Source organism: Apostichopus japonicus, chromosome 2, assembly GCF_037975245.1.
Source record: "Apostichopus japonicus isolate 1M-3 chromosome 2, ASM3797524v1, whole genome shotgun sequence".
NCBI lineage: Eukaryota > Metazoa > Echinodermata > Holothuroidea > Aspidochirotida > Stichopodidae > Apostichopus > Apostichopus japonicus.
Window position 1 is genome coordinate 24,873,148 of NC_092562.1, and position 121,896 is coordinate 24,995,043.

At 38.1% G+C, this 121,896-nt stretch overlaps 6 protein-coding genes and 1 long non-coding RNA gene across 13 annotated transcripts; 1 reads left to right on the plus strand and 6 right to left on the minus strand.

The window, feature by feature from the left end:
* Nucleotides 1-969: 969 nt before the first annotated feature.
* Nucleotides 970-5,693, minus strand: LOC139983383 (uncharacterized). The gene is made up of 2 exons (XM_071996909.1): nucleotides 5,371-5,693; nucleotides 970-3,392 (listed from the first exon to the last, which is right to left on the minus strand). The coding sequence occupies exons 1-2, from the start codon at nucleotides 5,519-5,521 to the stop codon at nucleotides 1,546-1,548; spliced, it is 1,998 nt and encodes a 665-aa protein (XP_071853010.1). The 5' UTR covers nucleotides 5,522-5,693; the 3' UTR covers nucleotides 970-1,545.
* A 3,489-nt stretch (nucleotides 5,694-9,182) lies between these two features.
* Nucleotides 9,183-10,015, minus strand: LOC139983389 (uncharacterized). Its single transcript, XR_011798647.1, has 2 exons — nucleotides 9,956-10,015; nucleotides 9,183-9,542 (listed from the first exon to the last, which is right to left on the minus strand). It is a non-coding gene; the product is annotated as an uncharacterized lncRNA (long non-coding RNA).
* Nucleotides 10,016-14,129: 4,114 nt separating this feature from the next.
* On the minus strand, nucleotides 14,130-18,984 carry LOC139983393 (uncharacterized). Its single transcript, XM_071996923.1, has 2 exons — nucleotides 18,665-18,984; nucleotides 14,130-16,641 (listed from the first exon to the last, which is right to left on the minus strand). Exons 1-2 carry the CDS (start codon nucleotides 18,813-18,815, stop codon nucleotides 14,804-14,806), a joined length of 1,989 nt encoding a protein of 662 aa, XP_071853024.1. The 5' UTR covers nucleotides 18,816-18,984; the 3' UTR covers nucleotides 14,130-14,803.
* A 4,428-nt stretch (nucleotides 18,985-23,412) lies between these two features.
* On the minus strand, nucleotides 23,413-27,797 carry LOC139983396 (uncharacterized). Its single transcript, XM_071996938.1, has 2 exons — nucleotides 27,523-27,797; nucleotides 23,413-25,500 (listed from the first exon to the last, which is right to left on the minus strand). The coding sequence occupies exons 1-2, from the start codon at nucleotides 27,671-27,673 to the stop codon at nucleotides 23,660-23,662; spliced, it is 1,992 nt and encodes a 663-aa protein (XP_071853039.1). The 5' UTR covers nucleotides 27,674-27,797; the 3' UTR covers nucleotides 23,413-23,659.
* An 8,793-nt stretch (nucleotides 27,798-36,590) lies between these two features.
* On the minus strand, nucleotides 36,591-41,667 carry LOC139983404 (uncharacterized). Its single transcript, XM_071996946.1, has 2 exons — nucleotides 41,129-41,667; nucleotides 36,591-39,102 (listed from the first exon to the last, which is right to left on the minus strand). Exons 1-2 carry the CDS (start codon nucleotides 41,277-41,279, stop codon nucleotides 37,265-37,267), a joined length of 1,989 nt encoding a protein of 662 aa, XP_071853047.1. The 5' UTR covers nucleotides 41,280-41,667; the 3' UTR covers nucleotides 36,591-37,264.
* An 8,186-nt stretch (nucleotides 41,668-49,853) lies between these two features.
* LOC139983415 (uncharacterized) lies at nucleotides 49,854-53,739 on the minus strand. The gene is made up of 2 exons (XM_071996958.1): nucleotides 53,031-53,739; nucleotides 49,854-52,377 (listed from the first exon to the last, which is right to left on the minus strand). The coding sequence occupies exons 1-2, from the start codon at nucleotides 53,227-53,229 to the stop codon at nucleotides 50,537-50,539; spliced, it is 2,040 nt and encodes a 679-aa protein (XP_071853059.1). The 5' UTR covers nucleotides 53,230-53,739; the 3' UTR covers nucleotides 49,854-50,536.
* Nucleotides 53,740-57,965: 4,226 nt separating this feature from the next.
* Nucleotides 57,966-121,519, plus strand: LOC139983419 (AP-3 complex subunit delta-1-like). 7 transcript variants are annotated; one of them, XM_071996969.1, is made up of 33 exons: nucleotides 57,966-58,231; nucleotides 64,558-64,653; nucleotides 67,172-67,333; nucleotides 72,858-72,965; nucleotides 75,325-75,390; nucleotides 76,259-76,322; nucleotides 76,945-77,084; nucleotides 78,189-78,262; nucleotides 79,239-79,288; nucleotides 83,954-84,003; nucleotides 85,638-85,686; nucleotides 86,420-86,565; nucleotides 87,059-87,207; nucleotides 87,646-87,772; nucleotides 88,325-88,507; nucleotides 89,361-89,516; nucleotides 90,493-90,638; nucleotides 90,877-90,969; nucleotides 91,445-91,547; nucleotides 93,241-93,367; nucleotides 95,926-95,976; nucleotides 105,233-105,396; nucleotides 106,581-106,663; nucleotides 107,549-107,723; nucleotides 108,560-108,772; nucleotides 111,341-111,418; nucleotides 111,924-112,115; nucleotides 112,913-112,960; nucleotides 113,625-113,762; nucleotides 115,647-115,787; nucleotides 116,192-116,277; nucleotides 117,087-117,294; nucleotides 118,189-121,519. In XM_071996969.1, the coding sequence occupies exons 1-33, from the start codon at nucleotides 58,136-58,138 to the stop codon at nucleotides 118,276-118,278; spliced, it is 3,852 nt and encodes a 1,283-aa protein (XP_071853070.1). In that variant the 5' UTR covers nucleotides 57,966-58,135; the 3' UTR covers nucleotides 118,279-121,519. The 7 variants fall into 7 exon arrangements, with proteins under 7 accessions (XP_071853070.1, XP_071853079.1, XP_071853085.1 ...); XM_071996978.1 differs by lacking the exon at nucleotides 95,926-95,976 and adding an exon at nucleotides 99,034-99,057; XM_071996984.1 differs by lacking the exon at nucleotides 95,926-95,976 and adding an exon at nucleotides 99,034-99,057 and having other exon boundaries at nucleotides 93,241-93,358.
* The last annotated feature ends 377 nt before the right edge of the window (nucleotides 121,520-121,896 follow it).

Consider the following 121,896-nt stretch of genomic DNA (forward strand, 5'->3'; position numbering starts at 1 on the left):
GGTGTTTTCGTATAAACCATACGTTGTTTAAAAAAATACGACGGTGCATTTTGTAGAAGCTTGGAAGTAAATCTTTTCTTAATGTTAGCATTCAAATTTTCATTTACCGAAATGCATCTCAACAAAGCTGTTCTCTTTTCGATTACCGATAATCTGCAGAAAACATAAAATATATGGGAAAAACCTCCGTTTAATAATAAGTGCCTAAAAGACTATATTTGTGTGTGTGAAACATTTACCAAGTCGCTTACTGGTCAACGACAGATATGTCTTGCCTACGCTTCTGTCAGTATCACTGTCCCGGTCATAGGTTAATTGAGTTTGGTATAGCATTGCACACACACACACACGCACGCACACACACACACACACACATATATATATATATATATATATATATATATATATATATATATATATATATATATATATATATAATTGCACTACACAGTGCATGATCATTCACCTGAAAGCGGATCGTGATGTTTACTTGGCGTAACGCCGTCACGGTCACACGATTACAGTCTCGATGTTAGGGAATTGGGGTATAGAGAGTACATCAAACTGTATAGTTAACTAAGTGACAAAACATATCAACAATAGGGAAAATTGTGAAAGGAAGCACTCCAAAAATTCAGAGGGCTTGTCTAGTAGAGCGCTCCCATAAGTAAATAGAGAGAACAATACAAGAACAATACAAGAAAACAGTAACACCCACATACCAACCCAACAATACATAAATATACACATATGCATACACAATTGAATACAAATAAACACACGAATATATATATATATATATATATATATATATACATATATATATATATAGCTGAAAGTGGCTCGTGATGTTTACTTGACCTAACGCCGTCGCCGTCGATGTTAGGGAATTCGGTATAGAGAGTACATCAAACTCTTTAGTTTTCGTGTCATGGGTGACTTTTCTTTAAATAAAAAAAAAAAACGAATGAATTTCGTCCAAGCCCAATTTTTGTGGTTTGAAACATTTAATGGGGATTCATTTTGGACGAATTATTACCTTCTCTTTTGGTCATTTTGTTTTAATAACATGCATACCAACACTACGTTAATGCGTTCATACCTTGGCCTAAGCATTTATCAATGAACATGTATTCACTATACGCCTGACGATCCGCGCAGAAAAGTTGCCAGCGGGTGGTATTTTGCTCATCCTTGCCTAGTACATATCCACGAAGAAAACACAGAGACGCCAATTTAGTAATTTGTAAAAGTGATACCGTCACCTCCCCTCTCCCTTGCTTTAAGAAGCAAAATGATATCAATGCAACAGGGACCATTTGCTGACACAGGTCAATACCCTATAAATGAAAGCCCGTTACGCCACTTGACCTTTTCCACTTCTATTGTACCCTCCTTGCACTATAATGAAACGAAGAAATGGCGAAGACATTTCTGAACTCCTTGGTTAAGAAAATCAATAATAACGAAAATCCAAATTAAAAGTGTTTTGTTTTTGCCTGTAAAAAAGAAAGTATTAACATTGTCGAATAGTACCCTGGTTCATCAGTCTTTGTTATTGAAACTGATACACCTTTGGCGGATGAAATTATAAACAAACTTCATTTTGGAACCTCTTTCTTGTTTACGGAATGATGTTGAATTACCCCAAAGTGCTGAAACCAAAGCCCGATCTTTAGTTAGTTTTGACATACTACTGTGCGCGAAATGAATAGCTACGGGGAATGAAAGGGTTTTCTGACTTTTCAAGCACATAGGTTTAGAAGGCTGAGTCATTATATTATCACAACTGAATGGTAAGCTGAATATTCTGTCCAATGAGGCAACTAGCCATTCACTTCTGATTTGACCATCTGCCATGAGCTTTCGGAGACACAACATATCAGAAACGTGTGGTGAGCCTTTAACTGTAAATTCGGGAAGGGACTCCCATGGAATATTTGCCATGAGAGTAGCGACACGTGTATATTCACTTGCATTGCCAGACACAAGTGCTGGAACAAAACGTTGATAAACAGTAAGAGCACCATTGTGACAACGTTCTGTACTGGCTGGGAAGTTGATTGGCAGCACGTCAAAGTCTGACATCCACCCTCCACCTACTGCTGCCATGGCAAGGTATCTCAAGAAGCAGGCAATTTCATACTCAGCGTTGCCTCTTGTTGGGAAAGTAGCAAACTTTTCGCGCAAAGCTTGATACGATGGATGCCGTTTCGCGTCATCTTCATTGATAATTCTAGGTGTCCAACCGGCAGATGACCATGCATTATTCCAAGTTTCCAAAGTGTTTTCTTTGTCTTTCTTAACTGTGTCTTTATCGTCCGACAGACTTTGAAAATATGTATAAATGACGCAGTTATCGCATTTAATGTCTTTTAGGTTGTCATTAGCATATGGTACAGCATCAGTTTTGATTGGAACGGCTTCGATATTTGACAGTGAGAATCTCGTTTTACAGTGTTTATATCTTTCTGTGAATGTTTCGGGCGTCCAACTTAGAGGAGGTAATACATTCGTTGCTGCTATATCGCGAGAGTATCCTAAAACACACATATCCATTGCATATAGATCTAACATTTTCTCCCAGGACGTACTTGTATACATTTCTGTGCAGTCGTCATTGCCATCCAATGCAGAAAATTTCACCTTTAGTGATGATACATCTGACTTTATAAGATTACCAAGAACATCCACGCTTTCGTTCCAAGACTCATATACTAAATGTTGATCGAGTCCAAACTTTTCATCGTCATGAAATAGCATCCCTACTTGTGACTTGAGATGTTCCTCCTCCTCAATGGAGATATGTTCCAACGTTTTCTCAACAAACGCAGGGAAGTTCGAGCTTGTCTCGTTGTCCATTTTGCCTTCCATCCATTTTATGTTTTTGTTTGAGAGAAGTCTCCAGACAGAAATGAGACGAGAGCACGGATGGCGTAGAACCCCAATCTTCACATAACCATGAAATATACTTTTATCGAATGATCTGATCGGATGATGTCCTCCTAGATAATGACCGTTTACCTCTTCGCGCCTATCATCAAAAAGGAAAGACCTCTCCAAATGTTCCCCGCCGCTCTTCGATATGTGTATGAAGATGAGTTTGTTTACTTCTGAGATCTGGCTGTACCGGAGGAGTTCCGGGATTGATAATTGACTGACGAGTTCTCTTTCTCGTAATTGGCAAAAAGGAGGGTAGGGTAATTTAACCCAACCTGCTAGGCAAGCCCATTCGTTGCTTTCATCATCCTTCGTGCAAAACTGGGATACTGATGTGCCTTTCTGAGAATCTTTTTGGAGAGTCTGGAGCGTCCAACCGATTGGACACACTTCCATCAATAGTTCGTGATCTGTAACGTTTTGGCTACCATGGTTGTCCGCAAAGCGACTACCTGAAAGTAAAATACCAAAACATGAATGGAACGACACTATTGATCTTCGAATAACTTGCAGAGGCAATCTATTAAAAGTCGTCGTTGTCATCATCTATAGATGACTGCAACGACGATGATGCCGGCGGTGATGATCATGATAGCTGGTAATTGTCATGATCATAATTCACCACTTTTATATAGAGCTTAATTAAGAGGACAGATTGAGGATAGATGCGTTCTTAAGTAATTTTTGAAAATAAGCCACAAACTCAGTTTGTCTTAACTTGTCAGAGCAGAATATTCCGCACGAACGCTGAAAAGCACGATGACCACTTGACTGTGCGGCTACAGTAGGAGGTACAAATAATACTTTAGAACTAGAGCGTACTCGACGAGCTGAGAGCGTATACATAGCTATGTACAAGACTTTGGAAGTAGATGAATCAGGCCACGGATGTATTTGGAAGTGAGGAGTTGAACTAGTGCAATTGATTAGCGATGCAAAAGGAAGCCAGTGCAAACTACAAAGGACTGGAGTAGCATTAGTTGTAGATCCGGCACGTGGAACTGATCTTGCTGATTCCATGTTCCCCTTAGAGTCATAAAAACAAATCGCCATATATCTAACCAAATGTTTGGCCTTTCAGTCTGAGTGTATATTATTACCTCATTGCCTCTAAATAGGATCGATGTTATAATCACAGAAAGCAGTGAAGTACAGCTATTATTCTCCATTTGGTTCCTGTTGGTATCTGATTCCCAACAAATTTTCACTCATTTTTAGAGGAATCCTGTAACGACTTTTGCTTCAAGTTTTATCCAAAAGCGGATGCAATAAATGTATATAACAGCTTGCAACAAGATGTAGCGAACATAACTATTCCCGAGTCCTGATTCGTATATGTAACGTGGGCAGGATGATAGTATGTTAGACTGAAGCTAACTTATAATATTGGCTTTGAAAGCCAACTCTTCACATCTTCCTCAATGTTCTAGCATCAATCATACCCGCTATAGATTTCAGTTTCCATTATGTTTGACGATATATTATTTTATGTTGGAAAATGACAAAACTTCTGATTGCCAAGTGAACCCGGTCTTTTTACGAAAGGATCCTAATACGTTTAACTTCATATATACTCCTGCAATGTTTCCAGACTGGAAAAGCGTTCCGGAATACCTGACATAATGAACTGTGGTATAAACTACTAAGTTCTCCCAGTATTATGGAGGACTTACAAAGGGGGCTTAATTTCAATTACCGGCAATAGATCATGACGTCTAATTCTCTTGCATTTTACAGGTGCACTCCTGATGTCTCTTCTGTACTGAAACAAATTAATGTTTCTTTGAAAGATATTTGGTCGAAGAGATATACCATGGATATATATCATGGAATTCATACTTTGGGTAACGCAATCCATGCTTTCTTGAAATGGAATTCTATCTGGAGATACCGTGACTCCATCTGTGACTCTAACCTGGTTCGACGTTCATGACCACATTATGTGTAATATCTGGAATCTTATGAAGTGAGTAAGTAACTAAGTCAACTTTATTGAATCCCAGAAGGAAATTACAAATCTACGGTGAGCAATACAATGAATGATACCAAAAGGATGTATTTTCAAGTTTTAAGAGCGGTATAGTCGACAGACCCAAGTATGAGGTTTTCATGGCATCCATGTAAAATGAATGGATGGGTCGAGATGGAAGAGTTAAGTGAAATGACTAGAGATGAATGACCTTGGCGTTTGCTAGCTTGTGAAGTCAAACGGTGGTGTAAATTCAAATAACCAGGTCCACATCATCACTATCTATATATAGTTGTATTTGTTTTCTTCAAGTTAGCATATTTGTATCACCTGAATAATTAATGTTTGGTTTACATGGATATAAGAAAGAAATATTCCCAATTATTACCAGACTATATATATATATATATATATATATATATGCGTGTTTATAGGATATACAATAGAATATATGCGCTTACCTCTCATTTGTGTAAGAGAATCCCGGCGATTGTCTTTGACTCGCGAAACATTGTTGCCGCTCCGTAAGATATAATATACCGCAAATATGGTAGAAACTGCAACCAGGATTCCAAAACGTCGGAGATCTCCTTTGAATTTTCGATGTATCATGATGTGTTCAACTTAGTGCTTGAGCACGCGTAGAGATACTGTAAGATATGTTTATATCATAACAGGAGAAGGGATGAGCTGATTATATCTGCGTCTATGTAAATGTTTCAGTCTATAACGTGTTAACGTCGACAGTACTCAAACAGCAATATTTAGCCCATATGCACGTAAATATATTAATATATTACAAATTTCATTAAGTGGGTAGACAGTTACTGCGGAAGTGTTGAAGGGACATCGCTGTGACAACTTTCTGACTCTCGAACTATTTTAAAGAAAGACTTTCATGATTTTGATTTTGATACTGCTGGAACTTCATACTTCTTATCACGGCTTCAGTGTCACATATCGGAAGAAATACATTCGTCTCTGACGGGACAGAGCTAAAATTTGATGGAATATTTTTTTCCCAAAATGGTCCTTTTAACGCTCTGTATAGTAACCGCATATTAAATGATCGAAATTCTAAAACCATTCATTATGATCAGTTGAGTACGACAAGAAATAGAAAAGTAATGAACACAAACAAACTATAGAATACGGGCGGAGTTAAACTTATATCGGAATCAACTGCACATATACCACATAGCGGCTTTTTGTGAGAAACACCAGCTTAAATGTGTTAACAAGCTTTAATCTGATGCCACAAGCTTAAATATTTATAGCGCTTTTCCGTAGATATTGAAAAACTCAAAGCAGTTAATAGTTCAATGCCCCCCACCCCTCCCACCTCACCCCCTTCCCCATCCTCCCTAAAAGTAAAAAGAATGTGGAAAAAAGGGGGAAAAAAAACGATTTGATAATAGCAAGTAAGTACCACGGACAATGACAAAATAAGGTAAGAAACAAAAGATAAGGTTCCAACTAACTTAAAGCCCTATAACGTATACGTGTAATGAGAACCGTAGCAAGCGACCATATTGTACAGTGACGTAATGGTAAAGAAGAGGGCGCAGTTCATATTTCATCACGCAGTATCTTCCGCTATTTACTAGGCGTAACACATGTAAATTCATACAGTCTCGCATTGTGACAATGTATGGAACGCGGAAAGGGTCAACGTGAGGCGCCGTCCACTCAGAAATGGTCGTTCACTCAGAAACCGTCCACTTAGAGATCGCCGCTCAAATACAGCAGCCGTCCATTTTCAAATCGTCGTTTAACGTGAGGCGCCGTCCACTCAGAGAGTGTCGTTGATACACAGACCGTCTACTCAGAGATCGCTGCGCAAACACAGCAACCGTCATCCTTTCAGGAACCGTCCATTCAGAAATGATCGTAACTTAGAAACCGTCGCGACTGAGAAATTGTCGTTACTCAGAAATCGTCGATTCAGAGATGGCTGCCTCAGAGATCGTCCATTCAGAGATGGTCGTTCTACTATAACAGCGCTGGGTTCGGGGCGGGAGCACAGACGTGTACGGTAAATAAGCCGCGCCTACTTAATGTATACGTGAATAGCCATTGTAAAGGGGAGGACGAATTCTAAGTAGGCGGCAGCTCAGCATCGACCGGCGATTTCTGAGTGGACGATTTATGAGTCAACGGCCATTTCTGAAATGAACGGTTTCTGCAGTTCAACGGCCATTTCAAAATGGGCGGCTGCTTGTATTTGAGCAACGATCTCTGAGTAGACGGTATCTGAGTGAACGACCATCTCTGAGTGGACGGCGCCTCACGTTGACCCTTTCCGCGTTCCATAATATGAACCTTAATTGTGTTCACCGTACGTGTGAATAAACTAAGTGACTTGTACAGTCTTAATATCGAATAGTTAAATAACGTACTCTCGAGGATACGCTAAAGATTACAAGATACATTCCAAGTAAACTTCCTCTTCTTCTTAGTAATGTCTATACTGACAGAAATAATACACGCGACTTTCTTTTTTCTATTGGCAAGTGGCAAGATCCACTTCTATTTTGCCCGATGGTGATTGCGATGGCGATTATCATTATCATGACTATGATTATGACTATGAATATGACTACGATGCATGTGAGCTTGTCACCGTCGGCACTCTTATACAGTTGTAGTCGAGAGGACCCAATTCCTGTCATTAACTTAATTGCAAATATTGCAATTTGTTGTACAGAATGCAACGATGATCCAATATTTGTGGAAAATGACTTTGTGGTGACTTTTTTGGTTTGCCACTTAAAATCAAAATCATTTCTACCATTGCCGATCGAAATTTCCCATTGCTTCCCCGTCCCCTCCGACCCCGGGCCAGATTGAAATACCCAATCCAACATCATTAGCCTCTGTACACAGACAACATACACTGTGCCCACATTCGGGGCCAAAACGAATAAGAACGCACTCGAAGTGATCTCGATCTCAAATCAGCGAAAAGGTGCATATGAACGCTGTCGTGATTGTTGTAGTGCGCGTGCGCGTGCGCGCTACAATATTGGCATGACTGGCAAGTGAACGATACCTACATGGCTATTAGTCTCTGTTACATTTGCAGTTTCAGAGGCTAGCTGCGTAGCCAAACTTATTCTGAGTCTGTCACAGCGGTCACAAACGCCCTCACTTTGTAGGTACCTACATGACTACACTCCCTGTGTGTTGTCCGCCCAAACAATAACACTATGAACAACCGAAAAGTTCTTTCTAACACTGCAAGCACTTCACGCGCACTATACAATACTGCGTATTTGCAGGCAAATGCAGTTCTAGTTTAATAGCGTGTTTTACTTTGAGTCTTCTGTACATGGTTATTATAAATAACGATGCTACATTCCAGGCGGGAATCACAAATGTGGCGGTCGATAGCGACTGAACTGCGAGAACTGTACTTACTGTACAATTGATATTTGGGTATCTGACGATATTTTAATATTTAGAAGCACAAATTCTTCGGAAATTCCTAAAACCATCATTCGTGACTAATTATTTGAAAGGAATAAGGCTGGTCAAACAAATAATGGTTGTTTCTTGAACAAAAAGAGACGTTTATATTAACTTCGCTCAGCAAGCTAAACAGGTTTCTTCACGGACGCTTTATTAGTAACAGCATTTATAGCTTGGTTATTCACAGCTCTCTCTCCACCTCTCTCCACACCTCATTCCACCCACCTCTCTCTCTCTCATTTTATCTCTCTCTCATGTGACTGATTATATTTGTGTTGAACTGAAAGGCTGTCAAAGGTTGTCCCAACTTCGCAAGAGCCAGCAATCTTACTGACAAGTGGTTCTTTGCCAACCTTCTATCGCAATTATATATATATATATATATATATATATATATATATATATATATATATATATATATATATTTTGAGAACTATAGTTAATTTGGAGAATATGTTGGGTGGAACCCCCTTTCACAAAAAAAAAACAACAATAATAGAAAACGTGCATGTTTATCGAAATACCAAAAACAAACTACATTTGATGAGAATAAGAAAACTAAGGTTCTTGGTATCTCGACAAACTTTTCCTTCTCTCCATCTCTACAGCGACTATACCCGGTTAACTTGGTGGTAACAAACTATACTAAATGCCAAGTTTTTGTTTCTTTCAAGTAGCCTATATTCAGGCTACGAGGGTGGATCCAAGATTTTGAACAGGCATGGGTGCGACCTTGCGAGCGTTCAAACAATCCGGGGTGTGGGCGTCCTCCCCCAGAGAAACAAAACACAAGCAAAATAAATATTTGTGACGGGAAAGTCCCCCTCCAATCAGTACCTGGGTTTAATGAGTGGTTCATCTTGGACGGAAAAGATAAGGCTACAAAAGCTTAACAATTTCCGATTCCGAGCATCTCCTTGAATTTCCCAAATTTAGCCGTACAGTTAGAATCATCGTTCTTTATATTCTCTTAAGGTTTACGTCAATTTCTTATCTAAGGTTCCATTCAGCCTCGTCTTCACTTGGCCTCAATAGATTTCTTCTTTTTCTAGGATGTCTCAATATGAGCGTCGGCTTTCGGCCTTAGTATTTGCGATCTTTTTCTTTCTTTGCGGTTTCTCGTTCAGCTTGTAATTTTCTTTCCCCTTGCCTCTTTTGCCATCTATAAAGATTTGTATTTGTATGTATGTATTTTAGATCCTCCTGCAAGCAGGAACTCGCGAAGAAGCCTCATTGGATTATCAAAGCCGCAAGCTGACCGAAGTCAGTCTCTTACAGTCATATTTGACGTCCATGATTATGAATTGTCAATTGTCAACAACTCTGTAACTGGACGACATACATTAATCTGGGAGTGACTCGAACCTGGGACCTTATGATTGAAAGGCACCGGCGTTAACCACTGAGCTAACACTCCTATGATTTATACTCCTATGATATACAGTCCAAGATATACTAAAGCAACCACATTAGTGCGTAAAGTAATGAGTCACAATGACGGTGGATATACTGATTTTCTTTCTTTTGAACTAAAATTTTACGTAAGCTTTGCATAATAAAACAAGAGCAACTTACGGTTTTGCTTGCGTTCGGTTCAAGCCCGAGAAAGGAAAATAAAAGAGCACGTGGCTATACGGTACTAATATACTGCTCGTGCAGCCGAATTCCGATTCTCTGTTAACAAGACATGATTACGTAATGCTTAAGGATGCACAAAACCATGGCTAAATAATTAGCATCCAATTAACGCAATATGCAAAGCAATCAATAAAATTCAGGCGCGTATCCAGGGGGGGGGGTGTTGGGGGCGCGCGCCCCCCGAGTAAGAAAAAGAGGAGAGAAGAAAAAAGGGAAAAAAGAGGGGAAAAAAAGAGGAGGAGGAGAGGAAGGAAGGGAAAAGAAAAAGAAGAAAGAGAGAAAAGGGAGAAAAGGAGGGAGTAAAAAGAGAAACGCCAAGAAACCGGGAAGAGAACGAGGAACAGTGACATCATTATAGCGCTGATCCCTATTATATACACAGGGTATAGCCAGTGACGGATCGAGGATTTTGGAAGGGGCGTGCACCTCTCCCTACCCCTTACAACGAAAACTCCATTTTTGACGTTTCCATTTTTCCTCTCTCACTAATGTATCTATATATATACTATATATGGTCTATCATAACGCGTGTGTGTGTATGGACGCCTTAAACAATTGTACAATTGTGCTATGAAACCAACTGTGGCTGGTCTCGACCGAGTCGTCGGGGAACATGACGCATTTCGGGAAGGGGCGACCACCCCCCCCACCTAGCATATTTTTTATGATATCGCTAGTAATTTCAAAATAGAAAATGCTTAGATACAACTAACAAGGCCTGGGAAGTGTCGTTTCCAGCGATCTGGGAGGAATTTTTGGCCAACATTTTCTTGTACGCTTCGCGCAAACTCGTGGTGGCGCTACGTACGCTTGTACGCTTCGCCCCTCCATTGGCAAATTCCTCGCTACGCGCCTGTTCGAATAAAGCAAACAGCAGATATCAAATCATATCAATGAGCATGAAAATGACGTTCCAGGATGAACAGCTTCAAAACTGTCTGTGTGTGTAGTCAAAGGCGAAGGAGCCCAATTTGATTTGTGGAGCTGTAACGACTTGCCCGAAAAATATAACCAACATTTTTCGCGCGCAACATGTTAATGTCGATATCATACTAAGCAAGCATCGGTTATTACATCGCATGCCATCGTGTACCGCACGGTCCGTGAAAGTTGCGCAGTACACCGCGGGATGCCCATTTAAACAACGAAATGTCTTATGTAGATGGAGAAAAAGCATTGAGGTCAAATTATGTCAAAACTCTCTTTTACATTGGTAATGGCTAATTAGTCGACCAAGCTTAGAACTTTATTTGAATTACCAAGGAGATGATTTTTAATTAATTTCCTTTAGATGTAGCTATGTATTGCAATTTATTTTTCTTTCAGTTTAGGTGCCCGAAAAATTCTCAGCATATTGCCCGAATTTTCAGAAAAAAATATTGGAGGGGGGGGGGGTTGCAGTCCCCCACCTCCTACGCCTATGTGTGTAGTGTTCGGTTTCGGAAATATCTGGTATTTGTTTCATTTCCTTCAACGAATTTTTATAATAGCCGTTATATAAGAGGTTTTAATATTTGTACACCACTAAATGAACTGTGTCTGAATTTTCGAAAATTTCCTGACCAACAGTCTTCATCATATTTCCCTCTACTCGTGCAATTTCGGCCGGTCTGTTAGGGGTTCAAGGAGGTTTTTCTATATTGGTTGTCCATAGATGAATTTGTTTGCAACATTATGGGTATGTTTTGGAGTGAGTTTATTCACGAGAAGTGTGAATTTTCAAATTCTGAACAAATAATGGGCTTAAAACCTTCAAAAGTGGGGCTGTCGGGTATTGTGGACCGCGACATAGAATCACCTACAAAAGCAATGATCCACAGGACATGCGATGAGGTCGAACATGATGTGTGACTGGTGACAATCTTCAAAACGGTTATGGATGCGCGGGTTCCACATGTTAATGTGCATATCATATAGGCATTCATCAGTTATTACATCACATGCCAATAACATAAATCATTTCCGTGTTATTACCCTTCCATATTGGTTATAATTATTGGGGAAGTCCTTACAACAATAATGATAATAATATAAGTTTAACCATTGAAAAACACATTGCAAATTCTTCTTCTTTCAGTAGGTGCCAGTGGCGGAGCTAGGGGTATTGGTCAGGGGGGAGAGAATGGTCTCTAGGGGCGCTTTCGACACTATCTAAGCGGAGCGGCACCACAGGTTGGCGCGGAGCGTACATAATTTTTTGAGTAAAGATATTCCCTAGATTGCCGGAAATGATCCTTTCCGGGCCTTGCTAATTTGCAGATAAACGAAGAATAAATAGGTGTCATCGCCATTTGTCAGAAAATTGCACCAACAAAATGTGACAAATGTCAATAGGTATTTCAGAGCGTAATAAAAAAGTCAATAATCGCAAATAAGTAGAAAGTGGTAAAAAGCTGAAAAGTGCGCCAGCAGTCCATTTGAGTCCGCCAGGGGGCATCCCCCCCCCCTCTGACTGTATGGACGCTCCGCTACTGGTAGGTGCCCGAAAAAATTCTCAGCATATTGCCCGAATTTTCACCAAAAAATTGAAAAACACACTGCAAATTATTATTCTTTCAGTAGGTGCCCGAAAAATTCTCAGCATATTGCCGAATTTTCACCCCCAAAAATTTGAAAAACGCACTGCAAATTATTCTTCTTCCAGTAGGTGCCCGAAAAATTCTCAGCATATTGCCCGAATTTTCAAAAAAAAAAATTGGTTGGGGGGCTGCAGCCCCCCCCCGCCTCCTACGCCTATGCTGGGGGGTATCAAAACCAGAAATTTTCTTGTACGCTGCGCGCCAACCGATGGTGGCGCTCCGCTTAGATAGTAATTCGCGCCCCCCGGGTTAGAAAATCCTGGATACGCCCCTGATACTTTGTTTTGTTTCGTGTTGAGACAGTATTTTTGTTCTAAAATTGGGCAGATTAGTCCTTAAGGAAATATTGTTTATAGTCTATACACTTTCTTTCCAATCTCCTCTCCTACCTTCACTCCTTCCTCTCGTCTTTCTCTCTCTCCCCCTCCCGCGCTAGTGGCGTACCTAGAATAGTTACCAGCTGGGACGGATACTCCCTGTGTCGCTCCGTGCAGGGGATGCCTTCCTGTAACGATAGGGGGAGGGGGTGGAGGAGGGGTGGTGCGTGTAGGTGTCTAAAGGGAGGTGGTCCTTTTCCCTTCTGTTATTTCATGTGTTATCTAATGGTGCTATCTTTGGCAAAGCTTTGAACTGATTAGATGGTTAGGAATTCTCATCCTTTGGTGAATGTTTCTTAATCTTTGCTATTTTTTGGGTTCTCAAACTACTCACTGATAATGCTCAATTTAGGCTTAAACCACCACAACGATTTAAAAAAAAATAGAAACCAAAATCCACCTTTCCTCTCTATCTAGCCGCCACTAGTATCCCCATAATTATGTTTTCTTTTATTTATTTATTTTTGGGAGCTGGGCTATGTTCCCCTCCCCTTCCCCCTAACTGTACATCAAAGCATCACTATGTAACATTTGGGCGATACATAATGTTTCTCGATGTTCCTCAACTGCTCCCTGGGGAATCGACCCGGGCTACGGCCCTGAAGTATCTTTACTTTTATAGGTTTACATGTTTCTTCAAACTTCAATTGATACCTTCCAGTTCGAACTGATTCTCTGAGAGTTTCCATATTCTTTATATTTACATATTCGTATATAGAGAGTAAAATATTCGTTCTTATTAATTATGAATTTAACTCCTTATGCTACAGTATGTCGACATCTTATTTTAATCTTTCTACCATCATCTCGAAATAACGCCATTAAAATGTCGACCTTTGATCTTAAACGTTCCACGATATGGTACAATACAGACTTAAATTCTCGAAATTCTCGACTGTGTATAGATAGTATAGGCTGTCTAAATTTGAGAGTGGTTAATTATTTGAGACTTATATACTTAAATTATACCGGATGTTGAATACATCAAATCTTGCACTTGTCTAGTAGAACGCTCCCATAAGTAAATAGAGAGAACAATACAAGAAACCAGTAATTTATATATATATATATATATATATATATATATATATATATATATATATATATATATATATATATATATATATATATATATATATATATATATATATATATATATATATATATGAAACTTAATCGTCCGTTTTTAGTGTAAGTTCTCGTTTTTGGGTAGAAGCAGATAAGGCGGTGAGTAGGGGTACACTAATGAATTTTGTCCAAGCCCAACTTTTGTGGTTTGGAACATTTAATGGGGATTCATTTTGGACGAAATATTACCTTCTCTTTTGGTTATTTTGTTTTAATAACATGCATACACACACAACGTTAATGCGTTCGTACCTTGGCCTAAGCATTTATCAATGAACATGTATTAACTATACCCCTGACGATGCGCACAGAAAAGTTGCCAGCGGGTGGTATTTTGCTCATCCTTGCCTAGTACATATCCAAGAAAACACAGAGACGCCAATTTAGTAATTTGTAAAAGTGACACCGTCACCTCCCCTCTCCCTTGCTTTAAGAAGCAAAATGATATCAATGCAACAGGGACCATTCGCTGACACAGGTCAATACCCTATAAATGAAAGCCCGTTACGCCACTTGACCTTTGTCACTTCTATTGTACCCTCATTGCACTATCATGAAATGAAGAAATGACAAAGACATTTCTGAACTTTTTAGTTAAGAAAATCAATAATAACGAAAATCCAAATTCAAAGTGTTTCATTTTTGCCTGAAAAGAGAAGGTCTTAACATTGTCGAATAGTACTCTGGTTCATCATTCTTTGTTATTTGAAACTGATACACCTTTGGCGGATGAAATTATAAACAAACTTCATTTTGGAACCTCTTTCTTGTTCACGGAATGATGTTGAATTACCCCAAAGTGCTGAAACCAAAGCCCGATCTTTAGTTAGTTTTGACATACTACTGTGAGCGAAATGAATAGCTACGGGGAATGAAAGGGTTTTCTGACTTTTCAAGCACATAGGTTTAGAAGGCTGAGTCATAACATTATCACAACTGAATGGTAAGCTGAATATTCTGTCCAATGAGGTAACTAGCCATTCACTTCTGATTTGACCATCTGCCATGAGCTTTCGGAGACACAACATATCAGAAACGTGTGGTGAGCCTTTAACTGTAAATTCGGGAAGGGACTCCCATGGAATATTTGCCATGAGAGTAGCGACACGTGTATATTCACTTGCATTGCCAGACACAAGTGCTGGAACAAAACGTTGATAAACAGTAAGAGCACCATTGTGACAACGTTCTGTACTGGCTGGGAAGTTGATTGGCAGCACGTCAAAGTCTGACATCCACCCTCCACCTACTGCTGCCATGGCAAGGTATCTCAAGAAGCAGGCAATTTCATACTCAGCGTTGCCTCTTGTTGGGAAAGTAGCAAACTTTTCGCGCAAAGCTTGATACGATGGATGCCGTTTCGCGTCATCTTCATTGATAATTCTAGGTGTCCAACCGGCAGATGACCATGCATTATTCCAAGTTTCCAAAGTGTTTTCTTTGTCTTTCTTAACTGTGTCTTTATCGTCCGACAGACTTTGAAAATATGTATAAATGACGCAGTTATCGCATTTAATGTCTTTTAGGTTGTCATTAGCATATGGTACAGCATCAGTTTTGATTGGAACGGCTTCGATATTTGACAGTGAGAATCTCGTTTTACAGTGTTTATATCTTTCAGTGAATGTTTCGGGCGTCCAACTTAGAGGAGGTAATACATTCGTTGCTGTTATATCGCGAGAGTATCCTAAAACACACATATCCATTGCATATAGATCTAACATTTTCTCCCAGGACGTACTTGTATACATTTCTGTGCAATCGTCATTGCCATCCAATGCAGAAAGTTTCATCTTTAGTGATGATACATCTGACTTTATAAGATTACTAAGAACATCCATGCTTTCGTTCCAAGACTCATATACTAAATGTTGATCGAGTCCAAACTTTTCATCGTCATGAAATAGCATCCCTACTTGTGACTTGAGATGTTCCTCCTCCTCAATGGAGATATGTTCCAACGTTTTCTCAACAAACGCAGGGAAGTTCGAGCTTGTCTCGTTGTCCATTTTGCCTTCCATCCATTTTATGTTTCTGTTTGAGAGAAGTCTCCAGACAGAAATGAGACGAGAGCACGGATGGCGTAGAACCCCAATCTTCACATAACCATGAAATATACTTTTATCGAATGATCTGATCGGATGATGTCCTCCTAGATAATGACCGTTTACCTCTTTGCGTCTATCATCAAAAAGGAAAGACCTCTCCAAATGTTCCCCGCCGCTCTTCGATATGTGTATGAAGATGAGTTTGTTTACTTCTGAGATCTGACTGTACCGGAGGAGTTCCGGGATTGATAATTGACTGACGAGTTCTCTTTCTCGTAATTGGCAAAAAGGAGGGTAGGGTAATTTAACCCAACCTGCTAGGCAAGCCCATTCGTTGCTTTCATCATCCTTCGTGCAAAACTGGGATACTGATGTGCCTTTCTGAGAATCTTTTTGGAGAGTCTGGAGCGTCCAACCGATTGGACACACTTCCATCAATAGTTCGTGATCTGTAACGTTTTGGCTACCATGGTTGTCCGCAAAGCGACTACCTGAAAGTAAAATACCAAAACATGAATGGAACGACACTATTGATCTTCGAATAACTTGCAGAGGCAATCTATTGAAAGTCGTCGTTGTCATCATCTATAGATGACTGCAACGACGATGATGCCGGCGGTGATGATCATGATAGTGGTAATTGTCATGATCATAATTCACCACTTTTATATAGCGCTTAATTAAGAGGACAGATTGAGGATAGATGCGTTCTTAAGTATTTTTTTTTTTTAAATAAGCCACATACTCAGTTTCTCTTAACTTGTCAGAGCAGAATATTCCACACGAACACTGAAAAGCAATATGACCACTTGACTGTGCGGCTACAGTAGGAGGTACCAATAATACTTTAGAACTAGAGCGCACTCGACGAGCTGAGAGCGTATACCTAGCTATGTACAAGACTTTGGAAGTAGATGGATCAGGGCCACGGATGTATTTGAAAGTGTGGAGTTGAACTAGTGCAATTGATTAGCGATGCAAAAGGAAGCCAGTGCAAACTACAAAGGACTGGAGTAGCATTAGTTGTAGATCCGGCACGTGGAACTGATCTTGCTGATTCAATGTTCCCCTTAGAGTCATAAAAACAAATCGCCATATATCTAACCAAATGTTTGGCCTTTCAGTCTGAGTGTCTACGAGACATGTTCCATCATTGATTTTTTTATAATTATTATTACCTCATTGCCTCCAGATAGGATCGATATTATAATCACAGAAAGCAGTGAAGTACAGCTATTATTCTCCACTTGGTTCCTGTTGGTATCTGATTCCCAACAAGTTTTCACTCATTTTTAGAGGAATCCTGTGACGACTTTTGCTTCAATTTTTATCCAAAAGCGGATGCAATAAATGTATATAACAGCTTGCAAAAAGATGTAGCGAACATAACTATTCCCGAGTCCTGAATCGTATATGTAACGTAGGCAGGATGATAGTATGTTAGACTGAAGCTAACTTATCATATTGGCTTTGAAAGCCAACTCTTCACATCTTCCTCAATTTTCTAGCATCAATCATACCCGCTATAGATTTCAGTTTCCATTATGTTTGACAATATATTATTTGATGTTGGAAAATGACAAAACTTCTGATTGCCAAGTGAACCCGGTCTTTTTACGAAAGGATCCTAATACGTTAAACTTCATATATACTCTTGCAATGTTTCCAGACTGGAAAAGCGTTCCGGAATACCTGACATAATGAACTAAATTGGTATAAACTATAAGTTCTCCCAGTATTATGGAGGACTTACAAAGGGGGCTTAATTTCAATTACCGGCAATAGATCATGACGTCTAATTCTCTTGCATTTTACAGGTGCACTCCTGATGTCCTCTTCTGTACTGAAACAAATTAATGTTTCTTTGAAAGATATTTGGTCGAAGAGATATACCATGGATATATATCATGGAATTCATACTTTGGGTAACGCAATCCATGTTTTCTTGAAATGGAATTCTATCTGGAGATACCGTGACTCCATCTGTGACTCTAACCTGGTTCGACGTTCATGACCACATTATGTGTAATATCTGGAATCTTATGAAGTGAGTAAGTAACTAAGTCAACTTTATTGAATGCCAGAAGGAAATTACAAATCTGCGGTGAGCAATACAATGAATGATACCAAAAAGGATGTATTTTCAAGTTTTAAGAGCGGTATAGTCGACAGACCCAAGTATGAGGTTTTCATGGCATCCATGTAAAATGAATGGATGGGTCGAGATGGAAGAGTTAAGTGAAATGACTAGAGATGAATGACCTTGGCGTTTGCTAGCTTGTGAAGTCAAACGGTGGTGTAAATTCAAATAACCAGGTCCACATCATCACTATCTATATATAGTTGTATTTGTTTTCTTCAAGTTAGCATATTTGTATCACCTGAATAATTAATGTTTGGTTTACATGGATATAAGAAAGAAATATTCCCAATTATTACCAGACTATATATATATATATATATATATATATATATGCGTGTTTATAGGATATACAATAGAATATATGCGCTTACCTCTCATTTGTGTAAGAGAATCCCGGCGATTGTCTTTGACTCGCGAAACATTGTTGCCGCTCCGTAAGATATAATATACCGCAAATATGGTAGAAACTGCAACCAGGATTCCAAAACGTCGGAGATCTCCTTTGAATTTTCGATGTATCATGATGTGTTCAACTTAGTGCTTGAGCACGCGTAGAGATACTGTAAGATATGTTTATATCATAACAGGAGAAGGGATGAGCTGATTATATCTGCGTCTATGTAAATGTTTCAGTCTATAACGTGTTAACGTCGACAGTACTCAAACAGCAATATTTAGCCCATATGCACGTAAATATATTAATATATTACAAATTTCATTAAGTGGGTAGACAGCCTCTGCGGAAGTGTTGAAGGGACATCGCTGTGACAACTTTCTGACTCTCGGACTATTTTAAAGGAAGACTTTCATGATTTTGATTGTGATACTGCTGGAACTTCATACTTCTTATCACGGCTTCAGTGTCACATATCGGAAGAAATACATTCGTCTCTGACGGGACAGAGCTAAAATTTGATGGAATATTTTTTTCCCAAAAATGGTCCTTTTAACGCTCTGTATAGTAACCGCATATTAAATGATCGAAATTCTAAAACCATTCATTATGATCAGTTGAGTACGACAAGAAATAGAAAAGTAATGAACACAAACAATAGAACACGGGCGGAGTTAAACTTATATAGGAATCAACTGCACATATACCACATAGCGGCTTTTTGTGAGAAACACCAGCTTAAATGTGTTAACAAGCTTTAATCTGATGCCACTAGCTTAAATATTAATAGCGCTTTTCCGTAGATAGTGAAAAACTCAAAGCAGTTAATAGTTCAATGCCCCCCCATCCCTCCCACCTCACCCCTCCCCCATCCTCCCTAAAAGAAAAAAGAATGTGGAAAAACTGAGAAAGAAACAAAACGATTTGATAATAGGAAGTAAGTACCACGGTAAAGATTACAATATATATTAAAAGTAAACTACCTCTTCTTCTTAGTAATGTAAATACTGACAGAAATAATACACGCGACTTTCTTTTTTTCTATTGACAAGTGGCAAGATCCACTTCTATTTTGCCCGATGGTGATTGCGATGGCGATGGCGATTATCATTATCATTATGATTATGATTATGACTATGAATATGACTATGATGCATGTGAGCTTGTCACCGTCGGCGCTCTTATACAGTTGTAGTCGAGAGGACACAATTCCTGTCATTAACTTAATTGCAAATATTGCAATTTGTTGTACAGAATGCAACGATGATCCAATATTTGTCGAAAATGACTTTGTGGTGACTTTTTTGGTTTGCCACTTAAAATCAAAATCATTTCTATCATTGCCGATCGAAATTTCCCATCCTTTCCCCGTCCCCTCCGACCCCGGGCCAGATTGAAATACCCAATCCAACAACGTTAGCCTCTGTACACAGACAACATACCCTGTGCCCACATTAGGGGCCAAAACGAATAAGAACGCACTCGAAGTGATCTCGATCTCAAATCAGCGAAAAGGTGCTTATGAACGCTGTCGTGATTATTGTATTGCGCGTGCGCGCTACAACATTGGCATGACTGGCAAGTGAACGATACCTTCATGGCTATTCGTTGAAACTTAAAGTTTCAGATAGTCTCTGTACATTTGCAGTTTCAGAGGCTAGCTGCGTAGCCAAACTTATTCTGAGTCTGTCACAGCGGTCACAAACGCCCTCACTTTGTAGGTACCTACATGACTACACTCCCTGGTGTGTTGACCGCCCAAAAAAAAAAACACTATGAACAACCGAAGCGTTCTTCCTAACACTGCAAGCACTTCACGCGCACTCTACAAAACTGCGTATTTGCAGGCACATACAGTTTTAGTCTAAAAGCGTGTTTTACTTTACTTCTTCTGTACATGGTTATTATAAATAACGATGTTACATTCCAGGCGGGAATCACAAATGTGGCGGTCGATAGCGACTGAACTGCGAGAACTGTACTTACTGTACAATTGATATTTGGGTATCTGACGATATTTTAATATTTAGAAGCACAAATTCTTCGGAAATTCCTAAAACCATCATTCGTGACTAATTATTTGAAAGGAATAAGGCTGGTCAAACAAATAATGGTTGTTTCTTGAACAAAAAGAGACGTTTATATTAACTTCGCTCAGCAAGCTAAACAGGTTTCTTCACGGACGCTTTACTGGTAACAGCATTAGCTTGGTTATTCACAGCTCTCTCTCCACCTCACTCCACACCTCATTCCACCCACCTCTCGCTCTCTCATTTTATCTCTCTCTCATGTGACTAATTACATTTGTGTTGAACTGAAAGGTTGTCCCAACTTCGCAAGAGCCAGCAATCTTACTGACAAGTGGTTCTTTGCCAACCTTCTATCGCAATTATACATATATATATATATTTTTGAGAACTATAGTTAATTTGGAGAATATGTTGGGTGGAACCCCCTTTCACAAAAAAAAACAATAATAGAAAACGTGCATGTTTATGGAAATACCAAAAACAAACTACATTTGAGAGAATAAGAAAACTAATGTTCTTGGTATCTCGACAAACTTTTCCTTCTCTACATCTCTACAGCGACTATACCCGGTTAACTTGGTGGTAACAAACTATACTAAATGCCAAGTTTTTGTTTCTTTCAAGTAGCCTATATATTCAGGCTACGAGGGTGGATCCAAGATTTTGAACAGGCATGGGTGCGACCTTGCGAGCGTTCAAACAATCCGGGGTGTGGGCGTCCTCCCCCAGAGAAACAAAACACAAACAAAATAAATATTTGTGACGGGAAAGTCCCCCTCCAATCATTACCTGGGTTTAATGAGTGGTTCATCTTGGACGGAAAAGATAAGGCTACAAAAGCTTAACAATTTCTGATTCCGAGCATCTCCTTGAATTTCCCAAATTTAGCCGTACAGTTAGAATCATCGTTCTTTATATTCTCTTAAGGTTTACGTCAATTTCTTATCTAAGGTTCCATTCAGCCTCGTCTTCACTTGGCCTCAATAGATTTCTTCTTTTTCTAGGATGTCTCAATATGAGCGTCGGCTTTCGGCCTTAGTATTTGCGATCTCTTTCTTTCTTTGCGGTTTCTCGTTCAGCTTGTAATTTTCTTTCCCCTTGCCTCTTTTGCCATCTATAAAGATATGTATTTGTATGTATGTATTTTAGATCCTCCTGCAAGCAGGAACTCGCGAAGAAGCCTCATTGGCTTATCAAAGCCGCAAGCTGACTGAGGTCAGTCTCTTACGTCCATGATTATGAAGTGTCAATTGTCAACAACTCTGTAACTGGATGACATACATTAATCTTGGAGTGACTCGAACCTGGGACCTTATGATTGAAAGGCACCGGCGTTAACCACTGAGCTAACACTCCTATGATTTATACTCCTATGATATACACTCCAAGTTATACTAAAACAACCACGTTTATGCGTAAAGTAATGAGTCACAATGACGGTGGATATACTGATTTTCTTTCTTTTGAACTAAAATGTTACGTAAGCTTTGCATAATAAAACAAGAGCAACTTACGGTTTTGCTTGCGTTCGGTTCAAGCCCGAGAAAGGAAAAATGAAAGAGCACGTGGCTGCTATACGGTACTAATATACTGCTCGTGCCGAATTCCGATTCTCTGTTAATTACAAGACATGATTACATAATGCTTAAGGATGCACAAAACTATGGCTAAATAATTAACATCCAATTAACGCAATATGCAAAGCAATCAATAAAATACTTTATGTTTTGTTTCGTGTTGAGACAGTATTTTTTTGCTAAAATTGGGCAGATACACTTTCTTTCCAATCTCCTCTCCTACCTTCACCCCTTCCTTTCGTCTTTCTCTCTCTCCCCCTCCCTCCCTAGTGGCGTACCTAGAATAGTTACCAGCTGGGACGGATACTCCCTGTGTCGCTCCGTGTAGGGGATGCCTTCCTGTAGCGGTAGGGGGAGGGGGAGGAGGAGGGGGTGGTGCGTGTAGGTGTCTAAAGGGAGGTGGTCCTTTTCCCTTCTGTTATTTCATATGTTAGGTGCAATAGATGCAAAAATGGTGCTATCTTTGGCAAAGCTTTGAACTGATTAGATGGTTAGGAATTCTCATCCTTTGGTGAATGTTTCTTAACCTTTGCTATTTTTTTGGTTCTCAAACTACTCACTGATAATGCTCAATTTAGGAATAAACCACCACTACGATTTAAAAAAAATATAGAAAACAAAATCCACCTTTCCTCTCTATCTAGCCGCCACTAGTATCCCCATAATTATGTTTTCTTTTATTTATTTCTTTTTGGGAACTGGGCTATGTTCCCCTCCCCTTCCCCCTAACTGTACATCAAAGCATCACTATGTAACATTTGGGCGATACATAATGTTTCTCGATGTTCCTCAACTGCTCCCTGGGGAATCGACCCGGGCTACGGCCCTGAAGTATCTTTATTTTTATAGGTTACATGTTTCTTCAAACTTCAATATATATATATATATATATACATATATAGATATATATATATATGTAGCGATATATATATATATATATATATAAATATATATATATATATATATACATATACATATATATATATATATATATATATATATATATATATATATATATATATATATATATATATATATATATATATATATATATATATATATATATATATATATATATATATATATATATATATATATATATATATGGAACGTTTGAGATCAAAGGTCGACATTTTAATGGCGTTATTTCGAGATGATTGTAGAAAGATTAAAATAAGATGTCGACATACTGTAGCATAAGGAGTTAAATTCATAATTAATAAGAACGAATATTTTACTCTCTATATACGAATATGTAAATATAAAGAATATGGAAACTCTCAGAGAATCAGTTCGAACTGGAAGGTATCAATTGAAGTTTGAAGAAACATGTAACCTATGTAACCTCTGGTTCATCATTCTTTGTTATTTGAAACTGATACACCTTTGGCGGATGAAATTATAAACAAACTTCATTTTGGAACCTCTTTCTTGTTCACGGAATGATGTTGAATTACCCCAAAGTGCTGAAACCAAAGCCCGATCTTTAGTTAGTTTTGACATACTACTGTGAGCGAAATGAATAGCTACGGGGAATGAAAGGGTTTTCTGACTTTTCAAGCACATAGGTTTAGAAGGCTGAGTCATTACATTATCACAACTGAATGGTAAGCTGAATATTCTGTCCAATGAGGCAACTAGCCATTCACTTCTGATTTGACCATCTGCGATGAGCTTTCGGAGACACAACATATCAGAAACGTGTGGTGAGCCTTTAACTGTAAATTCGGGAAGGGACTCCCAGGAAATATCAGCCATGAGAGTAGCGACACGTGTATATTCACTTGCATTGCCAGAAACAAGTGCTGGAACAAAACGTTGATAAACTGTAAGAGCACCATTGTGACAACGTTCTGTACTGGCCGGGAAGTTGATTGGCAGCACGTCAAAGTCTGACATCCACCCTCCACCTACTGCTGCCATGGCAAGGTATCTCAAGAAGCAGGCAATTTCATACTCAGCGTTGCCTCTTGTTGGGAAAGTAGCAAACTTTTCGCGCAAAGCTTGATACGATGGATGCCGTTTCGCGTCATCTTCATTGATAATTCTAGGTGTCCAACCGGCAGATGACCATGCATTATTCCAAGTTTCCAAAGTGTTTTCTTTGTCTTTCTTAAATGTGTCTTTATCGTTCGACAAACTTTGAAAATATGTATAAATGACACAGTTATCGCATTTAATGTCCTTTAGGGTGCCATTATTATATGGTACAGCATCAGGTTTGATTTTTGGAACTGCTTCGATATTTGACAGTGAGAATCTCGTTTTACAGTGTTTATATCTTTCAGTGAATATTTCGGGCGTCCAACTTAAAGGAGGTAATACATTCGTTGCTGTTATATCGCGAGAGTATCCTAAAACACACATATCCATTGCATATAGATCTAACATTTTCTCCCAGGACGTACTTGTATACATTTCTGTGCAATCGTCATTGCCATCCAATGCAGAAAGTTTCATCTTTAGTGATGATACATCTGACTTTATAAGATTACCAAGAACATCCATGCTTTCGTTCCAAGACTCATATACTAAATGTTGATCGAGTCCAAACTTTTCATCGTCATGAAATAGCATCCCTACTTGTGACTTGAGATGTTCCTCCTCCTCAATGGAGATATTTTCCAACGTTTTCTCAACAAACGCAGGGAAGTTCGAGCTTGTCTCGTTGTCCATTTTGCCTTCCATCCATTTTATGTTTCTGTTTGAGAGAAGTCTCCAGACAGAAATGAGACGAGAGCACGGATGGCGTAGAACCCCAATCTTCACATAACCATGAAATATACTTTTATCGAATGATCTGATCGGATGATGTCCTCCTAGATAATGACCGTTTACCTCTTTGCGTCTATCATCAAAAAGGAAAGACCTCTCCAAATGTTCCCCGCCGCTCTTCGATATGTGTATGAAGATGAGTTTGTTTACTTCTGAGATCTGACTGTACCGGAGGAGTTCCGGGATTGATAATTGACTGACGAGTTCTCTTTCTCGTAATTGGCAAAAAGGAGGGTAGGGTAATTTAACCCAACCTGCTAGGCAAGCCCATTCGTTGCTTTCATCATCCTTCGTGCAAAACTGGGATACTGATGTGCCTTTCTGAGAATCTTTTTGGAGAGTCTGGAGCGTCCAACCGATTGGACACACTTCCATCAATAGTTCGTGATCTGTAACGTTTTGGCTACCATGGTTGTCCGCAAAGCGACTACCTGAAAGTAAAATACCAAAACATGAATGGAACGACACTATTGATCTTCGAATAACTTGCAGAGGCAATCTATTGAAAGTCGTCGTTGTCATCATCTATAGATGACTGCAACGACGATGATGCCGGCGGTGATGATCATGATAGTGGTAATTGTCATGATCATAATTCACCACTTTTATATAGCGCTTAATTAAGAGGACAGATTGAGGATAGATGCGTTCTTAAGTATTTTTTTTTTAAATAAGCCACATACTCAGTTTCTCTTAACTTGTCAGAGCAGAATATTCCACACGAACACTGAAAAGCAATATGACCACTTGACTGTGCGGCTACAGTAGGAGGTACCAATAATACTTTAGAACTAGAGCGCACTCGACGAGCTGAGAGCGTATACCTAGCTATGTATAAGACTTTGGAAGTAGATGAATCAGGGCCACGGATGTATTTGAAAGTGAGGAGTTGAACTAGTGCAATTGATTAGCGATGCAAAAGGAAGCCAGTGCAAACTACAAAGGACTGGAGTAGCATTAGTTGTAGATCCGGCACGTGGAACTGATCTTGCTGATTCAATGTTCCCCTTAGAGTCATAAAAACAAATCGCCATATATCTAACCAAATGTTTGGCCTTTCAGTCTGAGTGTCTACGAGACATGTTCCATCATGGATTTTTTTTATAATTATTATTACCTCATTGCCTCCAGATAGGATCGATATTATAATCACAGAAAGCAGTGAAGTACAGCTATTATTCTCCACTTGGTTCCTGTTGGTATCTGATTCCCAACAAATTTTCACTCATTTTTAGAGGAATCCTGTAACGACTTTTGCTTCAATTTTTATCCAAAAGCGGATGCAATAAATGTATATAAGAGCTTGCAACAAGATGTAGCGAACATAACTATTCCCGAGTCCTGATTCGTATATGTAACGTAGGCAGGATGATAATATGTTAGACTGAAGCTAACTTATCATATTGGCTTTGAACGCCAACTCTTCACATCTTCCTCAATTTTCTAGCATCAATCATACCCGCTATAGATTTCAGTTTCCATTATGTTTGACGATATATTATTTGATGTTGGAAAATGACAAAACTTCTGATTGCCAAGTGAACCCGGTCTTTTTACGAAAGGACCCTAATACGTTAAATTTCATATATACTCCTGCAAAGTTTTCAGACTGGAAAAGCGTTCCGGAATACCTGACATAATGAACTAAATTGGTATAAACTACTACTGGAACTACTGGAAGGACCTAATCCAGAAAGACCTAGGTATGACAACCCAAGCTGCTGAAAGATACGCAGCAGATAGACCAGATTGGAGGAGGATTACTCGCCAGAAGGCAATATATATATATATATATGTATATACTCACATTTTTTTGTATCAACATATATATATATAACTATGGATCCTACCTTAGGTCGACAGTTACATTGACTTACACACTAAATTTAATCTAACCCTAACCCTTTTTTCTAACCCTAACCCTGAACCGACCCTAACCAAAACTTTTAAATGAACGTTTTAGAGGACGGAGAACATTATAAAGCTATTTGCGACAATAAAAAAAGTGTCTTAAAATGGTAGTGAAGGTGCACTGTTGACCTAAGGTACACTGTTGACCTAAGGTACACTTTTTTACCATAAACTGTCGACCTAAGGTACATATTATGCTTATATATATATATATATATATATATATATATATACGCCTATATATATATATATATATATATATATAAATGTATATAAAAATGTATATGTATATATATATATATATATATATATATATATATATATATATATACATATCCATATACATACATATACATATATATACATATACATACATATATATATATATATACATATACATTTTTATATACATTTATATATATATATAGGCGTATATATATATATATATATATATATATATATATATATATATATATATATATATATATATATATATATATATATGCATCTTATAGGATATACAATAGAAAATATGCGCTTACCTCTCATTTGTGTAAGAGAATGCCGGCGATTTTCTTTGACTCGCGAAACATTGTTGCCGCTCCGTAAGATATAATATACCGCAAATATGGTAGAAACTGCAACCAGGATTCCAAAACGTCGGAGATCTCTTTTGAATTTTCGATGTATCATGATGTGTTCAAACCTTAGTGCCTGAGCACGCGTAGAGATACTGTAAGATATGTTTATATCATAACAGGAGAAGGGATGAGCTGATTATATCTGCGTCCATGTAAATGTTTCAGTCTATAACGTGTTAACGCCGACAGTACTCAAACAGCAATATTTAGCCTATATGCACGTAAATATATTAATATATTACAAATTTCATTAAGTGGGTAGACAGTTTCTGCGGAAGTGTTGAAGGGACATCGCTGTGACAACTTTCTGACTCTCGGACTATTTTAAAGGAAGACTTTAATGATTTTGATTTTGATACTGCTGGAACTTCATACTTCTTATCACGGCTTCAGTGTCACATATCGGAAGAAATACATTCGTCTCTGACGGGACAGAGCTAAAATTTGATGGAATATTTTTTTCCCAAAATGGTCCTTTTAACGCTCTGTATAGTAACCGCATATTAAATGATCGAAATTCTAAAACCATTCATTATGATCAGTTGAGTACGACAAGAAATAGAAAAGTAATGAACACAAACAATAGAACACGGGCGGAGTTAAACTTATATAGGAATCAACTGCACATATACCACATAGCGGCTTTTTGTGAGAAACACCAGCTTAAATGTGTTAACAAGCTTTAATCTGATGCCACTAGCTTAAATATTAATAGCGCTTTTCCGTAGATAGTGAAAAACTCAAAGCAGTTAATAGTTCAATGCCCCCCATCCCTCCCACCTCACCCCCTCCCCCATCCTCCCTAAAAGAAAAAAGAATGTGGAAAAACTGAGAAAGAAACAAAACGATTTGATAATAGGAAGTAAGTACCACGGACAATGACAAAATAAGGTAAGAAACAAAAGATAAGGTTCCAACTAACTTATAACGTATACGTGTAATGAGAACCGTAGCAAGCGACCATATTGTACAGTGACGTAATGGTAAAGAAGAGGGCGCAGTTCATATTTCATCACGCAGTATCTTCCGCTCTTTACTAGGCGTAACACATGCATGTAAATTCATGCAGTCTCGCATTGTGACAATGATCCTTACTTTGTGTTCACCGTACGTTGTGAATAAACTGAGTGACTTAGACAGTCTTAATATCGAATAGTTAAATAACGTACTCTCGAGGATACGCTAAAGATTACAAGATATATTAAAAGTAAACTACCTCTTCTTCTTAGTAATGTAAATACTGACAGAAATAATACACGCGACTTTCTTTCTTTCTATTGGCAAGTGGCAAGATCCACTTCTATTTTGCCCGATGGTGATTGCGATGGCGATTATCATTATCATTATGACTATGATTATGACTATGAATATGACTATGATGTCTGTGGGCTTGTCACCGTCGGCACTCCTATACAGTTGTAGTCGAGAGGACTCCATTCCTGTCATTAACTTAATTGCAAATATTGCAATTTGTTGTACAGAATGCAACGATGATCCAATATTTGTCGAAAATGACTTTGTGGTGACTTTTTTGGTTTGCTACTTAAAATCAAAATCATTTCTACCATTGCCGATCGAAATTTCCCATCTCTTCCCCGTCCCCTCCGACCCCGGGCCAGATTGAAATACCCAATCCAACATCGTTAGCCTCTGTACACAGACAACATACACTGTGTCCACATTAGGGGCCAAAACGAATAAGAACGCACTCGGAGTGATCTCGACCTCAAATCAGCGAAAAGGTGCATATGAACGCTGTCGTGATTATTGTAGTGCGCGTGCGCGTGCGCGCTACAATATTGGCATGACTGGCAAGTGAACGATACCTACATGGCTATTCGTTGAAACTTAAAGTTTCAGATAGTCTCTGTTACATTTGTAGTTTCAGAGGCTAGCTGCGTAGCCAAACTTATTCCGTGTCTGTCGTAGCGGTCACAAGCGCCCTCACTTTGTAGGTACCTACATGACTACACTCCCTGGTGTGCTGACCGCCCAAACAAAAACACTATGAACAACCGAAGCGTTCTTCCTAACACTGCAAGCACTTCACGCGCACTCTACAAAACTGCGTATTTGCAGGCAAATGCAGTTTTAGTCTAAAAGCGTGTTTTACTTTACTTCTTCTGTACATGGTTATTATAACATTCCAGGCGGGAATCACAAATGTGGCGGTCGATAGCGACTGAACTGCGAGAACTGTACTTACTGTACAATTGATATTTGGGTATCTGACGATATCTTAATATTTAGAAGCACAAATTCTTCGGAAATCCCTAAAACCATCATTCGTGACTAATTATTTGAAAGGAATAAGGCTGGTCAAACAAATAATGGTTGTTTCTTGAACACAAAGAGACGTTTATATTAACTTCGCTCAGCAAGCTAAACAGGTTTCTTCACGGACGCTTTATTAGTAACAGCATTTATAGCTTGGTTACTCACAGCTATCTCTCCACCTCTCTCCACACCTCATTCCACCCACCTCTCTCTCTCTCATTTTATCTCTCTCTCATGTGACTGATTACATTTGTGTTGAACTGAAAGGCTGTCAAAGGTTGTCCCAACTTCGCAAGAGCCAGCAATCTTACTGACAAGTGGTTCTTTGCCAACCTTCTATCGCAATTATATATATATATATATATATATATATATATATATATTTTGAGAACTATAGTTAATTTGGAGAATATGTTGGGTGGAACCCCCTTTCACAAAAAAAAAACAACAATAATAGAAAACGTGCATGTTTATCGAAATACCAAAAACAAACTACATTTGATGAGAATAAGAAAACTAAGGTTCTTGGTATCTCGACAAACTTTTCCTTCTCTCCATCTCTACAGCGACTATACCCGGTTAACTTGGTGGTAACAAACTATACTAAATGCCAAGTTTTTGTTTCTTTCAAGTAGCCTATATTCAGGCTACGAGGGTGGATCCAAGATTTTGAACAGGCATGGGTGCGACCTTGCAAGCGTTCAAACAATCCGGGGTGTGGGCGTCCTCCCCCAGAGAAACAAAACACAAGCAAAATAAATATTTGTGACGGGAAAGTCCCCCTCCAATCAGTACCTGGGTTTAATGAGTGGTTCATCTTGGACGGAAAAGATAAGGCTACAAAAGCTTAACAATTTACGATTCCGAGCATCTCCTTGAATTTCCCAAATTTAGCCGTACAGTTAGAATCATCGTTCTTTATATTCTCTTAAGGTTTACGTCAATTTCTTATCTAAGGTTCCATTCAGCCTCGTCTTCACTTGGCCTCAATAGATTTCTTCTTTTTCTAGGATGTCTCAATATGAGCGTCGGCTTTCGGCCTTAGTATTTGCGATCTTTTTCTTTCTTTGCGGTTTCTCGTTCAGCTTGTAATTTTCTTTCCCCTTGCCTCTTTTGCCATCTATAAAGATATGTATTTGTATGTATGTATTTTAGATCCTCCTGCAAGCAGGAACTCGCGAAGAAGCCTCATTGGATTATCAAAGTCGCAAGCTGACCGAAGTCAGTCTCTTACAGTCATATTTGACGTCCATGATTATGAATTGTCAATTGTCAACAACTCTGTAACTGGACGACATACATTAATCTGGGAGTGACTCGAACCTGGGACCTTATGATTGAAAGGCACCGGCGTTAACCACTGAGCTAACACTCCTATGATTTATACTCCTATGATATACAGTCCAAGATATACTAAAGCAACCACATTAGTGCGTAAAGTAATGAGTCACAATGACGGTGGATATACTGATTTTCTTTCTTTTGAACTAAAATTTTACGTAAGCTTTGCATAATAAAACAAGAGCAACTTACGGTTTTGCTTGCGTTCGGTTCAAGCCCGAGAAAGGAAAATAAAAGAGCACGTGGCTATACGGTACTAATATACTGCTCGTGCAGCCGAATTCCGATTCTCTGTTAACAAGACATGATTACGTAATGCTTAAGGATGCACAAAACCATGGCTAAATAATTAGCATCCAATTAACGCAATATGCAAAGCAATCAATAAAATTCAGGCGCGTATCCAGGGGGGGGGTGTTGGGGGCGCGCGCCCCCCGAGTAAGAAAAAGAGGAGAGAAGAAAAAAGGGAAAAAAGAGGGGAAAAAAAGAGGAGGAGGAGAGGAAGGAAGGGAAAAGAAAAAGAAGAAAGAGAGAAAAGGGAGAAAAGGAGGGAGTAAAAAGAGAAACGCCAAGAAACCGGGAAGAGAACGAGGAACAGTGACATCATTATAGCGCTGATCCCTATTATATACACAGGGTATAGCCAGTGACGGATCGAGGATTTTGGAAGGGGCGTGCACCTCTCCCTACCCCTTACAACGAAAACTCCATTTTTGACGTTTCCATTTTTCCTCTCTCACTAATGTATCTATATATATACTATATATGGTCTATCATAACGCGTGTGTGTGTATGGACGCCTTAAACAATTGTACAATTGTGCTATGAAACCAACTGTGGCTGGTCTCGACCGAGTCGTCGGGGAACATGACGCATTTCGGGAAGGGGCGACCACCCCCCCCCCCCACCTAGCATATTTTTTATGATATCGCTAGTAATTTCAAAATAGAAAATGCTTAGATACAACTAACAAGGCCTGGGAAGTGTCGTTTCCAGCGATCTGGGAGGAATTTTTGGCCAACATTTTCTTGTACGCTTCGCGCAAACTCGTGGTGGCGCTACGTACGCTTGTACGCTTCGCCCCTCCATTGGCAAATTCCTCGCTACGCGCCTGTTCGAATAAAGCAAACAGCAGATATCAAATCATATCAATGAGCATGAAAATGACGTTCCAGGATGAACAGCTTCAAAACTGTCTGTGTGTGTAGTCAAAGGCGAAGGAGCCCAATTTGATTTGTGGAGCTGTAACGACTTGCCCGAAAAATATAACCAACATTTTTCGCGCGCAACATGTTAATGTCGATATCATACTAAGCAAGCATCGGTTATTACATCGCATGCCATCGTGTACCGCACGGTCCGTGAAAGTTGCGCAGTACACCGCGGGATGCCCATTTAAACAACGAAATGTCTTATGTAGATGGAGAAAAAGCATTGAGGTCAAATTATGTCAAAACTCTCTTTTACATTGGTAATGGCTAATTAGTCGACCAAGCTTAGAACTTTATTTGAATTACCAAGGAGATGATTTTTAATTAATTTCCTTTAGATGTAGCTATGTATTGCAATTTATTTTTCTTTCAGTTTAGGTGCCCGAAAAATTCTCAGCATATTGCCCGAATTTTCAGAAAAAAATATTGGAGGGGGGGGGGGGTTGCAGTCCCCCACCTCCTACGCCTATGTGTGTAGTGTTCGGTTTCGGAAATATCTGGTATTTGTTTCATTTCCTTCAACGAATTTTTATAATAGCCGTTATATAAGAGGTTTTAATATTTGTACACCAATAAATGAACTGTGTCTGAATTTTCGAAAATTTCCTGACCAACAGTCTTCATCATATTTCCCTCTACTCGTGCAATTTCGGCCGGTCTGTTAGGGGTTCAAGGAGGTTTTTCTATATTGGTTGTCCATAGATGAATTTGTTTGCAACATTATGGGTATGTTTTGGAGTGAGTTTATTCACGAGAAGTGTGAATTTTCAAATTCTGAACAAATAATGGGCTTAAAACCTTCAAAAGTGGGGCTGTCGGGTATTGTGGACCGCGACATAGAATCACCTACAAAAGCAATGATCCACAGGACATGCGATGAGGTCGAACATGATGTGTGACTGGTGACAATCTTCAACACGGTTATGGATGCGCGGGTTCCACATGTTAATGTGCATATCATATAGGCATTCATCAGTTATTACATCACATGCCAATAACATAAATCATTTCCGTGTTATTACCCTTCCATATTGGTTATAATTATGGGGAAGTCCTTACAACAATAATGATAATAATATAAGTTTAACCATTGAAAAACACATTGCAAATTCTTCTTCTTTCAGTAGGTGCCAGTGGCGGAGCTAGGGGTATTGGTCAGGGGGGAGAGAATGGTCTCTAGGGGCGCTTTCGACACTATCTAAGCGGAGCGGCACCACAGGTTGGCGCGGAGCGTACATAATTTTTTGAGTAAAGATATTCCCTAGATTGCCGGAAATGATCCTTTCCGGGCCTTGCTAATTTGCAGATAAACGAAGAATAAATAGGTGTCATCGCCATTTGTCAGAAAATTGCACCAACAAAATGTGACAAATGTCAATAGGTATTTCAGAGCGTAATAAAAAAGTCAATAATCGCAAATAAGTAGAAAGTGGTAAAAAGCTGAAAAGTGCGCCAGCAGTCCATTTGAGTCCGCCAGGGGGCATCCCCCCCCCCCCCTCTGACTGTATGGACGCTCCGCTACTGGTAGGTGCCCGAAAAAATTCTCAGCATATTGCCCGAATTTTCACCAAAAAATTGAAAAACACACTGCAAATTATTATTCTTTCAGTAGGTGCCCGAAAAATTCTCAGCATATTGCCGAATTTTCACCCCCAAAAATTTGAAAAACGCACTGCAAATTATTCTTCTTCCAGTAGGTGCCCGAAAAATTCTCAGCATATTGCCCGAATTTTCAAAAAAAAAAATTGGTTGGGGGGGCTGCAGCCCCCCGCCTCCTACGCCTATGCTGGGGGGTATCAAAACCAGAAATTTTCTTGTACGCTGCGCGCCAACCGATGGTGGCGCTCCGCTTAAATAGTAATTCGCGCCCCCCGGGTTAGAAAATCCTGGATACGCCCCTGATACTTTGTTTTGTTTCGTGTTGAGACAGTATTTTTGTTCTAAAATTGGGCAGATTAGTCCTTAAGGAAATATTGTTTATAGTCTATACACTTTCTTTCCAATCTCCTCTCCTACCTTCACTCCTTCCTCTCGTCTTTCTCTCTCTCCCCCTCCCGCGCTAGTGGCGTACCTAGAATAGTTACCAGCTGGGACGGATACTCCCTGTGTCGCTCCGTGCAGGGGATGCCTTCCTGTAACGATAGGGGGAGGGGGTGGAGGAGGGGTGGTGCGTGTAGGTGTCTAAAGGGAGGTGGTCCTTTTCCCTTCTGTTATTTCATGTGTTATCTAATGGTGCTATCTTTGGCAAAGCTTTGAACTGATTAGATGGTTAGGAATTCTCATCCTTTGGTGAATGTTTCTTAATCTTTGCTATTTTTTGGTTCTCAAACTACTCACTGATAATGCTCAATTTAGGCTTAAACCACCACAACGATTTAAAAAAAAATAGAAACCAAAATCCACCTTTCCTCTCTATCTAGCCGCCACTAGTATCCCCATAATTATGTTTTCTTTTATTTATTTATTTTTGGGAGCTGGGCTATGTTCCCCTCCCCTTCCCCCCTAACTGTACATCAAAGCATCACTATGTAACATTTGGGCGATACATAATGTTTCTCGATGTTCCTCAACTGCTCCCTGGGGAATCGACCCGGGCTGCGAATATTTTTTTCCCAAACTGAACTGACACTGAAATTATTTCCTCGATTATGATTGGTTATCAGCGAGCACGTGATATACTTTAGTTTTCAACATGGATCCTCCATAATCTGTCGATATCAGTATGATCAACACAACCAAATTCAAGATATTCACATTAGCAACTTTCCAGAACTTTTGGTAGGTATATTTGAACGAAAGTATAGAGTGAAGCAACTATTCCCAACTACTGCGCCCATTATAGGCAGTCCTTGATCGTTTGTTTACTCGCTTGACTCCGCTCTACACAGCACATACATGTAAGGTAGCCTATTGTACTATGTATAGTATACAACACAATAAAACACAGTGCATTTGTAATTGTATACATGTAGCCGATGTACATATGTACCGTGGTGTTTGTGTACATTCGGGGTTGCGATACTTTTAGTTTTATAATCATAAATTCAAAATGCATTCAGTCAATGAATCATGATAGGCCTAGTCGAATATGTAGTGGCCATGAAGACGCGCGAGCGAGTGTGTGTCAGCCAGTGAGTGTACACAAACATGGCATTTGACGATATGTCTGTGTCTTTTGACTAGTTAACTAGTTGTATATAGCCTTATAACCTATACGTACGTAACCAAATTTGTTTACCTGCACAATTAGAAGTTCTTATACATGGTGACATAGTAGGCCTGCATTAACCGTATATACGTATTCGTACTAGTTCGAGATCTCAAATTCACTAATATAGGCCCTACCGCCCTTACAGTAGCTCTTGATAACTGGAAGCCTCACATTGTATCTACATGTAGGCACACTTAGGCCTACATACTTTAACTTAGCCTGTATATGGCGTACACACGTATTTTTGACATGATGCGGCTCATGAGGATTGGTATGATCAACACTAACAGTGTCACATACATTCATTCATAAACGCCGACTACCATTCCGGTATTGATCAGCCAATCAGAATCGAGGAAATAATTTCAGTGTCAGTTCAGTTTGGGAAAAAAATATTCGCACCCGGGCTACGGCCCTGAAGTATCTTTACTTTTATAGGTTTACATGTTTCTTCAAACTTCAATTGATACCTTCCAGTTCGAACTGATTCTCTGAGAGTTTCCATATTCTTTATATTTACATATTCGTATATAGAGAGTAAAATATTCGTTCTTATTAATTATGAATTTAACTCCTTATGCTACAGTATGTCGACATCTTATTTTAATCTTTCTACCATCATCTCGAAATAACGCCATTAAAATGTCGACCTTTGATCTTAAACGTTCCACGATATGGTACAATACAGACTTAAATTCTCGAAATTCTCGACTGTGTATAGATAGTATAGGCTGTCTAAATTTGAGAGTGGTTAATTATTTGAGACTTATATACTTAAATTATACCGGATGTTGAATACATCAAATCTTGCACTTGTCTAGTAGAACGCTCCCATAAGTAAATAGAGAGAACAATACAAGAAACCAGTAATTTATATATATATATATATATATATATATATATATATATATATATATATATATATATATATATATATATATGAAACTTAATCGTCCGTTTTTAGTGTAAGTTCTCGTTTTTGGGTAGAAGCAGATAAGGCGGTGAGTAGGGGTACACTAATGAATTTTGTCCAAGCCCAACTTTTGTGGTTTGGAACATTTAATGGGGATTCATTTTGGACGAAATATTACCTTCTCTTTTGGTTATTTTGTTTTAATAACATGCATACACACACAACGTTAATGCGTTCGTACCTTGGCCTAAGCATTTATCAATGAACATGTATTAACTATACCCCTGACGATGCGCACAGAAAAGTTGCCAGCGGGTGGTATTTTGCTCATCCTTGCCTAGTACATATCCAAGAAAACACAGAGACGCCAATTTAGTAATTTGTAAAAGTGACACCGTCACCTCCCCTCTCCCTTGCTTTAAGAAGCAAAATGATATCAATGCAACAGGGACCATTCGCTGACACAGGTCAATACCCTATAAATGAAAGCCCGTTACGCCACTTGACCTTTGTCACTTCTATTGTACCCTCATTGCACTATAATGAAATGAAGAAATGACAAAGACATTTCTGAACTTTTTAGTTAAGAAAATCAATAATAACGAAAATCCAAATTCAAAGTGTTTCATTTTTGCCTGAAAAGAGAAGGTCTTAACATTGTCGAATAGTACTCTGGTTCATCATTCTTTGTTATTTGAAACTGATACACCTTTGGCGGATGAAATTATAAACAAACTTCATTTTGGAACCTCTTTCTTGTTCACGGAATGATGTTGAATTACCCCAAAGTGCTGAAACCAAAGCCCGATCTTTAGTTAGTTTTGACATACTACTGTGAGCGAAATGAATAGCTACGGGGAATGAAAGGGTTTTCTGACTTTTCAAGCACATAGGTTTAGAAGGCTGAGTCATAACATTATCACAACTGAATGGTAAGCTGAATATTCTGTCCAATGAGGTAACTAGCCATTCACTTCTGATTTGACCATCTGCCATGAGCTTTCGGAGACACAACATATCAGAAACGTGTGGTGAGCCTTTAACTGTAAATTCGGGAAGGGACTCCCATGGAATATTTGCCATGAGAGTAGCGACACGTGTATATTCACTTGCATTGCCAGACACAAGTGCTGGAACAAAACGTTGATAAACTGTAAGAGCACCATTGTGACAACGTTCTGTACTGGCTGGGAAGTTGATTGGCAGCACGTCAAAGTCTGACATCCACCCTCCACCTACTGCTGCCATGGCAAGGTATCTCAAGAAGCAGGCAATTTCATACTCAGCGTTGCCTCTTGTTGGGAAAGTAGCAAACTTTTCGCGCAAAGCTTGATACGATGGATGCCGTCTCGCGTCATCTTCATTGATAATTCTAGGTGTCCAACCGGCAGATGACCATGCATTATTCCAAGTTTCCAAAGTGTTTTCTTTGTCTTTCTTAACTGTGTCTTTATCGTCCGACAGACTTTGAAAATATGTATAAATGACGCAGTTATCGCATTTAATGTCTTTTAGGTTGTCATTAGCATATGGTACAGCATCAGTTTTGATTGGAACGGCTTCGATATTTGACAGTGAGAATCTCGTTTTACAGTGTTTATATCTTTCTGTGAATGTTTCGGGCGTCCAACTTAGAGGAGGTAATACATTCGTTGCTGCTATATCGCGAGAGTATCCTAAAACACACATATCCATTGCATATAGATCTAACATTTTCTCCCAGGACGTACTTGTATACATTTCTGTGCAGTCGTCATTGCCATCCAATGCAGAAAATTTCACCTTTAGTGATGATACATCTGACTTTATAAGATTACCAAGAACATCCATGCTTTCGTTCCAAGACTCATATACTAAATGTTGATCGAGTCCAAACTTTTCATCGTCATGAAATAGCATCCCTACTTGTGACTTGAGATGTTCCTCCTCCTCAATGGAGATATGTTCCAACGTTTTCTCAACAAACGCAGGGAAGTTCGAGCTTGTCTCGTTGTCCATTTTGCCTTCCATCCATTTTATGTTTTTGTTTGAGAGAAGTCTCCAGACAGAAATGAGACGAGAGCACGGATGGCGTAGAACCCCAATCTTCACATAACCATGAAATATACTTTTATCGAATGATCTGATCGGATGATGTCCTCCTAGATAATGACCGTTTACCTCTTCGCGCCTATCATCAAAAAGGAAAGACCTCTCCAAATGTTCCCCGCCGCTCTTCGATATGTGTATGAAGATGAGTTTGTTTACTTCTGAGATCTGGCTGTACCGGAGGAGTTCCGGGATTGATAATTGACTGACGAGTTCTCTTTCTCGTAATTGGCAAAAAGGAGGGTAGGGTAATTTAACCCAACCTGCTAGGCAAGCCCATTCGTTGCTTTCATCATCCTTCGTGCAAAACTGGGATACTGATGTGCCTTTCTGAGAATCTTTTTGGAGAGTCTGGAGCGTCCAACCGATTGGACACACTTCCATCAATAGTTCGTGATCTGTAACGTTTTGGCTACCATGGTTGTCCGCAAAGCGACTACCTGAAAGTAAAATACCAAAACATGAATGGAACGACACTATTGATCTTCGAATAACTTGCAGAGGCAATCTATTAAAAGTCGTCGTTGTCATCATCTATAGATGACTGCAACGACGATGATGCCGGCGGTGATGATCATGTTAGCTGGTAATTGTCATGATCATAATTCACCACTTTTATATAGAGCTTAATTAAGAGGACAGATTGAGGATAGATGCGTTCTTAAGTAATTTTTGAAAATAAGCCACAAACTCAGTTTGTCTTAACTTGTCAGAGCAGAATATTCCGCACGAACACTGAAAAGCACGATGACCACTTGACTGTGCGGCTACAGTAGGAGGTACAAATAATACTTTAGAACTAGAGCGTACTCGACGAGCTGAGAGCGTATACCTAGCTATGTACAAGACTTTGGAAGTAGATGAATCAGGCCACGGATGTATTTGGAAGTGAGGAGTTGAACTAGTGCAATTGATTAGCGATGCAAAAGGAAGCCAGTGCAAACTACAAAGGACTGGAGTAGCATTAGTTGTAGATCCGGCACGTGGAACTGATCTTGCTGATTCCATGTTCCCCTTAGAGTCATAAAAACAAATCGCCATATATCTAACCAGATGTTTGGCCTTTCAGTCTGAGTGTATATTATTACCTCATTGCCTCTAAATAGGATCGATGTTATAATCACAGAAAGCAGTGAAGTACAGCTATTATTCTCCATTTGGTTCCTGTTGGTATCTGATTCCCAACAAATTTTCACTCATTTTTAGAGGAATCCTGTAACGACTTTTGCTTCAAGTTTTATCCAAAAGCGGATGCAATAAATGTATATAACAGCTTGCAACAAGATGTAGCGAACATAACTATTCCCGAGTCCTGATTCGTATATGTAACGTGGGCAGGATGATAGTATGTTAGACTGAAGCTAACTTATCATATTGGCTTTGAAAGCCAACTCTTCACATCTTCCTCAATGTTCTAGCATCAATCATACCCGCTATAGATTTCAGTTTCCATTATGTTTGACGATATATTATTTTATGTTGGAAAATGACAAAACTTCTGATTGCCAAGTGAACCCGGTCCTTTTACGAAAGGATCCTAATACGTTTAACTTCATATATACTCCTGCAATGTTTCCAGACTGGAAAAGCGTTCCGGAATACCTGACATAATGAACTGTGGTATAAACTACTAAGTTCTCCCAGTATTATGGAGGACTTACAAAGGGGGCTTAATTTCAATTACCGGCAATAGATCATGACGTCTAATTCTCTTGCATTTTACAGGTGCACTCCTGATGTCCTCTTCTGTACTGAAACAAATTAATGTTTCTTTGAAAGATATTTGGTCGAAGAGATATACCATGGATATATATCATGGAATTCATACTTTGGGTAACGCAATCCATGTTTTCTTGAAATGGAATTCTATCTGGAGATACCGTGACTCCATCTGTGACTCTAACCTGGTTCGACGTTCATGACCACATTATGTGTAATATCTGGAATCTTATGAAGTGAGTAAGTAACTAAGTCAACTTTATTGAATCCCAGAAGGAAATTACAAATCTGCGGTGAGCAATACAATGAATGATACCAAAAAGGATGTATTTTCAAGTTTTAAGAGCGGTATAGTCGACAGACCCAAGTATGAGGTTTTCATGGCATCCATGTAAAATGAATGGATGGGTCGAGATGGAAGAGTTAAGTGAAATGACTAGAGATGAATGACCTTGGCGTTTGCTAGCTTGTGAAGTCAAACGGTGGTGTAAATTCAAATAACCAGGTCCACATCATCACTATCTATATATAGTTGTATTTGTTTTCTTCAAGTTAGCATATTTGTATCACCTGAATAATTAATGTTTGGTTTACATGGATATAAGAAAGAAATATTCCCAATTATTACCAGACTATATATATATATATATATATATATATATATATATATATATATATATATATATATATATATATATATATATATATGCGTGTTTATAGGATATACAATAGAATATATGCGCTTACCTCTCATTTGTGTAAGAGAATCCCGGCGATTGTCTTTGACTCGCGAAACATTGTTGCCGCTCCGTAAGATATAATATACCGCAAATATGGTAGAAACTGCAACCAGGATTCCAAAACGTCGGAGATCTCCTTTGAATTTTCGATGTATCATGATGTGTTCAACTTAGTGCTTGAGCACGCGTAGAGATACTGTAAGATATGTTTATATCATAACAGGAGAAGGGATGAGCTGATTATATCTGCGTCTATGTAAATGTTTCAGTCTATAACGTGTTAACGTCGACAGTACTCAAACAGCAATATTTAGCCCATATGCACGTAAATATATTAATATATTACAAATTTCATTAAGTGGGTAGACAGTTACTGCGGAAGTGTTGAAGGGACATCGCTGTGACAACTTTCTGACTCTCGAACTATTTTAAAGAAAGACTTTCATGATTTTGATTTTGATACTGCTGGAACTTCATACTTCTTATCACGGCTTCAGTGTCACATATCGGAAGAAATACATTCGTCTCTGACGGGACAGAGCTAAAATTTGATGGAATATTTTTTTCCCAAAATGGTCCTTTTAACGCTCTGTATAGTAACCGCATATTAAATGATCGAAATTCTAAAACCATTCATTATGATCAGTTGAGTACGACAAGAAATAGAAAAGTAATGAACACAAACAAACTATAGAATACGGGCGGAGTTAAACTTATATCGGAATCAACTGCACATATACCACATAGCGGCTTTTTGTGAGAAACACCAGCTTAAATGTGTTAACAAGCTTTAATCTGATGCCACAAGCTTAAATATTTATAGCGCTTTTCCGTAGATATTGAAAAACTCAAAGCAGTTAATAGTTCAATGCCCCCCACCCCTCCCACCTCACCCCCTTCCCCATCCTCCCTAAAAGTAAAAAGAATGTGGAAAAAAGGGGAAAAAAAAAACGATTTGATAATAGCAAGTAAGTACCACGGACAATGACAAAATAAGGTAAGAAACAAAAGATAAGGTTCCAACTAACTTAAAGCCCTATAACGTATACGTGTAATGAGAACCGTAGCAAGCGACCATATTGTACAGTGACGTAATGGTAAAGAAGAGGGCGCAGTTCATATTTCATCACGCAGTATCTTCCGCTATTTACTAGGCGTAACACATGTAAATTCATACAGTCTCGCATTGTGACAATGTATGGAACGCGGAAAGGGTCAACGTGAGGCGCCGTCCACTCAGAAATGGTCGTTCACTCAGAAACCGTCCACTTAGAGATCGCCGCTCAAATACAGCAGCCGTCCATTTTCAAATCGTCGTTTAACGTGAGGCGCCGTCCACTCAGAGAGTGTCGTTGATACACAGACCGTCTACTCAGAGATCGCTGCGCAAACACAGCAACCGTCATCCTTTCAGGAACCGTCCATTCAGAAATGATCGTAACTTAGAAACCGTCGCGACTGAGAAATTGTCGTTACTCAGAAATCGTCGATTCAGAGATGGCTGCCTCAGAGATCGTCCATTCAGAGATGGTCGTTCTACTATAACAGCGCTGGGTTCGGGGCGGGAGCACAGACGTGTACGGTAAATAAGCCGCGCCTACTTAATGTATACGTGAATAGCCATTGTAAAGGGGAGGACGAATTCTAAGTAGGCGGCAGCTCAGCATCGACCGGCGATTTCTGAGTGGACGATTTATGAGTCAACGGCCATTTCTGAAATGAACGGTTTCTGCAGTTCAACGGCCATTTCAAAATGGGCGGCTGCTTGTATTTGAGCAACAATCTCTGAGTAGACGGTATCTGAGTGAACGACCATCTCTGAGTGGACGGCGCCTCACGTTGACCCTTTCCGCGTTCCATAATATGAACCTTAATTGTGTTCACCGTACGTTGTGAATAAACTAAGTGACTTGTACAGTCTTAATATCGAATAGTTAAATAACGTACTCTCGAGGATACGCTAAAGATTACAAGATACATTCCAAGTAAACTTCCTCTTCTTCTTAGTAATGTCTATACTGACAGAAATAATACACGCGACTTTCTTTTTTCTATTGGCAAGTGGCAAGATCCACTTCTATTTTGCCCGATGGTGATTGCGATGGCGATTATCATTATCATGACTATGATTATGACTATGAATATGACTACGATGCATGTGAGCTTGTCACCGTCGGCACTCTTATACAGTTGTAGTCGAGAGGACCCAATTCCTGTCATTAACTTAATTGCAAATATTGCAATTTGTTGTACAGAATGCAACGATGATCCAATATTTGTGGAAAATGACTTTGTGGTGACTTTTTTGGTTTGCCACTTAAAATCAAAATCATTTCTACCATTGCCGATCGAAATTTCCCATTGCTTCCCCGTCCCCTCCGACCCCGGGCCAGATTGAAATACCCAATCCAACATCATTAGCCTCTGTACACAGACAACATACACTGTGCCCACATTCGTGGCCAAAACGAATAATAACGCACTCGAAGTGATCTCGATCTCAATCAGCGAAAAGGTGCATATGAACGCTGTCGTGATTGTTGTAGTGCGCGTGCGCGTGCGCGCTACAATATTGGCATGACTGGCAAGTGAACGATACCTACATGGCTATTAGTCTCTGTTACATTTGCAGTTTCAGAGGCTAGCTGCGTAGCCAAACTTATTCTGAGTCTGTCACAGCGGTCACAAGCGCCCTCACTTTGTAGGTACCTACATGACTACACTCCCTGTGTGTTGTCCGCCCAAACAATAACACTATGAACAACCGAAAAGTTCTTTCTAACACTGCAAGCACTTCACGCGCACTATACAATACTGCGTATTTGCAGGCAAATGCAGTTCTAGTTTAATAGCGTGTTTTACTTTGAGTCTTCTGTACATGGTTATTATAAATAACGATGCTACATTCCAGGCGGGAATCACAAATGTGGCGGTCGATAGCGACTGAACTGCGAGAACTGTACTTACTGTACAATTGATATTTGGGTATCTGACGATATTTTAATATTTAGAAGCACAAATTCTTCGGAAATTCCTAAAACCATCATTCGTGACTAATTATTTGAAAGGAATAAGGCTGGTCAAACAAATAATGGTTGTTTCTTGAACAAAAAGAGACGTTTATATTAACTTCGCTCAGCAAGCTAAACAGGTTTCTTCACGGACGCTTTATTAGTAACAGCATTTATAGCTTGGTTATTCACAGCTCTCTCTCCACCTCTCTCCACACCTCATTCCACCCACCTCTCTCTCTCTCATTTTATCTCTCTCTCATGTGACTGATTATATTTGTGTTGAACTGAAAGGCTGTCAAAGGTTGTCCCAACTTCGCAAGAGCCAGCAATCTTACTGACAAGTGGTTCTTTGCCAACCTTCTATCGCAATTATATATATATATATATATATATATATATATATATATATATATATTGAGAACTATAGTTAATTTGGAGAATATGTTGGGTGGAACCCCCTTTCACAAAAAAAAACAACAATAATAGAAAACGTGCATGTTTATCGAAATACCAAAAACAAACTACATTTGATGAGAATAAGAAAACTAAGGTTCTTGGTATCTCGACAAACTTTTCCTTCTCTCCATCTCTACAGCGACTATACCCGGTTAACTTGGTGGTAACAAACTATACTAAATGCCAAGTTTTTGTTTCTTTCAAGTAGCCTATATTCAGGCTACGAGGGTGGATCCAAGATTTTGAACAGGCATGGGTGCGACCTTGCGAGCGTTCAAACAATCCGGGGTGTGGGCGTCCTCCCCCAGAGAAACAAAACACAAACAAAATAAATATTTGTGACGGGAAAGTCCCCCTCCAATCAGTACCTGGGTTTAATGAGTGGTTCATCTTGGACGGAAAAGATAAGGCTACAAAAGCTTAACAATTTCCGATTCCGAGCATCTCCTTGAATTTCCCAAATTTAGCCGTACAGTTAGAATCATCGTTCTTTATATTCACTTAAGGTTTACGTCAATTTCTTATCTAAGGTTCCATTCAGCCTCGTCTTCACTTGGCCTCAATAGATTTGTTTTTTTCTAGGATGTCTCAATATGAGCGTCGGCTTTCGGCCTTAGTATTTGCGATCTCTTTCTTTCTTTGCGGTTTCTCGTTCAGCTTGTAATTTTCTTTCCCCTTGCCTCTTTTGCCATCTATAAAGATATGTATTTGGTATGTATGTATTTTAGATCCTCCTGCAAGCAGGAACTCGTGAAGAAGCCTCATTGGCTTATCAAAGCCGCAAGCTGACCGAAGTCAGTCTCTTACATTCATATTTAACGTCCATGATTATGAATTGTCAATTGTCAACAACTCTGTAACTGGACGACATACATTAATCTGGGAGTGACTCGAACCTGGGACCTTATGATTGAAAGGCACCGGCGTTAACCACTGAGCTAACACTCCTATGATTTATACTCCTATGATATACAGTCCAAGATATACTAAAGCAACCACATTAGTGCGTAAAGTAATGAGTCACAATGACGGTGGATATACTGATTTTCTTTCTTTTGAACTAAAATTTTACGTAAGCTTTGCATAATAAAACAAGAGCAACTTACGGTTTTGCTTGCGTTCGGTTCAAGCCCGAGAAAGGAAAATAAAAGAGCACGTGGCTATACGGTACTAATATACTGCTCGTGCAGCCGAATTCCGATTCTCTGTTAACAAGACATGATTACGTAATGCTTAAGGATGCACAAAACCATGGCTAAATAATTAGCATCCAATTAACGCAATATGCAAAGCAATCAATAAAATTCAGGCGCGTATCCAGGGGGGGTGTTGGGGGGCCGCGCCCCCCGAGTAAGAAAAAGAGGAGAGAAAAAAAAAGAGAAGAAAAAAGGGAAAAAAGAGGGGAAAAAAAGAGGAGGAGGAGAGGAAGGAAGGGAAAAGAAGAAGAAGAAAGAGAGAAAAGGGAGAAAAGGAGGGAGTAAAAAGAGAAACGCCAAGAAACCGGGAAGAGAACGAGGAACAGTGACATCACTATAGCGCTGATCCCTATTATATACACAGGGTATAGCCAGTGACGGATCGAGGATTTTGGAAGGGGCGTGCACCTCTCCCTATCCCTTACAACGAAAACTCCATTTTTGACGTTTCCATTTTTCCTCTCTCACTAATGTATCTATATATATACTATATATGGTCTATCATAACGCGTGTGTGTGTATGGACGCCTTAAACAATTGTACAATTGTGCTATGAAACCAACTGTGGCTGGTCTCGACCGAGTCGTCGGGGAACATGACGCATTTCGGGAAGGGGCGACCACCCCCCCCCACCTAGCATATTTTTTATGATATCGCTAGTAATTTCAAAATAGAAAATGCTTAGATACAACTAACAAGGCCTGGGAAGTGTCGTTTCCAGCGATCTGGGAGGAATTTTCGGCCAACATTTTCTTGTACGCTTCGCGCAAACTCGTGGTGGCGCTACGTACGCTTGTACGCTTCGCCCCTCCATTGGCAAATTCCTCGCTACGCGCCTGTTCGAATAAAGCAAACAGCAGATATCAAATCATATCAATGAGCATGAAAATGACGTTCCAGGATGAACAGCTTCAAAACTGTCTGTGTGTGTAGTCAAAGGCGAAGGAGCCCAATTTGATTTGTGGAGCTGTAACGACTTGCCCGAAAAATATAACCAACATTTTTCGCGCGCAACATGTTAATGTCGATATCATACTAAGCAAGCATCGGTTATTACATCGCATGCCATCGTGTACCGCACGGTCCGTGAAAGTTGCGCAGTACACCGCGGGATGCCCATTTAAACAACGAAATGTCTTATGTAGATGGAGAAAAAGCATTGAGGTCAAATTATGTCAAAACTCTCTTTTACATTGGTAATGGCTAATTAGTCCACCAAGCTTAGAACTTTATTTGAATTACCAAGGAGATGATTTTTAATTAATTTCCTTTAGATGTAGCTATGTATTGCAATTTATTTTTCTTTCAGTTTAGGTGCCCGAAAAATTCTCAGCATATTGCCCGAATTTTCAGAAAAAAATATTGGAGGGGGGGGGGGGGGTTGCAGTCCCCCACCTCCTACGCCTATGTGTGTAGTGTTCGGTTTCGGAAATATCTGGTATTTGATTCATTTCCTTCAACGAATTTTTATAATAGCCGTTATATAAGAGGTTTTAATATTTGTACACCAATAAATGAACTGTGTCTGAATTTTCGAAAATTTCCTGACCAACAGTCTTCACCATATTTCCCTCTACTCGTGCAATTTCGGCCGGTCTGTTAGGGGTTCAAGGAGGTTTTTCTATAATGGTTGTCCATAGATGAATTTGTTTGCAACATTATGGGTATGTTTTGGAGTGAGTTTATTCACGAGAAGTGTGAATTTTCAAATTCTGAACAAATAATGGGCTTAAAACCTTCAAAAGTGGGGCTGTCGGGTATTGTGGACCGCGACGTAGAATCACCTACAAAAGCAATGATCCACAGGACATGCGATGAGGTCGAACATGATGTGTGACTGGTGACAATCTTCAAAACGGTTATGGATGCGCGGGTTCCACATGTTAATGTGCATATCATATAGGCATTCATCAGTTATTACATCACATGCCAATAACATAAATCATTTCCGTGTTATTACCCTTCCATATTGGTTATAATTATTGGGGAAGTCCTTACAACAATAATGATAATAATATAAGTTTAACCATTGAAAAACACATTGCAAATTCTTCTTCTTTCAGTAGGTGCCAGTGGCGGAGCTAGGGGTATTGGTCAGGGGGGAGAGAATGGTCTCTAGGGGCGCTTTCGACACTATCTAAGCGGAGCGGCACCACAGGTTGGCGCGGAGCGTACATAATTTTTTGAGTAAAGATATTCCCTAGATTGCCGGAAATGATCCTTTCCGGGCCTTGCTAATTTGCAGATAAACGAAGAATAAATAGGTGTCATCGCCATTTGTCAGAAAATTGCACCAACAAAATGTGACAAATGTCAATAGGTATTTCAGAGCGTAATAAAAAAGTCAATAATCGCGAATAAGTATAGAAAGTGGTAAAAAGCTGAAAAGTGCGCCAGCAGTCCATTTGAGTCCGCCAGGGGGCATCCCCCCCCCCCCCTCTGACTGTATGGACGCTTCGCTACTGGTAGGTGCCCGAAAAAATTCTCAGCATATTGCCCGAATTTTCACCAAAAAATTGAAAAACACACTGCAAATTATTATTCTTTCAGTAGGTGCCCGAAAAATTCTCAGCATATTGCCGAATTTTCACCCCCAAAAATTTGAAAAACGCACTGCAAATTATTCTTCTTCCAGTAGGTGCCCGAAAAATTCTCAGCATATTGCCCGAATTTTCAAAAAAAAAATTGGTTGGGGGGCTGCAGCCCCCCCGCCTCCTACGCCTATGCTGGGGGGTATCAAAACCAGAAATTTTCTTGTACGCTGCGCGCCAACCGATGGTGGCGCTCCGCTTAGATAGTAATTCGCGCCCCCCGGGTTAGAAAATCCTGGATACGCCCCTGATACTTTGTTTTGTTTCGTGTTGAGACAGTATTTTTGTTCTAAAATTGGGCAGATTAGTCCTTAAGGAAATATTGTTTATAGTCTATACACTTTCTTTCCAATCTCCTCTCCTACCTTCACTCCTTCCTCTCGTCTTTCTCTCTCTCCCCCTCCCGCGCTAGTGGCGTACCTAGAATAGTTACCAGCTGGGACGGATACTCCCTGTGTCGCTCCGTGCAGGGGATGCCTTCCTGTAACGATAGGGGGAGGGGGTGGAGGAGGGGTGGTGCGTGTAGGTGTCTAAAGGGAGGTGGTCCTTTTCCCTTCTGTTATTTCATGTGTTATCTAATGGTGCTATCTTTGGCAAAGCTTTGAACTGATTAGATGGTTAGGAATTCTCATCCTTTGGTGAATGTTTCTTAATCTTTGCTATTTTTTTGGTTCTCAAACTACTCACTGATAATGCTCAATTTAGGCTTAAACCACCACAACGATTTAAAAAAAAAATAGAAACCAAAATCCACCTTTCCTCTCTATCTAGCCGCCACTAGTATCCCCATAATTATGTTTTCTTTTATTTATTTATTTTTGGGAGCTGGGCTATGTTCCCCTCCCCTTCCCCCTAACTGTACATCAAAGCATCACTATGTAACATTTGGGCGATACATAATGTTTCTCGATGTTCCTCAACTGCTCCCTGGGGAATCGACCCGGGCTACGGCCCTGAAGTATCTTTACTTTTATAGGTTTACATGTTTCTTCAAACTTCAATTGATACCTTCCAGTTCGAACTGATTCTCTGAGAGTTTCCATATTCTTTATATTTACATATTCGTATATAGAGAGTAAAATATTCGTTCTTATTAATTATGAATTTAACTCCTTATACTACAGTATGTCGACATCTTATTTTAATCTTTCTACCATCATCTCGAAATAACGCCATTAAAATGTCGACCTTTGATCTTAAACGTTCCACGATATGGTACAATACAGACTTAAATTCTCGAAATTCTCGACTGTGTATAGATAGTATAGGCTGTCTAAATTTGAGAGTGGTTAATTATTTGAGACTTATATACTTAAATTATACCGGATGTTGAATACATCAAATCTTGCACTTGTCTAGTAGAACGCGCCCATAAGTAAATAGAGAGAACAATACAAGAAACCAGTAATTTATATATATATATATATATATATATATATATATATATATATATATATATATATATATATATATATATATATATATATATATATGAAACTTAATCGTCCGTTTTTAGTGTAAGTTCTCGTTTTTGGGTAGAAGCAGATAAGGCGGTGAGTAGGGGTACACTAATGAATTTTGTCCAAGCCCAACTTTTGTGGTTTGGAACATTTAATGGGGATTCATTTTGGACGAAATATTACCTTCTCTTTTGGTTATTTTGTTTTAATAACATGCATACACACACAACGTTAATGCGTTCGTACCTTGGCCTAAGCATTTATCAATGAACATGTATTAACTATACCCCTGACGATGCGCACAGAAAAGTTGCCAGCGGGTGGTAGTTTGCTCATCCTTGCCTAGTACATATCCACGAAGAAAACACAGAGACGCCAATTTAGTAATTTGTAAAAGTGACACCGTCACCTCCCCTCTCCCTTGCTTTAAGAAGCAAAATGATATCAATGCAACAGGGACCATTCGCTGACACAGGTCAATACCCTATAAATGAAAGCCCGTTACGCCACTTGACCTTTGTCACTTCTATTGTACCCTCATTGCACTATAATGAAATGAAGAAATGACAAAGACATTTCTGAACTTTTTAGTTAAGAAAATCAATAATAACGAAAATCCAAATTCAAAGTGTTTCATTTTTGCCTGAAAAGAGAACGTCTTAACATTGTCGAATAGTACTCTGGTTCATCAGTCTTTGTTATTTGAAACTGATACACCTTTGGCGGATGAAATTATAAACAAACTTCATTTTGGAACCTCTTTCTTGTTCACGGAATGATGTTGAATTACCCCAAAGTGCTGAAGCCAAAGCCCGATCTTTAGTTAGTTTTGACATACTATTGTGCGCGAAATGAATTGCTACAGGGAATGAAAGGGTTTTCTGACTTTTCAAGCACATAGGTTTAGAAGGCTGAGTCATTACATTATCACAACTGAATGGTAAGCTGAATATTCTGTCCAATGAGGCAACTAGCCATTCACTCCTGATTTGACCATCTGCCATGAGCTTTCGGAGACACAACATATCAGAAACGTGTGGTGAGCCATTATCTGTAAATTCGGGAAGGGACTCCCATGGAATATCTGCCATGAGAGTAGCGACACGTGTATATTCACTTGCATTGCCAGACACAAGTGCTGGAACAAAACGTTGATAAACTGTAAGAGCACCATTGTGACAACGTTCTGTACTGGCCGGGAAGTTGATTGGCAGCACGTCAAAATCTGACATCCACCCTCCACCTACTGCTGCCATGGCAAGGTATCTCAAGAAGCAGGCAATTTCATACTCAGCGTTGCCTCTTGTTGGGAAAGCAGCAAACTTTTCGCGCAAAGCTTGATACGATGGATGCCGTTTCGCGTCATCTTCATTGATAATTCTAGGTGTCCAACCGGCAGATGACCATGCATTATTCCAAGTTTCCAAAGTGTTTTCTTTATCTTTCTTAAATGTGTCTTTATCGTTCGACAAACTTTGAAAATATGTATAAATGACACAGTTATCGCATTTAATGTCCTTTAGGGTGCCATTATTATATGGTACAGCATCAGGTTTGATTTTTGGAACGGCTTCGATATTTGACAGTGAGAATCTCGTTTTACAGTGTTTATATCTTTCAGTGAATATTTCGGGCGTCCAACTTAAAGGAGGTAATACATTCGTTGCTGTTATATCGCGAGAGTATCCTAAAACACACATATCCATTGCATATAGATCTAACATTTTCTCCCAGGACGTACTTGTATACATTTCTGTGCAATCGTCATTGCCATCCAATGCAGAAAGTTTCATCTTTAGTGATGATACATCTGACTTTATAAGATTACTAAGAACATCCATGCTTTCGTTCCAAGACTCATATACTAAATGTTGATCGAGTCCAAACTTTTCATCGTCATGAAATAGCATCCCTACTTGTGACTTGAGATGTTCCTCCTCCTCAATGGAGATATGTTCCAACGTTTTCTCAACAAACGCAGGGAAGTTCGAGCTTGTCTCGTTGTCCATTTTGCCTTCCATCCATTTTATGTTTCTGTTTGAGAGAAGTCTCCAGACAGAAATGAGACGAGAGCACGGATGGCGTAGAACCCCAATCTTCACATAACCATGAAATATACTTTTATCGAATGATCTGATTGGATGATGTCCTCCTAGATAATGACCGTTTACCTCTTTGCGCCTATCATCAAAAAGGAAAGACCTCTCCAAATGTTCCCCGCCGCTCTTCGATATGTGTATGAAGATGAGTTTGTTTACTTCTGAGATCTGACTGTACCAGAGGAGTTCCGGGATTGATAATTGACTGACGAGTTCTCTTTCTCGTAATTGGCAAAAAGGAGGGTAGGGTAATTTAACCCAACCTGCTAGGCAAGACCATTCGTTGCTTTCATCATCCTTCGTGCAAAACTGGGATACTGATGTGCCTTTCTGAGAATCTTTTTGGAGAGTCTGGAGCGTCCAACCGATTGGACACACTTCCATCAATAGTTCGTGATCTGTAACGTTTTGGCTACCATGGTTGTCCGCAAAGCGACTACCTGAAAGTAAAACACCAAAACATGAATGGAACGGCACTATTGATCTTCGAATAACTTGCAGAGGCAATCTATTGAAAGCCGTCGTTGTCATCATCTATAGATGACTGCAACGACGATGATGCCGGCGGTGATGATCATGATAGTGGTAATTGTCATGATCATAATTCACCATTTTTTATATAGAACAAAAACAGAACAAATTGAGCACTAGTAATGATTGTGTATGACTGTTTTAGTTTCGAAACTATTCTCAACTTGACCTATTTCCGAATAGTCGATCCACACACAGTTCAAGCAAAGCTGTCAACCAAGTGTCTCTTAAACTGACTAGGAGTTATTCAGACAGAGTCGACAATAAAATAGAAAAATTGTTGTGCAGTCTAATTGCCCTGATATTACACATGTAGGCTACATTAATGCCTCGTGCAGAAATGTAAGTATATGATATCATGACATTGGTAATGTTACTGATTATTCTAATAACACAAACATCTTTCTCTTGGTTTAAATTCAAACGACGGAGCATCCAATATGGGTGAAAATTCCTTCTGGGAGCACAGTACGTTATGTTACATAACTTGTTGTTGTTTATAACTTGTTGTTGTTTAACATGGGACAAAAAGGATAAGTTTACAAAAAGAATGAAAACTAACCGTTTAAAAAGTTCAGATTTCCATCGTCTCCTTGAATTCCCCGACTAAGTTTGTACTGTCTTACCATACTATCACTAATTTTTGATATATGTGAAAGTGGGTAATTTTTCAAGCTTAAAATGATCACTGCGAGGAACAGAGTCGCAAAAATGAAACAAAAACGACGTCCACGAAAATGGTTCAAACGCAAACGAGACATTGTCTATTATAGTTGACCTCTTAGGATGTTTAAGAAATGTTGATCAATATTTAAAACAACGAGGAAGAAGAAAACAATAAATATAATAGAATGATGTATGAGTCACTATATATAGCGTTGCCCATTTGGTCTGCAAAGTTCAGCTTTGTAAATATTCCAGGCGACCCCGGTTAGGCTAGCGAGAGCGTTACTTAAAGTGTAAAGACTTGAGGCAAGAATCACTAATTGGAACAGACCACTGATTTCCAATTGCCAATGAGGTGTATCTACAGCTTGTTGCGATGTCCAGAAGTGGTAAACAAGCCTCGTAAAATTCATCCAACGGACCAATAAATGCGTTTAGAGAAACTCTCGGTGTATAATAGAGTTGAGGTGGGCCACTCCCTTTACAACCGCAGCAGCGTTGCTCAATGATCTCTCTGACGTCAACATTTGCTCAGATGTTCATGATAACAACAATAACCCATTTACCCAACTTTCCGTACATAAAAGTCGTTACTAATAGAGCTTGCCTGCCAAGAATGAAGATTGTGAGAGAACTGAATGGCCTTAATTAAGTCAGTAGGTTTCGCTCCAGTGAAATTGTCAATGGGTTCTTATACGCTTCTTTAGACATGCACATAGGCTTATCTCACAATTCAATCTCACCACGTGCTTTAGTTACCAGGACTATACCTGAGAGCTTGCCAGTGTTGCTTTAGCCGTCTTATAGGACTTAGTCCTAGTCTTATCCTCTCTATTCATACCAGTACTGAATAGCTGCTGCTCTCTGCCTAGTATGTAGTTTTAGTGTTTTATGTTGTACTCAGGGGCGGACTGGGTCTTAAAACCGGCCCGGGCATTTTTCAACTAGAACGGCCCATTTTTCATTGATATGTTACTTACTAGTGATCGCTGACTACTGTGAAAATGGGCTGTAAATTTTAACAGGCTCCCCAGCCCACCGGCCCACCGGGCATTGTCCAATTGCCCGTGTGGCCAGTCCGTCACTGGTGATACTTGTGGGTTACTTTATAAAGTATTACCTTACAGTGGCATAACTGTCTTGAATTGCTTTTAGCAGACTTGTTTTAAATATCGCAGTTACTTGAAACAAGTCAATCGATTTTAGCCTTAATTAACATTTAAAGAGTATAGAAGGAGAATCACGTTTCACTTACACAGCGTGAAAAGCAAAATTGTTGCACAGTTCGACATATAGGCCTACCAAAGAATTCGCAAGCATAATTTACAATGAAATACGTTACGAAAAGCCTACTAGAGCAAAACTTAAGACAGACATATTTGTATTTTTCGTCTTATAATTCTGCAATAATAAGTCACAGTATAAATCTTATTAAAGCAGGCATAATTGCACATGCTTAATTTCCAATATGTCTCACGAAGAACTTGACTATTGTGAATCTTACCCAGTGGGGGAGTCGATTCGTGTTGGTGTAACCCCATCAATTTATTGGGGAAAAAGGCATTAATTCTTGATACACTTCAAAAGAAGCCGTGCAGTAAAGTGCAGTAAAGAACCTGCTTATCCAGGAAAAACTCCGTTTTGCGGAGCAATGTGATTTTACTTGCAATGAACAATTTGATTTTGTCGATTCCGATTATGAAGTCTCAAGCATTTTCAATGCTAAAATCCAGCAACCCTTGAAATAATAGGGGCGGGGGGGGGGGGAGATTTCCTGGGTAAATATTAGTTTTCTAGCTCAATTGATTGGCATTTATAGCTAACTTTCATGACGTGGAATATTGACCTTTATTCTACATGTCCCTATCCTAATTAAACGAAGTACTTCCGAAGTGAAGCTTGATTTAGATTAATTATATCGAATCAATAGTATACTTGCATGACTGAGCGATAACGCCCCAACCAAGCGTTCGTTCCCTACCCTTTTAGGTTTCGATGTTAACCCTTGTTTGAACAATGAGGATACTACAGCAACGCCCTCTCACCTTATCCTTGCATGAAAGTATGTATATTTGTATGTGTATATGTATTTTAGATCCTCCTGCAAGCAGGAACTCGTGAAGAAGCCATCATTGGCTTATCAAAGCCGCAAGCTCACTGCATGAAGTCAGTCTCTCAGATTCATATTTAACGTCCACAGTTATAAATTGTCAATTGTCAACAACTTTGAAACTGAGTGGACGACATACAATGTCATACATTAATCTTGGAGTGACTCGAACTCGGGACCTTACAGTGATTGAAAGGCACCGGCGTTAACCACGTACGTACTGAGCTAACACACCTTAATGATTCGATAGAAACTAAATCCAACTCCACTGTAAGTTCGTTTTATTAGGATATATGTGGTATCCACTTAGAATTTCTTCAATGGACCCGCGGGGCCCTAACAACTCATTGTGAGGAGTAATTTGATGACGGATGACTCGTATCCATCGCGACTGGTCATATTACGTCTCGGGGGGGGGGCATGTCCCCCCAATATTTTAGGTGGGGGATATAGTATTTAATATCCCCCCCCCCCCCCCAATATTTGGTGGCATAGTTTTTTGTGGCTATAAGAGCATATTTTTTTATGATATCGCTAATAATTTCCAAAATAAATGATTAGATGCAACTTACAAGGCCTGGGAAGTGCCATTTCCAGCGATCTGGGAGGCATTTTCGGCCAAAATTTTCTTTTACGCTTCGCGCCAACTCATGGTGGCGCCACGCTCAGATAGTTTGCCTACAAGCTTCGTCCCTCCCTTGGCAAATTCCTCGCTACGCGCATGTCTAACCGTGTCACAATTTGTTACTAAATATCACCAAAAAACGACAAAGACTTTCACAGAGAGTTGTTTTTACTTATTTTCGAAATGAATTAGCTGGACGGACAATGGTGCAGATCATGGTGGGGACAGCGGGACGCGTTCCCACCAACTTTTTCAGAGGTGGGGACATGATATACCGTGTCCCCACCAATTTGTCTTGACCAATTTCCCTGTATTGAACTTTGGCGCAGTTTGGTCCAGCATTGTGCAAATGACATGCAGCAGTTCCCACTTTATTACAATTATCCACAGCTGTTAAATTTTGGAAGGAAATCGCATTTGCGGCAGTCTATAATTGTTTTCTGGGAGAGGACCCGGACCCATCGTATACAAAAGTCTACTTGGATTATTTGTCCCCTGATTTTTATTTCTGCAGACGCCCATGTGTTTCCCCCAACTTAAATTTCTAAGCCATGGGATCTCCAATTTAAGGAGGTTTTGGAGCATTATTGGGTCTGGGAAGTGTTATTTCCGGCGATCTGGGAGGTATATTTGCCAAAAAAAATCTTGTACGCTACGCGCGAACCAATGGTCGCGCTCCGCTTAGATAGTATCAGAGAACAGATACGCGTTCCCACCATTAACCAAGACATATCTGCACCCATGAGACGGACCGCATCCGTAATGAAATTTGGTATATATACAAAATATCATGAAGCGCGCGAACAATTTTGGGGATGTAGTTGCTACGCACCTGCACCCAAGCAAATGTCCCCCCCCCCTCCCAATATTTGAAACAAAATATTTGAGACAAAATGAGGTGAAATCATACTAGTTGCTTATGTAGGAATCCTCCGAATTAGAGTTTTTTTCTTGTTAATATCTTAACAATTTTTTTCCATTCGAAGTAGCTTGAGTTTGACCCACAGACATTCATTAAAAGTCATGGTCGTAGGCAGGATTTGCAAAGTTGTATGCACGACTATCTGAGCGGAGCGCCACCATCGGTTGGCGCGGAGCGTACAAGAAAACTTTTGGTTTTACAAACCCCTCAGATGGCCGGAAACGGCCCTTCCCGAGTGTTCATTCTGGTTCCCTGGCCTCTTGCTAACTTGAGACACCTCAATTTTTATGTAGAAAAAGGGCACATTTTTAACCTGAGGAAAAGTGGGGGGGGGGGCACGTGCCCCCTGTGCCCCCCGGTTCCGCCGCCCTTGCATCACGCTAAAAGTTGGAAACCATACCGATGACCAAGTCTCAGCCCTTCAGCAGCCTAATATACAGTTTAGGATCGTGGGGCCCCAATTAGTTCGAGGGATTACTTGGATATCCCCCACCCGTCTATCCCCCCCCACCCGTCCTTCGTGCAAAGTGACGTCAACATCATCCATATTTCTCAACTGATCTGATGTCAAATCTATTTATTATATATCTGTCCGAGTAAGGTTGTCAATATCACCAAGATGAACATTGCGAACTGCATAATCAACCTTTTTCTGAATTTTATAGCACAGTGTGTCCCAATGATAATTTTGTTTGTCTGGTCAAACGCGAAAGCGAATTACAGTGTTGTCTCTCCTTTTGTTGGCATTTTTCGAAATAATGTGACAATAAAATTTGTCTTTGAAAAATTAAGCATGGTTCTTTTTGGATAATGTTACTGGTATGCAGCTTCTGTATATATTGAAGACATGGAATTCTGTCCGTCAACAGTTCCAAACTATAATCCTTTATGGAAAATATGGCGCTTTGATTGCTACGTGAAATAGTGACGTATATTCAATATTTTAGCCTTTGTTTTGGGGTTCTTAATCCCTTTGCCACTTACTATAATACAATGCAAGAAAATGATTACTTATTTATTATCTCACATTTACTGGTCTATAAATAGATTGATTTCGCTCGGAACCTACGTAGGTACGTGTCGGTCATGTGACCTACCACTGCACTACTGTGCAATATACACCGTCTAGCGATATGTATTCAAGCTGAACGATAGGATAGGCTACGTTAACAGCAAACCAGATACACTATAAACCTACATGTATGTACTAGCACTGTGATGGGGAGTTATCACGAAAAATGTTCTTTACCTAAAATGAGGTTTTATCTATTATAAGATCATATTTCAGCAATTCGCATCATTTACTTTTCGTTCGAAATTTTATAAGAAAATCGTGCTTTCACGATGGCTTTGAAGAAAGTCAAGGGAAGTTTAGAACGCGTGTTCGAGAAAAATTTACAAGATCTTGTTCGAGGCATTCGGAGTAATAAAGAAAATGAGGTTTGTATTGACGTAACGTTATGTATTAAGCTTAGCCTATATAGAAGTAAAACCTAGCCATGGGAACTAACTGTGTAGTAGCCTTACAGTTACACTAACAGTTAAACTAACTTACAACAAACTCGTCGTTAATGGAAAACTGGTATGCTATGGCAAAGGTGCCAAGCATTTACGCAATAAGTGTGAGACCTACAGTAGTTACTTAGACCGCTAGATAGTGAATGCGCAGGAAATATAGCCCTGTTAGTGTTACTTGTTAGTGTTACTATGTTATTGTTAGGCCTTACACTAAGTTACACCTGATCTCAAGCTGTATCAGTACATAATGCAGGACCACTGAGAGATGTACCCTAGCATCAGCACACCCATGTGCATGTGACTATTTTTCCTACTCTACTGCTAACTTATATTTCCCTACTCTGCATCTGAGCATCCTTGCATCCAGGCTAGCCTAGCTTCTTATAAATAAATGAACAGCAAAAATGATAACAGCACAATGTTGGACAGTGTAGTCAAGATTTCCCAATCGGCACCTGAGCATCTGTTACATCAACTTAAGAAAATGAGCCCTGGACTTAGCCTAGCCTAGACTTTTTTATTCTTACACATGAACAAAAGGATTAAAGGAAAGTTCTCAGAAACCGTGCTCGCAATTTTAGTCACAATACCAATGAGTAATTATGTGTCCCCAACCCACTCACAAGGGCAATGTCAATGGCTATTTTCGCACACTTCAGGGTATACGTGTCACACAGACAACCACGGCCCAACGCGGGACAGTTGCTGTAATATTGACTTTTATAATCAGTCTCGCGGGAAATGTTTTGTACAATATTGCCATTCCACATTTTTTTTTATAATTTATATTTTACAGTATGCTACTTTAGTCAGTAAACACTTTTTTTCTGTATGAATTTGACTTCAGTTCAGTGTTCCCTCTAAGGGGATTCCCTTAAACTTACTCAGTAATCCCGCAAAGAAAACATTTGTCTGCTGGAAACCCCCCCGCATCATTTTCTTGCATTTGCGATATAGTTATACTCAATGCACAACCTATTCACTTGAGCGTATAAAAATAAAAACTCTGACAAACAGTAGAGAAATTACCAATTATGTAACGTGGTACATCTTTCCAATTTTACAAAAGATTGAGTAAATATATAAAAATACATAAAAAAATATGTAACCACAAAAACACCACTACAGCTTTTTCTACAAGAACATGGAAACAATATTGAGCATTACTTAACCATGCCAAGTGGACTAAAACTAGTGTTTGCACGGGTTATCCGGGTACCCGGGTACCCGCCCGACGTGATACTACCCGGTTCCTAATTTATTACCCGAATCCTAAGCAAAGTGTGATTTAAAAAAAAAAAAAAAAATGGCAAACCGACGGTTAGGCAGATTTCCCATTGACTTAGTGTGGTGTTAGGCTACCATGTGTTCGAAGAAAACAACAATAACGAAAGCTTTCCATAGATATCTTATAACTGCGTCACAATTTCAGCTAATAAACAGATGGCTAGGCTAGACTACTCCCATTGACTTAGTGTGGTGTTAGGCAACCATGTGGTCGAACGTAACAGCAATAACGAAAGTATTCCATGGATGTCTTATATAACTGCGTCACATCTCCAGAAAATAAGCAGATGGTTAGGCTTAGCTAGATTTCTCATTGACTTAGTGTGGTGTTAGGCTACCATGTGGAAGAAATTATTATTTATTCATTCGTTTATTTCAAAGAAGGAAAGGCTGACAAGGAATTTTACGCGATGTTTATGGATTATAGACGGGATAACTAAAAAATAGTAATCGCAAGTGGCTTTTTACTAATCGTTTATTCCAAATGCGATCAAATTGCGCGAATCGCGCAATCTCGCGGCTAATGAGAACCATGGGCCTGCATAATAGATAGTAGTAGTATTAAAAACTGTTTAAGAGCTAAATTGGATATTTATATGGTTTGATCCAATAAACGTGCACGAGCTAGCATAAGCAGCGGGCAGTTCGATGTTAGTAGTAATGCTAATTATAATTAAATAATTTATTTATTAACAAGTTAATGAAAGAAACAGAAGCAAATAAAAATTATTGAGGGAGGTTTAATACCTTATCTTACACCTACGTATTTGAACATGAAAACATTGTCAGTAGAGAATATAATGCATTTATTACTGCATCCAATATGTAATTTCTTGAAAATCGTGATACACGAGGGTAAACAAAATTTTTCCGGGTACCCGGATACCCGACGGGTAACGGCCCTCGGGTACCCGGTTCCCGATTTTTGGACCCGTGTAAACACTAACTAAAACATTTGATTTCAAGGTTTACTTTCATAAAGATGGCCGTAGCTAGGGACCTTGATGTCGTGCTATGCGTGTATGGTATGGACTGTGCCTCGTGTTTTCATGGGGAATAGACAGTTTTTCATGAGGAGTCAGTTGGCTTGAGGTGTGTTTTACTTACCTAAATGTTACAGGGATATTTGACCTACTTTTCTTGAACGTCTAAGATACAGTAGTCTTTCGCATAACTTTACCGATCCTTTACTGACTGACCTAATTAATTCTAGAGTGGAGACAAAACAGTTTACTCCATGAAACGTTCCCTGGAAACATGCCAAAAAAAGGTTAGCAAACAGGTGTTAGACGGGGTGAGCTCACAGTTGTTTGGCAAGGTACCTGGGAAAATTCCCATCACATGTACCGTGAGTATTGGGTAGGGTTAAACACTGCAGTTGTAATATGTACTGTACGTACAGTGCACGCTATTCATTGTTAGGCAGTCTAGAAACGGGGCTTTGCCAAACAATGTTTGTTTCATAATATCGGAAGTTTATGATATAACTTTTTATAGATTGTAAGACAGATTAAATTTCTTTTCATTTTATAACATAATATACCTACTCTAATTTGTCATCAATTTTAAAATTTTCATAAGTTTTGTGACAATGCAAAAAGTTATCAGTATTTTGCATCCGCAACTGCAATTTTTTTTCATGCCAGACACGCAAATATACCAACAATTTCGGGGGCCTTTGCCTCATGGATCCCCACAAAGGTTTCAACCTCTTGACCACACTGGGGCCCTAAGGCGGGCCCCTGGACCGCACGCCATTATGCTTGCAGGCTATGTGTGCTCTTGTGTTCGCTGCGCGAACACCGTTGGGAAATCGGCAGTTGTTTTTTAGTGTGTTCGCGGGAAATCAAACAAGGTTTATCAACACTGCATAAACAGAGCTTATTAATCTGGAAGGACTGTACTTATAAATGTTTTTTGAAGGTCTACGGTAACCTAGGAATAACATTGTCCTAATTGCTCTAATAGGCATTAGAAATCATGAAAATAGCTGCAACTCCCATCAAAATCCTTCAAAGATTGACCATTTTACAAGTCTTTTCTTAAGTCTAGTTTCATTTATGAATAAATATTAGCTAATTATGCACATTGATGATCAAGGGAGTTACTGTCAAATTTTCTGATATGTTATTCCTTCGTATTTACAACCTTCGTTTCAAGGACACTGAACACAGGTTTGTGGCCAAGACGATTTTGTTGAAATATTTTACCGTCTTCTTTGAAAGTCCTGAGGAATAGGGATGCACCAGATATCCAGTCTGGCCGGACTATCCGGCCGGATAGTGAGCAATTATCCGGTTCCGGTTCTGGCCGGATATTTTTCAAAATCCGGCTGGATCTTTTTCAAAATCTGGCCAGATCTTTTTCAAAATCTGGCCTGAATTATTCCTTAAAAAGGTGTTGGTATTAACTTAAATCAATGTAAACTATTTCCAAAAATTAATAAAAACATTCAAAGTAAGAAAAAATTAGGTTTAACATGTTTAATTTATATTTCTCAATGATCTGACTCACTAAATGGGGTCTTAATTTCACCTTTTTCATAATATGCGTATACCTCACCTAACATTTGCTCCTTGTTTCATACTTCTAAGTAATGATTTTCCTTTGTGTAATGAAAGAGTCCGGTTCCGGCTGGATTTTATCCGACCGGATTTCATGTACTATCCGGCAAAATCCGGTTCCGGCCGGAACCAAAAATTTGGATCCAGTGCATCCCTACTGAGGAACATCACATTATTCAAATGATTTATACGTGGGCTTGTTATTAGGGGTTAACTTTATATTAAGGGTTAACATAATAAATTTGATGAGCGCAACACTCCATGTCATAGTTTGCACAATGAGTTTCCCAGATTTATCAAAACTTCAAATGTGTATAGCTTGGCAACAAACAGAGCTTTTAGAAATATTTCAACAGATTTTGAATGAGATTATCACACCCAGCAAATCTAGTGCATACAGTATGGGGCAAATTGGCTAGATGATGAGATTATCACACACAAGAAATGTACTGAATATGGGGCAAATTGGCTAGGTGTCTGTACAGTAGTATATTTCTGATTAATTTGTTGCAATAACTTTTCTTTTAATTATTGCATTTGAAATCAATCCAAGAATGACCACAATCACACCACCTCGCATCAACACTTGTAAATTTGATTATAGCAGTAAGAATTACACCAATAATGACCGAGGCCAGTATCCTTGCACAACTTTGGGACTTTGGGACTAATATGGGATGGATCCCTATTTATAGCCGAGAAATACTGTTATAACTGTCAATGTTGACCTTTTCCAGAGGTCAATTCTTTGATTTGTTCATAAGATGACCCTTTGACCATGGAGTTATAGCTCCATGCTTTGACTAACACAAACCTGCTACACCACAGCAGAAGCAAAGACCAGTGTGAAAAAAAGTTGCAGAACTTTGTGAAAATTCAAGACCTTTTTTTTTTACTGAAATGTCTGTCTTTTATTGCATTGCATGATATTTAATACAGCACACTCTTTGTGTTGACACTATTCTTTGACTGTACTATTTAGTACATACAACTGCAATGTGTGAAGTGTGAACAGGTCACAAAGGGATTTGCGTGTGTTCACCAGGCGCTTCATTAATCATCTGCGTACCAAAGGCTCGCCAAATATTATTGATTGGATGTAGAAAGAACTGCACCGTGGTCGTACCGTACCTTATACTGTGACAGGCTTGTACAGTGTGTTGCAGTAACGAGTTCTTCAGCACACATGCATATATGTCCCTGTGTGCAGTAAGTAATATTATTAATTACAAAGTGCAATGCATATAGCGATGTACATAGTGCCATTGAGTGTGGGGTTAAATGGAGTATGTGCAGTTTATAAGTATTATTGGAGAATGTGTGTGTGTGTGTGTACATGTATAGTACTTGTGACATCTCACCAAGATTTATCATAAATGTCCAGTAATGTCTGCGTGGATTTGAAAACTTTGAGAGTATGATGTTGAAATTCTTGTCAAGTAGAAATTTAAACCTGGATAAGATACTTCAGTGCAAATTTTTTAGCAGAATTTTTCAGCTTGTTCCAGTTGGTTTTCATGAGAGGTAGCCTTAAGTACTATCCTGCAATGAGAAGAAAAAGTTGGTCGTGGGATAGAAACACTTAGCAATACAGTATAGTAAAATCTAGCCTTTCAACATCAACCACAAAAACCTTGATCAAATGTCATGAATGACAGTCAGTCCCAAATGATTCAATCATGAGGGCTTTGAAGGTCATTCAGTAGTATTACCTGAATATGCTAGATAGTCAAAGAGAGGCCATTCAGTTTTATCCCAAATATGCTAGATACTGTAGTCAAAGAGAGGCCAATTAGTATCCATCCCAAATATGCTAGATAGTCAAAGAGAGGCCATTCAGTATTATCCCCAAAATGCTAGAAAGTTAAAGAGAGGCCATTCAGTATCCATCCCAGATATGCTAGATATTCAAAGAGAGCCATTCAGTATCCATCCCAAATATGGTAGATAGTCAAAGAGAGGCCATTCAGTACCCATCCCAAATACGCTAGTTAGTCGAAGAGAGGCCATTCAGTATTAATCCCAAATATGCTAGATAGTCAAAGAGAGGCCATTCTTCTTCAAACTTCAAGGAGCATTTCATGACTTTTCTGCCACCTTTTTACCTTCAAAATAAAATAAAACTGTTAGCAAACTGCTTATCCAGTTAGAGAGCCTGTGTCAGAGAATACATGTGTAAAAGTAAGTTGGCCTGACATTTCGATCCTAGCAGGACCTTTTTACCTTATTAGAAATGTACAGTACATTTGTCTGTCCACTTTATCCTACAGTACCTCAATGTGTAGGAATAATTTGGATTGGTCTGAATCTCTGCAGTCTGCACCTTCTGATGTCAAAGTAAAAATGAACTATTGCTGACTATGATAAACTGTTCTCTGTTTTGCTTTCTCTCTACAGGCTAAATATATTGCAAGTTGCATTGAAGAGATTAAAAATGAATTGAAGCAAGACAATATGGCCGTCAAGGCCAATGCTGTTGCTAAACTCACATACGTAAGTATCCATTGTGTGTTACTTTATGAATAATTAACAGAGATGAGGTCCTCCCTGTCTCTGGTTTTTCACTGAATCTAGTTTTCATCATTTGGTTTTCTGTATAGTAGCTCACATGTTCAAGTTTCTACACGGGGGGGTGGGGAGGTGGGGTGGGGGATCAAAGTCTGCACTTCTGCATTGTAGAGACAATTAGCTTTGTACTGTCGCATTCTTTAACTGCACAGTCTTCTTGACTTAGATTCAGATTTACAGCTTTTTCTCTTTAATCAAAACAAAGGTGATTTCAGGCCTAGAAGTTCACATTTTGCTTGAAATGCAAACTAATAAAGAAACTAACAAAGGATATATATTTAAAATTAAGTTCTCACTGTCTGACTGGCATTCTCCTGCCTTTACAGGCTGTACAGCACAAATCAGTTACTGAACAGGTTTTTGAGAGCAGCCCAATAATATTTCCTGATAATAAGCAGCACTATAATACATAGTTTATATGCTGCCGTTTTGTAAACCTGTATAAAGCCTGATAATAAGCAGCATTTGTAATACATGACTTTATATAGTATTGTACTGTAGGTAAGGAAATTATCTTGATTCATTGACTGATGATCGTTGTTAACCTCCTCATCCTGTGCTTTATGTTCTAAGCACTATATTTGGCAGTGCTTTGGCTAGTGCCTTTACATACAAAATCTGTCCGCTAAATCTACCGGCATTTAGCCAGCGAACTGCCCTAATTTCAAGGCCAGTAAGCGGGACTGTTGACAAAATGAGTCAGACACTTTAGCTCCCAGATGCTGCCTCTAGACAATATACCGTTCCATAAGAAGTCAATTTGATTCAAATTCTGCATCATACACTCTTCTACTTTTCTTTAAAAATCCAAGTTCTTCCAATTTAGTACACTTCTGCAACTGATATCACCATTTACAATATGTTCACAGCTTGTTAGGTTTGGTCCTCATCTAAACTATCGGTCACTCTTCTGAAATTCTAATTTGCTGTAGTTATCACAAGAATACTGTACAGTCCCGAAATGTAAAATTTGCTGGTGGCTGCGAAAAAAACAACGACTTCTGTAAATTTCGCAGACAGCGTGTATTGGTGTTGAGCACTATGTATTATTTACAATACCTGTGATTTGAGTCACGATTGTACAGTACTACAAGATCCAACTTAATTCTTTACTGACTGTACATATTCAAACCCACATTACCAAGCACTGTAAGTGTTGGCGGGCCCCAATTTTTTTTTTTTTTTTTTATAATTAAGGTGATTCTATTTTCTAACAGAAGAGAATTTTTCTACAAAAGTGTGTCATTGTTTATACTGAATGAAATAATGAATGGTACTTTACTGTACATACAACTTAATACAAATCCATGAATTCACACATTGTCATTGTATTTGTACACAGTGTACAGTTACTACAGTACAGTTTATGTTACTGTGCAGCGCAACAGTATTAACCCAGGTCGTGCTAGATGCTTCAAATATATTTTATATAGGCCCTACATTGCTTTACTGTATATTGCACTGTAGATCAAACTCTTTTTACCGTTATTGCTAAAACTACTCAGAGAGAATTCCACCAGTGAATTTGCATCTGAGTACAGATCTACGTTAAGTTCAATACTATTAGTTTTGACAGTGCAGATTAATAATCGTTATTGACACACACCTCCATTAGTGCCCTATCTGTGATGTGCTGGTTTATAGCTCAATGTCGCTGTAGATTTGATATCCACTATCTGCGGTATTTATAGCGATTAGCCGCCTCTCAATTCCGTGAGTTCTCCTCATCTGCTATTTGGTATTTTGATGGCCTCGGGAGTAAACAGATCGCTGGACTGTCTCGTATCGAGAAAAGCTCTTTTTTGTTTTGTTCTCCTTTCGTCTGCCAGTTTTTACAGTGGTGTGACGTAGGACAAACTGAGGGATAGCATATACAGTAGACAATGCTACATGACAGAAGGGTTGTACCTTTTGAATGCAACATTCAACTGGTTTAAAGCCTGCAATTACCTATAAACTGAATCACAAATCAATGACACAATGTCTGATATTCTCACTTGTATATAAATTTTGCTGTCTGAAGTACAGTAGTTACAATTAATGACTAATAATGACAGTTGGCATCTGGGTCTGAGAGATCAAGAAATTCAAAATCAAAATTAGCGGCAGTTCATTGTGCTACAGAGCTTAGTTGGTACATGCAGACGGGATCATTCTTAGCAATACTTCATGGAACACTTTCCTCTAGCTAATGTACAAAATGTATGTATGTACAGTATATAGACTGTATATATTCTATGTTTGAAATTTTTTCCTACAGTAGTTTGCTCATGTGGGAGGAGGGTGCCGGCGTTGGGTAGGGGGGGGGCATTGATAGACTTGTCAGTCACCCATTTCCTGTATCTTCCACCTATTGTACGCTATATATACTGTATAGATACTGTACTACTAGGAAGAAAAGTCATTTGTTTTGCTATTCGCTTATATTTTCTTTACCGTTCAGATACAAATGCTGGGCTATGACATCAGTTGGGCGGCCTTTAACATCATCGAAGTCATGAGCTCCTCCAAGTTTACCTTTAAGAGGACGGGTTACCTTGCTGCATCACAGTGCTTCCATGAAGGTACCGAAGTCCTCATGCTCACGACAAACATGGTCAGAAAGGTAAGGGACAGTTTACACAATACCCACCCTTGGAAGTTGGGAAGAACCCCCCTAAATGGTTAATAAAGAGGCATCATTTATTTTTGTGATCACAATCTTTCATAGCTTGGATTGTCGTTACACTGGGAAGATAGCTGTTTGCCTAGATCCCATTGTGATGAATGATGAAAGTTGCAAGCAAGTGAGAAAAAAAGAAAAGAAAAAAAGGTGGTTAAAGCAGATTTTTCTTGAAGAATTTTCAAATTCTGAAAAGAACCAAACGAATATAATTTTCTGATAAAATGAGAGGTTTGAAGCAAATTTAAAAAAAAAAAAATTCTCAAGTGAAATACTTAAATATATGTATATAGTCCGAAATGTTGTAAAAGGTATTTCCCTAGTGATAAATTTTTAAAGTTAGGTAAATTCCAGGTCAATAGCAGAATTTGTTTACATGTTGAATAATTGCACAGAAAAGAAAAGCAAAAAAAAGGGGTTAAGAGACGGAAACATTTAATTTTGTCCGAGGATGTTTTTTGTTGGTTTTTTGGGGGGTGGGGGAGGGGTAAGTATTATTTCAATAAATATGTTTCCATTTATAGAGGCATGTGCAGTATGAGCAAAGAAGACTAAAGAGAGAAAAATAACTTTAGAAGGATAAGGAATGAGCAAGTCATGTTTTTATTATGCAAATTCATAAAAACCAGCCAAATTGAGTGGTTTACATACAAAGTTTGCCATCCCAATAAAACATTCTGTTTAATTAAGTTTCAAGGATCTACGTAGGCATTGCCTCTGTGGCTAATTGAGTATGTATTTGAATGCAAGCATCCTCTCAGTGTTTATATATACAGGGAATGTTTATTTAAAAATCACAAAACCAGCAGTCTGTGTGTGTGTTTGAAAGTTTGCTGACCGTTATCAAAACTGAAACCGAAGAAGTATAAATTGGAAGTTTATTGCAGGATGTAAACATCGACCTGTGTTGTGTGGTGATTGAATCAGAACGATTGGTACCATTATCGATAATTTCCTGTCTCAATGTGCGCCATCGAAACCAGCCTACTTCCTCACAAATTTTTACTCTCTTGTCGAGATATTTCAAATAACGTGTCTACCACCCACCTGGTGATGAAAAGAGGTTCCAAAATACTATAAAATACTAGAGAGTTTTTCCCCACTCTGGTGAGAGGGTTGTGGGTCGGCGGGGGGGGGAGGAGGGGTGCCTTAGGGATTGGCAACAGTGCATCAGACTAAATGTCCAGAAATACTATGTGGAGGTAAAAGACTTTTGAATACTATATATATATCTGTATGTACACATGTAGTAGAAATAACTGTGTGAGAATTTGGGTTGCAGTTCAAGGACAATTTGTTGATTGAAATTGCATGAATTTACAATATTTACTTTTAACATAATTTATAGTACAACCCACACCGCTGGTATCTTCACTCTTCGAAAGTTCTATTGGACTTTTCCATCTGCCTGAGTCAAAACAATAAAATGTATTGGTAACACTATTACACTATAGTGCTCACCACTTTCTGGCCATGAAAATGGGCAATAACAGGGTGTGCGTGTGTGTGCGTGTGAGCCGGACAACAGGGCTGAAATGTTGTCACTAGGGCATACAGTAGGGCTGAAATGTTAGCAATATGGAAAAAGGTTTGGTCAGTGTTTCAAGACCGTGCAAAATAAGAGGAGAGGGATATTTTCTTTCTTTTAGTATTTATTTCCCAAACTATTGCGGATTTTCTTTCCCCCCCCCCCCCTTCATAATGATAATAATTAAACAATTGTTGTGTTGATTTATTGCCCCTCAACCTCACCCTACAACTGCAGGAACTGAACAGTCCCAATCAGTACGACACTGCGGTGACTCTGTCGGGACTGGGCTGTTTCTTAACCCCAGAGCTCTCGCAGGACATAACCCAGGATATCATGGGCTTGGTAAGGTCGTTGATGATCATGGTGGTGGTGGTCCACGCCTGGCCGACTCTGCAGCAGAGCTAGGGGAGAGTTTGTGGTTCGAGCGATTACCAGCAAAGGTCGTCAATTTTTCGCGGCGCGTGGAATATTTCGTAACTTGCGCGTCAAAGAGAATACTGCACACTGTTTGTGAATGTAGACCTGAGACATTCTGTACAAAAGGATAACTTAAGGATCATATGATAGCCTGCTTTCTCTGTTTATAAATACCTATTAAATATTGCTCTAAATCAACTTCCTCTGACTATTAATATTTTTCTTCTTACTTGGAGATTAAGAGCTGCTGTTTCACAGCAAAATTTCACATATATTTACAACAATATTATAGTTTTGTACCATTCGTGAACTTTAGCACATGATATTTGTTTAGTCACCATGTTCAATAAAACATTTGGCAAAAAAGACCCGTAATAATGCATATATATATTGAACAAACTGTACAAAAATCAATCTAGAAGTTTATTTTTAGAACAGAATGTAAGTAAGTGTACACTTTACCACAAACTAGCCCAGACATCTGCCTTACTATTCTGCCTTACAGGTACTGTACATGACATACTATACACACTGAAACATGACATATATGTGTAAATTCTCTCAATGTACAAACGTATTGGATTTCGAGAGACGATGGCTGTGTTGAAAGTAAGAAAATAAATAGTCCCTAATTCACACCATTTTATCCATAATTTGTAAGTCTGTACTAAATGCCAGACACAATATCACACTCTTTCTGTAAAAACAGTACAGTTAGAATGAGGAAATGAGGAAAGAGAGAAACATGATATTTTGTTGAAATTTGTTCCATGATATTAGCCAGAACTTTACGTACGACAACAGAGCATTTCAATCCGAGTATACACACTACACGTTACAACTCTAGTACATACAGTATGCTGTACAATTGACTAAATGTGTTTGTACAGAGAATGGAAATACCAATCATCTATATAGTGAGTTGTTTGTATTCAATGGAGCTACAGTATTTGTATTGATTCCTTATTTCAATAGACTTGGTGGCTGGCCATCCATCCAGTGGAGGAAGGTCAAGTTGTTGTCGTCTGTGCGGGATGTTTTTTAGGACCATGGGAAAGAATAGCTAATGACCTTAGGTCATTACAGTTTGTTCCAGTTTGCTCAAAATTGCTTATACTTTCCAAAAGTACTTCTCAATGGTCAGCAAATGATAGATACTGTAGATACCGAAACAAATTATTACCCATTTTCATTTAATAACTGGCAAAACAGCCTGATTTTGAAAAACTGTACAGTACTTCTAAAATGTTGCTAACTGTGCCTGTGTGCTTCTAGTACTACTGACTGCATGTTTACACAGATACTGTATATCAGTTTGTCTTCTGGTTTCAAATCATGACTTAAGTGTTAATGATCTAAGGGAAAGCATCGAATAAATTAACTTTTGTACCGTGAGCACTCAGGAAGTTATAAAGGCTACTCAACATTCAATCCAGTCGATGTCAGCCGACGTCATGAAACTTACTGTAACAACAACGACGACAGTACTTTAACACATGTATAGAGAGGAAATTAATAATACGTTCTCACATCGTGTGTCCATTGCATGTAACATAACATCTAAACATACTGTACAGTCAAATGAAGTAACATTTGGTGACAATAAATCTTGATCAATCTGAAAACACTTTATATGGATACTAATATCCCATCGTAACAAAATCCATTAAGCTCTTCTTGTCATGTTACTTGTAAATAACCTAGACGACAACCTTTGAACATTTTTCCGAGTTTGCTTCTTGGGAATGTTGCTCATTACGTAGGAAACTGTGGACAAGGATAGTGCAATCACAAATTTATGAGTCAGTATTACTCATCATGAAAATGCATAAATTTGGTGAAAAAAACTTTCTGGTAGACTTAAAGTTCAATCGATTTCAACCAATCTTTGAGTAATACTCGCTAGGTTTGATAAAATTAGCGAACGAAAGCGAAAAAGCTGCCCTTGAAAGAGCTAGAGCATTTTTGGATAAAATAATGTGAATAATTTTGCTGCATGCTACTGTACCTTTTAAAGCCAATTTTGTTCCTTTTTTTAATTTCACCTCACTCTGGTGACATGGTTACAACTGATTAACTAAATCACCTTTTAAGTGTGTTATTAGCAATTTTAATGCACTGTTCTAAAATATGGGTATCACAAAATGTACAGTAGATCTTGTAACCATCTCGTTTCAATTTGGAAACCTTTCAACTTGTTGTTACATACAGTTTTGTCAATCATGGGGAGTTTATGTGGATGTAGATTTAACAGAATGTGTTTTTCATGGTGGCAAAACTAATAATATGCGTCAGCACATTGTTAGATCTATGTAAATAAATACAGTGTTCATGACATGAAACATAGTGTTCACATGTATATATCATACATCACTCCCGGCACTATAAAATAAAATAGGTCCTTTTGCAATGGAAAGTACAGGTAGACAGTCTATGCAGGTTCTCTTTTGCAGTTTATTCGACGCTGATAAATATTTTGAGACCTTTGCTGGCAAACGCGAGCTCCACGATGCGACCTCAAAGCTCTGCTCTCTGTCTGACCGGCAGTGAACTACCTGCAGTTAGTGGTACAAGTAGTAGTGCGTGTGATGGCGTGTACGTAAATGCAACATTGTACTGCACTGTACCCTGTGTATATTTTAGATGCAGTTATTATGGTTGATAATGCAATTTGTTGTCATGTGCTGGAAGCCCTCTATCCTAGACCCACATTGAATCTTTTGATAGTTGGACTGGATCATCATACATGTGGAATATTTTATTTCCCTCAATTTCTCAATATATGGGTATATTATTTATCCACTCTTTTGGTAATAATAATGTTTTATGGTGCAGTGGCATCGTCGATTAAAATACTGTACTGTTTTGTCTTTTGGGTACACTGCAGTGTATTTATAGATTGTCCCAACATCACAGAATAACTTCAGTGTTTTTTTTACACAGTGCAGTAACCAACAATACAATCATGAGCCTCTCTGTCGAAGCTCACTGTAATGTACAGTTTTGCAGACTTGCACAATAATATTACTGCTGTTGTGTTGTGTTCATATTGTTAACATCCAAAACTGGCCATATCATGTACACAACTGAACAGGCTGTAGTTTACATTAAATAGCTCACCTCAAGTGTACTCATGCAACCAGAATCACCAAAAATTTGCCCGTTAAAGTTGCCAGAAAGAAAAAGAAAAAGGAAAATAGAAATTGTTTAGTTGTTACCTGTAACACTGATGATGTTATACTAAAACTAACATTCTTGCTGACAAATTGCATTAGCAATTAATTTTTGCTGTGTGCCTGTGTATATCGATGTGATCTCATTGTTGCTGCTATTATTACTACTATTATTATTATAACTTTGGTGCAGTTCCCACGTGACCTTACCACCTTCCCCTTCCACTACTACAGTACTGTATGTACCAACTTCTTCCCTCGGCCCAACAAGACTTTTGTATTTTGTATTTTTTTTTCTCTCTTCCCCTTGGTCCACCTTTGTACCCTCGGTCTCTTTTTCTCGTAGGATGTTAATAGTGCCAATCAGTATGAAGCCGGTATTTCCATGAGTGGCCTTGCATGTTTCACGTCCCCGGACCTCGCGAGAGACTTAGCTAATGATCTCATGAGTCTGGTGAGTCTTGTTCAGTAACTTTGTAAGGCCCGGTCACGACACTAAGACCCGATCTGTATAGCCCAGCTCACGATATGGTCCGAGGTTGACCTACATACAGTAGTGTAGGACACCAATTTATGTATGTACATACACACCCATATGTACATAATACTGTGCATTTTAACATCTCCAGAATTATAAATTGCGAGTTTTGTGGAATAGTCTAAGTAGCTTCGTGACCCAGCCTTACAATTAATGTTTTAGTATCTAACACATCCGCAGGACTTGAAGTACAGTACCCTACTATATACAGTACACAGTACGTTATACGACGCCAGTGGTACCATGTTAACAGTACCTTGCATATTATCCAGGCTGTACTTTATACAGTTGGTCTGCCCAGAGTACAGTATGTACTGCACATGTCAGCAGCTACATGGTATTGGTCAAATGTTACCAGTTCCGTCTGCCGTACAGTAGGTAGAGCACATGTGGAGGAGTCAGACACAGATTGTTGTCAATAAAATAGAAACCAGATCTATAGCCTAAAATAGTATTTGTGGCAAGTAGTCTAGTGGTAAATATACTGTAACTTACAGTATCTCAATATTCACATGGTTTATTGATCTACCATGTAGTTCTGTCTTATGAGCTAGAGCACACATGTGGATTCAGACAACTGTAAAGATTGTTGTCAATAAAATCTATATAAAAACCAGATTAAACCTAAAATAGTCTCTGTGAGAAAGCATTTAAATCAGAACCAATGTTAGAAGTCATTAGGAAGGCAGGCTCAATTTCTGGAGAATTTTGTTCACATTGCATGAAATTTCATCAAGACAGTCTGCACCTTACTTGAGCGTAATTCGTACGTACAGTACAGTAGAGTGAACTGCTTGCTAGACACCTCAAAATGAAACTTTAAAGAGCCGCTGTTGAATATTCAAATCTCTCGAAAGAAACTTCATCCAAAACACATTTTCTGTACTTGTACAGAATGAGAATTACCCACATGGAGACGTCTGCATAATTTTAATATTGTGAAGGTATCATATGAAGTTGACTTGAAAAGGCTACAAATATGGACCATGTTTTCCGCGACTACAGATTGCGATAAATTAATGGACTTTACAGTAGTTATTTCACGTAGCAAGTTTGTAGCTTATGAATTTTACTGAAATAACTATTTAGGTTCTGTACACGTCCAAAAACTAGACACATGGAAATTTAGCATTCGTGTAGTAGGTTGTCCACTTTGCATCCAAAGTTTTGCTGGTATCTATGGTGCTGTATATTGTACCATTCTTGTACTTCAAGTCCCGTGAGGTGTCTCGATTGATATATATAACTGATGAAGGTAAGCAGGTGAGTTTGTTGTTGATATATTTTCATTGCTGTGCAGTTATTGTACTCTGACTGATGTTGTGTTTTCATTAATGTGCTCTATTTACATGTTTTTTTTTCTTCATTGTTTTCTATATATATTATTTTAATCTACCCCAAAATGCTTTTTTTAGAACTAACACATTTTTTTTTATTCTTTTTGTTCTACTGGAAATATTCTGTACTTGTTTCATAACTTTGGCTTAACTTTTTATGTAAATTATCTGTTTTGGGTGATTCTTTCGTTTGCCCGTAAACCCAGCTTAAAAATATCCAACATATCCCACCTGAGAATAGTGTTAAGTTAAAACAACTGTATCCCTATGTTGCTTGCATAGGCAAGATAGAAAATATCCACAAAGTAACAACTCTACTGTGATTTTTGCCCATTTTTAATGTCAATCAATGTATTTTAGCCCCTTATCTTAAGTGGGAGGGTAAACAATGATTGAGTAAGTTTCTCTAAAGGTCATCTGTAGAATTGTTCTTTTCTGCACAGAAAACTTTATTTTTTTAGCCCCCTTCAGTTGTCAGTATTCTCAACAATTACTGTAGACAGGATATTTCTGTCGCTTAGTAACCATTAAGATTGTGCATATATGTATATATTTTATATATTTATATTGGGTGGGTAAAAAAGCAAAAGGAAAAAGTAAAAGGAATTTAAATATTGTAAACCAAATACAACAGACCTACTGTACTAAGGTACAGTATGTACTGTACATGTGCACAAATGAAATTCAGTAATGTATTTGGTGGCTTACTGTATAGGATAGAAGAGAAACGTGGAATTAACAAAGTTTGATAGTCCTTTCTATTTCCCCAAGGCGATTTGTACTCATTTAGGAATTTCCTTTTTGGGGTTATATTCATCTTCAAATGACTTTCTATGAAGGCTCCCTCATACCCTCTCTTTTGTTCAAGAATGCGAAACCGAAGGTTTGCCAATAAACATTTTATTTAACCATCTGTCTTGGAATTCTTCCAAACCCAGATGGCGTCCACAAAACCTTACGTCAGGAAGAAGGCTGTACTACTGATGTACAAAATATTTTTAAAGGTAAGTTTCCATAGAAACCGTATGTATTTTTATAGATTTCAAATATGCTAGAGATGCCATTATCTGCTTTTGTCTTTTGCTCTCCTTGCATTCAAATGGTCTGCAACAGGTTTTGCCATTTTACTACTGCTTCTGTAAAGTGGGTAAATATCAAGCAAACATTAAACGGAGGATCCACCCCCTAACCTTTGACCTTAACACTTTGTTCGTTAAGTGTGTCGTAAAGACACTAGTTTATACTGGCAGGTGGAGAGTGGTAAAGGTCTGAAATCGTATGGTAAGATGATTGCAAAAAATCCCATGGTTATTAAGTTGTTAGATGACTGTAATGATTGAACTGCATCACAAAGTACTAAAATACATCAACCATACAATACCATTGACCACCCCCCCCCCCTCCCACCAAAAAAATAAATACAGGCTTTGGCTACACCAAATGGTTTGTCTATAATGTGCTAATTTTAAACATGAATCACCAGAACTTCTCGCATGCAAAATTGGCATTGTAATTAGTGGGTTTCATGCTGGTTTGCAACATCATTTTGTGGTGCATTGATGATTGGCGCTAGACTAGGTAGTTGTATAAATGTTTTCTGAAAGTAAATAAAAAACGAATACAAGATTTCTTCATTTCTGTCTTTACTTAGTTTTCATCTCTTTGCACGCTAGCTTGGTTTCCACCTAGTCTAACATATTTGTAAATATTGATAGGTGAGAAAAACGGTAGTAGTTCATATATTCTTTTAACAACTGCAATAGAAATCTTGCCAAGTTGAATATCCCATGATTCCATGAAGGTATCCTATCATTTTTAAAATGGAAGATTTGATCACCAAATTTGTCATGTTTTATACCATACCTTTTTCAGTTTCCCGAAGCATTGAGGCCAGCATTCCCAAGACTGAAAGCAAAACTAGAAGACCCAGATCCTGGTAGGTTCTCTCTTCAAGTCAAAAGCTAGCCTCAGGGGGTGAGGGAGGACGGGTGGGGGATGTGGGGGGTCAGAGGTGAAGACTTGTTTATGTACCCATCTGTACAGGTTTACCAACAATGAGTCTCTGTTTAACTTTAACATGATCCTTATTAATAATTATTATCTTTTTCATAAAATAATTAAGAATGTCATCTCTTTGTAGAACAAGAGCCTGTTCTAATGTTTCCATCAACATCAGTCAGTTTCACAACATGCAAATATTTGTCACAATTAAAATATAAGTATATGTGTCTCTTTGTGGATGATCTGTGTTAATTTTCTGCTAGAGTGCATTTTGCAAATTGTGCATTACCATGATTATTGGCTCATTTGGAGGGCCAACAACCGTATATCGTAAATCAAAGGCATGGAACTACACTTAAAAAAAAAAAGGTATTGCCAATAGAATATTATTATTATATTATAATAATTAATATAATATCTTGGGAAGTTGAATTTTTCTTGTCTATTTCTGAGTTTGACATTAAAATTCTGTGATTTCATTTCTTCTAACAAGCTATTTCTCACATGAATGACCATGTTAAGACCAGATTCCATTCGTCACCTCTCCCTGCATGCAGGTGTGCAGTCGGCTGCAGTCAACGTCATCTGCGAGCTCGCTCGTCAAAATCCAAAGAACTATCTCTCCCTGGCTCCGCTGTTTTTCAAATTAATGACCACCTCCACGAACAACTGGATGTTGATCAAAATCATCAAGCTAGTAAGGAACTTTACGAGAGGAGAAACGTTTTTTGCTAACTAGTGTCCTCGAAGATAATTGGAAAACAGATCCCTTTTCTTGAAACATCAAATTCCATTTTATTCAAAATACCGATGAGATTTGTCAGAAATGTATCATCGTTACGAATTCCTTATTTTTGAGGCGCGAAACATAGTCAGAACAACAGAGTGTTTGAATTTATGAGGTTTAAGATATCATGGGAACATACTAAGTGTAAGGTAAACAGGTATTTTCAAAATGAGAATGTTTTCTCCGGGAAACAGTTGTATAATTGCTCGAAGAAATAGGTTCCTTCCCCGTGATATGAAGATTTTGCCAAACCGTTCATTACTAGACAATGTTTATTAATAAATGGAGAAAAGCTATATATAAAAGGGCAGTTTGCACTGAAATTGCAATGTCATACTCAACAAAGAAATATAATAAGATGCTGGGAAACATAATCTGATACCCTAGGTCTGTCATTGTCTCAATAGGATGAGGAAATTGGGTTAGAAATTTCACAGGGGGTTGCGAATGAAAAATAGATCATTACTTTAAATTTTGTGGGACACAAAATGTTTTTTTTTCTTATTGAAGGGTTTAAGATGTCTCAAATTGGGACCAACCAATTTTCAGGAATTTTCCGGTGGCAAAACAATGGAACAATTATCTATGAAAATACTCCACACTGTTAGTTGATAACAGCATCTCAATATCTTGTCCCTAACAATAAATATATGTGTGATTGAATGGAACCTATTTTGATTGGCTAGACCATCGCTGCCACCGTAGAGTGGCTCGCAGTAGGTGGCCTGTTACTGTATGTCATAACAGCAAATGCCCTTCAGAGGCCCTACTTTCTTATTATGATCTTATCGTTGATTTATCCTTGAAACTTGATACACTTCCAAAAAAGATGCAATGCAAACTGTTGTATCAATAGTAGAATCGAGTTATATAATGCTAATCAATCGGTGATACCATTGTAAGGAATATTGACTGTCTCTTGTGTTTGATTAATTGTGATATAATAACAACATTTGAAGGAGAAATGGGGTTGTGTATGTAAATTTCTCACATTTGACCTTTGTCCTTTCACAGTTCGGGGCACTGACACCTCTGGAGCCAAGGCTAGGAAAGAAGTTGTTAGAACCTCTGACTAATCTTATTCACAGGTAATTATCCTTTGTATTATTTCGTTTATTGTTTTTGTAAAGGGGGACTGCTCGTTAACAGCTCTGCTTCTTCAGTCCTCCTCCAGCTCCTTGTAATTTAATTATTCACCATTGTATTTATATTATGGTCTCAAACTCAAATCATTTTCTTCAGCAAGGCGCTTTCCGTGACTAACAAGAACTTCTATAATTTGTTCTTTAGTAGAATTAATCATTGTAACGGTAGATATTTCGACCAATTCATAATAATTGTAATCTTTGCAGGGGTGGATATTAAGGGTGTTGGTAAATATGGTTTTGGATCATCTTGCTCCTGTTGAGTGTTGTAAGTCTGCTTCTGGGTTAACTACAGTAGTTTCTCTGTGAAAGTTAGAAACCAACAGCAAAGTAAGCAGGTTCTGAATTTAAGAAAATAGGGAAAAAATGATGAAAAAGTGGGAAACAAAAATCAAAAAAGGGAAGGGGGAAAAGGATAAAGAAAGATATTATAAAAAATCATCAGCTGCAAAGAACTCCGACTATGTATCTTACTTGATACGCTGCTTTTTACTCTCACCAAGTACTGGCAGTAATATATTTATTTTCGTCTGATTTACGGTCTCCTCCCTTCCTACTTCAGACTCGCGACCAGTTCATCCCATCAAACCTGAGCAGTCTCCACATTTAACCTCCCAAAATATTCATTACTCAATTATTGATAATTTATCAAAACAAACCCTCTCACTTTTTGGAAGCTATGAGAGCTAATAAAGCCACTGCGAATTTGTTTTACCATTGGTACGTAAGCCATGTGTTCTCTATGTGTCACTTGTTAAACCTTTGCAAAGGTTGCTTAACTTCCCATCTCAATTTTTATCTGAGCTAGACTTTTTGACATTAATTGTTTATCATTCCATAGCAGTTTGTCCTTCTTTCTGTACTGTATGAAAATTTCCAGCAAAAACACACTTTAATTTACTATTTTCTACCTCTTCAGCACCTCTGCAATGTCCTTACTGTATGAGTGCATCAACACAGTCATATCAGGTAAGTTGCATTTAAGAACATTCTTCTAGGTCGTCCATTCGAAAAGAGGAAAACTTTTGCAATATTGCCTGAATTCATGACAATTTAAAATGTCACACATCTATTATCCCTTAAGGTTCATAGGTGGTCTGTGTGTCTGGACAAAGTCTGAATAAGTTTTGAGAAGTATCTCGCTCCCATAGACCTTTGTCTCCTTTGGATGTTAAACTGTTGACTTTGAGTAAAGCAATTCTTGGATTATTAAATCAAGGTTCCCATGTGGTCTGGAAAATGTAGGGAACAAAATGAAAACTTCATTTCTAGGTCTTGAAAGTCCTTGAAATTTTAAAGTTTGCTTTGGTGAATGCGAGGAAAGTTCCTGAATCGAGCACTTCTTATATGTTAGGACTTACACGAGTGAAGTAATTTGGAGACTGTGTGAGATACTTTAAAGATTTATAAATCAAACTGCGGTGAAACATGATGAGTACTGGGCATGTCATGTTTGGTGTTCATGACTCTTTGAATGGTCCCTTCACAGCAAATTGGTGAACAGGATTTTTTTCCTATACTGTAGGTAGCCTAACACTTGTCTCTCATTAGTATGTAGGCTTCATAGTTAACCCATACGATGTATTTTTGGTCTTGTGAAAAAGTCTGGAATTTCATTTGTTTAGAATATGTGAACTGTGATTACTAAATTGCAACACTGTGACTATAACACCCAAAAACCTCCATATCAGCTATAAAAATGGTTCGTTGTGGACAGTTACAAACAAATAAGCATTACTCGGAAATCGGATTCCACAATTTTAGTGAAAACTTTCTGCCATTGATTGGTGCCGGTTTCATTAGAGTGTTCGAAGAGGTCTTTCGTGATGTTGCTTTTCTTAAAAGTTATAAAATAATTTGTCAAGATTTGGTGAAATTGAGGTAACGTGGAAATCAGTTATGAAACAAAATGATTATGTGTGTTGAAGAAGAAGCAAACATGATCTACTTCTTTTGCATTATGTGACATATGCTGCTTGGAATGGACAAAATTATAATAATAATAATAATTCATTCTTAGTTGAAGGATAAATGTGGAAGGTCAAGGTTTTTAGTTTTGGAAGGCAATTTTTTTAACAATGTGGGGTAAAACAAAATTGGAATAAATGTGAAAATCTAATCATTTCCATTGAAATGTGTTGGACTTGATTAAATTTTTAGAAGAGAAGGGGCCATTTTCTGTGAATACAGAGGCAGTTGTGTTCAATTGTGATACATGGTGAGGTCGGGTGGGGGAGGGGAGGAGTGTGGGAGGTGGGAAAGCATGGATGGTGGCGGCCATAGTGTATATGCACCATGCCATGATAGTTTCTTGTAATTTCAAACCCTGTGCGTTGTTACTAGTCAAGCTGTGACAAGATGGAGTGTCACTTCTTAGGAATTCTAAAATTATTGATCGATTTTGCTTTTCAATGTTCACAGCATTCCTTAATTCAGTTATCACAAATTATTTGTAGAAGGCAGCATTAAAACAGTTGGCATGTAGCAGATAGCCATGGAACTGTTGGGAGTAAGTGAGGGGGTGGGGGGGGGGTGGCTGAAGGAGTGCATAAATGTGGGTCTGGATGTGTGGAGGGTATCATGGTAGGTGAGATTTCACAATATATGGCAGAGCAGATATTATTATAAGGGAATGTTGGTTTGGATTAGCTGAGAAGGGTGACTTAGTATTACTGTTCCCTTGTAGAGGTAAGGATTGATGTTCTATGTGTAGAATTCGAGCTCATTAATCAGTCAATCTGTGATCTATAGTTTAGTTTCCTCTTTTTTTCCCCACTCCTATTACTCCATGTCACGCATGCCTCAACATTCCAAACGTACAAATTCATTCGACTTTGTAAATCTCTCGCTTTCAAGTTGTCACTAAAACCGTTCATGTTTATAAGACCTGTCGGGCAGGTTTGACAAAGAGAGAGAGAGGTGGAGAGGAAAAAAAAGTAGAAAAAAAAAACATGAAAGGATGAGTGAAATTGTTGCGATGGTATTTGAGTTTGCTTTGATTTTTTGAGGCGAGAAATGGGAAAGATACTTTTTGAAAGAGTAATTTGACCAAAAACTGTGGTCGTCAACTTTGCCAACACACCTTCAGTTCAGAGCCAGTCTCTTGGCTCGGTTTTTAAAAACGAAAAATGTTACATAAATGGAGTGTGTTAAAATAGAGACTGAAAAGAAGTTTGAAGAGGAAAAATGTTAGGTTCAGTAACTTCAAGGTCATGCGTGAACATTTGATGACTTTTAAGATTAATTTTGTGGTTCCAATTCATCTGTGTATGGGATTGTGTACAGGTAGAATATTTACACATCCTTGGCTGGAGTAGTGACGAAGAACTTTTCATTGTTTTATCATTGATTTTTGTGAAACTATATTTGCATCTATAGTTGTCAGTTTGCTGTGATATCTGTTTTAATATCATTTCTTTGTCTGCTAATAATGTAGATCCAACTTAGATCAACTGTCAGAGTACCGCAAACAGATGTTAGGCAAATTATTTTGAATGCCCAAAATTGAAAATGTTTAACCTCTGATATATTTGCAGTTAATACTATAACAAACAGTGAAAACATTGTCTGTTAAAAATTTCCACAAAAGTAGATTAGATGTCTTGGATTTTAAATATTATAGTTCACATTGATAAATGACTACTCCTGCTATAACGTACACAATATTTTCAAGACATGAACACATTTTTAAATCATCAATTCATTATATTTTGCACCGGTTTTAAAGCTGTAAGATATCACCAGATTTTTGAAAGAAAGAAAAAAGCGGGCAAGTCTCTCCCATTTCCGTAAATTTACTGGTCTAAGGTTTGACTTTTAGACATTGATGTTGATTTCCTTATTGGTCATATCGTCTCAAATGTAAAGTCTAAAATGGGGAAAAAAAAAATCAGTATTGCCTGACATCTCTGATACTGTAGGGTGGTTGTGGATGTTGATAAATCTTGATATTATAGAATTTGCTCATATGTTGTGTTTCACTACTCTACATTAGAATCGTTTCTATCATTTATGTATTTGAATGATTTTCAAACCTTTCGCTATTTTTCTTTGTGTCTCTTCTTCGGTTCACATTTTTTCATGGTGGTGTTAAAAGGATCATGACATACCAGTTAATTTTGGAAGAAAGTGTCCATTTTGTTTGAATATCTCCAATATTTCAGATATTTTGCTCAATTTATCAGAAAATGCCCCCCCCCCCCGCCCAGCTCCCTCAATTGAATGAATACTTTCTAGATGTTTCACCTGTTCCCATTTGGATTTTTGTGAAAATTTTCAAGACTTATAAATTTGTACAAATTTACATCTACAATGGGCCCATACAAAGTCATATTTATCAAAAATTTTGGAAGTTGTCTGGCATAGATTGTCAGCATACTTGAAATTGCAATTTACATTTTGACTTTTTCACAATCTGGTGGTTTTATGATGAATTCTTAATTATACGACAGATGACATAAGTGGAGAGTAATTTGTTACCCAAGTCCATCAAATTCACATCAGTTGTGACAAAATTAAGCATCAAGCTTGACAGATTATCAAATCATAAAAGATAGAGCATTATCGCATTAATTTTGTGGGACACAGAATTTACAATATTTGAACTAAAAGGTTAACTATATGATACTATGAGCATTCATATTTTTGCAACCACATAGATCTCTTCGGTTGAGATTTTTGTCAATTAATGTTAGCCAAAAAATTAGCACTAATGTTCACTTGGACAACCAAGATGTAAAATGCAACTTTTTAAGTTAATTAACACAGTTATGTATGATACAGGACTTCCATCTTTTTTAAAGAAACTCCTTTGCAAATGATACAAAAAAAAAAATTTTAATTGATAAAAGAAGTTTTAAGAAACTTTATTGCCATGACTAATGTTACACAGCATGCTTCTCGTTCTCATTTTCACAGTTGGTGTATGTTTGGTAAAGGTTAGAATGAACCACATTCATTAAAGCAAATAGTTGTTAATGGGTTACCATGGTTACCACTCCTAGCATGGTAATACCTTTTACCAACGCCCTCGCCCATCCCTTTCCCTCTTTTTACAAAAGCAGTCATTTTTTTAAGCAGTTTCAGAAGCACCATATATCTATCCATACAGATATTGATTTACATATATGCATATATATATATATATATATATATATATATATATATATATATATATATATATATATACATATATGCATATATATATATATATATGCATATACATATATATGCATATATATATTATAACAGAACACATCCTTGTTAACTTAAATGTCACTGTGTGTTAATTTTGAGCTGCATATGATCCCATATAGTTAATCATTGTGCAAAATCCATTCATATTTGCTTGCATGCTATGTGTGCTTTAGTGTTCCGTGTTATTTACAGTAAAAACTAAAACTATCACAAGTTTTTTTTTTTTTTTTTCTGGTTTGCATTTTGTTTGGGTAGTACTCTGGTGGATTTAGAACCAATAAATGCCATCACGGTACATGGGTTTCACTTTTCAAGATTCACTCGGCAACCTTTTTTTTTTCTTTCTCTTTTCTCCTTTTTTCTCCCTCTATTTTTCTCTCTCTCCTCTCTCTCTCCCTCCGTTTTTTTTTCTTTCCTCTCGAATTTGTAACTCTGCAGTCTTGGTTTCATTGTCTTCAGGAATGCCGGACCAGAATGCCTCAATACAGGTACTTTCATCTTCGTCTGCAATTTTGACCCCCGACCTTCCCCGGGTTATGTTCGCAAGGGATATACTTGGTGAGATCCAACTAATTAGGTCTCTGCATGCTGTGTGAAGCTAACAATTATGCACTTTCTTTGATTTGAAGTTTAAAAGACAATGGTCTTTTAATTTTATAGGCACCTGATTTGGCAAATACTTAACTCCCAAAATGTCCATTCATTGACAGCTGTTATGTTTAGCTACCTTTTGATGATAAGCTGACAAAGCCCCTTTATCACATATATTTTAGTGGTTGTTCATATTCTGAAAATTCCATGTCACTTTGTCTTTGATGAAATGATTGAGTTCATCATACAAAGGTAGTAAGACATTATCATATCATAAATGTTAGAACTCCTTTGATCCGTTAATACTAAAAGACTCTTTCAATCCCTGCAACATATTTCCTTGTAAATTTTGCTTTGTGTGTGCAAATCATGCTTGGCTGTTTCTTAGCAACAGAATAAATCGAACCTACCAATGTAGAGCTTAAAATCTCCACAATGTCAATAATACAATATTTGTACGTATCCTATGACCTAAAGAGAAAAGGGGAATTGAAGCCACAAGAAATGACTTTATTTTCTCCATGTACTGCAATATTTAACTGTGAGCTCTGCTTCAAGTTGCAGCATGTTCCTCTCCAGTGCCAAGAATTTGTTGTTTCTGACAAATTTGTTTTTTTCCCCCAAAAAATATTATTATTATCAGGGGAAAAAAAAATTGCAATTTGCTTCTATTGCTCAGTATTTGTAATATTTGACAATATTGCTAGAAATTGCAGTGTGTTCCTCTCCAGTGCCAATAATTTGTTGTTTCTGACAAATATATTATTAAAAGCCCCATCTCAAGGGGGGGGGGGGGGTAAAAAAATTGCAAGTTGCTTCCATTGCTAGGTATTGGTAACATTTGACAATATTGCTAGAAACTGCAGTGTGTTCCTCTCCAGTGCCAAGAATTTGTTGTTTCTGACAAATTTATTATCAAAAGCTCCATCAAAGCAAAAACCAAAATTGCAATTTGCTACTATTGCTAGGTATTTGTGATATTTGACAATATTGCTAGAAATTGAAGTGTGTTCCTCATCAGTGCCAAGAATTTGTAGTTTCTGAAAAATTAATTTCAAAAGCCTCATCAAGGGGGGAAAAAATTGCAATTTGATTCTATTGCTAGGTATTTGTAATATTTGGCAATATTACTAGATATTGGATTGTGTTCCTCTCCAGTGCAAAGAACTTGTTGTTTCTGACAAATTTCTTATCAAAAGCCCCCCCCCCCCCCCCAAAAAAAATGCAGTTTGTTTCTATTGCTAGGTATTTGTAAAATTTGACCATCTTTGGAAGATTTCTACAACCGTTTTACATTTTAAATGTTGAAACTGTTTGCGTTTTCATGTCGAATCTTGATGAGGGTTGTATGTGTTCATTTATTTATGAAATGTAAGGTCACTGATTAGAACGAAAAGACGAAAGAAAGAGACATTAGTTAAGAACATTCTAATCCATTACTCTATCAGTTATGCATGCATTTATATTCTTCATTGCTGTAAAAGATAACAAAGCCCTCTTCCCATTTGCAACCCTATCCTCTGATTTTCAGCTATGCGTCCAGAAGTTGCGTATTCTTATTGAGGATTCCGATCAAAATTGTGAGTGAGAATTCCTTTATCCATTTTCCATTTGATTGCTAATAAGATGTTAAGGTGTGAAGAATATTTCTGAAAATCTGGTGAGGGAGGGAGGGAGTGGGAGGATGGAGATTATGGGGGGGGGGAGATTTCTGTCCTACAGGGAAGCACTTTGGACCCTTCTCAATTTGTCTTGCATATGTGCAAGATTATTCCTTGAAAAAGATTAAGTACACTCTTTTTTTGTATGTGTTTGAAATACAGAGGCCAGAATGATTTATTGTTCTTGCCCCCCTCTCATATTCCACACAACTACAAGAAAGAGAGAAACATAAATAGATGGTATTTCTGGAGTGGGAGGTTAGACATCTCAGTGGGTGAAAGTGAAGAGTTTGGCATAGTGTAGAGTGGTCTCACTGAAGTGAACTTCAAAGTTAACCCTCTTAAGAGTATGACTTGCTAGACTGCAAAGTTGAGTACTTTTCTTAAAAATACTTGCTATATTTTAATGATGTTTTCCAGAAATTGATCAATATTAAAGGATGACTAAAGGTACAGAATTTTAATTTTGTTATATAGACCATTTACAAGAAATATTGCTATCTAGCCTCAAATAGCCTCAAATAGCCTCAAATACATATGTGGCTCACTTGTGTTTCATAGTTGTGACATCTTAATTTGATTTTACATCCTGGACACAAGAAGAGCACTAGTCTCAATACCACCTCTATTTTTTGTCTCTTGTTTCATGCAGTGAAATATCTGGGATTGTTAGCTATGAGCAAGATCCTGAAAACACATCCCAAGTCAGTCCAGAACCACAAAGATCTAATCTTAGACTGTTTGGATGATAGGGATGAGTCCATCAGACTGCGGGCATTGGATCTCCTCTATGGCATGGTGAGTTTGCTAGTACATGTTGGACCACTGGGGGAAGATGGGGGGGGTGGGGCACATGTTGGTTGAGAGGGAGGAAGTGGGCGGGTGGCACATTGGATCCTATGCGGAAGAGGAGTTCATGTTGGATCGGAGATGGGATCAAAGGGGGGGGGGGAAGGGAGTATACACAAGACTTGACAAAGAGGGGAGTGCGGATGGAACTAGAGGATGGAGGGGAGGTGGTGAGTTAAAAACGAGACCAAAGGGATAACACATGCGACTGAAGGGTGAACACATGGAACCATAGTGAAAAGAAGTGGAGAAAAGTATGTGAGGGGAGTAAGTTAAGACCCCATGTAGAACAGAAAGTACATGTTTCTAGTTCTGTATTGTTCCATACTCTAGAGACAGACACTTGTCCCCCTCCCCCCTCCCCTCCCATATTTCTTTGGTCAAATGACACAAGTGTACCGTTGTGTTACCATGACAACTCTTCGCCATGTTCTTTCTCAAGGTGTCCAAGAAGAACCTGATGGAGATAGTGAAGAAGCTGATGGTCCACGTGGACAAAGCAGAGGGATCCATCTACAGGGACGAACTCCTATCCAAAATTATTCAAATTTGTAGTCAAAACAATTACCAGTATATTATTAACTTTGAGTGGTAAGTAGACAATCAGTTACATCATATGCAAGTCTTTGAAAGTAAATCTTAGGTCATGATGTTGTGTCAGAGAAAGTTATCATAAATGTTATTTTAGGCTTGATAAAAATTTGATGTGACATGAACTTTGATAGGAATTGAGTTATGCAAATTGACAGCAGATAATCCCCTTCACAGCATCTTTTTTGTTTGTTTGTTTGTTTTTGTGAATGTCAGATAAGAAACTAAGTAATTCCTTGTTTTCTTGAACATTCTATTCATAATTTTGAACCCTGACGGTCATTTCTGACATACTGTTACTATAGAGTTTAATATGCTATTTGCTAAACTGCTATTTTTAATGTTACTCTTTAGACAAATCTTATTTGTTTCAGTATCTTCTTTGCAATTTGAAAATAATTCTTAAAGCTATTGTTGTTTTTTTTTGTTTTTTTGCAGGTATATTAGCATTTTGGTAGAATTGACCAGAATAGAAGGAACAAAACATGGCCACCTTATCGCATCGCAGATGCTGGATGTTGCCATCAGAGTCAAGGCCATTCAACCGTTTGCGTGTAAACAGATGGTCAGTAGATCATCGTATTGATGCAGAAATGTTCAGTATGACTGTCCTCTTGCCTAATGAGAGGCTATGTTTTATAGGGATTTGTCAGCTGCAATTTACACTGTATAAGAATGCAGATTGTTTTAACTCACAACTGTTGAAATTCCTCTAGCCACAGTATTAAGCATGTTTTGAAGATATTTCGCCGAAGAAAGCTTACTTTTTTTTCGCAAAAAAAAAAAAAAAAAAAAAATTCAAAATATACTATCTGTACTCAGATTTTTGAAGAGATTAAATTGGACGATACCAATAATCGGTTTGGTTTATTTGATGAAAATTAAATTACTAAAGTAATAAGAGTTGTGAGATGACTCTCTGGTGACTTCCTTTCCTTCTTCTTCGGTGGAAGAGGAGTGTCCAGGCCTGAAAATCATCATTGGAAATTTTTCTTTTTATTGTTTTAATTACCTTAATGACATTGAAGTTTTCAAATTACTTCTATATATTTTTTTAAACTTTGGATTATATTTTGCTAATTTTAATATCGATTTTCTACTTTTTTTTTCTTCCAAGGCTCAACTTTTAGAGAACACTCATCTTATCGTTGGCACAGCTGTTCAAGCTAACGGTATTTGTGAGGTGTTGTATGCAGCTGCCTGGATCGTGGGGGAGTTTCCCCAGCATCTACTGAACCCTAGACACACCCTGGATGCAATGTTCCATGGTAGAATCACTAGCTTACCAGGTCATATACAGGTAGGTTTGGTGAGGACAGTCGCTCTATTGTTGATATCATTACATGATTCCTAACTAACATATGGGGATGTTTGGAATCGCTATGTGTATGATTGGATTACGAACTTGACAGACTATTTGTAAAAAGTGAGAGTAAAATCAATAAAAATAGTTTATTCCACGGTACACACCTTCCGCTACCCCCCCCCCCACCCCCACAAGAAGCGACTAAGTTTTGTTTTAGCTATCAGGGCATTTCTCTCCAGTTTGCTATCTGGAGATATTTGGTATCTCTATGTGTATGATTGGATAACAAGACTCGGCAGGCTTTTGGAGTGAAAGTATAGCAATAAGAATATGTTGTCATACAGGTAACACTTTGCACTGGTTCCCTACCGCCCCCACTCCCAACGAAACCATGTCAATGTGTAGTGAAAAACCTAATGCTAGTAACTTATTTAAGTCCATCTTGTGATACAATCAACCATATTATGCAGCAATGACAATAAATTGTCATACAGTTGACACCATCTTTACTTCCCCCTACCCCCTTGCCTCCCATCCCCCTTTGCCTTCCCCCTCCCCCTTTGCCTACCTCTGTCCCCCTTTGCTGTCCCCTTTGCCTACCCCTGTCCCCCTTTGCCTACCCCTGTCCCCCTTTGCCTTCCCATGTCCCCGTTTGCCTACCACTGTCCCCCTTTGCCTCCCCCCATCCCCCCTTTGCCTACCGCTGTGTCTTTTGATTCATTCATATTGTATACTTGTAGGTGTTTTTCAGATTGTAAGGTGTGGTAATTAGCTTGTTCAAGTAACACTAACAATGTTTCCGTGCAGCCATTAGAAGAGCTCTTTTCTTCTCTTCGTCTTTTTGCAGAGTATATATGTGCAAAACATTGTCAAACTTTACAGTGCAATAATACACCAGCTGGAAGAGGAGGAAGATAAGGAGAAGTGCCAAGAAACAACTCTGTTCATGCTGGAGAAACTCCCACAATTCACTGCCAGTGCACACCTGGAAGTACAAGAGAGGGTGAGTCACGAAAGGTGGAGGAGGGGAGGGGGGTTGGTTGGCAGAGGGAGAATATTAGAACATGCATCCATGTGTATGCACTTTATGGTACTGTCAAACTACTGAATGTGCACACCTGGAAGTACAAGAGAGGTCAAGTTATGAAAGGTGGAGGACGGGGGGAGAGGGTGAGGGAGGGGGGTTAGCTGGCAGAGGGAGTATTTTAGAACATGCACACATATGTCGGCACTTCATGGTACTTTCACACTACTGAATGTGCACACCTTGAAGTGTAATAGAGTAAGGGAGGCGTATAAATTACTTCTAGTGGAAGTTTGAGAAAGTATATGCAAAATGCACTGCAATTGCAAAACCTGGACGTACAAGAGTAGCATGCTAGCTACACCTGGTGGAGGGTGGTGGGGGGGTGGGGGTTGAAGGAGGGAGTATGTTGTAGTAGCAGAAACTGCCATAGTTTGCTGCTAGTGCACACCCTGGAAGTACAAGTGAGGGTGAGTCGTGGAAGGTGGTGGAGGGGTGCAGGAGGGAGTATCTTGCAGTAGATATCTGGTATAGAGTCTTCTAGAGAAATTAATTGCACATGCAGACTTTGAGTAATATAGAGGGTCAATCACATGCAAACTTACCTGGGTAGAGAGGGTGAATGAAGTGTAAACATATATATAAACACAGGAGTCTTATGGACTAAGTTCATGCTTTTTGAATAACACACGAGTCACTGCCAATGTACACCTAGATATACAAGAGGGTGAGTCACATGCATACAAATGGGGAGAGGGGGCGGGGGGTGGGGGAGAGATGTGGGAATGACTGAAAATATCCATCTTCAACTCACTCTGTTCATGTAATGGAACTGTCCACAGTTAACTCCAATCCCTCTAATCTGCCGTGACTGCAGTATTTGTTGGTTCAGAAAGCATTCTACTCTGATAGGTTTAAAGTCTCACTCTATTCCACTTTAATATCTTCATGACAGGCTTGCTGCATCATCCAGCTTCTGAAGTACGTCAACAAACTGCTAGACAAAGATGTATGGGTGGCCGAGGAGTTAACAGGCCTCTTTGAAGGTGAACTGAACCCAGTCGCTCCTAAAGCCCAAAAGAAAGTGCCAGTTCCCGAGGGGTTAGTTTCCACAGTCATAAAGCATTTTAAAGTAATCTATTCATAATGTATGGAGTATGAGGACCTTAATACTTTTTTAAAGTGCTGCATATTATTCCTCTTTCAACTTTTTACAAGACAATCATACAAGACAGTAATGGAATTGTACCGGGTAACTTTCTTATTTTGTTTTCTATCATACCATCTCAAGAAATACAATTTTGCAAATATTTTCACATCTCCCATTGCTTCTTCTCAGACTCGACTTAGACAAGTGGATCAACAGTCCACCGTCTGATGACTCTGATGATGAAGTCACAATTGATACCATGTTTATTCATGATGCTAACAGGTAAATATCACATTTCATGTTTATTCATTAATTTGAATAACAGCTGTAAATATGAGTCTTTGTATCTACAGCGTAGCATTGTGAAAAAATGTGAAATGTGTATAATCTAGTCTGACATACATATCATGAAGCGTTGGATAATCCGATAAATCTCTTCGGTTTGGTAGTAAGTTCTCTCAGTGGAATCGTAGGTTTTGGCTAACGGTGCAATCAGAGAGTATGTTGCCATTTCTGTCCCTTGACATTGTATGTTGTAATGTTAAAGTTGAAAATCAGTTTGTCAGATGCTATGATAATTTACCACACTTACAGTGTATGTAAGCAGATGTATACCCCTTTGTCAGCACATGACCTGTTAGATACTCCAAACGATATATGATAATGGTTGCTTTTAAATCCTTGAAATCAACAAACTTATGGAGTATCTATGGATTATCTTTATTTTAATCTTGTTTTTTTTTTTAATTCTCTGTAGGGTAAATCATACCCCTGTTTATGAAGAACTCAGTGAAGAAGAAATGGAGAAGCGAAGAGCAGCTAGGAGAGTGGATCAGGCCAATAATCCTCACTACCTCAAAGTAAGTCAAATTAATAAAACAGAGAACTATAAACAAACAACAGAAATAACAGTGAGACTATGTCAAAGGTCTTTATGCCTTGAAACATGGTCAGCAGCTCGTTCATAGGATCATGTTATTGAATGCCACTACCTCAAAGTAAGTAAATAAGAAAAGAAAACAGATAAATATACAGCTGGACTGGATGTAATAACTAATTCCTTGAAAGTGTTGAGTGGCTCGTTCATAGGATCATGTTATTGAATGCCACTACCTCAAAGTAAGTAAATAAGAAAAGAAAACAGATAAATATACAGCTGGACTGGATGTAATAACTAATTCCTTGAAAGTGTTGAGTGGCTCAGTCAGAGGATCATGTTATTGAATGCCACAACCTCAAAGTAAGTAAATAAGAAAAGAAAACAGATAAATATACAGCTGGACTGGATGTAATAACTAATTCCTTGAAAGTGTTGAGTGGCTCAGTCAGAGGATCATGTTATTGAATGCCACAACCTCAAAGTAAGTAAATAAGAAAAGAAAACAGATAAATATACAGCTGGACTGGATGTCACAGCTATATCCTTGAGAAATGTTGAGTGGCTCAGTCAGAGGATCATGTTATTGAATGCCACAACCTCAAAGTAACTAAATAAGAAAAGAAAACAGATAAATATACAGCTGGACTGGATGTCACAGCTATATCCTTGAGAAATGTTGAGTGGCTCAGTCAGAGGATCATGTTATTGAATGCCACAACCTCAAAGTAACTAAATAAGAAAAGAAAACAGATAAATATACAGCTGGACTGGATGTCACAACTATATCCTTGAAAAGTGTTGAGTGGCTCGGTCTAGTAAAAGTAGAATGAGGTAAAAAAAGATACACAAAAAGATCTAGACTGTTTTTAGCAGAGATTAATTCTTTGAGAAAATGGTGAGGAGGTTAATTAGAGGATCAGGCCAATAATCCTAACTACCTTAGAGTAAATAAAATTAGGCAAATCTTATTTCTTCTTTCAGAAGTGGTTAAGCAGATAGGTGAGAAGATTTGGTCCAATAGTTCTAAAACCTCAAAGGAAGTAAAACAAGGGGGGCGGTGGGGGGAATTACAGCTAGACTGCACATCATAGGTCTTTCTTTGTAAACTTGTGAACAGCTAGAGGTCCATATCAATGTTCCTCTCTACCTTGAAAGTTAGGTTACATTGGAAGTAAAAGTTCTTACCATATTGAGGAGGAGTGATGAGCACCTGAAAGTTGAAATAAAAAGAAGAAAAAGAGAAGAAAACCAGAAAACAGACTTCAAGTGGAAGAGTACAAAGAAACCCTTTTGAGTTGGTATAGAATACTCTACCTAAGAATATATGGAAAGGAACAAAAATAAAGAAATGGAGGTAAATTTAGAAAGAGGACAACCATACACAACAGAGCACCACACATCTTTTCTTTTCTTTTTTCTTGGGGGGACCCTCTATCCTCCCCTTTCCCCCTCTACTAACTTTAATTTTTCTACAGATTATTGAAAAAGTTGTAACTATAATGGAACACAAGAATTAAGCAATGAGCTACTACAAAAACAAAACAATGCCAAGATATGAACCAGACCATTCATAAAGATCGATTAATATATCTAGTGAGGCTCCTCCATTTAAAAGATATTTGAAATTTTTGCAAAGTAATATCCAAGATCCTCTTCCTTCATTTCATTTCTAGGACGACAAACGATTGAAGCCTAAGAAAAAGAAGTTGAAAGATTTAGCTGCAGAGAATTCCACTGTGGACAGCATTCCCGTGGCTGAGATAGACCTTAACGTACCCCTCCACGTACCTGGTGAGTCCGGTAAAAATTAAAGCTTTTCTTTGTTGACATTTCTATTTGTAGTTTAGTTTATTTTTTTCCCTCGTTCCTGTATGCTGGTATGGTTACCAAATTTACTGAAATGGTCTCAGATTGGTTTAATTTGGATATTTGAATATTTCACATTTCAACATTTTAACTTTAAATCATGACTTAGACATTGTGAAGTTGTGAGTAGTAGTAAGTAAAATATCAATGCTGATGCCTTTATTGGAAAAACACTTGAGAGCACTGGCAGTTTATTTAAGCCCAGGTTATCATTTGGTGAAGCAAGGACTCTTTCCCCACTATGAGTCAAAATTGTTGGTCAAAATCTAATCCTGTCCAAAACAAGTAGAAATACAAAAGCAGCAATGAGGCTATAAACTTTGAAGTATCGATAAAGCTGCATTTCATCTTAAACTTCCTTTGTTTTTCTGTTTTTTTAGGAAACCCATTAGAATAAAACAACACAACCTTTTGCTTTCTCTAGACTGGCTCTTTAGCCGAGTTTAGTCGATAATTTTTCACCAAGTCAGCTAGATATTTAACTTTAAAGAGTAAAACAGCTTTGACTTGGACTTAAGAGATAAGTTATCACTTGATGTATCCTAGATCAGACATTTGTTAGTACTTAAGTGTGGATCATCCCATGGCAACAGGTCAACTTTGACCCACCGATATGTTTCCATCAATGTATCGCACCAATATTATCCCACCAAATATTTCAAGCTTGTCCTACCAATAGTGCCCATGGCTATATCCCACCAACATATATCACCAATAGTTCAAAAATTTCCCCAACATAGCTCCTTTCAATATTATCCCACCAATATTATCCTACCAATATATCCCCCCAATAGTTCAACATTGTCCCACAAATAGGTCCTTTCAATATTATCCCACCAATATTATCCCACCAATATTATCCCACCAATAGTTCGACACTGTCCCATCAATATATCCCACCAATATATCCCACCAATAATTCAACATTGTCCCACAAATAGGTCCTTTCAATATTATCCCACCAATATTATCCCACCAATATTATCCCACCAATATTATCCCCCCAATAGTTCAACACTGTCCCATCAATATATCCCACCAACATATCCCACCAATAATTCAACATTGTCCCACAAGTCAATATATCCCACCATTAGTGTCAACAATATATCCCAATATTCGATATTTGTTGTCCAATAAATAGTGCAATAGTTTTTTATTTCCAGCCATTGTGATAATTGTGTCCCTTTCCTATATCCAAGTGTGTACAAATTCAGTCTGCATATTCCTGGTTTGTAATTCAAAGTGTTAAGTAAAGTGATGATGAGTTAAAAATCCCTTTGCTTTCATGGTGCTGCGAGATCCCTTTACTTTAATTTAAGTGAGGCACAGTGGTGATGATCAATATATCCCAAGATGTCTAGTGTGGCACAGCCGCCATGACTGTGCCCCTGTTTTCTCTTAATTGTGGTAAACTGGTCATGAGTATGTAACCCTTTACTTTGATCTAAGTGTTCAACAGTGGTTAATGGTATATCCCTTTTCTTCCTTCAAGTGCAGTGCCAGTTATTCAGGGCCTTCGTGCATCCTCGTTGCTTAAATGTGGTCAACCTTTTACTTTTGTATCTACTTATTGTTCTATTATAGAAAAGTCTCTTTGCATCAGCACTCAATTGTTTTTTCCCTGCTACTGTTATCCTCCTGCCTTAAGATTGGAGGTTTGCGCCTTGCTCATTTCTGGCATGTGGGGTGGGGGAAGAAGGGGGTTGTACAAAACAAAATGCCTCTTGTTCCCTTACCTCTCAACTCTCGTGAATCAGGTGGTACCCTCGTATGCTGTCTTGCCATGGTATCGTTTCACATGGTAGCCGGAAACTTGCAGAGGAGTCAGTCCAAATCTTGAATGCTTGTTTGAAATCAAGCTAACAGGGTTAGATTGTGGTGTGTATATTGGTATATAGGTGTAAGGTTTCAGTAGTAATATTGTCCTTAAGTTGCTGTTTTGAAAATACTTAAAAAATTCACATATTATGAAGTATTCATAGCTAATTAGAAAATTTTCAGGAAGGTCTTTTCTTCAACAAAGGGAACATTGTTGTGTCATATATCCCAATCTCTGGAACCTTGTTATCCATTAGAGGATGGGTGATATTTTAAGCAAGGTTGTCTAGTTTCTGATAAAATGGTGCTACAAATGAATTTGAAAGGTTCAGAGGACGGGGTTAGAAGAGAGGCAGAGTGAGGGGGCAAGATAAAATACTTACATGGAACATGTGAGAACACGTTTGACCCAAAGTGAGGCTGTAAAACGAAGAAGATAAAATACAATTATAAAGTGATGCAAAGAGGTTGTAGATGGGTGGATTAAGGAACAATGTCCAGCTGTCTTGTACAGTCGTTTAAACAATGTTGACACTAAATTTGTGTCTTGTACAGCAATTATTCAAAGGGGGTATTAAGGGGTAGATGAGAGTGAAATGGAGGAAGAGGTTTGAACTTGCATGAAATAAATCAATCAAGTTGGTCTCCTGTCTTGTTTTCTCGAGGAGTAGGAGGTCGCCACGATAATGGCCGAGGCGGATCTTCTCACAGCCGCATCCCAGGTAGATAGTGTGTACTGGCTTTTGTAAACTCTGAAACAAATTTCAGTATTAAATAGACCACCGGTAGTTTCGTTAGCATGCAGTGTCTGGATCAAGCGAAGAATGTCTTGGCCTTGTGACTGACAGACCATTGCATATTCTGCCTAGGAGTCACCCCAACAAACTGGTCTATAGATCTGAGTGTGTCTGTTTGTCGACACTTTTCATGGTACCCGGTGCTTTATAATGTGGGAGGGGAGGGGCAAGATCTGATATCACCACAGAATGCCTGGTGCATTCCTGTGAGGGTAAGGGGAGGGGGTTTCCTGTGATGATCACCTCTTAAAGGGGGACCTGAAAAATTTGGGGGGGGTGCTTGACATCACAACATTCATTAAAAGTTGGATGCCAGGTCTGACCTATCATGTTCCATATTACGTTCATGAGCAGGGTAGAGTGGGACGGGGGGGGGGGGGGGAGTTGGAGTTGGGGTGCATTTAGGCAGTGCTAGCTTTGGTCTTCGGTCAGCTTCCATCTCTATTTTTCTCTCTCTCTCTGTCCACTAATCGTCTCTCCTTTCTACCTCCTCCTTGAGAGCTGCAGTGACTTTTTGTGAAAATAGTTGGATCATAGATTGATGTTTTGGTCAAGTGGACTGGTCAGTGTTTATTATTAGTTAGTTATTAGTTAGTTAGTTATTAGCTATAGACTTTCATCACAAATTGTTGGCAGTTGCTACCAAACTTTAGCCCACCCTTCTGGGTATTTTTAGGAAATGAACATTTTTTTTTAATACTTAAAATAAGACTTTTAATTCTAATTAATGATATTTATTGGTTCTTTATCCAAAAAAACATTTTTTTTTATCTGTTGGTGGTATTCATAGCTAGAAAACAGATCTAAAACAGATGATCAATATGTATTTTTTTTCATTATTTTAAATAAATTTTGACTTGTGGAAGCAAAATAACTCACTCCCACTTGGACCTGATGTCAGAAATTGTTAATTTCTCCCTGCATATTCTTTTCAAAAGGGTCTTATATACTTTGTTTCAGTACTGTATCAAACTTCTTAGAGGGGATATTAAATTAATGCTGTAAAGCTATGTATGTGAAATGCTTACTTGCTTCACCACTCTAATACTCAAAACTAATAACTTTCTCTTGAAAGTGGACTCAAACCCATTTGTCAAGAAAGAAGTGTTTGCAGTTTGTTGAAGTGAATTTTCTTTGGTAAATCAAAAATATAGATGCATTCAACTTGTTCCTGTACGTACGCACTCTGATCTACCTACCCTACCAAAGTTAGTAATATTTGCATAGCGCCCCCAATTGACCCCAACTTGTCATTCATGTCCCCTGTAGCTTTTAACAGAACCTGAAGTAACAGACATATCTCTATTAGTCAAATTTTCCAAGAATATTTAAATGACCAAACAACAGTTGATATGAGGAAAACATACATACACTTCAGCATAGGCTGCCATCTTTCAGTTAATGTCATTTTGCTGGTACCCCTGTAAAGCCCTGTATATAATCCAAAACATAATAAATATATATGGCATATTGGTGCCTAATCTAAAAAATACCACTGTATGTTGATAAATAAGTTGACATAACGCTGATGTGACGCTGAGTTGAGTTCATAGGTTATCATAGCATGTTTGTTGTATATTGTAAACCATGGACCTAACATGTTTCATAAGGAAAAGCATTTCCATTCATGCCACTATTTTGATGAGTAGTGCCACTATAGTGTGAAATAGTTCTGCTATGTATTCAATACTGTCATTGGTATGTTGCAATATGCCACTTCTATGGTGAATAGTGCCACTATTATATTGTATTATGTTGTATGTAGCCAGTGATACCCAGTATTGTTGTGTTCAACACTGCTATCATTATTAAGTAGTCACAGTATTACATGGAATAGTGCCATTATCATATAGTGCCACTTATTTTGCACAGTGCCGGTAGTATGTTTACTGTTGGCATTATTATGTTCAGCAGTCTCACGTGTTGAATTGTGTCACAATTATGTTGAATGGTGCCATCAGTCATTAGTGTCATTGTGATGTTTAAATATGTCACTACTATGTTAAAGAATGCCACTATCACATATGGAATAGTGCCATTACTCTATGGAATAGTGCCACTTCTTAACAATTGTGCCAGTATTATGTTCAGTATTTGTTATATTATCTTCACCATTCTCACTCACTACTGTGTTGAATAGTGCGACCATTATGTTAAATAGTGTCACTGTTGTGTTAAGTTGTGTCACTATTGTGTTAAGTAGAGTCACTGTTATGTTAAGTAGTTTCACTTGTGTTTGTCACAGCATGATCAATTATGTGTTCATGTATGGACTGTTATTCTATGAAGTACCATCTCTTTGTGTTTTTGTACATCTGCTTGAAACTATCAAAAATCTTTGTTGTACACACATAACTATAAAAACCTCCTCAAGTGGTTACGCTACTGCGTAAAGTGACTCTGCAGTGACACTCCCCAGTTCCTGCAGTTTACTGTATAGGGTTGACATCATCTAAAGAGAACATCTAGTATTTCTCCACAAGCTCATAATGTTGATTGTTATTTTAATTTCTGTTGATATAATGCCAGTGACTTATATAGTTGTGAACATCTTTGCTCATTGAAACAACATTTGAATTGACTTGATTTTTTTGCCCCCAATGTCATCGTAAAGTCAGAAGACTAAGAGTAGTTACAAAACACACCGTCGATTTGTCGCTGGCTACAAAAAGTGTAAACCATTAACGATTTGTCTTAAAAAAATATGATGTGCTGACTGCTTTTTTTTTCTTTTCTTTTTTGCAATGTACATAGCAAAGATTAAGAATATTATTTCAGATACATGAAAGAATCATTTACCACAGCCTTTATAAAATTAACACTTTTTATGTACTTCTTACAATCCCAACAAAATACCTGTTTGGATTTTGCATATAGTTTGGTCACAGTCTGTTTATGAGTATCGATTTTGGTGAGAATGTTTCACAGGTATTTTTTTTCCTTGTCATCACGCTGTTGTCAAAACTTTTATTTTGTACACAGATCAAACATACTCTGAGTTGTCAGGCAAGTGTTTTGACCTTTCCACAATACTTGCATTGCTTTTGTTTTATTTCATTGCATCCTAAAAGGGAACACGACAGGACAGCTCAGACTCTTAAGTGCGACAACATGGACTGAACTTTCCAACATTGTAAAATGTACATCAATATCCCAAGAGCCTTGAGTTTTTGCCCTTTTTATCCGCCAATCTATTTAAGTCTCGTCAAAATTTTACAAATGGGCAATCAATAAAAGCTGTTACATATTGTATCAAGATAAAGAAATATTGAAGTGGAAAGATTCACTTGTTCCTTACTTTCAGTAACAAACTAATAAAAAAAAATTAAAATTATAATGCGATATTTATTATTAAAGAAAGATATTTTCTGTTTTGCTTTGCTCTCTTTCAATGCGCTGTAGAAAAATAACAGATCATTTTGTAGACATTTGTTTTTGGTTTCAATGATAATCGTAACCTTTGCATTCATGATGGTGTGTGTGTGCGTGCGTTTGTGACGCCCAGCTTGTAAACACACTATCTGTAGAGGGGAAAGTCGGACCAACTTCATATGTGGGTCAATCCATGCCAAATCAACAGATTTTTGGGTCGATTCCACGTCGACCCTCTCAGAATCGCCTGAAATTGATATGGTGTCTTGCCATATGTCTCAAAGGATGAAATTGGACAAAAAAAAATTTTTTAAAATTTTCGTTGCTAGGATACGGCCCCGCCTAGCAACCAAATCCAGATTGCATTTTAAGAGCACTTAATTTGTGTCAAGTTTGGAGGCATTTTTTGCATAAATGTAAAGTATTTTATGTCTGATATTGCAGATATTGTGGAAGACATGTGGCCAGTCTTCGAATTTAGCTAATTTTGAGGAAAATTTACGGTCTCAATTTTTCGTAACAAGTAATTAAAATGGCAGAAAATGAGATAGGGGTCTTTTCTGGCCCTACTTTGAGTGTGCCCTATTTTCACAAGCAGAGGCATGTTTGAGTTTTAATTTCCATAGGATCCTTGTCCAGTGGTAGTTGTACGGGAAAAGTGCAAAAAAAAAATCAAGCGGGTCGTACGTTTTACGAACAGCGCCCTCAAACTTAAGAAATCTCACTTCTGGCCCTAATTGGGGGTCCATTTTGGGCCTGTGGGTATTTTTTTTTTTTTTTTTAAGTAGCATTTTTCAGGAGCGTATTGACCCTATTTTTAAAAACTCAAGTCAAAAAGTTGTGTATTTTGTGTTATCTACTCAAATTTACGACTCAAAAATTGCGAAAATCACTTCGTTCATATGTATGAAAATGCTTGCACAAGCCGATTTGAGTAATTCAAATGACAACAACTTCTTAGCATTAGCATACAGGTGCTTAACAATTAGGAGGGTGGTCCACTAGCATAAGGACTACAAATAAACTGCATTTTCAGGGTCATATGCCCAACGATGCCTGTGAACAGCGCCCTCAAACATCACATTTTACCAATATTTTGGGCTATTTTGGGCATTTCAAGGTCAAATTTGGTCACAATTAAAAGGTTTTTTTTTCAGTTTTTAATACAAAACTAGTAAGATATGTATAGTTATGATGCAAAGAATGAGCTAAAACATCTTTTATATTAGTTATTAATGCTCTGATGAGCAGCTTAAAGTGGCGTATATGAGAGTTACATCAGCTCTACAGAAACATGCTTGCGAGGGCAAACAGTGGTAACAATGTATCTTTATTCAAGGAGACCATGTTAAACAACATTAGAAACTATTGAAATGTATTTATTAAAAGTGTTCTGTCTAATACATTTTGACTCCCTCTCACCCCCACCCCTCCCCCAGCACCCTCCCCATAGTGCACTATGCAGGTTTGTATACACACAGTATGTGACTGACTTTTACTGCATAGAGACTGCATAAACATGCATTCAAGGTATACTGAATTATTTGGTATGGTAAGCTTCTGCTTCAAATTGTCTGTATGCATGTAACCCACCCCCACCCCCTCCCACCCACATCCTCAACCCAACCCTATATCAGAATAGAAAATTGTGAACCAGTGTGTACAGTGTGCACTATATATATGTGTACATGTTCAGTACAGTGTTATTTTACACCAAGCAAATAAATACACACTGTCCACAATCATGTACAGTACACACTGTGTACTGGTCATTCCATTCAATACTGTGCATATATCAATGTCATTTTAAATATTTGAAATGTAGTGTATGCTTTTGCTAATTCAATAAATTAAAAGACTTTCAATAATTTATAAGGAATGTTTAACCAGTACATAAATGTGCAGTGTGTATACTGTACATGATTTTGGACAGTGTTTATTTAAAAGTGCTTGGTGAAAAATAACACTGTACTGAACATGTACACACATATATAGTGCACACTGCATAGTGCATACTGTGCATATTTCAATGTCTTTTTAAATATTTGCAATGAAGTGTATGCATTTGCTAATTCACTAAATTAAAAGACTTTTAATATTTTAAAAGGAATTTTTAACCAGTACATACATGTACAGTGTGTATACTGTACATGATTTTGGACTGTGTATTTAAATAGTACTTGGTGTAAAATAACACTGTACAGAACATGTACACATATACTGCACACTGTACGCACTGGTTCACATTCATTTTCTATTCTGATATAGGGTTGGGTAGAGGATGTGGGTGGGAGGGGTGGGTTACATGCATACAAACAATTTGAAGCAGAAGATTACCATACCAAAACATGCAGTATATGCATGTTTATGCAGTCTCTATGCAGTAAAAGTCAGTCACATACTGTATGTATACAAATCTGCATAGTGCATTATGGGGAGGGTGTTGGGGGGGTGGGGGTGAGAGGGAGTCAAAGAGTATTAGACAGAACACTTTTAATATATACATTTAAATAATTTCTAATATTGTTTAACATCTCTTTGAATGAAGATACAATGTTACCACTGTTTGCCCTCGCAAGCATGTTTCTGTAGAGCTGATGTAACTCTCATATACGCCACTTTAAGCTGCTCATCAGAGCATTAATAACTAATATAAAAGATGTTTTAGCTCATTCTGTGCATCATAACTATACATATCTTACTAATTTTGTATTAAAAACTGAAAAAAAAACTTTTAATTGTGACCAAATTTGACCTTGAAATGCCCAAAATAGCCCAAAATATTGGTAAAATGTGATGTTTGAGGGCGCTGTTCACAGGCATCGTTGGGCATATGACCCTGAAAATGCAGTTTATTTGTAGTCCTTATGCTAGTGGACCACACTCCTAATTGTTAAGCACATGTATGCTAATGCTAAGAAGTTGTTGTCATTTGAATTACTCAATTCGGCTTGTGCAAGCATTTTCATACATATGAACGAAGTGATTTTCGCAATTTTTGAGTCGTAAATTTGAGTAGATAACACAAAATACACAACTTTTTGACTTGAGTTTTTAAAAATAGGGTCAATACGCTCCTGAAAAATGCTATTTAAAAAAAAAATAAAAAATACCCACAGGCCCAAAATGGACCCCCAATTAGGGCCAGAAGTGAGATTTCTTAAGTTTGAGGGCGCTGTTCGTAAAACGTACGACCCGCTTGATTTTTTTGGGGCACTTTTCTCGTACAACTACCACTGGACAAGGATCCTATGGAAATTAAAACTCAAACATGCCTCTGCTTGTGAATATAGAGCACACTCAAAGTAGGGCCAGAAAAGACCCCTATCTCATTTTCTGCCATTTTAATTACTTGTTACGAAAAATTGAGACCGTAAATTTTCCTCAAAATTAGCTAAATTCGAAGACTGGCCACATGTCTTCCACAATATCTGCAATATTAGACATAAAATACTTAACATTTATGCAAAAAATGCCTCCAAACTTGACACAAATTAAGGGCTCTTAAAATGCAATCTGGATTTGGTTGCTAGGCGGGGCCGTATCCTAGCAACGAAAATTTTTTAAATTTTTTTTGTGCCCAATTTCATCCTTTGAGACATGTGGCAAGACACCATATCAATTTCAGGCGATTCTGAGAGGGTCGACGTGGAGGCCACTGTTGATTTGGCATGGATTGACCCATGTGGTGTGTAGAAAAACCACATTGAGTGCAAGAAGCCTATTGTTTTTTAGTGGAGTTCAAAGGTCATTTGGGGTCAATATGGGGTCAAATTGTGAAACCTTGTAAACATGATATCTCAAGAAGGTAAGCTTGGGCTGATCTCATATTTAATATGTTTATGAACCACATTAAGTTCAAGAAGCCTATAGTTTTTGGTGGAGGTCAAAATTTATTTGGGGGTCACCAGGGGTCAAATTGTGAAAACTGTGTTAACATGATATCTCATTTGGAAGCTTGGCCAGCTCTCATACTTGGTACGAAAGTGTATAATGTTGAGTTAAAGAAGCCTATTCATTTTGGTAGAGGTCAAAGGTCATTTGAAGTAAGCAAATGCCAAACATTTACTTCACTCCCCTCTTACCTGTCTCTCCACACTAACACACCTTCCTAAAATATAATATCGCAAGAGAAGCTTGGACAGATCACTTATTTGGTATGTAATTGTATCACATTGAGTATAAGAAACCTAATGTTGTGGGCAGATTTCAATGGTCCTTTTGAGTTGACCAGGGGTCAAAATGTGAACACCATGTTTTACACAATATTTCAACAAGGACAGATGTCATATTTAGTATGTTGATATATTATCACATTTAGTACAAGAAGCCTGTTGTTGTGGTCAATGGGCACTTCAGTGTCATTGTGGATTAATTGTTCATCACATAACACTGCTTTTCACTGTATCACTAAGACCAAGTATTTTGTACATCCTCACTATACATTATGTCAGATTCATGAAGAAAACTGCTCATGTTACACCATCGAAACCACAATTCAATTTTTGTAAATTCTAGTTTATTTTATTTTTATTTTTAGAAGAGATCCATTCTGCAGCTTCATAGTGTCGCACATTGATTAGTATCGATATCTATAGGAGCCCTCTCTTTTCTTCACAGAGAGAGTTTTTAGGGCATATGAAATTATCAATACAGTTTGTAAAAAATAGTATCTAAATCTGACAGGATGAATTTTGGTAGAGCTCTTTGAAAGAACATTCACTGACACACCCCATTCATGGCTTCACTAACACGCCAGCCACTCATGGAGCAACTTTTTCGGAGTTTAAATTTTCTCAACTTTGCTTCTAGTATTTGCGTATATACGCCAGAGATTTATTACAGTGCTGTTAAGACTGATGTGTCCAAGTGTTACTCATTGTTTGCTCTGACCAAGCATGAGCCATGTGGATTGAGTAGGATTGATCCAGCAGTTCAACGTTTAACAGAATGCACCTTAGCTACTATATTTATTTGCAAAAGCAAACTAGATGGGGTATCATTAGGCAAGATGTGAACAATTTTCAAAATCAAGTAAATTCAGGACTAGATAGATAGATTGTGTTGAATCTAGTTATGACTTAAACTAGACAAAACCACAACCATGATTATTGGTCTATTTGGTAGAGATCATTACTGTCATGAAAAACTCTCCACTCCCACTTCCTCCCTCCCCACCTCCACAGACAGGAGACACAAACCCACCCATCATTATTGGTCTATTTGGGTAGAGATTATTCTTGAACCACCTCCCTCCCTCCCTTATGGAAAAATGTTATTCCATTTGGGAGATATCACATATTTCATTTTTTTTTTTTTCACACACATTTATGCCGGAGACTTGATCAAGTCTAAATATGAGATCATCGAGCCACACATGCTTCAATTGTTTTTATTTCTACTTTGTTCTTTACCAGTTTTTACTTCTGTAGTGGAGATGTGTTTTTCACAAATGCTAAATCTCTTGAAAAACATGGTCTAAGTTTGGTTTCAAGATCAATTCTGTTATCATTCCAGCTTTGAAAACATCAAAAATAAAACAAAGAGAAAGTTATATGATGAGCTTCCACTGGCACTATGACATCGCCTAGGTCACAATTACGCCATCAGGGGCTCCTCTTGCACTCTTGTCTTTCTCGATTTAGTATATTATTAAAGTGATAATACAGTATCCAGTACCCATTGTTTTACTGGGCCCCCTTCATATTTTTCTAGGGCCCCTGATTTACCCCAGGGTTGTATTCCCCCCCCCCCGACTTCCATCTCTTTTGGCCACTTGCTAACTTGTCCTTTTGTTCTTATGTTTTAGGCATTAGCGTGACCGATGAATACATGAAGAAAGCAAATTTGCAGACGAAGAAGAAACATCGGAAAAAGCACAAGAGAGGAAAACGAGGGCGCCGTGATTCAAACTCCAGCGATGACATTCCAGTCGCACACAAAGTGGATATCGTAGAGGAAGAGATGCCAGAGGTAAGGGGGTGGTTTGGTTAGGCTTGACTACTGTAACTCCCTTTTATTTGGCCTTCCTGACTCTACACTGAAAAAACTTCAAACTGTTCAGAATTCTGCTGCCCGGTTAATATCATGTTCATCGCGTCATGATCACATATCTCCAGTGCTTCAATCACTCCATTGGCTTCCAGTAAAACAATGGTCAATTTATAAGTTCCTCCTCTTAACATACAAATCACAACACTTCCTTGCCCCTGGTTACATTACAAATTTAATTCCTCAGTATAATCCTCAACGCCAACTTCGCTCGTCTACAAAGTGTCTTCTTGCCACCAGCCATACCCCAAACACAAAGTTTTATGGAGAAAGAGCCTTCATCTCTGCTGCACCTCATCTCTGGAACAATCTACCATCTTCAATTCGCAATGCACCATCGGTTGACTGTTTTAAGCGTCTCTTAAAAACTCATTTATTCCAAAATTTACAGTGATTTGACTTGCATATTTGTGTACTTGTTTAAGCGCTTTGAGGCCTTTGCATAAAGCGCTCTATAAATATTTGCTTATTATGATTATTATTATTATTTTGTTTGCTACAAACAAGGATTTTTTTTTTTTTGAATTGTTAAGGCAATTGATGTGAAGAAGTGCAGAGCTGGATGTGAGAATTCTAGCATTCCTTAGAAATGTAGTTTTGGTCTGAAATGTTGTGTGTAGTTAAGCAATTTTACTATCAGTTTGAGTTGGACAGCTGAACCAGTGTAGTCATGGGGGATGCAGAGGTGTGGTTGTTAAACTCATGAATAGTTTAATATCTTTGTGATTTTATTAACATAGAGTACCACCCATGCAGCAAGATCCCTCCTTCTTGATTCCAAACAAGAGCTTTTCTGACATTATTGGCCAAGGAGTGTGAGTTGTGCCCATGAATGATATATGCAAAGGATAAAGTGCCATCTCTGGGACTCTCAGAGGAAACTACCTTATTAAATATCATTAGATCTAGCTGTGAAATGTTAGTGTTCATATTTCTAAGAACCTCTCTGAGGAAATCAGAATTGACTCCATCAAACAGATTCTGCTGAGGTTACCTCTGTAGTACTATCAACAGATTCAATATTTATTTCTATTTAGGTAAGAGATTGTCCTTATATTGCAGAATCACACATAATTATTATTTTTTTCCTTCTTTGACTGTTTTAGGGTGCAGACCTTTCGGATCATGATGGAGAAGACGAACGGCCAGCAGATGACCCTCACAGGGCACTGGACATAGATCTTGAAAGGTTAGGAGTCATCTTATAATTAGAAAATACCTGATAGGCTAGGAGTCATCTTATAATTAAGATATACCTGATAGGTTAGGAGGCATCTGATAATTAAATTAGGTTAGGAGTCATCTTATAATTAGAAAATACCTGATAGGCTAGGAGTCATCCTATCATTAAAATATACCTGGTAGGTTAGGAGTCACATGATAATTAAAATACTTGATATGTTAGGAGGCATCTGATAATGAAAAATAGGTTAGGAGTCATCTTGTCATTAGAAATTACCTGATAGGCTAGGAGTCATCTTATAATTAGAAAATACCTGATAGGCTAGGAGTCATCTTATAGTTAAATTTACCTGATATGTAGGAGGCATCTGATAATTAAAATACCTGATACGTTAGGAGTCATCGTATAATTAGAGAATACCTGATAGGCTAGGAGTCATCTTATAATTACCTGATACCTGATGTAGGATTTAACTTACGGTTGGAAAAAAAGATTCTTTGTAAAGCTAATATTTTAAACAGCTGCAAAATATCTACGATGATTGATCTTTTTTTCATCTGTTTTACTCGTATAAATGTCTGGTTTGTTAGTTTTAATTTAGAAACTATGAGTGAAAGTAAGCCACAGATTGAGTTGGTCTGAAACCTTATCCACTTGAGGTCTAGCACAGAACTCAAAAACAGTCCTAAAGCAGCTGGGTGTTTTAATCCTTGCAGAGTAATTTTTCTTGCTATCAAATACACTGTTACAGAAAGTATATCTCTGTTGTTTATTGCATGTCTGGTTTCTAATAAACTTGCACAGGCTTTGATAGATACTTGGTTTTCTGGTTAGAGTTTTTACCAGTAATCCTTGTAAACACACTTCCGGTTTCTGGTTGAACTTTCACAGGCCGTTGGACGAAGGAGACAGATTACCTGTGAGGGAGCATTACGAAGTCGGTACGGGACTGAAATTATTGGACAAATCGGAGGGGGCACCGACAGAGAAACCAAAGAGAAAGCATCGGAAAGGAAAAGAAGAGAAAGGTGGTAAAAGCAAGAAAGATGGAGGAAAAGATAAAAAGGTAAAACGAGAGGTATATCTTCTCTTTTGCTGATCTTTTTTCAGTCCACTTAATTTTCCAGTCACTTTGGTCTCCTCTACCTTTTACAAGAGTCCGACAGTTTTCTATGGGACTCTCTAAATGCAAACTTTGAAGGAGAGAGAAATCCAACATCTCTAAGCATCAATTGGAAACTACTTGAAAATGCTAGGGTGCAGCTTTTTTTTCAGTTTGGTCTAATGTTAACTGTTGTATAGTCACCGCTGCCATCAGTTTACCATCTTACTTAAGATTCTGAACATTAAAACTTTGAGAGTAAGGACAGTTATTATAACTTCCTACATGCCTATCTGACTAGGATGTATTTGTCCACTATAGTGACGCATCAACCAACAACCTTTAAGTTGGCTGTGTATGCGGTAGAGTTTTTCAATTCTTGCTTACATTAGGACTTTCCTTAATACTATTCTTAAACTTGACAAGTGTCTCATGTTATTACTGGTACAGTTTACCTAAGAATATTGGTATGAGAGTTAAGTATGGCATAAAATCGATCCAATGCAAGAATGATAAAACCTACCATGTTAAAACTTGTCTTTAAATGAGCAACATATTAAGAAATTTACTGCAAATAGTTTCTGACCCTCTCTTCAGAATGAGCATTTAATAGTAACACTTATTACTGACATGGGGGGGGGGGGAGGGGGAGAATCAACGACAGAACACTTAATCAGAAAGTAATGAACACATTTGTAAAGATAGAAAAATTATTGATCATTTATCACTTTTAGAACAGCTGTTTTTGCTTGACTTAAATACGATGTCATTTTCTTCATTCATTTGTATTTCTTGTGCAGAAAAAGAAGAAGAAAGTCCACAAAGAAACAGAGGGTGTTTCAAAGCAACCCCCGGAGGATGGTGAGATTCAGGTGGAGGAACCTAACTTGATGGGAGGTGCAGAGGAGGAAGAAGAGATCAAGGTGAATGGGGTCACAGAGAAGGAAGTACCACAAACTCAGGACGTGGAGGAGAAGAAAGTGGACGAAACCAAGGCCAATAGTACAAATGAGGTAAACCTTAGCAATGTAGATATGCTTAGACAAAATGCAAACACCCAACATGTTTCCCCGAGATGGTAGAAAACAGGTGGTTAAACCATTGTCATGCTGATCATTTTCCAACATCAACAAAAAAGATGCAATATCCAACACGTTTTACCAATTAGTAACATTTAGTGAAGTAACCGTTGCTTTGTATGCTGGTATACGTTCAAGTTAGTAGTGTACCCAACATGGCGTTGATGTAAAATATAGTGGAATCACCTTAGTTATGCTGATAACTTTCCAGTTAATGTGTTAATGTTACATGGTAACTGATAGTAAAAACAGTGAGATAACCTTAGTTATGTAGATAGCTTCAACATATTGTGTTACTTAGCATGGTAACTGATAGTAACAATAGTTGGGTAACCTTTGTGTAATATGCTGATAACTTTCAAGTTAATGTGTTACTTAACATGGTAACTGATAGTAACAATAGTGTGGTAACCTTAGTTTAATATGCGGAATGCTTCAACATATTGTGTTATTAACATGGTAACTGATAGTAACAATAGTTGGGTAACCTTGGTGTAATATGCTGATAACTTGCAAGTTAATGTGTTAGTTAACATGGTAACTGATAGTAAAAATATTGGGCTAACCTTAGTTATGCTGATAACTTCAAGATATTGTGTGGTTACTGATAGTAAACTTATTGGGCTAACCTTAGTTAAATATGTTGATAACTTTCCAGTTAATGTGTTAGTTAACATGGTTACTGGTAGGTAAAAAGATTGGACCAACCTTAGTTAAATATGCTGTTAATCCCTTTCAAGTTAAAATGTTACCTGACCTGTATTACTTATACTAAAAACAATGATGTAACAATTAGTGAAATAACCTGTAATAGCCATAAGTAATTATATGCAAATAAATGTGGCCCCCAACATTTGTAACAAATTTGAAAATAATCAGGGAACCTTAGCCGTGCTGCTCATGTAGAAGCTTTTACAAGCAGCATCACACATCACGTTATGTTTGCCGTTGAACATTAAGCTTCTCGCTCAGACTGCGCTAATTGTTTGCACCAAGAAATCTCTTACAAACACTATGCTTCTGTGTCTGTCCCTGTCTGTTTGCACTCTGATATTACGATATTTGAACAGTGAAACATGTCCAAGACCAAGAGTAATGCACTAGCATGGCACAGATTGTTAGACGACACTGTCTGGAGTAAATTGTTAAATGAACTTTGTTCTGCTTCTGTTTTGTTTTCCTTTTTTAATGTTGGGATATGAAAATCCAGTTCAGGTCTCTTAAAACAGGGCAAATTGAAGAGAGGAGAAAACATTTTAAGCTAGAAAACCATTGAACTAACAACCTCACTCAGCATTGTAAAGTATGGTTTGTTTGCACAACAATTCCATGATAAGGAAAGGATGAGAAAATGATACCCCTCTGCCCCCCCGCCCCCTTACCATCCTACCAACCTCCTAAAGGAAGCATGAAAGAATGGTAGCTTTGAATGACCATCTCAGTGTGAAAGTTTGTCAGCATTGGCTTCAAATTGTTGGCCTCTAAAGCTGCTGTTTTGAACTTACATCCAAGTCGGTGCTAGTGTGCATGATCAGGACTATATACAATCTCTCCAGCCTCGTCCACATAGGGCGCCTGTCCTATCGGTGCTAGTGTGCATGATCAGGCCATCATACAATCTCTCCAGCCTTGTCCACATAGGGGGGGCTGTCCTTTCGGTGCTAGTGTGCATGATCAGGACTATATACAATCTCTCCAGCCTCGTCCACATAGGGCGCCTGTCCTATCGGTGCTAGTGTGCATGATCAGGCCATCATACAATCTCTCCAGCCTTGTCCACATAGGGGGGGCTGTCCTTTCGGTGCTAGTGTGCATGATCAGGACTATATACAATCTCTCCAGCCTCGTCCACATAGGGCGCCTGTCCTATCGGTGCTAGTGTGCATGATCAGGCCATCATACAATCTCTCCAGCCTTGTCCACATAGGGGGGGCTGTCCTTTCGGTGCTAGTGTGCATGATTTGTACTAATTACAGTCTATCAAGGGCATATGCCTGACGTACTTGTGTACAGATAGGCTGGGTGATTGACTTGTTAAAGGCTCCACTTGTTCAGTTTGGCTGAATGAAGAAAGTGATTTAGAAAAACACATTGCCTAAAACAATCATTTTGACTTGAAACTTCAAAAATAAGTTTCAAAAGATCTCTTCTCTACTAATTAAGAACAAACTTGTATATACCACTAGTGATTGACTCACGGTACTGTTATCTGACTGTCTAGCATATTTTAGGCCTAACTGATGACCTTTCACCTTAAGATCAATGTATCTCTTCTCTCTTGCTGAGCATGCCATGATCTATCTCAAATGAAAGAAGAATTCAAATTTATTTGCTATATTTTTGTTTTCTGGTTTCTCAGACAAAAATTGTATGCCAGCTTTTGTCCATATGCAGTTTTGTTTTTTTATTTTTCCATTTTTGCTTTGCTAATATTTTTGCATATCATTTCAAATATCATTTGCATGACTTTGTTTGCTTGGTCAATGTCTTTTGTGTACATAGATGGATGATATTTCATATTGGTTATCTAAGGATGAAGAGGCAGAAAAGATCAAACCTGAGGAAATTAAGGATGCCCAGGTTGGTTGGAATTATTTCTTCTTTATCCTGTCTTTCCTTTCCCTCTTTGTAAGACACTTAATGCACATTTCTTGGGACAAATGTGCCCACAATTTTTTCTTGCACCTGTTAAACCCTCCAGTCATAGATTTTGTCACTATTAAATTACCACCGTTGAGATAAAATTCCTGAATTTCCTGTCTGTGCTGATAGTTGTGCTGCTGCCTGTAAGGATGTCTGGAGTTACTCGATTCGAAGGGATGTCTCACACTACAATTGCGACTAATCGTTGCAAACACTTTACATCAACAAAAGGGACATCACCTGATCAATTGGCTTGTGATTGTTAAGGACACTTGAATAATAGATAGATAAACATTTCACAACCCTTGTCCCCCCCACCTAAACATTCCACTCCCCTCATCCCCCACCCCCCCAGTCTGTCACCCTGAAGGAAGCCCAACTCAAATGTGAATCCTGAAAGTAGTTATGCGACGATTTCAAGCTTCGCCTTTTTCTTTCGTAGCCAAAAGAAACGGAGGTTACGGAAGGGAGCAAGAAATCGAAGAAAGAGAAGAAATCTAAAAAAGATAAGAAGAAAGATAAAAAGAAGAACCACCACGTTAAGGAAGAGTATGAGCAGGTGGGGAACGGTGAAACCAGCAACCCTACTAGTGATGCCCCTGCCACGGAGGACCCACAGCCGGCCCCCATTCCGGTAAGGGGTTTCTTCTTTTGAGCTTTGTATACGAGGCAGATTACTTGAGGCACTGGTGGCGTGGGAATACTGAATGTTTCAAACGGAATTAAAAAGTTCCCCAGGATAACCACCAAACTTTAAAAATTTTGAATTTTGTCAGCCATTCTTTACATGCTTCATTGAAAGGAGCTTTGACCGAAACACAACAAAATAAGCTGGAGAAATTTTACAAGACCTGTTATGGTCAAACTTTTAAAACGTTTTTCAGAAAAAAAACAAACAATGTCTGCACAGAGCTACAGTTTTGAATCAAAAGGTTAAAGTTTGTAATTTTTCATTTTGTAGTCTAACCCTCAGACATTGATATTTTTTTCTAGTGACTTTTGCAGTTCATAAAAGTTATTTAGGCTTTGAATCATTCCAGCCTTGTAAATATTTCCTTGTAAAACTTTTTCATCAAAATGTTATATTTTTTATGCCTTTTATTTTGTAGTCTAACCCTCAGACATTGATATTTTTATCTTTTGACTTTTGCAGTTCATAAAACTTATAATCATTTAGGCTTTGGGTCTTTCCAGTCGTGTAAATACTTGTTAAACATTTTTAATCAAATATTAAATTTTTGATGCTTTTCATTTTGTAGACATTGATATTTTTTTCTAGTGACTTTGCAGTTCATAAAACTCATAATCATTTAGGCTCTGTATCAGTCCAATCTTGTAATATTTCCTGTAAAATAACAGTGCAGATTTCTAAAGAATTCTTCAGATGTTTCATAATAATTTCTATTTTTTTTCTTTCTTTATTCCATTTAGCCCATGAGCAGTTACAGATTATTAGCTGAAAATCCATCCATAAAAATGGTAAGAATAATTTTTCTTAAAATACATATAATCTATGTACCTGTAGTGGTTGTTGTTGCATTTATCAAGCTTTGTCTTGGTTCAGTAACTGAAGGGAGTTTTTTAGTTCTCAGTGTCAGGTGATATCCCAGGAGTGCACAAGTGTTGCCTCAACACTGAATATCAATTGTATTGTAAACGGGAACGTGGGCCCGGGGAGTGGGGGGTCGGATGTCAGAGTACTAGATAGTGAGTTCAATTTCCATTATTCCATTCTCTTCTAAACGTTCAAAATGTTAGCTCAGCTCTGGAAACGCCCTCAGTGTGGATGTCAGCGAGAGATCTGATCATGTGGATGGAGTTCACTCTTCAACGGAATTCATTTGAATATAATAATCTTCAACAGTTTTACACGATGGACCATGAAAAGGATTGCAAAAGTTTGATCTAGAGAAAAAACTTATCTATCCTTTGTGCGGGTGCACTAATATTAATACAGCTGTTTATAGATAGTAGCAGCTATGCCTCCTCTCCTCCTCCTCCTCTCCTCCTCCTCCTCCTCCTCCTCCTCCTCCTCCTCCTCCTCCACCTCCACCTCCTCCTCCACCCTCTGGAAGTTGACGCCACGATGTGGTGCGGTGCATACATCATATTTTACCTGATTCTGTTGTTATCTCTTCACCAGACGTACGAGACCAGAATCGATCCCAAACAGACAAATCAAGTGGTGATCTCCGTCATCTTCAGCAACCTGACGTCAAACCATCTCAAGAGTCTGGAGTTTAACGTCTTGGATTCGTTGAATACTAAACTGATTAGGGAGGTGAGATAAAAGATGATGTAGTAAGAGTTTGCTAATTGGATCCCGGGAGGACGTATCGAGTAGGCCAGACGAATGAAGTATTTTTTAACTATCCATCAAAACAATGGGTATTCTGTCTATCCTGGAAGACCAAGAAACGAACACGAGAGTAATTATGGGAAGTGAATGCGGGAGACTGATTTGAAGTCTGACACGTAGACAAACCGTGAATATTGTATATAAATATATATCTGGCACGTAGACTAACCGTGTCAGTATATTGTACATAACTATATGTCTGGCAGGTGGACTAACCGTGTCAGTATATGGTATATAATTACATATCTGGCACGTAGACTAACCGTGTCAGAATATAGTATATAATTATATATCTGGCAGGTAGATTAACCGTGTCAGTGTATTGAATATAATTATATATGTGACACATAGACTAACCGTGTCAGTATATTTTATATAATTATATATCTTGCACGTAGACTAAAGGTGTCAGTATATGGTATATAATGATATATCTGGCACGTAGACTAACCGTGTCAGTATATGGTTTATAATTATATATTTGGCACGTAGACTAACCGTGTCAGAATATGATATATAATTATATATCTGGCAGGTAGATTAACCATGTCAGTATATTGAATATAATTATATATGTGACACGTAGACTAACAGTGTCAGTATATTTTATATAATTATATATCTTGCATGTAGACTAAAGGTGTCAGTATATGGTATATAATTATATATCTGGCACGTAGACTAACCGTGTCAGTATATGGTATATAATTATATATCAGGCAGGTAGACTAACAGTGTCAGAATATGGTATATAATTATATATCAGGCAGGTAGACTAACGGTGTCAGTATAATGTATATAATTATATATGTGACACGTAGACTAAAAGTGTCAGTGTATGGTATATAATTATATATCTGGCACGTAGACTAACTGTGTCAGTATATGGTATATAATTATATATCTGGCACGTAGACTAACCGTGTCAGAATATAGTATATAATTATATATCTGGCAGGTAGATTAACCGTGTCAGTGTATTGAATATAATTATATATGTGACACATAGACTAACCGTGTCAGTATATTTTATATAATTATATATCTTGCACGTAGACTAAAGGTGTCAGTATATGGTATATAATGATATATCTGGCACGTAGACTAACCGTGTCAGTATATGGTTTATAATTATATATTTGGCACGTAGACTAACCGTGTCAGAATATGATATATAATTATATATCTGGCAGGTAGATTAACCATGTCAGTATATTGAATATAATTATATATGTGACACGTAGACTAACAGTGTCAGTATATTTTATATAATTATATATCTTGCATGTAGACTAAAGGTGTCAGTATATGGTATATAATTATATATCAGGCAGGTAGACTAACCGTGTCAGTATATGGTATATAATTATATATCAGGCAGGTAGACTAACAGTGTCAGAATATGGTATATAATTACATATCTGGCACGTAGACTAACTGTGTCAGTATATGGTATATAATTATATATCTGGCACGTAGACTAACCGTGTCAGTATATGGTATATAATTATATATCTGACACGTAGACTAACCATGCATGGTATAATTATATCTGGCACGTAGACTAACCGTGTCAGAATATTGTATATAATTACATATCTGGCACGTAGACTAACCGTGTCATTATATGGTATATAATTATTTATCCGGCACGTGAACTAACAGTGTCATTATATGGTATGAAAATAGGAAACTGATGAGCTGATTGGCTGGGTGTAATAATATTTGAATAAGTTCCTCTGTATGAACATGAAACCATTGTGAAGTCTTTCAGTCGACATACATATTTCCCCTCTTCTCATGCAGATCGGTGCATCTACCCACGATGGTGTCAAAGTGCCATTCCAGTTGCCGCCTAGTGCCACCAATGAAGGACAATTTGCTTTTAAAATCAACAGTATAAACATGTCTCAGAAATTACGGGGAACACTGACCTACGTTGTTAAGGTGCGTAGATTATCTGCAGTGACACCGTGAATACATGTCAACCTTGGTATCACTCCAGAGGGTAGCGAGCCTTAGAATTAAAAAAATAAATGCCCACAACATACGAAGTAGTGCTTTTTATTTTGTTTTGACCATATTTCCATACTTTCGTTGATATTACTTTCTTTGAAGAATAGTCATACCCATGTTGGTCCGTTCGTTCCACTCCCCCACCCATTCCCCTCCCTCTTTTGGACCTAAAGAGGGTTTGAAATAATTGTCAACATAAACTGTTCATTCAGCCTATTGCCCAAACAATCTGCCATGGTTTCATAAGACAGATATTTCATCTGATTTCAAGCCCAGTTGATCAAACTTCTATAGAATAACTTGACAGTTCATATTTCTTTTCCATCTTATTCTAGGATGACGATGGCTCAACGAGTGAGAAGCTCGACTTCAAGGTTCATCTGCCAATTTCGTCCTACGTAACAGCCACGCCATGTAACAGGTACATGTTTGTGAAATTAAATTCCCAACATAAAGCAGGAACTTGAAATATTCTTTGTCAAGTTCAAAGACCACTTAGTTTGACACCAAAAGATTATATATTAAACTAGAAGTATATATATATATATGAATTATGTATTATGAGCTTCAACTTCAATTTAACAGGTTCAAGTTAAAGTGATAGTGCATTATAAACTACATATTTTCAGCATGAATATAGAGCACAAATGAACCTGACATATCCGTTTCTCCTTTAATACATGTGATACATAAAAACTACATGTGTAAAAGGTATACAGTAGATCACTCACAACCATTAAAATGATCATTCGCATGATCTATTCCCTTTCCAATGGACAAGTAATGCTCACTTGAGGTAACATAGTCACGACCATACGGTAACAGTCTCCACGTGAGGGGACTGGGGTTTGAGAGTGGAACAAGTTGTTTGGTTTCTTGCACCAGACTCTTATCTTTCAGGTCTTTCCTATGAAAGTAGCTGTGTGCTTCGATAATTGATATACACCTTCACCTTTTTGTCCCTTCTGTTACTGTTACTTGTCATTTAGCCTCTGAAGAAGATCCTGCTAGGATCGAAACGTCAGGCCAACTTACTTTTACACATTCTCCTACACAAGGCTCTCTAGTGGATAAGCAGTTTGCTAACAGTTTTATTTTATTTCAATTGATATACACAATATTGATTATATGGAAACACAAAAAAGATTGTTGTTAAGATGTGGAAAAGTAGAGAAACAGGTTCTTGTAGCTTGAAATGTAATTTTTTTCTTTCTTTCGTCTCTCTTTCAGCGATCAGTTTGCACGATTGCTAAGCGGAGGAGACCTCACTGGTAAGAGTTCCGTCACAGCTCAGCTGGGTAATTCAGAATTTCGGGAAGTCCTGGCCAGGATCTGTTTCCACGCCCATCTGGGAGTGGTTGAGAGAGTGGATAGCACAGTATCGCTGTATGGCAGGTCAATTCAAGGGCATGACATCTGTGTACTGATCAAAGCAATGGTAAGTCGACATGTGTAAATCTAATGTGTAAAAGTAAGTTGGCCTGACGTTTCGATCCTAGCAGGATCTTCTTCAGAGGCTGAATGACAAGTAACAGTAACAGAAAGGACAAAAACACGCACAGAATACAGACAGGTTAATGAGCACGGTGAACACAATGAGATAGATGTAAGGGGATTAGTAGACAAGGGATGGAGAGTGGAAAGCAACAGGGGAAGAGGAGAGGTAGGAGATAAACAGTGGAAGGACAAAGAGAGGATTAAAGGAACGGGGTGGGGAATATTGATTATATGTTTTCTGTGCATGTTTTTGTCCTTTCTGTTACTGTTACTGTTACTTGTCATTTTACCTCTGAAGAAGATCCTGCTAGGATTCCAAAGGTCAGGCCAACTTACTTTTACACATTCTATTACACAGGCTTTCTAGTGGATAAGCAGTTTGCTAACAGTTTTATTTTATTTTGATGTGTCAATCTAGTGCAAAATGTCTGTTGCCATGCCAACCCTGGCGCAGCGGAAAGAATGAAGAGCACAGCATCAGATTATTTGGCAACTTTGCAAAGATGTTAAAGACGTGGAATTACACAAAATGCGCTTTCTAAGGTTTGACTCGCTCTTTCAAATGGCATGGGTGTTTCCTGCAGTTCTTGTCTGTCAGCGAACAAAATTGAAAACAATATACTTTGTTGTCTGAAAACCTAAATGAAACACTTCTTTATTAATACTTTCTAAGGTTTGACTCACTCTTTCAAATCACATAGGTGTTTCCTACAATTCTTTGTCTGTCAGCGAACCAAAAGAAAACGAAATACTCTTTTGTCTGAAAACCTAAATGAACCACTTCTTTATTAATACTTTGTTTTTGTTTTGTTTTTTTCCTCTCCTGCTCTTGTAGCCGAACGGTTCGCTTTCTATAGATGGTAAGAGCACGGATGCCAGCCTCATCTCAAACTTCTTAGATGAGATCAGGACCTTGGGCAGCTGATCATTCCCCCTATTGTTGCCACTTGTAATTTGACTTTGTCAGTATCTATTCAATTGTTTAGCTTTTATCCTTTCCTATTACCCCCTCTTGAACCACCTGTCTCTCTCTTCTCTTCTCACCCCCTCTACTCTGCCCTCCCGAACAATGCAGTGCCCTTCCCTCTCCCTTCACACACACACAGAGTATTATAGTAGTTTATATTACAAGGGTTGAATATGCATTATTCACCATGAATATTCAACAGGGTTGTGAAGATTAGCATGCAATGTAGACTGCAAATTTTCAAAGAAGAGGCTATAATGATACATAGTTTCTCCTAGAAGTAAATGGGTAATCTATTGATCTGTGTTCTTGAATATTAAACAGGTAAGAAGTTTTCATAGTTGGTCTTAAATTAAAGTCAGCTCTAAGCAATTTAACTTTTGTTATGTTAGTTGTATTAGTGGTATCATGTCATTAACGATAAATGTCCACCAACCATTCTCTCTGAACCATCAGAGTAGAAATCTGTTTGTACTGTAACAAGTGTTTTGTTGTTTTTTGTTATACACACTGCATGCCCCAATGGTCCCACACACCCAAAACTAGTCTCCTTCACATTCAGATGTTTCAGCTCACCTTGATTCGCCTTTACGTGATTGTTAGTCGACTCTTAGTTACTTTGGGTGACTTGTAGGTTACTTTGGGTGACTTGTAGGTTACTTTGGGTGACTTGTAGGTTACTTTGGGTGACTTGTAGGTTACTTTGGGTGACTTGTAGGTTACTTTGATAGACTCTGTGATATTTGTTAGTTTACCTCTGGGTTACTTGAAATAACTTTTATTAAATGCCAATCTAATTGTCTTTAGTCTACTCTTAGTCACTTTACTTGGCTTTGGATTAGTTCAGGTAACATTGGGTCAGTTTACGTTACTTTGGGTATTATCTAAGTTACTTGAGTTGGCTCTGGGTTACTTCAGGTAACATTGGGTCAGTTTAGGTTACTTTGGGTACATCTAAGTTAGTTGAGTTGGCTCTGGGTTACTTTGTGTATATCTAAGTTACTTAAGTTGGCAGTGGGTTTCTATAGTTGGCTTAGCTCTGAGTTTCTTTAGATGGTTTAGGGTTACTTAAGTTAACTGATATTTACATCAGTTGGCTGTCTCTTTAACTTGACTCTGACATCAGCTACTTCAGCTAACTCTAGGTTACTTTTGGTCTGTACAAGTTACCTTAGTTTACTCTGAGTTACTTCAGGCATCTCCTACTTTCTTAAGTTGGACCCTGGTTACTACAGTTGACTCTCAGTCACTATTTCTTTCTCTGGAATCGTTGGACTAACATCAAGAAACAGTCACCTATTTATATCTCCAAGTCATTTAAATATTCAAGTAGTATTTTATTACATAGAGTGATATTGAAATGTTCTAGTTGCTTAGAGGTAGGCTTAGCCAGATTAAAGTGATTCACTCATTCCGTGAAAGTCATCCAGAAAAATAAATGTAAAAGAGGCAAACAGAAGTTGAAACATTTGAAAGTTTGAGAGAGAGATTTAAAGATTTTATGGAAGGTGTTTGCTGGAACCTGAAAAGTTCTGTAAGCTGTGAAATTATTTGTGACTGAGAATTAAACTTTTGAGTTAAAAAAACAATCTGAATGTGAAAGTACCTTTCTTGTTTCACGAAGAATGTATTTATTGCTGGTAGAGATGAAATGTGATTGACTAGTAAGTGTTTAGTCAAATTGTGTGCTTTGTTACAGCACATATTTACCTTGCACAACTCAACGGATACTTGTGTGTCTCGCTACTGGGTGGAGGAAAGCAGTTAATTTTATTGTCTGATTAAGGTTCTATTTCTTCTTCTTTTTTTTTTTCGTTTCTGATGCAAAAGGTAAAGGTTGTTGATGGTTAGATGTTTGAAAGAAACCATGTGATTCAAACCTTTTTTTTTTCGTGTGTTTTTTTTTTTTTTTTTTTTTTTTAAGAGGGCAAGTAGTGTCTTTCAGTAGTAGCTTTATAACATTGATATAAAAAAGAAAGTATTGTTTGTAGTCTTCATATATTAAACCTGTCATTTGTGTGTTGGATTGGGGGAAGATTTTGGCGATGGTAGTAGCCACATTTCAAATCAACTAACTTTTGTTACATGACATCAAATCAAATGCCTTACCAACAGGGGTTCTTTTTTTCTTTGGTTTTTTGCACAAAATATCTTCTCACTCTGCAGCCTTAGTATTTTTGCTGTACTACTTTATTGGCGTTGCTTATAGTCATACTCTTAACTAAATGAAAATCTACTTGATATTTCTGTCAACCATCACTTTGTGAATAAAGTAATATACACTTGTGTTTATAAGACTATCAACCATGTTAGTTAACGGGAAGACATTTAAGCACATTTATGAAATCTGTTTCATAGAAGTGATTTTCTTTGTTCTAATATGTATGTTTTTCATTTTATTTGTTAAATAGTTTAAAGTCATTCCATGACAGACTTCCAGTTAGAAATGAAAAAATGGTACATCTTCCTTGCCTGTTAAGTTAAGTAAATGAGGCATAAACAGTAGTATCATTTAGTTGAAAACCCATAGTAATCCAATGTAAACAGGTGTTGTATGAATAGTCATGATAGCTTTATAAATATTCATACTTTTGATCGTGCGTAACCGCAAGTATTTACTCCGTTTAGAAAAATTTCCAACAAAGTGAGGAAAGTTGTTGAACTCCTTTTTCTTTATTGTTATTATCCTTAACGAAAATATAGTACTGCTCCTTATCATTCCACATTCTAAAGGATAATTTTTCGAATGGTTCTCCAAATTAACATATTCATATATTCCTTTTATTTGAATAACAATACTGATAAAAATTAACATGTATTGTCAAAAAGATGTAAATGAAAATCAGATTACCAATTAATAGCAAAGAGAAAAAAGGAAAGAAAGAAAATAAGAAACTGAATATTTGAATGCTTATATATTATTAAGTTATGTAAGATAGTGTTGTTCTCATTGGTGAAATTTTGTTTAATATGTTTATCTTTAACACATATGAATATTTATAAAAAAATATATAAATATTCATCTAAATCATGCATGTGGTTGTTATCCCAGTGTGATCACGTTTTTTTTTGTCTATTGTGGTGTCGCAGATTTTCCAAAAATATTCTCTCAAGAGAAGTGAACCATCTATGTTGTTTTAACGAAGAAGAAACAGCAGAAAAAAGTCAATAATATTTGTGAAAACTTGTCAAAAACAAAGCAGTCTTCTCATCTTTTTGTTTTCTTGTGTACTTGTCTTGCTTTCTGTTATGTGCTCAGTAACTTTTCTGTGATAACCGAATGGGTAGTGACCATTAGATAAAGGTGACCAGACGTCCCCAACGTCCAGGAACAGTTCCCCGGATTTCATGTACCATCCCCCGTTTAAAATGATGTTCCATCACATCTGGTATACCCGCATTGAAGTTCCCTAACGATCCTAACCATTAACCATAATGGTAATTTAATCAATTCCCTTCCAAGTTCTGTTGCTGTCGTCTTTCTTTTGTTTTTAATGCTATTTAGACATCATTAGGCCTATGTCTCCATCCTCCCCAGACCCTGGGTGAAAATGACTGAAACAAATTAGGCCAAAA

What these genes read in the sequence shown, in the direction of transcription:
- LOC139983383 (XM_071996909.1), bottom strand. Translation starts at nt 5,521, where the DNA reads ATGATACATCGAAAATTCAAAGGAGATCTCCGACGTTTTGGAATCCTG. An exon ending in TTCTCTTACACAAATGAGAG is followed by an intron (nt 3,393 to 5,370) that starts GTAAGCGCATAT and finishes TTTTACTTTCAG; the next exon opens with GTAGTCGCTTTGCGGACAAC.
- LOC139983393 (XM_071996923.1), bottom strand. Translation starts at nt 18,815, where the DNA reads ATGATACATCGAAAATTCAAAGGAGATCTCCGACGTTTTGGAATCCTG. An exon ending in TTCTCTTACACAAATGAGAG is followed by an intron (nt 16,642 to 18,664) that starts GTAAGCGCATAT and finishes TTTTACTTTCAG; the next exon opens with GTAGTCGCTTTGCGGACAAC.
- LOC139983396 (XM_071996938.1), bottom strand. Translation starts at nt 27,673, where the DNA reads ATGATACATCGAAAATTCAAAAGAGATCTCCGACGTTTTGGAATCCTG. An exon ending in TTCTCTTACACAAATGAGAG is followed by an intron (nt 25,501 to 27,522) that starts GTAAGCGCATAT and finishes TTTTACTTTCAG; the next exon opens with GTAGTCGCTTTGCGGACAAC.
- LOC139983404 (XM_071996946.1), bottom strand. Translation starts at nt 41,279, where the DNA reads ATGATACATCGAAAATTCAAAGGAGATCTCCGACGTTTTGGAATCCTG. An exon ending in TTCTCTTACACAAATGAGAG is followed by an intron (nt 39,103 to 41,128) that starts GTAAGCGCATAT and finishes TTTTACTTTCAG; the next exon opens with GTAGTCGCTTTGCGGACAAC.
- LOC139983415 (XM_071996958.1), bottom strand. Translation starts at nt 53,229, where the DNA reads ATGTCTCGTTTGCGTTTGAACCATTTTCGTGGACGTCGTTTTTGTTTC. An exon ending in AAATCTGAACTTTTTAAACG is followed by an intron (nt 52,378 to 53,030) that starts GTTAGTTTTCAT and finishes TTTTACTTTCAG; the next exon opens with GTAGTCGCTTTGCGGACAAC.
- LOC139983419 (XM_071996969.1), top strand. Translation starts at nt 58,136, where the DNA reads ATGGCTTTGAAGAAAGTCAAGGGAAGTTTAGAACGCGTGTTCGAGAAA. An exon ending in CTAATGATCTCATGAGTCTG is followed by an intron (nt 72,966 to 75,324) that starts GTGAGTCTTGTT and finishes TTCCAAACCCAG; the next exon opens with ATGGCGTCCACAAAACCTTA. An exon ending in CATCAACACAGTCATATCAG is followed by an intron (nt 79,289 to 83,953) that starts GTAAGTTGCATT and finishes GTAACTCTGCAG; the next exon opens with TCTTGGTTTCATTGTCTTCA.